This window comes from Leucopleurus acutus, assembly GCF_964270905.1.
Source record: "Leucopleurus acutus genome assembly, chromosome: X".
NCBI lineage: Eukaryota > Metazoa > Chordata > Mammalia > Artiodactyla > Delphinidae > Leucopleurus > Leucopleurus acutus.
In genome coordinates, this window is record NC_139148.1 from 116665328 (window position 1) to 116809506 (window position 144179).

General features: G+C 43.0%; 2 protein-coding genes and 1 pseudogene across 6 annotated transcripts; 2 read left to right on the top strand and 1 right to left on the bottom strand.

The window, feature by feature from the left end:
• The first annotated feature begins 38803 nt into the window (after positions 1–38803).
• Positions 38804–99421, top strand: FHL1 (four and a half LIM domains 1). Of its 2 annotated transcripts, XM_082864450.1 has the most exons (7): positions 38804–38895; positions 62251–62324; positions 94840–95021; positions 95163–95337; positions 95948–96117; positions 96564–96750; positions 97883–99421. In XM_082864450.1, exons 3-7 carry the CDS (start codon positions 94866–94868, stop codon positions 98035–98037), a joined length of 843 nt encoding a protein of 280 aa, XP_082720576.1. In that variant the 5' UTR covers positions 38804–38895; positions 62251–62324; positions 94840–94865; the 3' UTR covers positions 98038–99421. The 2 variants fall into 2 exon arrangements, with proteins under 2 accessions (XP_082720576.1, XP_082720577.1); XM_082864451.1 differs by lacking the exons at positions 38804–38895; positions 62251–62324 and adding an exon at positions 97328–97527.
• On the top strand, positions 46616–49571 carry LOC309978639 (chromobox protein homolog 1-like; annotated as a pseudogene). Its single transcript has 2 exons — positions 46616–46701; positions 48989–49571. The product of its transcript is annotated as a chromobox protein homolog 1-like (transcript).
• A 2869-nt stretch (positions 99422–102290) lies between the features above and the next one.
• On the bottom strand, positions 102291–137943 carry MAP7D3 (MAP7 domain containing 3). 3 transcript variants are annotated; one of them, XM_082865275.1, is made up of 18 exons: positions 137855–137943; positions 131642–131740; positions 131465–131548; positions 130077–130240; positions 127084–127195; positions 126486–126584; positions 123327–123416; positions 118452–119098; positions 117773–117903; positions 117303–117508; positions 112135–112267; positions 110513–110648; positions 109493–109597; positions 108423–108476; positions 106703–106805; positions 105462–105657; positions 104272–104543; positions 102291–103691 (listed from the first exon to the last, which is right to left on the bottom strand). In XM_082865275.1, exons 1-18 carry the CDS (start codon positions 137907–137909, stop codon positions 103684–103686), a joined length of 2694 nt encoding a protein of 897 aa, XP_082721401.1. In that variant the 5' UTR covers positions 137910–137943; the 3' UTR covers positions 102291–103683. The 3 variants fall into 3 exon arrangements, with proteins under 3 accessions (XP_082721401.1, XP_082721400.1, XP_082721402.1); XM_082865274.1 differs by having other exon boundaries at positions 117303–117511; XM_082865276.1 differs by lacking the exon at positions 108423–108476 and having other exon boundaries at positions 117303–117511.
• Positions 137944–144179: the final 6236 nt, after the last annotated feature.

Here is a 144179-nt window from a genome sequence, read left to right on the forward strand (position 1 = left end):
GTGGCTGAGGAGTTAGCCTCTCTTTGGATTCAGAGCTAGCTGTAGACAGAAAGCTGGTTTCTTTACAGGAGCCCCAGCAGATGGCCCCTTAGGCAGCTCAAACTCAATAAAATGTAAAATAGACCAGTGTAGGATAATTCCACACTTTTTTTTGTTTTTGCCAAAGCAGATTTAGACTCCAGCTGTTTCAATAATTTCTTTAAGTCTCTTCAAAGACAACAGTTGACTTTCATTTAAAAGCGCCGGAGGGGAGGGAGGAATTGAATTACCTTGAGAAGTTTGGAAAAGTAAAACGTGATCTCTTTATTCTAGTTGCAAAGGACAAAAGTTATCATTGCTTTCATTGTGGCTACATATCTTAAACTCAGGAGTTCACAGGTTTCTATAACTGCTGTTTAAAATATGGGGAATGGTGGGTGGGTTGACCTGGAGCATCCTTAAATACCAGAGGATCCAGGGAAGAATTCCTCCCCTTGAATAATAATTCCCACATGGCATTTTTAGAAGGAAACTGACTTCAATGCGTCAACATGTTTATTCCTATTAGATTAGGATAACAGTTACTTCAGCTGCTGACCTCTTGTTTCTCTGTCCTCTGAAAACTCCAAGGAAAGCTGTCAATTAACGAAAAAGAATACTCTCCATTAGACCATGGCAGCCATGGTGGAAAAGCATGGGACTCCTTACTAATTTCGACTTAGGAGGAAATTATTCAGACACTTATTCAGCACATATTTGCTGAATGCCTTCCAAGTTCAAGGCATTGTGCTAAAAGTGTTCTTAGTTGCCATCAGCAGAAACTAACTCTGGTTAACCTAAGGAGAAAAGGAATTCACTGGCAGGAAATCAGGTAGCAAACGGAGTTGACGGGAAGGCCGGTGAAACAGGCTTGGAAACGGTCTGAGACTGAGGGAAGCTCAGGGGTCAGCATTCCAGCCAAGTTCACACCCCAGGAACAGACTGGACACTGCATGCTGACACTGTCACCATCAACCACTGCCAGTGACCACATGGATGCTGCAGCTGCTGCCATCCGAAGGAATTCGGAACTGTCCCTTGCTTCTTTGCAACACTGGCTCCAGATTCAAAGTCCCGGACAGGAGTCCTAGGTTGACTGAGCCTAGGTCACTGCCTGTGTCTGGGCTGCTAGGGGTCAGGGACTGTGAGTGTCCAGCACAACTCATACAACGGGGGTTCCCTAACACACTCTCTCCCTAAGTGATCTCATCCTGCCCCTTGGATTGAAACACAACAACATACTCATGGCTCCCAAATTTCTCTCTCTAGCTAACATGTCTACTGGTCTTTAGACTCATATGTCTACACACCTTCATGACATCTCCATTTGGACGTCTAATTGGCAACTCAAACTTATCACGGCAGACAAGAAATTCTTGATTCCCTCGTCTCTGCTCCTATAAGCCTGCATCTCCCTCAGACATTCCTGCCTCAATGAACAGCACCACCAACCACTCAAGCCCCAGTCCTAGGAATTTCCCTCCCTTTCTCTCTTTCTCCCATCCTCCACATCTAATCCATAAGGATGTCCTCTGCTTTCTACCTCCAAAATATATCTCAAATGGGGCCTCTTCTCACCATCTTTGTAGTGCAAGCCATCAGCATCTTTGCCTGTAACAACCATCTGTGCCATTCAGGGCACCAACAGATGGTACACTCAAAAGAGATAACCCCAAAAGACTCTAATGACCATTAACTATAAACCTTTGTATATTATTACTGTATATATTATATATTATTACCATAAACCATTATGTGTAAACCATTAACTATTGACTATTAACCGAGGCGGGGGGCAAGCTTAAGAAAACAACCCAAAGATGGTGAAGTCCCAGTGAAAGCACCAGGAGCTGCAGGAACACGGCCCCAGACAGGACCTGGGTGAGGAAGGAAGGAAATGGGGCAGGGGGCAGTGGTAATGAGTACCGTCATCTCTCTGCTCTCACCTCTGATCTCCTGCCAGTGCCTCTCATGGCCTAAGCTCAACTCAACCAGAAACCAGGCAGCAAAGGGGCCCTGGAGATGCTGTCTGCAGTTGTCAGCCTTCAGGGTCAGAGAAGGGCAGATAATGAAATGGTGTAAGAGATAACGAGGGTAAGGGGAATAACCAACACACCTTCTGACTGGTCACTTTGCTTCTCCTCTTCCCCATTCCCCAAATCGACTCTCCATAGAGCAGCCAGAGTGATCCTTTATAATGCAAGTCATACCATGGGCCTGTTTAAACCCCTCCAGTGGTTTCTCATCACACGTAAAATAAAATCCAAGCTCTTCACCACGGCCTATATGGCCTTACTTGATCTGGCCCTTCCTCTTTGATTCATCTTCCACCACTTTCCCTTGCTCACGAAGTTCCAGGCGTGTGTCAACCTCTGCTCACTGCGTGGCGTCCTAATTACCCAAATTAAAACAGACCTTTGTCCAGTCATTTTCTATCACAAGACCGTCTTTTATTTTCTTCATGGTGTCAAAGGATTTTGAGACTACCATTCAATATCTGAGTTCCATTTATGCCTGTGTAATCACCTGTCAATTAAGGAGTTGGACATATGAAGTCTTTTTGTTGTTTCAGGCTTTGGGGCTTTGTGTTTTAATTTTCATTTTATTTTAATTTAATTTTAGTTTGTAAAAATTAATCAATCTTAAGTTTAATGAGTTATATACCTCTGCATAACCAACACCTCAATCAAGCTGTAAAACATTTCCATCACTCCAGAAAGTTCTTCCATGCCCCTCCCCCACCCAATGATCTGATTTCTATCCTGTAGATTTGTTTTGTCTGCTCTTGAACTACATATAAATGAAATCATGTGGTATATACTCTTATGTCTGGCTTCTTTTGTTCAACATAATTTTTAAAAAATATTTATTTATTTATTTTTGGCTGCGTTGGGTCTTTGTTGCTGCACGCGGGCTTTCTCTAGTTGCGGCGAGAGGGAGCTACTCTTCGTTGCCTTGCACGGGCTTCTCATTGCGGTGGCTTCTCTCATTGCAGAGCATGGGCTCTAAGCACACAGGCTTCAGTAGTTGTGGTGCATGTGCTCAGTAGCTGTGGCTCATGCGTTCTAGAGCACAGTCTCAGTAGTTGTGGCACACGGGCTTAGCTGCTCCGCGGCATGTGGGATCTTCCTGGACCAGGGATCAAACCCATGACCCCTGCATTGGCAGGCGGATTCTTAACCACTGTGCCACCAGGGAAGTCCCCAACATAATATTTTTGAGATTCATCCGTGTTGTCGCATGTATCAGTAGTTTGTTCCTTTTACTGGTGATTAATATTCCAGTGTATTAATTTACCACAGATTTCCCTTTCTCCTGTTGATGGATGTATGTTTTGGTCCTTCACCCCTAGTTTTTGACTATATGAATAAGGCTGCTGTAAGCATTCTTATATGACTCTTTTTGTGGACCTATGATTATATTTGTTTTGGATAAACAACCAGGAGTGAAATTGTTAGGTCAGTGGAAAGATGTATATTTAACTTTATAAGGATCTGGTAAACAGTTTTCCAAAGTGGTTTGCCATTTTATATTCCCAGTAGCAATGTGTGAGTTTTCCCATTGCTCCACATCTTTGCTAACATTTTATGCTATCAATCTTTTTCATTTTAGCCATTTTAAAGAGTGTGAAATGGCATTTCATTACAGTTGTAGTGTGCTTTTCCCTGATGACTAATAATGTTGAGAACCTTTTCATGTGTTTATTGGCCCTCCATCTACCTTCTTTTGTAGACTGTCAAGTCTTTTGCCCATTTTTCTATTGGGTTTTTTGGTCTTTTGTCACTTATATGTATTGTGAATATTTTCCCCAATCTGTGGCTTGACTGTTCATTCTCTTAATGGTGACTTTTGATGAGAAATTTCTAATTTTGATGAAGTTTCATTTATCCTTATTTTTTCTTTTATGTCAGTGCTTTGTATATCTTGTCTAAAAACCTGTTGCCTATCCCCAGGTCATGAAACTATTCTCTTATATATTCTTCTAGAAGTATTATAGTTTTAATTATATCTAGCTGCATTTTGGTACATGAGGCACCTCAAATTAATTTTTAAGTAAACAGTGAGGTAGGGGGTCAAGGTTCATTTTTTTTCCTTAAGAATATCTGGCTGTTTCCAGTACCATTTGTTGAAAAGACTATCCTTTCCCTATTTAATTGCCTTTGCACCTTTGTTGAAAATCAACTATGTGTGTGTGTGTATATATATATATATATATATATATATATATATATATAGGATCTCTATTCAGTTCCATTGATCTATTTGTCCATCTTTATGCCAGTACTACACAGTAGATTTAGTGTATGTATGTATGTATTAATTCATGTAGTGTACACCATCCAAAGTTTTTCTTTTTCAAGATTGTTTGGTCTAGGTCCTTTGCATTTTCATATAGATTTTAAAATCAACTTGAGAATCTCTACAAGATAGATTTCTTGGGATTATAAATGGGACTGCATTAAATGCATAGATCAATTTGGGGAGAACTGACATCCTAACAATATTGATTCTACCAATCCATCAACATGATGTATCTCTCCACTTATTTAGGTCTTCTTTAATTTCTTTCAACAATGTGTTTCTTTTTCAGTCTAGAGAGCACAAATGTCTTTTATTAGATTTTTCTCTGGCTGTTTGAAGTTTTTTTGATACTATCATAAGTAATAATGTGTTCTAATTTTTCTTTTCCCAATTTTTCATTGTTATATATAGAAATACAATTAATTTTGTATACTGACCTTTTATATTGTGACCTTACTTAATTTGCTTATTAGCTCTAGTGATTTTTTTTGATTCTTTAGATATTTTTCTATACACAATTATGTTATCTGAATAAAAAGTTTCACTTCTTTCTTTCTAATTTGTATGCTTCTTATTTCTTTTTCTTGACTTATTGCACTGGCTAGGACCTCCAGTATGATGTTGAATAAAGGTGATAAGAGTGGACATCCTTGCCTTGTTACCAATCTTAGGGAAAAGTACTCAATATTTCACCAGTAAATATGATGATATATAAGTCTCAGAGTGAATACTCTCTCTGCTGTGTGAAAAAAAGGGCTCAGTGGATAAGAAAGGCTAGAGATAGAAATTTGTGACTTATAATTATAGATGGTATATAAAGCATGAGTCCTGAGGAATAATGAAACTTAGAGGTTGGGTAATAAATTAAGAATAAATCACTAACAGGATGGGAAAAATGAAAAAGATGGCATCAGAAGGCCAGAAATAATAATAGATACTATTTATTAAGTGCTTACTATTTACCATGAACTATTCTAAGCACTTTTAATGTATTATCTTATTTACTCTTTGCATGAACAGAGAAAGACAGGGATCCAGGAAAAAGACACTGAGGGAGAAGCTTGAAGAAATTCAAGATGTGGGAGGTCACAGGAACCAAGAAAAGAGATTGTCCTAAGAAACAATGACTGACTTCTGGATATTGCTGAGACACAAGGTAAAAGACCAAAAAATGTTCCTTTGATTTGCCAACATGGAAGTTGGCTGCCTCGGCAAGGGTGGTTTCAGTAAAGTACAATCTGGAAGATAGATTGAAATGGGTTGAGGAGTAGATGGGAGCTGAGGAGGAAGAAGCAGTGTTAAGGAGATGATCTTTGGAAAAGTTGGGCTATAAAGGGGGCAGAAAAAAAGAGTATCAGATGGAGAGGGCTGTGGGGGTCAATGGAGGAATGTTCATGCCCCCAGGGCTCCTGCAGCACTGGCCTTCTCAGATTTCTTCCAAAGTTGCCTTTGTCCACACTATTCTTTCTACGTACAAAGTTCTGTCTCCACTCTTCTCCACCTGACAAGCTCTTATCCTTTAAGATCCATATCAAATGTCCACTCCTCTGTGAGGACTTCATTAAGTCATGGTAAAGTGAACCACTTTCTCCACCACGTTCCTAGGTACCACGTACACAATTCTATTAGAACATTCAGCACGTAGATTATAATGTAAACATTTTGTTTGTCATTTGTCTCCCCTATTGAACTATGCCTCCCTCCAGCACAGAGGGCAGGTCTTACTCATTTTTGCTTATTTCTTTGTTAAAAACACTCCATTGGATGGAATATTACTCAGCCATAACAAAGAATGAAATAATAACATTTGCAGCAACATGGATAGACCTAGAGGTTATCATTCTAAGTGAAGTAAGTCAGAGAAAGACAGATATCATATGATATCATTTATATGTAGAATCTTTAAAAATGATTCAAATGAACTTATTTACGAAACAGAAACATATTCACAGACATAGAAAACAAACTTATGGTTACCAAAGGGCAATGGTGGGGGGAGGGATAAATTAGGAATTTGGGTTTACAAATACACACAACTATATATAAAATACATAAACAACAAGGACCTACTGTAAAGCACAGAGAACTATATTCAACATCTTGTAATAACCTATAATGGAAAAGAATCTGAAGAAGAATATATATATGTATATATATATATATATATATATATATATATCTGAATCACTTTGCTGTACACCTGAAACATTGTAGATCAACTATACTTCAGTTAAAAAAATAAAAAATAAAGAATAAAATTTTTTAAATTAAAAAAGAAGATGTGGGGCTTCCCTGGTGGCGCAGTGCTTAAGAATCCGCCTGCCAATGCAGGGGACACGGGTTCGAGCCCTGGTCTGGGAAGATCCCACATACCGCGGAGCAACTAAGCATGTGTGCCACAACTACTGAGCCTTCACTCTAGAGCCCATGAGCCACAATGACTGAGCCTGCGTGCCACAACTAGTGAAGCCCATGGGCCTAGAGCCCGTGCTCTGCAACTAGAGAAGCAACCGCGATGAGAAGCCCTCAACCACAAGGAAGAGTAGCCCCGCGGGCTTCTCTGGTGGCGTAGTGATTAAAAATCTGCCTGCCAATGCAAGGGACACGCCCTGGTCCGGGAAGATCCCACATGCGGCGGAGCAACTCAGCCTGTGCACCACAACTACTGAGCCTGAGCTCTAGAGCCCGCAAGCCACAACTACTGAGCTCACATGCCACAACTACTGAAGGCTGCGTGCCTAGAGTCCATGCTCCGCAACCAGAGAAGCCACGGTAATGAGAAGCCCGCGCACCACAACGAAGAGTAGCCCCCGCTCGCCGCAACTAGAGAAAGCCTGAGCACGGCAATGAAGACCTAACACAGCCCAAAATTTTTTTAATTAATTAATTTTTTTTAAAAAAAGAGTATCCCCGCTCGCCGCAACTAGAGAAAGACTGTGCGCAGCAACGAAGACCCAACACAGCCAAAAATGAATAAATAAATAAATTTATTTTTTTTTAAATGTGGTATTTAAAAGAAAATCCTCCATTGGAAATGAGTGACTGGTTACACAGGTGTGGTCAGCTTGTGAGAATTCACCAAGCTCTATACTTACACTCAACAAAAAGGATTTTTTTTAATGCACAAACAATAAGAAAATAAAATACTGTTTCCCCTCCCCATTGTCTTCAGGTTAAAATCCAATTACTGAGCACCTACTATGTTCCCAGCACTGTGCTAGGTTCTCAGATGATCCCAGCAAGCACCTTTCGGTCCCCCTGTCCCTCCCCAGCTCTTAGTCTATGCTGGCTGGAGCCTGGAGAGATCATACTCATGTCCTGCTCTGGGACTGTGGGTTCCAGAATGGTCAAATCCTTGCTTGGCTCTGTAGGATACTTTACAAGGAGTTCAAAACTGCTGGATAAACAAAGAGAATGAATGTACGAATGTTTTGGACTGCATGTTATACTTCTGTTAATATATTGTGGAAAATAGCAAGGTCTTTTGCAATAATATCTTCATATTTCACATTCTGCTTGTGAGCAATTATCTATACATTCCTGTTGGGCCGCATGCCATTATCCAAAGTTCTGAGAAATTGATTTCTGGACCAGTGTGATGGAATGTTCTACCCACTTTTTTTAAAAAAAAAATCTTTATTGGAGTATAATTCTTTACAGTGGTGTGTTAGTTTCTGCTGTATAACAAAGTGAATCAGCTATACATATACATACATCCCCATATCCCCTCCCTCTTGCGTCTCCCTCCCTATCCCATCCCTCTAGGTGGTCACAAAGCACCGAGCTGATCTCCCTGTGCTGTGCGGCTGCTTCCCACTAGCTATCTATTTTACATTCGGTCTACCTACTTTTTTAAGGTTCAGCATAAACTTTCATATGTTTCTCCAAAAATGAAGAAGCAACCATCTTATTTCTTCACTTACAGCACTGGAGTGTATTACTCACACTTAATCTGTGTTTAGCAATCTGAAATGGGACCTTAAGGGTGTTTGAATTCCTGGAGCCTTTCACATTTCCGGACTTCAATTGAGTGAGATGAACACACTACAAGAGTAGCCATCTGTAAACAGGGGAAATCATCCCATATTAAGCAATTAGAATCAGAATATGGCTTGTGTAACAGTCCGGTTTTGAAGTCTAGCCCTGGCTAAATGTCTGACTTCAGCTAAATTGTTTAATTTCCCTGCTCCTTAGGCTCTCCATTTTATAAAATGGAACAAATACTGTAATCTTTAAGATGAGTAGTTTGAAGGAATATGCTAACAATTATAGAGCTGTTTGCTCGGAGAGAGCATGATTACCCATATGAATCCCTTTATTTGAAGGAAAGATAATAATTCTGTCCTCTGCTTACAAATCTCCTTAGGTGTTCTTAGGCAGACGTCTTTAAGAAAACATAGGGACACCAAGAATTGTACACTTAAAATGGGTGAATTTTACGGTATGTAATTGATCCCTTAACAAAGCTGCTTATGAAAATAGATACAGGTCCACTTCAGCACCATGTCCCCCGTCTAATAGGATTCATGAGAGAAATTTCTCTCAGGTTTCTATGCCAGGAAAAACTGAACTTATCCTGAGCAACACTATGGTTTATCTTATAGACAATATGAACTTGGTCTTGCTTCCTCCTTTGTTCACCAGGAAGCCCGTATCTAGCTTTGAGATCCACTTGTAGCATTCCAGCATACTGTTTTAACTTGACTTTTGGTTTTATTTTTTTTTCTATCTGAATTTTCCCTCGGTAGTGAACTTTATATATTGATTATTGTTTTATCCTGTTGTAATACATGGATTTACATGACCCACTTCACATCCTCTTTGGAAGTAGGCAGTATATAACTGACCAAGCTACTACCTTAGTTACTTATTAGCAGAGGAAGGCAGTACAAACATTACAAATATTACTCCATGTTGAAAACACTGTCCCTAACCATTTTAGAGAAAGTGAAGGAGGAATGAACTCAAGCTCCACCTGGCTTACCAGGTTAAATGGTCGTAGTGATCTACAAGAGTGGGTCTGGGGAATTCCCTGGTGGTACAGTAGTTAGGACTCCACGCTTCCACTGCAGGGGGCATGGGTTCGATTCCTGGTTGAGGAACTAAGATCCCACAAGCTGTGCAGCGTGGTCCAAAAAAAAAAAAAAGGAAGAAAAAAAAAGAAAAAGTAGGTCTGCATATTACCACTGTATTCAAATGTTCAGTTGGACATCAGTGAAATTTTTAAAGCCAACACTAGTTTATTCTGCTCTCAGACATTTCACATTTGTTTTAAATTTTTATTGGAGAATAGTTGCTTTACAATGTTGTTAGTTTCTGCTGTACAGCAAAGTGAATCAGCTATACGTATACATATATCCCCTCCCTTTTGGATTTCCTTCCCATTTAGGTCACCACAGAGCATTGAGCAGAGTTCCCTGTGCTCTACAGTAGGTTCTCCAGACATCTCACATTTCTCAACAACCCATACCCATTTTCCCAATGAAAGTTTACAGAGAAAGACTGTCTGGACCAAAAGGGCAAGGAACAGTAGACTGCATTCTTTTTTTCTTTTTTTTCCTTTTCTTTTTCTTTTTTTCTTTTCTCAGTGCATTTAGAATAAGAATCCTGTTCCTCATGCTGGGCTGGAGCTGGCCCTTGCGGGTTTCACCAAACTTGCTTCCTTCTAGTCTACCTTTTGTTCACTAGGCCACACTGGCCACCTTTCTGGAAATGACCAGCTTTTTTCCATCTTGGAGACTTCAGATTTTCTGTTCCCACTGCTTGGAATGTTCTTTCCCCAGCTCTGGGCTTAGCTAGTTCCTTTTCACCCATGGGGCCTCAGCTGAAATAGCACCCCTTGGGAGAGGTCTTCTCTGACCATCCTTTGTTTCTTTGTTTCTTTTATCATAACCCACAATTAGGTTAATTCTTTTGTTTGCTTATTTGTAGTCTGTCTCCCTCACTAGAAGGAAAACTTCTCAGAGCAAGGCTGTCTTATTCCTATGAAAAATGTTGACCCCCCCCCGCCCGGTAGTATCCCCTGCCCCCCATGGCTCTTACGATGCCTCCCTGTTTATTCCCATTGTAGCTGTCCTTACAACCTGAAATGCTCTTTCTTTCTTTTCTTGTTTATGGTCTGACTCTCTACTAGACTCTGAGCTCCACGAGGGCACAGAATGGGCCTGTCTTATTCATTTCCATATCCCCTGTACCCAGCAGAGGCCTGGACACTGGATGAAAGTCAGAGCCTTAGCATTTGTGTTTAGGACAAAACACCATGGTCACCTCTTCCTGAGTAAACACTGACTGCTTTTAACTGTCTAGTCTAGAATTGTGGTGGTGTTGGCTGCTAAGTCCAAAGGCATCTCAGTCTAGGCTGCTATAACAAATTACCACAGGCTGGGTAGCTTATGAACAACAGAAATTTATTTCTCACAATTCTGGGGGCTGGAAGTACAAGATCAAGGTGCTGAGAGATTTGGTGTCTGGTGAAAGCCTTCTTCCTGGTTCACAGATAGCCATCTTCTCTCTGTGTCCTCACATGGTGGAATGAGCAAGAGAGCTCTCTGGAATCTCTTTTATAAGGGCACTAATCCCATTCATGAGGGCTCCACCCCCATGACCTAGCCACCTCCCAAAGGCCCCACCCCCTAATATCATCACATTGGGAGTTAGAATTTCAACATATGAATTGTGGGGGGGCATACAAACATTCAGTCTAGCAAAAGAAATAAGAATAAACAAGAAATGATGTTTCCTATGCCGGTTGTGCATCTAAATCATGGAGAACTTAAGCACAACTTCTGAGTGGTATCATAGGAATGCAGAAGTGCATAATCAAGTGTTTAGGAGACTGGAGAACTATTTGTGTTACTTAGCAGCTGCAATGTTGAGAAACATATTTTATGCCTTGTGTGCACTGTGAAAATACAAACAATCTCTCATTTTTGAGCATTCTCCCAGCTCTTAATTTTTAAAATCTTTTTCATATTACAGAAGTAGCCATGAAGCCAAACCAGATAATACAAGCTACATTGACTAACTTAGAAAATCCAGAGATTAACAGAGTTAATTGCTACAAGTTGGAGCAAACTGGGAGGGTCCCAAATTTTGAAGGAGATCTTCTTTGAGGTGGAGTACCTGCTGAGAGTTGTGGTGGGGTGGACCCAGCTCCCCACCTTGCCCCTCACCGCCACTAACATGACTCTTTTGTCTTCCACCCCTGTATCTGGCTTCTTGCCTTGGTAACTTGTCTTCATGCAGTTAACAGATCTTTTTTATTTTATGGACACAATATCATGTCATACTCAATGAGACTCTAAACTTAAATGCCTAGGAATTTGCAAACACTACACATGGATGAATGGACTTAGTCTATACCCTGCCTAGCAATTGCTGAGATGGTGGGGTTTATATAGAACCTTGCCTTGCTTGTGTCCTTTACCCATCTACTTTTCCTTAAAGTTAGATCTTCAGAGTTCCAAGAGGATTCAGGAAGTGGGCTTGCAGATTAAGTGTACTCTCAGTTGTTTTCAGCTAGGAACCAACATGTCTTTCTTATTTTCTAATATACTGATGCAAAACTCCTTTGGCACTGCTTATAGACTGTTGTACAACTTCGTATAATACTTCTCAGGCACTGAGCCTTTTGAGTTATTGCTTTCTCAAATTCCAACCAAGTCTATGGGAATTCTGTACAAAATTCTGTTAAAATACCTTGTTCGAGAATATCCAGATCATGGTTTTTCAACTCTGTCTTTGATCCTGTTCTATTTGCTAAAGATAAAGAGAATGGAATCTTGGAAACCCTAAAGCTCTTAGGTCCAGCTAGAACAATCCCTACCCACCATCCCCACTAACCATTCACCTGGGGCTACACACGTCAGCGTTACAGAGCTTGCCTGTGCTCCTGTAGCAAGCTGTCACCCTGCTTTCCGTAAGGTTAAGTGGGTCCCACTCTATTCTGTCATTTTTGGGGCAGAAGAGACAAGAATGATATAGCTATTGTTTTATTGCCATCTAAGGAAGCATTTATTTTATAAATAAGCACCACCTTAGGAATCAGAAGGAATGCAAGCTGGCCTTGCACAAATGTGTCAAGATTTATTCATTCACTCACTCAACAAATATTTATCAGGTTTCTACAGGTATCACTCACTGTGCTATATGAGGCAGATACTGTAGTGAACAAAATAGATAAGGTCCTTTCTTGGAAGGAGATTACATTCTAATGAGTCTCCTAACAGAAAAGGTCTTCGTGAATATAAATTGAATAAATCTGGTTGAACATTTGTTTGCCTGACCAGCCTAGTTTAGACCCTTATTACCTCTTGTCAGAGCTATTGCACCATCCTTCTAATTAAGTTTCAACCCTCTCCAGGTCAAACTTCACAACACATCCAGGGTTGGATTTTTAAATAATTGCATAATTTAAATATGTATTATATAATATATGAAAATTATAAAAACAAACAATTCAGAATCAAATATCACATAATGAAAAACTACAGTCCTCCTACCCACATTTTACCACACCCTAGTTCTGTTCCACAGAAGTAACCACTTAAATACTTTTTGCTGTTTCTTCTAGTAATTATGACCACATTTCTTTAAAGTATGATTTTATTGGTACTTCTAGGTTCACCAGTTTCAGGCAACATCTATTGATTTCTTGTTACGCTCAAAGAGCACTAAATAGATGAAGATCTAACAATCTGACACTATATAGTTCTGTTGTAATTATATTTTTAAATAAAACAAGTGTTTACACTGTTACAACTATGTTAATATCCTTTATTGTAGAGTCAAATAATATAATATTCGTTTTTTCCTGGCATGTCTGATTACCTACTGTTTTGTTTTCTTTTATTTTATCTATTAATCTACATACCCTAAATGTTCTACAACTTCTCCATAATATTAGATATTTCATCAAGTACTCTCTTTTTCCCACCAGAAATCACGCTCCGAGGGTCTCCTATCTTCCCACACCGGTCTAGACTTAAGGCCTGCTTAAGTTTTCATCCTGAAACTTCCCCACACTACACTCCCAGGCAGGATCCAGTTTCCTGAATCCCATTTCTTTTCCAGTCTTGTTTAATTCCCTCATTTTGCTAGAACATATCTTCCAGTAGTTTCTAAGAAAGATGCATGATCCTTTGCTTTTCTTGCATTGAATTAATGATTGAATATTATTTTTTATGGCATCGCTCCATTACTTTCTAGCCTCCAGTGTCGCTCTTGAGAAGCCTGATAGTGTTCTGATTCTCCTTGGTATCATATGTGACTGGTTTTCCAGAAGGTTTAAGATATTTCCGTAAGTCCCTCTAGTTCTGACATTTCAGCCTCCTCTGTGCTGTGCCTGGTGTCTTCAAGTCATGAGCCTCTCTAGTCCATTTGCTTGGATCTCTTTCTTGAGGATGAGAGGTGTAGTTGTCGCTGTGTGATTCAGGGTGAGGGCGAGGGTGGCGGTGGAGGTAGGGTGGGGGTCAAGGGTATCTGTCTAAGGCGCAGTTCTGATCAGGTAATGCCCCTGCTCAAAAGCCTTCATGTTTCTTTCTTGCCCAGTAAAGCCAACTCCAAACTCTTTAGCATGGCATTCAATGCCCTCCAGGATATGGCCTAACTTTCCTGTCCTGATTTAGGGGGCCACTAAACCCCAGTGTTCACCTCCAGGCCAACTGGGGTCTTGACATCTCCCAAACACAATAGGGGCCTCTCATTTCCATTGTTTCTGCTGTGCATTGGTATCCCACACACAGCTAGAATGCTTCTCTCACTGAACGATACCTGTTAAAACTCCACTACCCTTCAACGCCTCAAATGGTGCCTGCCCAAATTAAGAATTGATCTTATCGTCATCAGAACTTTTAGTACCTCTTTGGGTTCAGTCTTCACTTTGTCTTCCATGTACTATAGTCATTGGTGCACATGATGTACTGAAAACTCTTTGTGACGATTCTAATGTAAAATTTAGGGGGTTTGGCTCCAAAGTCACCTAGCACACCAAATGGCATATAGTAGGTACTCTGTCAATGTTTGTGAAATAAATAAATCTGCGAGTTTTGTAAATGTGGAAGAATACCGTCACATTTTAACAGCTTTATGGGAATATAATTCGCATACCAGGCAGTTCTGTATAGTTGAATGGTTTTTAGTATATTCATAGACTTGAGCAGCCATCACCACAGTCAGTTTTAGAACATTCTCATCCCCCCAAAGCAAAGCCCTGTAGCCGTTAGCAGACACTCCCCACCCCCCAAATCCCCAGCCCATGGCAAACACCTACTTCCTGTCTCTAATTCTGGACGTTTATTAACCGAAACCATAAATATGTGTGTTTTTTTAAAATAAATTTATTTATTTATTTATTTTTGGCTGTGTTGGGTCTTCGTTTCTGTGCGCAGGCTTTCTCTAGTTGCGGCGAGCAGGGGCTGCTCTTTATCGCGGTGCGGGGGCTTCTCATTGTCATGGCTTCTCTTGTTGTGGAACACGGGCTCTAGATGCGCAGGCTCAGTAGTTGTAGCTCACGGGCTTAGTTGCTCCGCAGCATGTGGGATCTTCCCAGAGCAGGGCTCGAACCTGTGTCCCCTGCATTGGCAGGCAGATTCTTAACCACTGAGCCACCAGGGAAGCCCAATATGTGGGGTTTTGCAACTGTTTTATTTTACTTAGCATGTTTTCAAGGTTCATATCATAGCATGTATCAGTTCTTCATTCCTTTTTATTGACAAACAGTATTCCATTGTATAAATATACCACACTTCATCCATTCATCAGTTGAACGACATTTAGTTTGTTTCCACTTTTTGGCTATTTTGAATAATGTCACTATGAACACAATATATGTAGCACGTGTGTATACACAAACACATAGATACATATATGTGTGTGTGTGTGTGTACATATGTTTTCATTTTTCTTGGATATATACCTAGGGGTAAAATAGCTAGAACATATGTTAACTCCATGTTTAGCTTTCTGAGGAGCTGCCAAACTGTTTTTCAATGTGGCTGCACAGTTTTTCCACCAGTAATATATGAAAGGTCCAGTTTCTTTACATCCTGGAGAATACTAGTTATTGTCTGTCTTTTTAATTGTAGCCATCCTAGCAGGAGTGCATTGGTATCTCATTTTGATCTTCATTTCCCTAGTGGCTAATGATGTTGAACATTTTTTCACATGCTTATTGGCCATTTGTATATTTTCCTTGGAGAAGTATCTATTCAAATCCTTTGCCAATTTTAAAAATTATTTCTAATTGTATAAAATACACATAACATAAAATTGACCATCTTCACTATTTTTAAGCGTGCAGTTGGGTGACATTGAGTACATTCACATTGCTGTCCAGCCATCACCACCATCCATCTCCAGAACTCTTTCATCTTGCAAAACTGAAACTCTGTTCCCATTAAACAAGGCGTCTCCCTTCCCTCCTCCCCTTAACCCCTGGCAACCATCATTCTACTTCTGTTTCTATGAATCTGACTACTCTAGGTACTTCATATAAGTGGAATCATACCGTATTTTTCTTTTTGTGACTGGCTTCTTTCACTTAGCATATTATCCTCAAGGTTCATCCATGTAGGAGCATGCCTCAGAATTTCATTCCTTTTTAAGGCTGAATAATGTTCCATTGTATGTGTATACTACGTTTTATTTATCCATTCATCCATTGAGGGACACTTGGGTGCTTCCACCTTTTGACTGTTATGAGTAACGCTGCTATGAAAGTGTGCATTCAAATATCTCTTCAAGAGCCTGCTTTCAATTATTTTGGGTATATACCCAGAAGTGGAATTGTTGGATCATATAGTAATTCAATGTTTAAGTTTTTGAGGAACTGCCATACTGCTTTCCATAGTGCCTACATCATTTACATTTTCACCAACAGTGTACAGAGTTCCAATTTCTCCACATCCTTCTCCAACATTTATTTTCTTTTATAAAAATAATTTTTCACTTACTTTCTTTCCAGTTTTATTGAGATATAATTGACATATAACATTGTATTAGTTTAAGGTGTACAACATAATGATTTGATATATGTCACATTGCAAAATGATAGCACAATAAGTTTAGTTGACATCCATTAACTCACATAGTTACAATTTTTTTTCCTTGTGATGAGAACTTTTAAGATCTACTCTGTCACTGCGGTTTTGATTTGCATTTCCCTAATAATTAGTGATTTTGAGCATCTTTTCATGTGTTTATTGGCCGTTAGTATGTCTTCTTTGGAGAAATGTCTATTCAAGTCTTTTCTCCATTCTTTAATCGGGTTGTCTTTTTATTATGGAGTTGTATTTTTTATATATTCTGTTACAGGCACCTTCCAAGATATATGATTTGCAAATGTTTTCTCACGTGTGTTGTTTTTTCACTTCCTTGATGGTGCCCTTTTTTTATTGAAGTATAATAGTTGATTTACAATGCTGTGTTAATTCCTGCTGTACAGCAAAGTGACAGTTATACATATATATACATTCTTTTTCTTATATTCTTTTCCATTATGGTTTATCCCAGGAGATTGGATATAGTTCCCTGTGCTATACAGTGGGACTTTGTTGTTTATCCATTCTAAGTAGAATACTTTGCATCTACTAACCCCAAACTCCCAGTCCATCCCTCTCGTACCCCCCTCCCCCTTGGCAACTACAAGTCTGTTCTTTATGTCTGTGAGTCTCTTTCTGTTTCATAGATAAGTTCATTTGTGTCATATTTCAGATTACACGTATAATTGATATATGGTATTTGTCTTTCTCTGTATGACTTACTTCACTTAGTATGGTAATCTCTAGTTACATCCATGTTGCTGCAAATGGCATTATTTCGTTCTTTTTTATGGCTGAGTTGTATTCCATTGTATATATGTATTGATGGTGCCCTTTTGAAGCATAAAATTTGTTAGTTTTGATGCATTCCAATTTATCTATTTTTTCTTTTGTCACTTGTGCCTTTGCTGTCATATCTAAGAAGGTTTTCCCTAACCCAAAGTCAGCAAGATATACTCCTATATTTTCTTCCAAGAGTTTTTTTTCTCTTCATATTTTGGTTTATTTCCTTTCCATTTTAAATATTTGACTGTTATAAAGGGTACTAGTTTCGTTTCACTAAATTGTTATTGTTGAGCATAAGATCATTTCTCATTTTAGAGTAAACATTCTCATAGTTAAAATATCGTATTTAATTTTTTTTCTATTTTTAATAGTATTTATTGTTTTCTTTCTAATTTTATAAGCAATACCTATTCATAACAGACAGCTAGAAATGCATAGAAGCATAAAGTAAAAAATAACATTCACCCATAACGCCCCCATCAAGATAACCCATTAGCATTTTGATACATTTCCTCCCAGTGTCTCCATATTTTTTTCTTTTTTTAAATTCTTTTCCATTATGGTTTATCACAGGATATTCAATATAGTTCCCTGTGCTATACATTAGGACCTTGTGGTTTATCCGTCAAGAGTTTTATAGTTTAGCTCTTACACTAAGGTCTTTGATCCATTCACAGTTAATATTTGTATATGGTGTGAGGTAGGGACCCGAGTTCATCCTTTCACATGTGGATATCCAGTTCTCCCCACATTTGTTGAAGAGACTATTCTTTCCCCACTGAATGGCCTTGGCACCCTTGTGAAGAATTAATTGATCATCCATGTTAATGGGTTAATTTTTTGACTCTTAATTCCATTCCGTTGTTCTATATGCCTGTCCTTATGCCAGTACCACACTGTTTTGATTGTTGTAGCTTTGTAGTAAGTTTCAATATTGGGAAGTGTGAGTCTTCCAACTTTATTTTTCTTTTTCAGTATTGTCTTGGCTGTCAACCTCAACCACTGTGCCACCAGGGAAGCCCTTATACCCCTTTTTAAAAATTTATTCCTAAGTATTTTATTCGCTTTGATGCTATTGTAAATGGAATTTTTCTTAATTTTATTTTCAGATTGTTACTGTGACATTTTGAATAAGAGGTAAAAAATCACCATGAGCAACTTCTAAGTTTAAAATCAAAGTTTGGGGCTTTCCTGGTGGCGCAGTTGTTGAGAGTCTGCCTGCCGATGTAGGGGACACAGGTTTGTGCCCCGGTCCGGGAGGATCCCACATGCCGCAGAGCAGCTAGGCCCGTGAGCCATGGCCGCTGAGCCTGCGTGTCTGGAGCCTGTGTTCCGCAGCGGGAGGGGCCACAACAGTGAGAGGCCTGCGTGCCGCAAAAAAAAAAAAAAAAAAAAGATAAATAAAATCAAAGGTTGTTCATATTTTTATGTTGCTGTTTTCAAGGGGTCCCAATGTTTTACAATACTTTACACAGTAATACAGCTTTAAAAAATTATCTCATTAGTATGTTTTGGTAATGTAGAAACAATTGACTTCACTAATGGATTTAATATCATCATAAAAATTCCAAGCCAACCCCATCCTATCTGAGAAAAGTTAATGTGAAACTGCTTACTTTGGTTCTTCCAGAAACTTGTCTGCTAATAAAGTATTTAATATGTTTCTTTCATGAGTGGGTATTTCTATATAGTTTTCTAGAGGACATGGAAAATTCCGGGTGCCAGTATTAATCTCCTCCTTTCTTTAATGAACTGAGAATCTGATCCAATGAGATTAAACTTTCCTCACAGACCAAGATCAGGACTCTGCTGTTAAAGTTCTGGATGAATTTTGGTTTTTGCACTAGACATAAATTCACCGCAACTCCTCACCTACAGAGGTTAATCTCTCTATCTCTTCTCCACCCTGGCCTTAAGACATCACAGCTAGCATGCTGTCCTATCCTTAGATGGCTGGCTCCCCTTGCTCCATGTTTAATTAAATAGTGAACAACTTCATCAAAACATCTAGTATATTGGTCAGAACTCAAGTACACAGTGAATATTAATATATTTCCCTTGAAACAATGTCTTCTTTTGATATTAAAAAAAGGTTTCTGTGCTAATTAGGGGCTTTAAATTATTTATCCAGATTTTGTGTCAACTTTGAAAAAGAAATTTCATAGACTGGAGGCATTAGGGAAGTTGGAAGGAAACTTAGAAAGCCAGGGCAAGGGCCCATGAGCCAAGTTCAGCCTGTAGACATGTTTTATTTGGCCCCTGTGAATATTTTAAAACTATTTATATTAGTTGCCAACATTGAAAAATCAGGCAGTTTCACATAAAAGTCTGGATCTCTGGCTTTTCTTGAAAAAGTGGGTAAACTTGGCCATGTCAGGCCCAAACTGCAGCATGGCACATATGGGGGCAAGCATGCTCCCGGGTGTCAAGGTCCTCCCTGCCTGACCTGTCTGACCCCAGAAGGCCTTTGAGTCTGTGACTCCTGAGCTAATTCAATTCCCTCCTGAGGTGTGGAGACAGACTTGGAGATTACTGCTCAAAACTAGTCATCAGCTGATTACTTATCAATTCCTCAATTTGTTTTGACTCAAATGCCAAGAGTATTATTCATAAACAGATAAAATTAGGGAAGAGCTAATTCTTCTAAATGTTCAAAGGATTTTCTTGCTTGAATGGCATCTCCATTGGTGTGTTTAGGCTTTTGAAATATAATTAACTGAGAGAGGAGCTAAAAGGAGCCACAGCTAAACGAAGATCAGACACATCTTAAAACAATAAAATGTGCTTGGAATCATTTTTTAAACCTGTGTCCCACTTTAACTCTGACCTCTTTACAATTTTCTTTCATTTCTCTCCTCTTCTTCTGAACTTGTAAGCTTTACTTATAGACCCGGGTAACAAGTAAGTTAGTACTTAAGCATTCATTCATTTAATAAATATTTATTTGAGCACTTACGAGATGCCAGGGGCTGATCTAGGCACTTGGGATGGCACAGAGGACAGAGACAAAAGTCCCTTGTGCAGTTTACAATATATTGGTCATGGCTTATATTTCTTGGGAGTCTTCCACAGCAGACTGCACAGTGTTAGGCACTTAGTAGTACATGAATAAATACTAATCAATTCATTAGCCAATCGATGATTGAGTCAAGGACCCTGGACAGTCTTCTAGGAGCAGGCTGTCAGTAGGATAGCCTGGTATGGCAGGGCTTAGGAATGCCCTATTTGCAAGAGATAATGTCCCTGGGATAAAACAAGGGGAATAAAGCAAGCATGAGGAGTTCTTCAGTCTTTTTACCTCTCACATAGGTCATGAGAACTCTGTAATACCTCTATGGAGAAGTGAGCAAACCTGCACCTCAGCCCCTCAAATGTGAAAGGAGACGTTGTAACTGAATGTCGTCTGTGTCCATCCTCTTGGGTATAAAAGATAGAAACAGGTCTCTTCCGAGAGGAGAAGCAGTGACCAGGTGGGGTCTAGTGTTTGGCTGTGGACAAGCCTCTTGTCTGGCCCTTGGAGGACTGCGGGTAGCAGTTGGTGTGTGTATTGGTGAGGGGGAGGTTGGCCTCTGGAATCTGCTCGGACTATTGAAATAGTTCAGAAATTAAGACAGAAAACTCCCAGTAGAGATCAGAGAAACCAGAGCTGGTCATAGCTGACGATTACTAAATCGTATCTTAGTAAAAACTAGAGGGGTTCCACTGAGAACTCCTGGCTGCGGTCTCAGAGTTCTGAACCTTCCATTCCTTCTATTATTAAAAGTGACAGGGAGAAGGGAATCTTGCCGATCTATGATCCAAAATTCCCCCCCAAACAATTATGTAAGTCAATGGTAAATCATGATCCAATATCTCTTTTAAAAATTATATGCAACGGTGAGGAACACATACATGAAAAGAAGTCAATCTGTGCAAGTGTAGTGGAGTCAGAGTGCCTAGGGTTGAATACTGGGCAGCCCTCTTGACTGTGCAAGCCTTGGTAAGTTGCTTAACTTCTCTGAACCTTCAGTTTCCTCATCTATTAAATAGGATAATATAGTACCTCCTCTGTAGGGTTGCTAGGTTGGCATATAAGCCTCAATTGGCCAACCTGCCTTTGGGTCTCATATTTTTATGGAGCTCCTGGACATAAGTAATTAAATTTGTTTTTCTCTTCTTAAAAAAAAAAGATTCAGTGAGGTTGTACATGTAAAGCTCTTTTTAAAATGTCAGGCACAGAGTGGTCAACAAACATAAACTATTTTTCTTTCTTTATTCCCGCCTTGTTTTAAAAAATCACATAGAACTAAGGCAGTTTATATTTGTACTGAATTTGCAGCAATTAACAATGTGGTATGCAAGCTAAGAGACTGGGGGTTGGAGCAGATAAGAAAAAGTGATGCCTTAAAGCGATGGTAATTTCAGTCAGTCTCTTCTACTTCATGGCTATCTTCATAGTGAGTTTTGCAGAGAAGTGCCTCTTACCCAATTCCCAAATATAGACCTAACTGCACCGAGAATGGCTCTCACTCCTAAATCATTCCAGTCTAGAAAACAAGTCAAGAATTATTTTGCCTCCATTTTTGTTCAATTTTGCCAAACCCATTAATCAATAAACAACATAAATCATCTAGCTCTTCAGAATTCAACTGCTGTTAACAGTCAGCCAACTCTAAGCTCGATTTAAACTGAGGGTGAGAGAGTGATGTGTATTCGTACTATAAGCATATATGGTAGGAGTCTGCATGTGATGATCTGGACTAAGAAAATAATTATACTGACATGATTTAATCCCAAACAGAACGAATCTCCCAAGCCTAAGCTGGCTTTTCCTCACTGGGTGTCTCTGGCCTCCCTCATCTCTAGTAATTCTAAAAAGGGAATGCTAGGCTATGATACGTGTGACCGCATTTAAAAAAAAAAAAAGTTTTACAGTTATCAGTGGCTTTCAGTTCTCAAGTAACAGAAAAATGGTTGACTATTACACCTAAATATTCTGAATACGTATGTGCCTTTGTTTTGAATTGCTTTTTCTCCAATGATATTGTTTGCTATTAAACAGTGAACAACTGAAAAATTAATGGTTGAAAAGTAATGTTTAATTAACTTTTTATCAGACACCAAGTCCACTGCTATATTTAGCAACTGAACTGATAGAGGAAGCTGCTGCGGAATTAGTCAGCACATCAGCCTGTTAAATATCAAAGAGCAGAGGAGGCCTTTTGTCTCAGCATTGAACCAGAGACTGAAAATGCATCTAATTTTAGCATTTCCAGAGGAGGATAAAAAGATGTGAAACACAATAATCGGGAAAAATGTCATGCACAGCCTAAGTATGTGTTTGTCAGAGGAGAAATGCTGGGAGAATGGCAGCAGAAAGTAAGAGGTCTGCCCAGAAGCTAGAATTCATCATCACAAGTAAATTCTTTAAAATAATTTACCATTAAGCTAAGACTCCCATCTACACAAGAGGTCCTACAGACTAATACAGAATATTGATTAGGTGGCGGGGTTTTTTCTAGAAGCAGTTGCACGTGGTCTACTTTCGCATTTAAGGGCTCCAGGGCATCATCAGTGCAATTGAAGGGAAGGATTAAAGGGATAAAGGAAAAGCTTTCTTTTCAGGGTGAGTTTTTATTTTCTATAGAAGAGCTTCTTTTATTTTGAGGGTGTATATCCAGGTACAGGTGGAGGGAGGAGAAAGTGGGTGAGATGGACACTCCAAGAGATCCCAGCAATCCTAATATATTTTAATGTTTTAATTGTATTATGAAGGCAAAGTTCACATTCTTAATGAACAAAGTGGAAAGAAAAAGAAATGTGAGCTTTGATTACTTATGATAATTTTTTATTATTATTACTTTTAACATCTTTATTGGAGTATAATTGCTTTACAACGGTGTGTTAGTTTCTGCTTTATAACAAAGCCCAGAGGGAAACCCACACACCTATGGTCACCTTATCTTTGATAAAGGAGGCAAGAATATACAATGGAGAAAAGACAGCCTCTTCAATAAGTGGTGCTGGGAAAACTGGACAGCTGCATGTAAAAGAATGAAATTAGAACACTCCCTAACACTATACAGAAAAATAAACTCAAAATGGATTAGAGACCTAAATGTAAGGCCAGACACTATAAAACTCTTAGAGGAAAACATAGGCAGAACACTCTATGACATACATCACAGCAAGATCCTTATTGACCCACCTCCTAGAGAAATGGAAATAAAAACAAAAATAAACAAATGGGACCTAATGAAACTTAAAAGCTTTTGCACAGCAAAGGAAAACATAAGACGAAAAGACAACCCTCAGTGTGATAATTTCTTAAAATTTATTTCGGTATCCCAAGACTCTGGACCAGTGCTTGGCACATAGTAGGTCTCAATAAATATTTGTTGAATAAATGGTTTCATGTCAAGATGGTGAAGTGAGCATATGCATAATTCTCCCCACACTATTTCAAACACATAGGAATGATCTATAAGGTCTTTAAAGATATATTTTAAAGTACATAATAATCAAATGTGAGAAGAAAATCAGCATGGATCTAAACTCCAGTGGTAAGCCACGAGCAGTCGGAGCCAGGACTTCAAGTCCATGGGGGAATGGGGCCAAACTTGCCCAGTATGTGGTACAGGACTGGAACCAGGATCCCAGTGTGAAGCCAGAGTCTAGGACCATGCTTTCTCCCTGCAAGCAGTGGCTGAAAGACCTCTGCCTACCCACGGGGATTGCGCCAGGATCTCCTGCTTGTCTTAGGCGGCGGCTAAAGCAGAGAACTCTAACTAACATGAGACTTATACCTGGGCTTGTGCCATGTGGGTATGGGCATTAAGACTGCTAAATCTTGCAGGGAAGAAGCCTTGAGCTGAGCTCCTAGTAACTTGAGGCAGCTGAGAAACCACCCCCACAGGGATAGGCATGCTGAAGAAAAGCCCCAAAGAAGATTAGCTCCCAAACAAAACTGTTTAATTTATAGGAAGTTGGACACCATGAAAAGTAGTCAACAGACCCAATATCTGAGGAAACAGAGATAACAGAATGGTCTAAAAAGGACCGTTAAGCAAGCTTGTGTAAAATCTTCAAAGACTATATTGTGTTTGCATGATGTGAAATACCATTATATAGTATGCTAGCTTTTGTGTAAGAAAGAAAGAGAAATATGTATATATGCATCTGCTAATATCTGCAAAATATATTTTGCAGGAAGGATAAACCAGAAATTAAGGAAATTGATTGCCTAAAGTAAGTGGATATGAATGGGATGCAAGGGAAGGCAATGGGACTTCTCTGAGGGTATTTTTGTATATTTTGTCTGCTAATTACATTAATATTTTAGATTTTTTAAAAATAAAATTGAATCAGTATGAGAAAAAAACTAAACTTTAATATAAACAAATAAACTAACCTAACTGTATATCACATTGAAAATATAACTACATAGTAGAATAAAAAGGAATTAGTCCAATAACTTTTAACACAGTACTCTCACTGTACACCCTCAGTAGGCTACATTATACAGATAAAAAATAGCTGCAAGGCAATCATGAATATTTTTAGTAGGTTTATTATTGGTAAAATATTGCTATAGCAATTCTGAAGCTATTTTGTACATATCATTGGATTGAGCAAATAAGTAAATATACTGTAAATGAGCAAATACATTGGGAGTCAGGATTCTCACTGTGGGTAAAGGGAAGTACAGACTACATTTTGGGGAAAAGAGAGGAAGAACCATGTGGTGTTAGACTGGCATATAGCTATTAGAATGAACTCATGATTTTAAAATATGTATCTATCTACTAAAAGGGCTTAGAAGCAATGACATCCCAGTTGTGATGAGCACACAGCACCTTGATCTTGTACTCTAAATACCACATGCCTCAGGTTGAGTTCTCTGCAAACAGACATTGGGATGGAGTTCAAAGTACAAGATACTTACTAGGGATCAATAAATGTATAAAGATGGGGGAGGGGAGGAAGCAGTGTTGAGGAGAGAAAGAAGATTGCAAGCCTGCCAAAGCTTTAGTAAACCCAACAGGGAGCTCTGGAGCTGGTATTTTGCCCCCAAAGAGTGACCCACATCGAGGTGAAAAGCTGGGTCTTTATATCCTTGTCTCACTCAGTCACTGGTTGTGGGCTCCTCCAGGAGGACATACATATAGGTGAAGTGGTTTTGCAGCTGAGGCAGACCCTGAAGGAGCTGACAGCTGGAGGCTACCCACTGACTACACTCCCCACAGCTGGGTAGTAAGTCCTTTCCTACAGGGTGATCTGGACGGCACATCTCCATGACTACCATGCTATTCCTCACTAAAAGGAGCTAGATCTCCTTGGAAAAGGGGCTCATTCCATGTCCAGGGCAAGGAAAGAACAAAGTGAGCCTGGAACATCTTGTTATGTGAGAAAGTGAGGAAATACCCTAAATTTGATAGACTTTTGTAAAAAAAAAAAAAGACAGGAGCCAGCTAGAAGGGGCCCCCACTAGCCAAATTTGAGATAATGTGAGCATCAAAATGAATAAGGGCAGGAAAGAATTATAACACATTGAATAATAATAAATAAAGAGCCCATGAGTTCATACTGATACTGAAAAAAGTTCCGAAAAAAGTTCCAAAAAAAGTGGGAGGAGAAGGGAAAGCTCTTATTCATAGGAGAATTCCAACTGATCAATGTAGAAGAAATGATAGAAAGTCATTTTATAACCACCACACTAACAACTGATTCAGGCAGAAATCATCACTAGGGACTTCCCTGGTGGCACAGTGATTAAGAATCCTCCTGCCAACGCAGGGGACAGGGCTTCGAGCCCTGGTCCGGGAAGATCCCACATGCCACAGAGCAACTAAGCCCGTGCGCCATAACTACTGAGCCTGCGCTCTAGAGCCCGTGAGCCACAACTACTGAGCCCGCGCACCTAGAGACCGTGCTCCACAACAAGAGAAGCCACCACAATGAGAAGCCCGCGCACCGCAACGAAGAGTAGCCCCCAGTCGACACAACTAGAGAACACCTGCGCACAGCAACGAAGACCCAACGCAGCCAAAAAAAAAAAAAAAATCATCACTGGATGCTAAAACTATCAGGTGAAATCATGTTGAGGACTAGGACATTCACACTCTCTCAAAATATCACTTCACAGATCTTACTAATTACAAGGGGTAAAGGAACCATTACAATTGGGAAGTCTGGTGGAAACCACCTGAACCAAGTGGTCAAACCTCTCATTACAATAATGGGACAAGCCGACATCATGTGCCTTCCGATGTGATACACTAAGGCACTAAGAACACATCACTTATGTTGTATCCCTGCCAAAAGGTAAAAAGTCACACAAATCTAAACTGAGGTACATTCTAGAAGAAAAACTGACCTGGGCTCTTCAAATTGTCAATATTGTGAAAGCCAAAAAATAAAACTGGGAAATCATTCTAGATCAAAGCAGACTAAAGAGACATGACATGTAATGCTGGATTCTTGATTGGATTCGGGATTAAAAACAGCTATAAAGGATGTTATTGGAACAACTGGGGAAATTTGATTATGGGTGCAAACTCAATGATATTACATCAATGTTAAATTTCCCAAGTGTAATAATTGTACTGTGGTTATGTAGGCATATGCCCTAATTTTTAGAAAATGCATGTTGAAGTATTTAGGGGTGAAGTGTCATGTCACGTGTAACCACAGCTACCAAATAGTACAGGTAGATAGATAGACAGACAGATACATAGATACATAGATAGACGCATAGATAGATGGATATAGACATCCACACACAGATAAAGCAAATGTGGAAAGCTATTAACAGTTGGTGAATCTAGGTGAGGTATATATGGATTTTCATTATACTGTTCTTGCAACTTTTCGAAAGGTTTGAAATATTTCAAATTAAAAGTTGAGAAAAACAAAAAATACAAACAAAATACCCACATACATAAAATTATAATAATAGATTTTGAAATCAGAGCATGCAATTATAAATTATAAATCAATTGAATAAAGAATAGAAAAACAATAGAACAAAACAAAAAGATGTTTCTTTGAAAATATCAACAAAATTGAAAGCCTTGAGTTAGAATGTTCAAGGGAAAAAAGTAGAGAAGACTCAAATTATTAAAATCTGAAATGAAAGAAGTTACATTACTACTGAACTTACAGAAATTAAAAGGATTATAAGTGAGTACTATGAACAAATATATGCCAACAAATTAACCTAGATGAGAAAGAAAGATTCCTAGAAAGACACAAACTACTGAAATTGATGCAAAAAAATAGGAAATCTGGAGAGCTATAATAAATAAAGAGACTGAATTAGTAATTTTAAAATTTCACACACAGAAAAGCTCAGGACCAGATGTCTTCACTAGTGAATTTTATCAAATATTCAAAAAAGAATTAATGTCAATTCTTCACAAACTCTTCTAAAAAGTAGAAGAGGAGGAAACCCATCCTGACTCATTCTATGAGGTATTACCTTGTTACCAAAGCCAAATGAAGACGTCACAAGAAAGAAAACTATACACCAGTATCTCTGATGAATATAGATGCAAAAATCCTCAACAAAGTACTAGCAAAACAAAGTCAGCAACATGTAAATATATAAGAAGTATTATACACCTGACCAAGTGGGATTTATCCCAGGAATGCAAGGTTAATTTAACATCGGAAAGGCAATTTACGTAATTCAACATATCAGTAGAATCAATAGAATTGATATAGAATATCTATATCAGCAGAATAAAGGACATGTGATCATCTCAATACACTCAGAAAAAGCATTCTCAAAATCCAACATCCCTTCATGATAAAAACACTCAACAAACTAGCAAGATAAAGGACCTTCCTCTACAAAAAATCCACCACTAACATAATATTTAATGGTGAAAACCTGAAAGCTTTCGCTCTAAGAGCAGGTATAGGACAAGAATGTCCATTCTTATCACTTCTACTCTGCATTGTACTGGAGGTTCTAGCCAGTGTAATCAGGCTAGAAGAAGAAATAAAAGACGTCCAGATTGGAAAGAAAGAAGTAACTCTATCACTACTTACAGATAACATGATCTTGTATGTGAAAGTGTGTGCAGAGCCCACAAACAAACCTATTAGAACTAATAAATGTGTTCAAGAAAGTTGCAAGGTAGATGATCAATACGTAAAAATCAATTGTAATTTGATATGCTAGCAATGAACAGTCCAATAGTGAACTTAAGAAAACAATTCCGTTTATAACAACATCAAAAGGATAAAATCCTCAGGGATAAATTTAACCAAAAAAGTATAAAACCTATACTCTGAAAACTATAAAATACTTTTAAAGTAAATGGAAAGACATCCCATGTTGATGGATTAGAGGACTTAATTTGTGACGATGACGATACATCCCAAATTGATCTACAAATTCAATGCAATCTCTACCAAAATCCCACCTGGCTTTTTTGCAGAGATTGACAAACATCATTAGTCATCAGGGAAATGCAAATGAAAACCACAGTGAGATACCACTTCACACATACCAGCGTGGCTATACTAAAAAAGACAAGCAATAACAAGTGTTGGTGAGAATGTGGAGAAACTGGAACCTTCATATATTACTGGCGAAATTGTAAAATGGTGCAGCCACTTTGGAAAACCATTTGTCGGTTCCCCAAAAGTTTAAACATAGAGTTACCATTTGACCCAGTATTTCCGCTCCTAGGTCTATATCCAAGAGAATTGAAAACGTATGTCCACACAAAAACTTGTACGCAAATATTCGTAGCAGTTTTATTCATAAGAGCTAAAAAGTGGAAACAACTCAACTGTCCTTCAACTGATGTATGGATAAACAAAACGGAATGGACAAACCAAATATCCATGTAGTGGTCTGTTATTCAGCCCTGTAAAGGCTGAACCTTGAAAACACTGTGCTAAGTGAAAGAAGCCAGACACAAAAGGCCACATGTTGTGTAATTTCATTTATATGAAACATCCAGAATAAGCAAATGCATGGAGAAAGAAAGTAGATGAGTGGCTGCCAGGGGCTGGGAGCGGGGCATGGGAAATTGCTAGCGGAGTGACTGCTCACGGTGTTTGTTTTTGGGTCATGAAGAGGTGCTGGCATCAGATAGTGGTGATGGTTGCGACTCTGTGAATATGCTAAAAACCAATGAATTATACACTTTTAAAGGGTGAATTTTGATATGTCTCTGTAAGTGAATCAAGTGTGTGTAGAGCGGCATAAAAATAAAGAAAGAAAGAAAGGGTGAATTTTATGGTAGGTGAATTATATCTCAATTAAAAAACCAACAGGTGTTAGTTAAGGCTATAATGGCAGTCATATTGTAGTATATAAATGTACCAAGTCAAGATGTTCTACGAAAACAGCAAAACAAAACTTGGAACTAAAATCATAAACAACAAAAACGCAAGAGTTGCAGGTGGAGGTGGGAGAAGTTGTTTGGGAGAAGGATAGAGATACTCATTCCAGTAGGCTAAATGATCTAAATAGAATGTATAACTTCTAAAATGATGGTGGCAGGGAGAGAAGGAGAGGAATAAAGTCATGATGTTGAGTCAAACAGATAAACAAAAATAAGTTGCAGAATGATATATACTAACGGTACCAGTATTGTACATCAAACATAAAATCGCAAAACAAAACCAACTCATAAGAGTGGTTGACTCAGGAGAGAAGGGAATAGAACTGAAGGCAGTGGCCAGTATTAAATATTAATCTGTACTATTTAATTATCTTATTTCCCCAAAGAGACTTAAAATATAAAGTGTTAACAGCTGTTAATTCTGAGTGGCAGAAGCATGAGTGTTTAGTCTATTACTCTTTGTACATTTATTTTAAATGTCTGAAAATTTAAAAAAATATATAGGGAAATGTCAAATTAGATTTTCAGCCCACTTTTATTGAGTTCATGTGTAATCTTGAGCAAATCACGTAACTTTTTTCTAACATGATTTTTAGACTGTAAAAAAGAAAGATTTACCAATTGTACTTGTAAAAATGGGCATTTCAAGGTGGAAAGGTGGGGAAGGAATCTAATATTTGCCGACTGTATGTCTGACATTAGGCTCTGCTCTACATGTGGTATGTAATTTAATTCCATCTTCATATTAAGCCTGTGATTTAGATAATACCAGTCCCAAATTGCAGATGTGGAAACTGGGATGAGGAAATTAAGCCAAACTAGGTTACGAATATCACTGGGGATATGTGAAGAATTGCCAGGAGTTCATGCGCACATTGAGTTGTAAAGAAATCAACGTCTAGACCTTCAACTCCCTAACATGGATCTGCAGAGAACAGTGAATCTCCCGCAGGTGGGTTCTGCATTCCCACCTCCTCTTTGTCAGCAGCCCTTGTCACATTTTACAAAAGAAAAACAACCCTCTTCCCCCGCCCCACTCCATCGCTAATTTGATTTTGTTAGGCCCTCCTGGTACCTAACAAAGGGACCAGCCAAAATAAAGTGTGTCGATGTGGAAAAACGAATGACCCTAATTACTGCTTAACAAGAACTTTTGCAGCAAAGGTGGATTCTAATGCTTTGTTTTCAACAAAATTGCTGAAGGATCTAATGGAGTTGTCAGTTAATAAAGCATTAAAATTAATTTTTGATGATAGATCACGATGGGATCTTGGGTACGCACCTCAGAAGAAATACAAAGAATTGTGTGACAATGCTGTGAGAAAAAAATTTCATTTCCTTCTGTTTCTGGGACCAAAGCTTCTTGGTGTTTACGTTCTTAAATAGTAAAAAAAAAGAATCAAAATAAAATCGATACTGAACCCTATCTCATTCTAGCAATAAGTAATATTTATCCACAAATGCATGAACTAATTGAGAAACACCTTATCCATCTCTAAGATGCATTTCCAAAACATTTTTACACTGTACATTTAAATTATTTTTCAAATTTTATAAGAGTTAATTTTTTTGATCAATTGTTTATTAAGGATAACTCTATTCAGATAACTTTTTAAAAACACATAGAGCCTTATGGTGATAGGAAATATTAAAATTTCAATTGAATTGCTCTGGCTATTGGTGGGAATGTAAATTGGTGCAGCCACTATGGAAGACAGTATGTACGTTTTCAAAAAATTAAAAATAGAACTACCATATGATCCAGCAATTCCATTTCTGAGTATTTATCCAAACCAAAAACACTAACTCGAAAAGAAAAATGTGGGACTTCCCTGGTGGCCCAGTGGGTAAGACTCCACGCTCCCAATGCAGGGGGTCCGGGTTCGAACCATGGTTGGGGAACTAGATCCCGCATGCATGCTGCAACTAAGAGTTTTGCATGCTGCAATGAAGATCCCGTCTGCCACAACTAAGATCCAGCACAGCCAAAATAAGAAATAAATAAATATTTTTAAAAGAAAAGATAAATGCACCCCCAGGTTCACTGCAGCATTATTTACAATAGCCAAAATAGGGAAACAACCTAACTGTCCATCAATGGATGAGTGGATAAAGAAAATATGGTTTATATATACAATGGAATATTATTCAGCCATAAAAAGAATGGAATCTTGCCATTTGAAAAACATGGATGGACCCTGAGGGCATTACACTAAGTGAAATAAGTCAGACAGAGAAAGACAAATACTGTATGATCTCTCTTATATATGGAATCTAAGAAAAAAAACACACAAAAAACAAGCTCACACATAGCACTGATTAGTGGTTGCCAGGGGCAGGGGGATCGAAAAGTAAAAATAAATTAAGTTTAATTCATGTTTTTATTTTTGTTGCAGAGAATTATAGAGAGAGAGCGATCAGAAGCCAACTTATAAATATAAAATATGTTACATTAGGACAAAATTCTGTGGGAGAAGTGGAATGGAGGTACGAGTTTAAGGAGATAAAAAGGAATGATGGTGGGTACGAAACGGCTGTTGTATTCAGATTCAATTGGACAGACTCAAAAAGTGATGTAACCATTTTATTTTAGAATGTCAGTATTTACTTTATACCCCCAATAACTTCCCTTGTAACTATTTAAAATGGGATGAAAAACGTTTAGATATCAACTTCCAATATGTGAGTGGGTAAATAGGTTTTCAAAATTATTTTAGGGAGCATGTGAGCAAAAAATGTTTTACTTTAAAAATGTTTTCTTTGTTTTTAACCTTTTTTTCTTTTTACTATAGTCACCAGAAGAAAGTTTGAAGACACCTGAGTTTATAATTTTCCCTGGGTCTTACAGGCAACAGGTGGTCAAGCTCACTAGCTACACAGCAGTGATTACAGCACTTACTTCAAAGAGTTGGAAACTTTATAGGTGAGATAAGCTGTCTTGAGTATATTAAATGCAATCAGAGCAAGAGACATTTATGAAAAATGCTATGAGAAAAGGGATAGGTTATTTTCAGCTGGGGTATCAGAGAGGAGTCTGAACAGGTTCTGGCATCAGAGAGATGGGTCTTTGTAAAATGGGTACAATTTGGATCAGGGGAGACGTGGGTGAGAGAAGGTATGAAAGATTAACTCATCCATCCATTCATCCAAGAACCATTAACTAGAAACATATCAACCAAATATAATAAATGAGCCTCAAAAATATCCTGATTGGAATAAACAAACTGTAAAAACCGTTTGGGAGACATCTGGGAAATTCTGAATCCTGACTGGGTATTTGCTGATATAAAGGGATTTTAGTTAATTGCTTTGAGGTGTGACAATGATATTGCACTTATGTTTAAAAAAAAAAGAAAATCTCTATCTTTTAGCAACATATACTGAAGTATTTCTGGATGGAATATGATGTGTTGCATTTGCTTTAAAATAGTACAGTGGGGCTTCCCTGGTGGTGCAGTAGTTAAGAATCCACCTGCCAATGCAGGGGACACGGATTCGAGCCCTGGTCCAGGAAGATCCCACATGCCATGGAGCAACTAAGCCCGTGCGCCACGACTACTGAGCCTGCGCTCTAGAGCCCACGAGCCACAACTACTGAGCCCACGAGCCACAACTACTGAGCCCACGTGCCACAACTACTGAAGCCTGTGCATCTAGAGCTCGTGCTCCGCAATAAGAGAAGCCACCGCAACGAGAAGCCTGTGCACCGCAACGAAGAGCAGACCCCGCTCGCCGCAACTAGAGAAAAGCCCGCGCGCAACGAAGACCCAGCACAGCCAAAAATAATTAATTAATTAATTAATTAAATTGTAAAAATTCCTTAAAAAGAATAAAATAGAGTGTGTGTGCACGTTGGAGGAAATGGATAGGGAAATGTAAATGAAATAAAATTGGTGTTGATAATTGTTGAAGATGGATGTTGGGTACATGTTAGTTCATTATACTATTTTCTCTGTTTTGTATATGTTTATATTTTATAATGAAATATTTTTAAAACAAATATTAATTGAATGCCTACCATATTCCAAGTGACTAGAGGTATAAACAGGAAAGACACGTTGCCTGCCCTCAAGAAGGCTATGATCTGGTGGGGGGAAAAGATCCCCAAAATCAACAGGTCTGTAAATGATCACCGGCTGTACTCACAGCATAAACCAACTGCCTTGGGAGCAACTAATTCTGACTGACTTGGTCAGGGTTTACTCTGAAGATGAGGTAAGGCTTGACTGTTTCACGAGTAGAATTTACAGGACTTGGAGACCTATTATACATAGAAGAAGGAGTAGAAGGAAATGGAAGTTTACCTTGGGCACCAGGGCGGGGGCGGCACACCATTAACAAAGACAGGGAATACAGGAAGAGAAATGGGTCAGGGTAGGGGTAGGCATCAGGGGTATACCTTTGAAATGTAGAGATGTCCAGGAAGACATTGAAACTGTGTTCTAGGCAGAAGTAACAAAGGTTTCCAAGGGGGATGTACAGGGTGCGTTTCAAGACCCTCCTAGACCTCAGGCAGATGGCCCATAGGGTCTGAGAGGGAAGAGGTGGGAGGTAAGGCTGGCCGAAGCGGTAATGTGCTCACTGGGGGTTAAGCTGGACTCCACCATTGCCACCATGTGTGATGATCATGAAATGGTGCAACTGTCAGTAGGCTTGAGGCCCCTTGTGGAAGAAGACACTTGAACTCTGTGGGTTACAGGGATAGAGAAGTCATGAAGATGAAATATGCAGCATCACTTTGTAAAAAGAATCATTTACCAGAAAGAAGCAGCCACTTTGGATGACCACAGTAAAAGTGATTAACTCTCTTCTTGCATTGTTTTGGAAGCGGAGTATACTGATTTGGATTGAGGGCTCTGGAGCCATGCTGCTTGGTTTTAAATCCCGGCTCCAAAGTTTCTTAACCTCTTTGAGCCTCAGTTTTATCACCTGTACAGTGTGGATAATAGTGTCTAACGCGAAGAGTAAATAAAATGAGGAACAAATAAAATGCTGCATATAAACTGTCAGGTATGTAATACAGTTTCAATAACTTAGAATCATTGGTCAGAATGTACTTTTTGAAGAGAAGGCAAAGGACTCGACTACTTCATATGCCGATAAATGCTTCATATTTCCTTCCCAGGGTGCTTTAAATTCTGTCGAAATCTAAGACCCTTCTCCTCAGGCCTATTTCATTACTCAAACAGAAATGAAAAAGATCAGATCTGAGATCATACCATCTGATTTCAGTCTGTTTAATTTCTTTTTGCTTCTTGATGCTGAAAACATTACCAGAATGTGGCACACAAGTTCACAAGTTGGGCCGCCTCTTTCTTTTCATCTGTTTTGCTTATTCTGCAACACAGTCTCCCACATATTTTAAGTGGAACATTGTGTTTCCATGACCCACAAAAATTGAGTTCAAATCCAAGGAGATGAAGTGTTCAGAGGCAGACAGGGCTGGCCTAGAGGGTGTAGACCAAGCGTGGGCAACGTGGAAGATCTGGGCCTTGCACCTAGTAGGAGCACATCAGGAATATCTAAAGAAGGGGGGAAGGGAGGAAAGAAGGTGGGGGGCGGAGAGGAGGGGAGAAGGAAAGATGGAGAAAGGGAGTGGGGAGGAAGAAAAGGATCTTGTGAGGAATGAACCACAACTAACACTGATGAGTGCCAAAGGATGGCCAGAAGGTTCCCTGGGAGAGGGCCCTTCACAGAGCCCTCCATCTTGGATGGCTGTTTGGGGGCTGGGCGCTGGGCTGCTACTCTATTCCAGGAGTTGCCTGCAGCGGAGCTAATTGTTCAGAACCTTCTTGGGATCGGGGTTGGGCAGATCGACTTCTTTTCCTGGCAAGCATGAAGCCACAGCCTCTCCTGCCAACCAGAAAGACCAAACATCAGTGCTTCTGAGGGTTCGTTATGAGAAAAGGGAAGGGCCACGCGCCTGGTGCCAGGAGAGAGAAGGGAACCTTGCAAGGGCTTAGGCTTTCTCATAAGGGAGGCCAGCGCCCAGTTTGTGCACCCCTGGGGAAAATAGGAGTCATCAGACTGGATTTGCTTGATCTATACTTACGGCTGGCCGCCCTCCACCCAGCCCTCTGATCGGCATCTTAACAGTGGAGAATTCCTTTAAGCAGATGGAGGGCCTGTCTTCCTCGTGGACCCCAGCTGTCATTTCCTCTGGGCTAGGCAGGCTTCTCTCATCAGCAATCCCTCCCTACTGATTATCCCGCCACATGCTCTCATCTCTCAAATGAAAAAGAGAGAAAGGAATCTTCTCTTGTCCCTAATTGTCCCTCCCGTTCTACTCCACTTCTGTTCCCCTTTACAGTGAAACAGCTCAAAACAATTGTCTATACTATGCTGTCTCTACTTCAGCTCCAATTTCCTCTCCGAACCCGTTCCATCAAATCCTTCCACTTCCCTACACAGGCACCACCCTAATCGAAACCACCATCCGCTTTGATAGGGACTATTGGGAAAGCATCTTAACTAGTTTTCCTGTTTCGATCCTCAGTCTCCTCTGAATCTTTCTCCACATGGTAGTCAAGGTAGTCTTTTAAACACATGAAAGGATGCTCAACATCACTAATCATTAGAAAAATGCAAATCAAAACTACAATGCGGTATCATCTCACACCGGTCAGAATGGCCATCATCAAAAAATCTAGAAACAATAAATGCTGGAGAGGGTGTGGAGAAAAGAGAACCCTCTTGCACTGTTGGTGGGAATGTGAATTGGTATAGCCACTATGGAGAACAGTATGGAGGTTCCTTAAAAAACTACAAATAGAACTACCATATGACCCAGCAATCCCACTACTGGGCATATACCCTGAGAAAACCATAATTCAAAAGAGTCATGTACCACAATGTTCATTGCAGCTCTATTTACAATAGCCAGGACTTGGAAGGAACCTAAGTGTCCATCGACAGATGAATGGATAAAGAAGATGTGGCACATATATACAATGGAATATTGCTCAGCCATAAAAAGAAACGAAACTGAGTTATTTGTAGTGAGGTGGATGGACCTAGAGTCTGTCATACAGAGTGGAGTAAGTCAGAAAGAGAAAAACAAATACCGTATGCTAACACATATATGTGGAATGTAAAAAAAAAAAGGTCATGAAGAACCTAGGGGCAAGATGGGAATAAAGACGCAGACCTACTAGAGAATAGACTTGAGGATATGGGGAGGGGGAAGGGTAAGCTGGGACAAAGTGAGAGAGTGGCATGGACATATATACACTACCAAATGTAAAATAGATAGCTAGTGGGAAGCAGTCGCATAGCACAGGGAGATCAGCTCCGTGCTTTGTGACCACCTAGAGGGGTGGGATAGGGAGGGTGGGAGGGAGGGAGATGCAAGAGGGAAGAGATATTGGGGATATATGTATATGTATAACTGATTCACCTTGTTATAAAGCAGAAACTAACACACCATTGTAAAGCATTTATACTCCAATCAAAATGTTAAAAATAAATAAATAAAAATACAAATAGGACCTAGAATACTACTCGACAATGAAAGAGAGCAAACTATGGATACACACAACTTGGATGACTCTCAAGGGAATTAAGCTGAGTGAAAAAACCAATCCCCAAAGGTTACAAACTGTATGGCTCATTTACATAACATTCTTGACAGGACAACATTGTAGAAATGGAGGACAGATGAATGATTGCCAATGGCAGGAGACTGGGGGGACTGGGGAGGGGGTTGAGGCAAAAGGAGCAACAGGATGGATTCTTGTAACGATGGAACTATTTTGTATCCTGACTGTGGTGGTGGATATATGACTCTACGCGTGATAAAGTTGGATAGAATTAAATACACACACGAGCACAAGTAAAACCAGGGAAATAATAAGATTTGTAGATTGTACTAATGTCAGTATTCTGGTTATGATCTTGTACTATAGTTTTGCATCGGGGGAAACTGGGTAAGGGGTACATAGGGCTTCTCTGTATTATTTCTTACAAATGTATGTGAATCTACAATTATCCCAAAAGAAAAAAGAAATAGGAAAGAAATATAAATCAGGTCATGTCATGCCCCAGGGGTGAAGCCATTCATTCACTAGCTTCCCATTGATTTTGGAATAAAACCGTCTGTTGACTAGGATGCAGTCCATGATCTAGTCTGTGCCAGTCTGTCCAGGCTTATGCTACCCTCCCCAGCTCTCCTGGTGCCAATCACAACCACCAGGTCATAGTCCTAAAGCGGCAAGATTTGCCCCCTCCTGGCTTTCATATGTCTGCTCCCTCTTTTTGCAAGGCTTTTCCCTGGCTCTTCCTATGGTTGCTTCTTTCATAACTTTCAGGGCTCAGCTTAAATGCCACCTCCTCCTTTCCTAACCACACAATTTGCACCCTCTCCTTTTGCTGCACAGGCCTAATCCCAAATTTGATTATTTTCGCACTTCTTAATCGTCTGTCTCCCCACTAGATTGCAAGCTCCCAAGGCAGGGTGGCGGGTGTTCTGCTTGACTCTGCCATGTATCCTCAGCGCCTGGCACTGTGCCTGGCACACGGTGAGGGCCCAGTAAACCGAAGGCTGAGTGAATGAATGAGTAGCCACGTGCCGCTTTGCCATCAGTGCTTTTTCGAATGATGCAAAGCCCTCTGTATGGTAGCTTTGGGCTCATGATGGGGCTCCTTTCGCTCCCCCCGGCCGATTACTAAGGGAAAGGGTCGCCGGTGGGTCCTTCGGCGTCTCTCAGAACCACGGGGCTCCTGCAGTCTGGGCCGAATCCGGGTGCGCTCCGGACACGGGCCGCTTTGCAGGGGGTGTGCTGGTTAGCGTAGGCCACCGGTGAGGCCACCTTCGCTCGACTCTCTTTGTTGCTCCCACCTCCCCAGCGCCGGCCGCGGCTGCCTGCAGTGACTCGTGACTCCCCGCCGGCCTCGAGGGCTGCGGCGCGAGGGCGGGGGGCCCCGGGCGCCCCCAGCCCGCCCTCCCCTCGGCCTCCGGGGCGGGAGCCGGCCCTCCAGGAAAGCGCTCGCCCCTGTCTCCTCGCAGCCACCTTCCCCGCGCGGCCGCGCCTTGCAGTCAGCGGGCCGCCCCCCGAGACGGAGGCACGTGGCCGCACGGGGTGCGTCGCGCCCTCGCCCGGCCCCCGGCCGGGCCGGCTCCCGCGCGCGCGCGCGCGCCCCGCACCGCAGCCCCCGCAGGCCGAGCCCCGGCTGGCGCACGCCCCGCCCCGCCCCGGGCCAGCCGCGCCCGCCCCCGCCCCCGCGCGCGCGCGCGCCCTCCCTCCCCGCCTCCCCCACGTGCCCCTCCCCTCGCGCCCCTCCCGCGCCCTAGATCCACCGCCCGGCCGAGGGGGCTCAGTCCGCAGCCGCCGACGCCGCCGCCGCGCCTTGGCCTCGGTGCAGGCAGCGGCCGCCGCCGAGACAGCCGCGCGGGCGAGCATCCCCAGGCTGTAAGCCCGCTTTCTCTCCGCGTGTGCGTGCATGCGTGTGTGCCTCCCGCCTAGCGGGCCCGCGTCCCGGGGGAGCGGCTGCCCTCCTGCCCCGCCGCCGCCGGTCGCGGGCTGGCCCCCGGGGCGGGTATCTGGGGCCTCGGGCCTCGGCCGGCCGGCCGGGGACAGGGGCTGCGGGATGGCCGGCCGCGGGGTCCCCTCCTCTGCCCTCCCGCCGGTGCGTGCCTCAGCCTCCCTCGGGCTCTCGCCGCAGGGGTGGCGGGCGGAGGGGACCGGGAGCGCCTGGAGGTGGGGAAAGCGGGAGGGAGGAGGGGGCTCTCCCTGGTTTCCTCTGCGGAATGGTGGGGAGTGGAGAGAGAGGGAAGGGGTTCCCTGGGCTTTCTGCCCGAGGATGGCGGGCAGTGGGGGGAGTGGGGCGAGGTGGGGGGCACCTCTCGGTTTTCTCAACGAGGATAACCGGCTGGGAGAGAGGTAGACGGTGGGGAGAGCGGGTGAAGATGAAGTAGAGGGCTCCCCTCGGTTTCCTCCTCGAGGACGGGGAGGGAGTGAAGGGGAACCGGCCTCGGTTCGCACGACGAGGTGGGCGGGGGTGGGCGTGGGAGGGAGTGGAGGTGAGGGGCTTCCAAGGTTTGCTCGTCGGGGATGCTGTGGTGGGGAGGAGGGGGGAGCCGCGCTGGTTCTTCTCTAAGGGGATGGCGGGGCGGGGGGTGTTGGCGAATGGGGGTGGGGGGAGGGGGGTTTCAGCTCCAGAGCGAAACCTAGAGAAGCAGGAGGAAGGTTTTGTAACATGGGTTGAGCCTTAGAAGGTGGATTTTCAAAACTGCAGGGTGTGACCTTTCCGTCTCAGAAAGCGTGAAATCCCTACAAGGTGCCGTCTGTTCTAGGCTCTGGGAGAGAGGTTTCTGCTTTCGAAGTTTCTCTTTCTCTTCCATTCCTCGCGGCCTCTTCTCAGGCATCCAGGACTAGGTGGAGGTTTGGAAATCAGCAAGGAAAGATTGTGTGTGGTTCGTGTTCGGTGCTATATTATCTTCTGCGTTTGAGACTGTGCGGGATTCTCAGGTTTGTTTTGATTGCCCTTTACAATAAAAACCCTGTACCAGCGAGACCCCTTGGGAAAAGAAGAGAACAAGGTTTATTAAGGGGACTCCAGGTTTGGTTTTTTAATTTCCTGAAGTGCAAGAGATACGTCGTTGTAGCATTTTGCTTGGCTTTCAGAAGACGTAGTAATAGAATAAACGTATGTCTTTGCTGGAAGTCCCCTATATTCATTTAAATTACTCCATCGGGATTATCTGAGCCCCCTTTGATTTGAATTTGGAATAGATCCAGATTTCCTAATTGGAGCCATCATTTTGTAATTGCCTGTAATTCTTTCCTGGGTTATCAAATCTATGGCAAGCTTATAGAGCACCAGGAATAATTTTTTTTCGTTATCTTGATTAAGACAGTTTTAATGTAAATTTTATGTTGTTCTTTGGAAATGTGAACATTTGCAGAATAGCATACATTTAAATTATGAGCCCCTTGGAATTTTGCAAAGCCTTTCCCTCCCCAGCTCGTCTCCAGGAACAGAACCCTCCCCATTCTTTACACTGAGGAAGCAAGGGCTTCTGGGATGGTAGCTTTGCCTTTGGAAACTCATGCTCATATTTGCTTAGGAAGAATACATATTGAAAAGGTTTAGGCCTTTAATGTGGTGATGCTATACGTGCTTTCCCATTTTGGTTACATAAGGTTCCAATCTAGTCTTTACCTTCAGTCTTTAAAAATGCTTATTTAACATTTTTCAGAGCAAATATAATCTTTATGCAACAGGAAATTAGTCAGATACGCCATGATTTGTGTGAACCACCTACCAATAAGTATATAGTCTAAGACTACCATATGGATTCTGTAACCATATATGGTTTTTGAAATTCTAGGCTGCCATTCCCATATTGAATTTTTGGAGAAGGAAAGCGCTCTTTTGTTTTTTGGGGTTTTTTTTAACCAAGTCTAGATTTTTGAGTGAAACTTTTAAAAAATGGTGTAAGATTTAAATTGGGAAAATTCCTCTTATATGATACCAGGAAATTGAAGCTAATTTAATATGGATCAAACTAATGGACCACTTAAACATGATAATTTACTTGTGTACTGGAAATGATAAACTGGAAATGTTTTAAGTGGAAATAGAGGTTTTTGGTCTCAAAGGTGGACGAGAATGCATTTATTGTTTTTTATAAATTTATTTATTTTATTTATTTATTTTTGGCTGTGTTGGATCTTCGTTGCTGCACACGGGCTTTCTCTAGTTGCGGCGAGCGGGGGCTACTCTTCGTTGCGGTGCGCGGGCTTCTAATTCCGGTGGCTTCTCTTGTTGCAGAGCACGAGCTCTAAGCGCACAAGCTTCAGTAGTTGTGGCGCACGGGCTTAGTTGCTCCGCGGCATGTGGGATCTTCCCGGACCAGGGCTCGAACCTGTGTCCCCTGCACTGGCAAGCGGATTCTTAACCACTGTGCCACCAGGGAAGCCCCGAGAATGCATTTAAACACTATTATTTGCACCATTTCTAATGTTAATGTGATACCCATTCTATATACTGGGCAATGATCTTAAAATAATACTTTAAGAATACAATTTAAATCTGACTGTTTTTTTCTCTTATGAATAGAATGCTGGGAGTGGTGAAATCTTTTGCAGAGAGAAGCATGTGATGGTGGTGGGCCTTAAGTTTCTCTAGACAAAAGGAGTAAATGGAGTGTCTTTTATGCAGCTTTTTAAGAACCTGTTGTTTGCCCTGCGGGACTGGAGAAGGGAAAAAAAAAGATAAGGAACCTTGAAAAATTAACAAAAATATGATCAGATATCTTTCTAAATATTCTTTAAATTTTTGCTCATATCCATTTGAAAAGTAATTTGTAAGTCAAGGCTTTGCGTAAGACATTGACTCTTACCTCTAAAGTTTTGACGTTAAAAAAACCCAAAAAACTGTTCACTGAAGGATGGCAGCTAACCTCCTGAGGCTGAGCCATCCCTGTTTTCCTGCTTCCACCGCCCGGCTGCCTCCTTGCCCTCTTGTGCCAGCAGCTTTGGCCTTTGTAATCTTGCGGGAGTTGAACAAATGTTCGTGCTTGCTTGAACTTTGGGCCTTATCTGTTTGGCTGCTTTCCCCAACTTTTGCCTACAAAATTTTTTTGGTTAATTGAATTTTCCAGTTGTTTGGGTTTGGAGTAAAAGGGAGCAGACTGTAATTATTTTCTCTTAAAAGATCTTTTCTTTCAGCTCCTGTTGAACGAGAGCAAAGAAAGTTTCTTTTTTTTTTTTCAACAGAGTACTTAATTAAGCAGAATATATGACCATTTATTTATTCAACCAACATTTACTGAGTGACCGCCTCTGTTGGAGGCTCTGTGCTAGGTGCTGGGATGCACAGTGGATAAGAAATGGCTCCTGCTTTCTGGTGCAGTTATTAAAATGAAAAATAGACAGTGAATTCGTTGTGAGTAATCAAGAGTTGTCCAGAGTCTTTTGGACTTTAACATAGCACTTTATGTACAGTAAACATGCTTCAGCCATGCAAACAGGGGAGCCGTTTCTTTCCAGGGTATTAGTCACTGCATAAATTCCATCTCACCTTCCCAATGAAGACATACTTAGTCAGTTTGGGTAATAACATGGTTTATAAGTCATCTTAAGGTCAATGACCTTTTAACGTTTTATGTAAAGTAATTAGGACATAGCAGATTCCTTGATATTAAAAGTTCAGCATTTTGTATGACTGTATAGAGTAGTGAAAAGATAACCAGGCCAGCATTCCTTCCTGTGACTTAAAGCAGCTTCTGACAGCAAATTGGGCCAAAAAATTTATTTTTCTATGGTCACCTTTGAATTACAGGTACTAATGAATGATGGAGCCCAGAGGAGTAGATAAGACTAAATGGCAGGGCGAGTAAACCTTTGTCCTCCTGCAGGGCTGCCTACCGAGGTGGCTGAGAATTCCCATCTGCAGAAAGTGCTAGACAAGTGGTTTTTAACTGGGGCAGTTTTGTCCCCTAGGAGACATTGAACAATGTCTGGAGACAGTTTTGGCAGTCACAGCTTGGGGTGTGTCTAGTAGGTAGAGGTCAGGCAAGGGGTTTAAACATTCTAGGATGCAAGGGGCAGTCCCCCGCACTGGAGAATCATCTGACCCAAATTGTCAATAGTGCTAAGGTTGATGTAATTTCCTCTATGAAATGCAGTAGAACTTAACTTCAGGAGAGTAGAGAACACTAACAGTGTCTTGATGTGACTGAGTTGTTGGCCAAGCTTACTTTACTAGTCTTTAAAGTGACTAGTACCTGAACATCGACCCAAATCATGAAGACCAATAGAAGCTACCATTTATGGTACTTAGCTCTGTGCCAGGCACTTGTATACATTGTCTAGTCTCTTCATTTTTAAATTAAGAACCAGGCTCAGAGAGGTAAAGTAATTTGCCCTCGGTTGCACAGCTGGGTGCAGTTAGGAGACATCAAAATTAAGATTGTCTTACCCCTCAGAAGTTCATGGTTTTGAGCACAACGTCGTACTGTCTCCCTTGCTGTGTGCTCTATTCAAAGTCTTAACAAAATTAAAATTACTACATGTGCTATATACCATTGAGTTTGCTGGAGAGTAATTAAAACCATGAACGTTAAACTTGATCATACTTGGAGTAAGTGGCCAGGAGTAGGGGGCGAAAGGGAACTGGTTACTCGAAGGCCTACTCTAGTTCTAGAAAATATGTGGGTTGAATTTACACCCATTATGTAATTTGATCCTCAGAGGAACTCTGCAGAGTGGTTATGATGCACATTTCATAGATGAGGTTAGTTAAGTAACTTGTCTAAGATTGCACAACTAATAAGCGGCAGAGTTGGGATTTGAACTTCAGTCCTGTGACTAAGCCACTGTCCCTTGCTGCTTGGTCTGGAGCTTGGTGTTGCTGAAGGGGAGTGAGGCGAGGACCCTGCTGCAGAGAGGTGAGTGACTGGTCCTGGGTAAAAAGTCATTTCGGAGGTAATGTGTTGTAGACACAGATCACATCCGGGTGGAGAAAGGAGAGGTGAACTATAATGCTATACCTTCCTCAACTGAGGAGAATTCAGCTGAACATGAAGTTTGTTCTAGAGATCTACCCTCACTGAGCCTGCAGTTGTCATTTGGGGGAACTTTATTGTCTATCTTCCTTGAAAATTGTACTTTTTATGGTGGTGAAGCTGGAAATTACCTAATTATGTTTATATCCTTTCCGCAGCTTACCTTCAACCTTTTTTGGACTGTCGTATAGAACTTAACAATGATAGCATTTAGTTTTGTAGTCTTTGTACACAATTTAAACATTTATTTTTGCTGTGGACGTTGTTTTTATAACAAGCGTCATCAAATTCAATATTTGTGTTTTCCATATGGGGGGTGTGTTTTGTTTTGACAGCTAAATATTTATTTTAACTTTTGATGTGTTGTGTTTTAGAGCATAGCAAGAGAAGAAAAAAAAAAACCCAGCCCAATAACAACCATATTTTGTCTGGAAAGCTTTTTTTTTTTTTTTTTTGTGGGTAGAAGAAGTACCTCATGTTTCATTTCATTTACTTTAAACTGGAAAGGAATTTTAACCATGCTTCTCAAGGGCCAGGATGCTGGAAAAAAAAAGTTATTTAGATAAAACGTATGTTTTGATTTCCACGTAGGACTGTGAGCCATAGATTCTGATTATAATAATAATGTCCTGATTCTGACTACAGCAGCCAGCCACTTGGGTAATCAACCACTGTGTGCAGACACGCATTGTGATACTGTCTGACTTCATATCACCGCCCCCCCGTGCTTTTAGAGTAGACTTGAGAGATCTGGTAAAACTTGCAAGAATGCACTAATCCTTCTGAAAATCTATTTTTTAAATGATAAGAGTGGTACTTTTTCATTGTAGGGAAATTTAGAAAATACAGACAAGCCTAAAGAAAATAAAAATCAGTTCTAATCCACCACCCAGAAGTTAGTGACAATGTTTTGTATTTCTTTGTTAAATGCAGTGATTTTTTTTCATGGTGGACTCAAGTCCATTGCAGAATCTCCAACTTATAAGTGTAGTCTAAGGTTTTTTAAAAATTTTACCAAAAGATCCTCTGAATTACTGTTGCATCTCTAGATAGAAGTCATGGTCATGAAGAGTGAAATGGGAACGCCACCCGAGAGTTAGAGAATGATCATGTGGCCTCCTCATGTAAGCTCCTTAAAATTCTTCTCCAAGTTGAGTAGTAGAATTTCAGCGCTAGAAAGGGCTGTCAAGACCCCGCCCCCCTGCTTTGTTTTAGAGGTGAGAAAACTGAGGCTCAAAGGGGCCAAACACCTGATCCAAGGTCATGTGATGTGTTAATGTCAGAGTTCCAATTTGAAGTTTTAGGTCCTCCATACGTAGGTAAGTTTTAATTTCCTACTTAAAAACTCTTCACAGCCAGACCTTTTTGTTGGCTTGTCCCTCAAAAGAACAAGGTATTATGGTGAAAGTATATTAACTGTATACTGAAGGATACCAAAAAGGCCAGTTTTTTCCTAATTTCAGAAAATGATCAAAACAGTTGTTTGCAGAAATTTATCATATTATTTGCTTTACTGAAATTGAATATTAGTGGTGGGGAGCCTCTTTTGTGCATCTAGCCTTTAATTTCCTCTGGCCTAGGGAGCAAGTACAAGTACCAAGGCCTATGGAATATGCATAGAGTCGCAGAAATGCAGCAACGACTTCGTAAGAGTCTTTACACATACTAGCCTGAAAGACCCCAATTGGAGCCATCGCTGCATGAAAGTTTTCTTTTCCTTTATAAAACGAAATGTCTGTTAAAATTGTGGTAAAGTTCAAATTGTGGGAAAGAAATTGTAAAGAGTGCATTTGCTTCCAAACTCGGGAAGTTATGGCCAACGCTGGCACAAGCGCATGCGCGCGCACCCTCACATGCGGTCGTTGTTTTAAATCTGGCGCTGTTAAAAAAAAAAAAAAAGTTCTTCAGCTTCCCGCCCTTTCTTTCTTCGCCCTCTTTGTGCTTCTGTAGCTGTGTGGGCCCCTCTCTCTTCGTGTCTCCTTTGCCTGGGTGTCTATTTTACTCTCAGGGTGACCTTTTTTCGGTCCAATGGACTCTGCCCACTTTAGTTTTTCCGGGCTCCAGAGTCGTCATCAAGTTTACCTGCCGCTGCGTCTTCCCCTTCCCGCATTTGCCAGTATTACAGTTACCCCCAACCTGGGCCAGCTCCGTTTTCCAGCCTAGGATGGTCAGGGAAGCTGCTCTCCAGAACAGGTGTCGGGTGAGATCTGGTGTCCCTTGATACAGAAATGTCACTGTTAGAATAGAATTCAACAAAATACATCTGGAGATTACATAGGCTGTGTACACATGTAAACCTGTGAACACAAAATCATCCCTTTTCTGTGGCCAGGGCTCCAGCAAACGCTAAAGCTACGTGAAATAATGAATATGGATACTCACTGCCAAAGGCTTACTATTGGAACAAGTGAGAAAATTGTCCCCTTGCCTATAGGGCTGTGCTGTGAAGTAGTTTCCCCTCCTGTTCCTCATTATTGCCTGCTAATGAATATGTGCATTGTCAGCTAGCCGCCAGCTCTTCCCAGCTTCCTGCAGCACACTGTACTGCTCTTCTGGAAATGGGTTTTGCTCTGCATTTAAACCAATGAGATTTGCTTGAGCTTCATTTTGGAGCTACTATGGGTGTAAAATACACAGATAGAAGATACACGTGTACCGGCTTTGTAAGTGCAGTGAAACCTAGGAAAAGAAAAGAGCAGTCAAAGTAAGTCTTGGTTGCCAGCACTCTACATTTTGTGGGATTTATATTTTATTCACGTACCTAAAAACTCTGGTTCTAGGGGCAGGACAGGAAGAAAGATGCAGCCGTAGAGAATGGACTTGAGGATACGGGGAGGGGGAAGGGTAAGCTGGGATGAAGTGAGAGAGTGGCATGGACATATGGACACTACCAAATGTAAAATAGATAGCTAGTGGGAAGCAGCCGCATAGCACAGGGAGATCAGCTCAGTGCTTTGTGACCACCTAGAGGGGTGAGATAGGGAGGCTGGGTGGGAGGGAGGGAGACGCAAGAGGGAAGAGATATGGGAACGTATGTATATGTATAACTGATTCACTTTGTTATAAAGCAGAAACTAACACACCATTGTAAAGCAATTATACTCCAATAAAGATATTAAAAAAAAAAAGCGAGTCATGTACCAGAATGTTCACTGCAGCTCTATTTACAATAGCCAGGATATGGAAGCAACCTAAGTGTCCATTGACAGATGAATGGATAAAGAAGATGTGGCACATATATACAATGGAATATTACTCAACCGTAAAAAGAAACAAAATTGAGCTATTTGTAATGAGGTGGATGGACCTGTCTGTCATACAGAGTGAAGTAAGTCAGAAAGAGAAAGACAAATACCGTATGCTAACACACATATATGGAATTTAAGGAAAAAAATGTCATGAAGAACCTAGGGGTAAGACAGGAATAAAGACACAGACCTACTAGAGAATGGACTTGAGGATATGGGGAGGGGGAAGGGTAAGTTGTGACAAAGTGAGAGAGTGGCATGGACATATATACACTACCAAATGTAAAATAGACAGCTAGTGGGAAGCAGCTGCATAGCACAGGGAGATCAGCTTGGTGCTTTGTGACCACCTAGAGGGGTGTGGGGTAGGGAGGGTGGGAGGGAGGGAGACGCAAGAGGGAGGGGATATGGGGATGTATGTATGCATATAGGTGATTCACTTTGTTATACAGCAGAAACTAACACAACATTATAAAGCAATTATTCTCCAATAAAAATGTTAAAAAAATTAAATTAACAAACCAAAAATAAAACAAACCAAAAAAACTCTGGTTCTTACATATATTCAAAGCATAAAATGTTCCATAGACCTTCTAATCACAAGAATTTGCAATATCCACCGAGTTCTAAATGTGCTTTTCAGTACTAAGGACATGATAGATGGGAGTGTAGAGATGTTACCGTCAAGGTTGTTTTGACGAGGATGGTACAAAAGTAAATTTCTCCACTCGATTAACAAGTTTTGTTATTCACTTTCACTTTTAGAGTGCGGTTAAGGCTGCTTGGCTCCTGTCAGATTAAAAATGTGTGATTTATTAGGAAGAGGTTAAGGGCTGGTTTTTCAGTGAATCTCTGCCGGGTCTAGTATTAGACTTTATTCTTGTTTGGGAAGCTGATGGCCAGCGTGTGTCTATAGACGTAATCAATCATCTGTACTTCCGTGTGACCAGTTGAACTGAAGTAACAGGTGCCCCCCCAGGTTTCTTAGAGACTAAAGCATACACACACACACACACACACACACACACACACACACAAATTCCAAAAATCTTTGTATCACTAAGCCATAGTAGTGGATTTAGACGTTTGAATTAACAAAAATTTATGTTTTTCAATAGTTTGTAAGAAACACCCTGTAAATAATGGTAGTTTCACATACTTAAAACGATTTTTATAAAAAGTCCTCAGGCAGATGGCTTCTAGAAGCTAAGGAGACACTTTAAGTTCCTTGTCAAATTTTCTGTGTCTCCAGATGCCAGGGTCAGTTCAAATTTTCAAATTCTAGGCCCTTCCCTTCTAGGCCCTAAGATGCAGAATTTTCCAGTGTAGTAAGCACACCTAACCACACTAAGGAAAGAAACCAAGCAGCCCAGCTAATAGGAGGTGAAAATGTATACTCGCATCTACAGATAAAGCAGTCGGCCTTTGTTAGAGACACTTTTAAAATATCAACCCCCCCAATTTATTAAAGAATAACTAACAGATATAATTGTATATAGTTAAAGTGTACCACATGGTACAATAAATAAATCTATTTTAAATAAGTTACAATAGATAGATGAGTTTGGGATGAACAGATACACACTACCGTATACAAAACAGAGGTTCGGCTGAGGGGAGGGACGCTTCAGGGAGAGGTTCAGCCACGGTCAGCAGGCTTGTTGCTTCTCTGGTCGCCACTCCCCCGGCCAGCCCGACAAGATGCGCCAGTAGCGCGGCACCGATTCCTCTCGCTCTGAGCAGACTCACCCTTTATACCGGAAAGCTGGAGGGCACTATGGGGAAAACAAAACAAGAAGAAAGTGGAGGAGGTGCTAGAAGAAGAGGAAGAAGAACAAGTGGTGGAAAAAGTTCTCGAGCGTCAAGTGGTAAAGGGCCAAGTGGAGCACCTCGTAAAGTGGAAGGGGTTCTCCGATGAGGACAGCACATGGGAACCAGTAGAAAACCTGGATCGCCCCGGCCTCATTGCTGAGTTCCTGCAGTCACAGAAAACAGCACACGAGACATAAATCAGAGGGAGGCAAGCGCAAAGCTGATTCTGATGTGCAAGATAAGGGGAAGGAGAGCAAACCAAAGAAGAAAGAAGAGTCAGAAAAGCCACGAGGCTTTGCCCGGGGTTTGGAACCGGAGCAGATTATTGGAGCTACAGACTCCAGTGGAGAACTCATGTTCCTGATGAAGTGGAAAAACTGATGAGGCTGACCTGGTCCCTGCCAAGGAGGCCAATGTCAAGTGCCCACAGGTTGTCATATCCTCCTATGAGGAAAGGCTGACGTGGCATTCCTACCCCTCGGAGGATGATGACAAAAAAGATGACAAGAATTAACTCTCCTGACTACCAGCCCCTGTCACATCTGACTGTGGGTTTCGAGTGGGGAAAGAAAGAGTTCTACTTGTCTTGACACCATAGAGGTGGCTTGAGAAGATGTCCTTTGAAGAGCCAGTGTAGTTTCTGTGCCCTACAGCAGCCCAAGTGCTTTAAAAACGCTCCATGCTGTATAGTTTGCACACCCATCCCAGTGGAGGGGAAGGACGGTCAGTGTTTCAAGACAACCCACTCTGAACTTCGCTGAGAAAAGCAAAGGGCCTTCTATGAAGGACAAAACTTGCAGAATGAGATGTGGGAGAGCAGAAGATACTGTAGATCTTCAAAGAGCGTCTCCACAACCCACAACCTTCTTCCCAATAGTGTTAACTCTACATTTTTACAGCATAGCATGTATGTAGTTTTTGGCTATTACTGGTGTATTATTTGGGGCGGGAGGGATGAGGTGGGGAAGAAGGGAGATGGGTTAGGGTCATTTTTGTTAAAATTTGGGGCCTGATGGGGGAAGTGGTGAAACAAAGGAAAGAACAACTAATGATGATCTGGTTCTGTGTCCAGAATATTTCATCCTTTCAAAAAATGTCATTGGCAGCCTAAATGAGGACTGAGACACTGTTTAAAAGCTGTGAATGCCTGAAACTTAGAAGCCAAGGTGTTCCCTGCCTGAGCTTAATGCTGTTCCCAACAAAGGACTAAGCCAGTTAAGAAGTTACCAAAGCTGTGGTCTGTGGGATGGAAACTGGTTGAGGAGGAAAAGTCTTATTGGAGTGTATACGCAGGCAGGTCATTCTGTCTTAGAGATGCTAATTCTTGAAATTGACAAGAAGACCCTTTCTTTTCCAGTTACGAAGTTATAAATGTCAGCTTCTCCACCCAAGCCACTGGCTGAAGTATTTGGGGAAGGGCAGAGGGTGGTATAGGAGGTGGGAGAGTAGGGAAAGGCAAGGGCCGATGCTCTTACGGTGGAAAACTCTTGGAGCCTCTGTTTTTTGAACTTTGAAACCATTGGTGGCAGGGTTCAGTCACTGACAGCACAAGTTCACTGAATCACTTCAGGAGTTGAATGATTTCTGAAGCCCTGGTCTCAGGAGAAGATTAAACTTTCATACTGGGGCAGTGGTTCACTTTAAAACAAAACAATTTTTTTTTAATCCTAAGAATTAACTAAAACCCAAAATGCTGTCTTGAATCATGAGATCCATCAGTTCTTGACATCGTCTAGACCTGCATCTGGAACTCCGTTGTAAAATCATTTTAGGCATGTGTTAGGTTTCTGTGAAAACTTTTGTTTAACTGTTAAACTTCATACCGACACTGTCAGTTTTTGTCTTAATGAAAGTATAGATTTATTTAAAAACACACTAAAAACAAAATAGATAACAAGGACCTACTGTATAGCACAGGGAACTATATTCCATCTCTTGTAATGGAAAGGCATCTGAAAAAGAATAGATATATTCATATATGGATAAGTGAATCACTTTGCTGTGTACCTGAAACACAACATTGTAAATTAACTATACCTCAATTTAAAAAATGGTTTAAAAAATAACAAGAAAATAGAAAAAACTGAAGTGTACAATGTGATGATTTGATACACATGTACACTGTGGAATGATTATCAAGATAATTTAATACCCACTGTATGGAGTATCATTTATGTACAATAGACTGCATCCAGTTAAGGCATACAACTTGACGAGTTGCGGCAGAGGCATAGAGCCTTTTGCAGCGCATCCTTCCCCAGGCAACCACTGATCTGCTTTTGTGTGAGAGCTGCTTTCTATAAACTTGAGATTTGAAAGTTTGTGGCTCTTTCTCAATCCAAAGACCAGCTCTAAATCCAGAACGCTGTTTTCTTCTCTATATTTAAGATCAAATAATGTGACAAGAAGATTCCAGGTTTGACTTCTTAGAACCTTTCCCTGGTGGCCTAAAGGCGAGTACTGAAGATTTTGCCTGCAAGTAAACCAGTCTCTTTATTGAATAGCCTCATTACATACTCGGATTGAAGGGAAATCAGAACCAAGAGAGAAACAATCCTGATAAAACAGAGAAGCAGTATATGTTCTTCTGAAGTAGGTAGGGTGAGATGTCAGATCCCCCAAGGACAGGACAAATAAACTAATTGGAATTTTGCTTCACACTTATTCATAAATTAAAAATGAAAGCATCAGAATAAATGTTTTACACCTGTAGGTCTATACCTCCAGCTAGTGTGTGTATGTAATCATTATTCAGGAATAACCCTATCCCTAGAGCCTTCCAAAAGATTTGAAATGGGTTTCAGAGGGAATTTTCAGTGGATGGAAGGTGTACCATCTTTACACACTTAACGTGCAAAGCCGGCTTTTAACATGCTGAATGTTGCTTTCCCATTGATATATTCAGTTGAATGAATGATTAGGCAATTTAAGGGCTAGAGTGTTGAGACGCACTTTGTCCCTTCCTCACTCACCCCCTCAAAATAATTCCTGTCACCGTCCTTTTATGTCTAGCTGGCTCTCCTTTCCATTGCTGCCGCTCTGTCCTGCATCTCGTGTCCATCTGCCACTCCCGATTTCGACTGTTTCTGCCCGTCCCTGCTTTCCTTTCCCAGTTTTCTTCCTCCTCTTTTCTGTCTCCCGATGCTACTTCTCTTACACTGCTCTGCTTTCTCATGACAAAGCTGTTTTTATAAACATCTCCAGACCAAGTCATCAGCAGACTAATTCCAACATGTCAGATGTCATCTTGGAGACTGTTTTTCTTACTTTTTGTTTTGTGGTCCAAGAATTTCTTCAGACTCGTTTTTTGGGGGCCATACTGGAGGTCTGAGAGTTGTGAATGGTTGGTTTTCACATAATCAGAGTTGAATATGTTTGCAGGGCTATGTTATAGTCAGTCTTTGAAACCATGAATCATTGAAAAGAAATGAATGATGTACATTACAGCATTCCTGTGAAACTTGCCTTTACAAAGCTACAGCAATTAAAATGGTCTTGAGGTAAGGAGAGTTATTGCTCCTCAGAAGGTACTGGAAACGTTTTTTTGGTTTGGTGTTTTTTTGTTTGTTTGTTTGTTTGCTTTTGGTCACACCACGTGGCTTGTGGGATTTTAGTTCCCCTACCAGGGATCAAACCCAGGCACTGGGCAGTGGAAGTGTGGGAGTCTTAACCACTGGACCGCCAGGGAATTCCCGGAAAGGGTTGGGTTTTTTTTGTTTTGTTTCAAAAAACAAAAAACTTCAGCATCTGTCAAAGTCTATAGAATGCACAGCAGAAAGAATGAACCCTAATGTAAACTATTGACATTAGTTAATAATAATGTATCAGTGATAGCTCATCAACCGTAAAAAAAAATACAGTAATGCAGGATATTAAAGATAGAGGAAACTGGGAAGGAGGTATTGTGGAGGTATGTGGAAAATACTTTCTGCTCAGTTGTTCTGTAAATCTAAAACTGCTTTTAAAAAATCTATTTTAAATCTATTATTTTTCACCTGGGATTCAGAAATACAATGACTATATCAGTCACTTTTTATTATTAATTTGTAGATAAAAGCGCAGTGTTTGCTTTTAAGTACTAGTAATGTAAGAGAAGTGTCTCTTCGTGAGTGCTGTAACTTGTACTGTGGGTCCCCTGAATAGTGAAAATGTGAGTTCCCGGGAGAGCTGCCCGGCGCTGTTCACCACTGTCTGGTTGCACAAGAGTTACTGAGCAGGTTAGTGTGAGCACTGCGTCGGGACTTTGTCTGTCTGCCACCACTGGGGCATCGTGCCATCTTTGTGGTGGAGTGGAGCCCCGGGCTTGACAAATTCCGTGCCCCACAACCCAGTGAGCCCTTTTTTGACCCTTGCATTTGTGGTATCACTAGCAACAGTGACAATCGGTGAGCTCATACCAACGCTTGCAGCCAATATCCAGGTCAGAGTTTGATTGCTTTCGGCCAAAGGCTGTTGCTTGGCTTGTAGTAGCATGGACCTGAGACCAGAACCTCTGGGCAATTACTCAGCATGGCCAGTGTGACAGTAAAGCCATGTGAAAAGATGAGGTCTTTTAAGGTCTTATTGCCAGTGGTTTCTGTATACTGGAACCGGGTGATTCTTTCTTTTTGACCTGGGTGATTCTTACGAGCAACTACAAGTACATGTTGCTTCCTTGAGTTGGCTGTGTAAACAGAACGTTCTCTGTAGGCGTTAGTAGGTGGGGGGGTGGTCAGGCCTGAGAAGGACATTGCGGCTGAGGGAGACAAGCACACATTAGGATGGTGTTAAAGTCACCGGAAGAGGAAACATTGAGAAAGCGTCAAGAGTTGGAATATAAATGATGGCAGTGAAGGGATCGAGGAATGGATGTCTGGTGGGTATGGTTGTTCATGGAATGCGTCCATCAGGTCTGTGATTAGACCCAGCGTCAAAAACTTCATACAGTTAGCTGCGAAAATACTCATGAAGGGGGCAGTTGGTTATAGAGGTCACCTATTTAACTTACTAAATTTTATTGTATATCGGAAGAAAACTTTTAATGTATGGATCTGTTACGTATGCTCATTGTTATACCTGTTATTAGAGAAGGGGAAAGGGGAGACAGAGAGAACCTCTCCCTCGAGCCACAGTCCATGATGGAGGCTGGGGATTCCAGTTTGGCTGCCAAGGTCACAGGTTACTGTGGGCTGGTGGTGAACCAAGTGGTGGCACAGCCGCTGCATTCCTTGTGCTCACGTTCACGACTGACACCAGGTTCTGTGAGCTGACATGATTGTACAGCACTTCCTGTCCATTGTAGAGGCGGCAGAAGTCACCAGAGCATCCTGTGTTTGCCCCGCAGGTGTAGACAGGCCCGGCCAGTCAGGAGGCCGGGCCCAGTCATGCTCCTCTCAGCCAGGCTGCTGGAAATAGCTCGAAGGCCTGCGGAGGTGCAGTGGCGATGGCAGGCAGGGCGGGTGTGTCACACCGTCCTCTTGCCCCCCGTTGCTCACCCAGTCGCCGCTCGCTGCCCTTCGGCTGCTCTTCATCTCCCTTCCCCTCTATCTGCTGTTTACCCTTGATTCAGTTACTTGTGGATTTTCTGTGAAGGAACAAGGAGGCGGGACGTCAGCACCAAAAAGTCAGGGCCCCTTGGCTGAAGCCGTCCAGCCCAGACTTCGCCCACTGCCGGGCTGTTACAGCTGCGTGGGCCTGTTGGGTGTCACATGGAACTTGGGGTACTTGTAAAAGTTTCTGACATATAACTTGAAAGTTGATTTGTGTCACCTTATAAACTTATCGCTGCTTCCACTTTTAAAACCCTATAATTTTCCTTTACATGTGTGTGATTGTCCCTATAGCAGACACTGGCTGCGTGCATGCCGAGGTGAAGGATTTATTCTGCGGCTAATTGATGGGAGCAGGGCCGCCCAGTGGCCAGCACGTAAGGAAACAGTTCATAGGGTACCAAAGGCAGCTTCTAGAGTATGAGTCCGAACACTTCCTCAAATGAAATCAGCAAACGTTTACGGACTGCTTGCTCTATGTGCTAGCTAGATGCTGTGGGGGACGTCAAAAGCAAAAAGGATCTCCTCAAGGAAGGAACATCCATTCTAACTGGAGAAGCTGTTAGAGACGCATTAAGGATGTGGTGGGAAGAGTACTGAGCTGAGAGGGAGGAGGAGGGAGTCGGGAGTGTTGAATCCTGGCCCAAGTTCTGCCGATAACCATCTGATCCCTGGGCAAAGTACTTCCCCTCAGTACTTACTTTATAAAAAGGGAATCGGACTGGATAATCCCTAAGACTTTCTATAGATTGGTTCACGAACAAATGGGTTCAAAAGGTAAACAACAGTACAAGGCAGTAATAGGATTCCAGAAGACGGTACCTTCTCTTTTGCCAGATGAAGTATGCAGATGATAGTTACTGTTATGTGTAAATGATACGTATATTTATACTGTATAACTATACTAGTTATGACTATAGACCAGTATTTCTCAAAATAGGGTCCTTGGACCAGCAGCATCAGCATTACCTGGGAGCTCGTTAGAAATGCAGATTCAGGGGCCCCACCCCAGACCTACTGAACCAGAAGCACTGGGAATGCAGCTCAACACTTTGTGTTTTAATAATCCCCGCCCCCCCGGAGGTTGTCACGCCCACTGAACTTTGACTGTGGGCTCTCGGAATTCGGGGCGGCGGTTCTCAAACCTGGCTGCCCATTACATTCCTCTGGGGGAACACGGGGGGCACCGAGACGTTACTAGTTGCTCTGGCTCCCCAGGGGCAGCCAACTTGAGGATCACTGGTGTAGGGACGGTGGCGTGCGCCCGAGCACCTGTTACTCAGTAGGGGTGACAGAGCTCAGAGGCACGGAGTCGGCCAGAACCAGAGCTGAGTGTGGGAGAAGGGGAAGAGTGGGTTCGAGTATGACTGGAAGGCCTTGAATTTCATGCTAGAAATTTGGCCTTCAGATTACAATGGAGGAAAGTTGGGGGGAAAGGGAGTGAGCCGTTCAAGGTGGTACATTCGAAAGGTTGTTCTGGCGGTTCTACGAAGACGGGAGTGCGTCCATAGTCGGGAAGTCTGGTGAAGTAGTCTAGGTGTGAAGTAATCATGAACCAAATTGCGAATGTAGAAATGTGATTAGAAGGAAGAAAAAGTAGGAAAGCTCTCTCGCAGGACAGATGGCTAGGATTTGGTGATAGCTGTGGGGTGAAGGCAGGGTTAGAATGAGGCTTTGGCTCAGGAGTTCCTCTCTTCTGGGACAGCCAGTGCTCTCCAGATGCAGCTCTCAGAATGGTCACGTTTTACGCATCTGTACTTATCCTCTGTCCCTCATTGCTTTGATTTTGGAGTTCTAATTTGGGGGGTGTGTTTTCCCCAGTGACTTATAGAAAGACACAAATTACAGTCGTCCACAAAGCTACCCATGGTCATCGGGGCCAGGGCGGGGGGAAATCCTGTTTCTCTTGATGAAAGAATGCTTGGAGTTGTGGGAAAGTTGTAAACTTGGCAATGACTAATTCAAGCCTATCAGTCAATTAAGTGAATTTTTATTTTATCATTTGTTTTATTTGGGAACCGTTGTAATAGTCACTGAAAGAACATCAATCTCCATATTTTTAAAACAAAACGAAAATACCATTGAACATTAGGGCAAAGGGCAAGAATTTCGAGGTTTTACCTTTTGACTTTAGCAAATGTTTGCTGCTCCATTTTTCTTGCTGGATTTCACCATTTAATTTGCTTTTGGTTTGGGGCTTTGGGGTTTTTTTTTTTGCATTGTTCCTACTTGTTCCTCATGCCTGATCATTTTAGTTCCCTTTATTCTGTCATTGATGGCTTTTTTATTCCTAAGTATTCTTAATGTTTTAGTTTTTTGTTTGTTTTTCTCCTTTTCTTTAGTCTTATAAAGCTCATTAGCCAGCAGTTATGTAAAGACATACGCAGAAAACACGTACAGTCTGGGTTTTTTTTAACCTTTTGACCCCTTCACCCATTTCCCCACCCCCTGCCTCTGGCAACTGCCAATCTGTTCTCTGTACCGATGAGCTTGTTTTTTGTTTTTAAATTTTTAGATGCTGTGTATAAGAGAGATCATGCAGTATTCGTCTTTCTCTGACTAATTTCCCTTAACATAATGCCCCGGAGGTCCATCCATGTTGTTGCAAATGGCAAGATTTCCTTCTTTTTATGTCTGAGTAGCATTCCATTGCGTAAACATGTACTGCATCTTCTTTATCCATTCATCCATTGATAGGAATGTGGGTTGTTCCATATCGTGGCTATCGTAAGTAGTGCTGCAGTGAACATGGGGGTGCAGATATCTCTTTGAGTTAGTTTCTTTGGATAAATACCCAGAAACAGAATTGCTGGATTATATGGTAGTTCTATTTTTTAATTTTCAGAGGAACCTCCATACTGTTCTCCATAGTGACTGCACCAATTAACATTCCCACCAACAGTGTAAGAGGGTTCCTTTTTCTCTACATCCTTGCCAACACTTGTTATTTGTGGTGTTTTGATAATAGCCATTCTGACAGGTGTGAGGTGGTATCTCATGGTGGTTTTGATTTGCATTTCCCTGATGATTAGTGATGCTGAGCATCTTCTCATGTACCTGTTGGCCATGTGTTTGTTCTTTGCGAAAATGTCTATTCAGCTCCACTGCCCATTTTTTAAATTGGATTGTTTATTTTGCCATTCAGTTGTATGAGGTCTTTGTATATTTTGGATGCTAGTTCCTGATCAGATACATGATTTGCAAATATTTTCTCCCATTCCGTAGGCTGCCTTTTCATTTTGTTGATCATTTCCTTTGCTGTGCAGAAGCTTTTTTATTTGATGTGGTCCCACTTGATTATTTTTGTGTTTGTAGCAAAAGTATTCTTCATGTTTTAGTGTGCCAGTTAAAAAGGAACGCGTGTATTTTTATTTCTTATCCCCCCTTTGTGACCACAAATTCTTTAAATTTGCATCCAGAAATGCCCCATCGAAATTTCTCCTTAGAGCCTATTGGGGGCCTGGTGGGCACACTGCTTACCTTTCATCCTTTTGTTAGTTTACAGGTTGTGCCGTATCTGGAAGGAAAGACCTTTTATTACTAGTTGCAAACCTGTAACAGCAAATTTGATATTTTAAAGCGTTCCATATAGTCCAATGCAATATTTTTAAATGGTCACCACTCTAACTTTGGAAAAGTTGTGCACTTTTTAGTTTTCTGAAGGAACTATAAAAATCTAAGGATGAATCTAGAAGGATCACAACTTGAAATGTGTAGTATATCTAGTAGATACCTTTTAAAAAATATAACCTCTCTTTTCCCAGACTGAGTAAAGATAAAACCTTTCTCTTTGCAAAGTTTGAAGAATATTATATCATATAAAATAATAGATGTGGAAACTTGTGTGGAATAAATGGTCTTCCAGACATAGTATAGAGTATATTATACTCAGTCTAAGGACACAAAATTAGACTTTATTATATTTCTATAACATAACATCCTCTTGGATTTTGTTTATTAAGTTAATGTGCTGGTAAAGACTCGATGATATTGCAGATCCTGATTATGTTGAAATTATTAAAATGAGGCATCTTTTATCTGAACCATTTATTTATACCAATTAATTATTTTGCCGGATAAGAGCCACTTTATCAGTTCTTCTGCTAAAGGAAAGAAGTCGGTGGCCATCTCGTTTGTATTTCCTGTTGCATGTTATGGTAACATTTCAAATGTGTTTCTGGATGGTGCAAATGCCGATGTCTCTAACGACCATAGCAGCGTAAGCATTTGAATCGAAGCAGGATAAATGAGAAGTCTAAGCGGCTGCTCAGTACCATCACAACTGTACCTAATTAAGAAGATATTTGGGGTTCACTGCTCTTTGGTTTCTTAGGTAGGAGAGAGTATTCTGAAGGACATGATTAAGGAATGGTTACCATGACAATCGCATTCAAAGAGTTAGAGGAGACAGTGAATCTGTGGGGCTCATCCATTTTGATTGATTCAACGGGTCTTTTAGATTCATTCAAACAGCTGTTGTCTCTGGATTTTATTTTCCACGTAATTCACCCAATTGATTGGTGATTTGGGGATCACTTAAGCTTGGCTGTCCATAGTGATAGGATTGACAGTGTCTGTGACCAAAATACCGTTGTTAAACCTGAAGGAGAATGATTGTGTGTGTTAAATGTCACTAGAACACAGCTTCTGGCTTCTGGAATAACATAAATGGTTTGTCTAATTTCACTTATTAATTCTGTCAGGGTGGGATAAGATTAACGTGATTTATTTTAAAGCATGACTGACCCCAAAGTGTTTGGGTTTTATTTTGGATTACTTTGCTGTCATCACATTTTACCCAGTGTGTTTGGCTGCTGTTCTGTTTTTACTCTTTGACTTGCGCAATATCATCAACACAATTTGTGTTATGTCTGGTCGGAGCCACAGTTACACACTGCAGATTGAAAAGTGTACACGACTCTATGGCTCTGAGTGCCTTTATCCCCAACTCAGTGTTAAGCGGGACACAGTAACGTGAACTGGACGTAGAAATGCTGTTAAAATCTTGCTGTACGTTTTTATCTCTCTTTGTGGGCTAGTTCTTGATGGTCAAACTGAACTGTGCAACTCAAGACTCCTCTGGCAGGGGCCCAAGTTGGACCCCCATGCGAGAGCTCTGCCTGCTCTGCCTTTGGGCCTTTCTCTCTTCTGCCCTCTAGAGGCCATCAGGGAATATGACATTCAAGGACTTCCTCTGCGAGGGAGAGCCGGCATCTTGGTGCGGTTACTAGATGCCAAGTTCTCTGGCCTCCCCTGGCCCCATCAAAGCCTGAATTTGCAGAGGTAGGGAGCAGACAGAGAGAAGGAAGGGAAGGTACTGGCAGGGTTGGGGTCTCAGGGAGGAAGCTCTTCTGGTTCTTTAGAGAACGGGATTCCTTCAAGTAGAGCCCAGCATGTATCACATCCATCTCTAGGAAAAATTGGTTCTGGAAGGGTGAGTAAAATGGACTAATATAATAAGGCTAGAGTGTGATGGATTCAGGTTCAAAGTTTAAGTCGGGTTCGATCTAAGTAGGGGTATATTTGGGACCAGGTATCTGAGGCAGCATATGAAATGGTTATCCAATTTTGATAACCTTTTCACTCTGCGCCTGCTGTAATAGTGTTAATTATATATCTGATATTCGGTGAGTACCTTGTATGCGTGAGGCCTTGTTAAGTGCTTTATATGCACTGCCCTGTTGCCACCTTACAGCCTCTCTGTGAGGTCAGCTAACATGAGGTTCGCAGAGGTTGTACAGTTAATATGAGGCGGGGCCAGTATGTGAACCCAGGCAGTCTGACTCTGGCGCCCTTGCTATGAACAGCTGCGCCATGCTGCATTCTCCCCGCAGCTGCATGAAAGGGTGTGGCACCTTCTAGAAACTGAGTTCTGTGTGAGTGGGGTGTGGGTGGTGGGAGAAGAGACTTAGCCAAGGCTTTTGTGTGTACATACCATGCTGAGTCCCGGGAGATAGAGAAAGCAGGGATTTCTGTCCCTGTCACCAAGAAACTTAAAGTCCTGTAAGACAAATGAGGTATAATATAAAACCAATGCTGCATTATTCATATGATAGAATAAGAAAATATTATCTCTACTTAAGTATAGGTGGGAAGGGGACTAGAAGGTATTCTATTGGAGTCAGTCACTTTCAAGCATTTGCTTTTGAAAGTTAGGTCTTTGTCGCTGGCACAAATTTGCCTTCCTCTGGGCTTTTTTTTTTTTTTTTTTTTTTGCGGTACGCGGGCCTCTCACTGTCGTGGCCTCTCCCGTTGAGGAGCACAGGCTCCGGACGCCCAGGCTCAGCGGCCATGGCCCACGGGCCCAGCCGCTCCGCGGCATGTGGGATCTTCCCAGACCGGGGCACGAACCCGCGTCCCCTGCATCGGCAGGCGGACTCTCAACCACTGCGCCACCAGGGAAGCCCCTTCTGGGCTTTTGATCTGGCGGACAAGAGCCCTGTCCCTATAGTCAGCAGACTTGTCCATTTCAAGTTTGGAAGAGTTGTCTTCAACTGTGACAGTTGTCATTAAGGTCTCTAAACAGATGAACCCATTAGCCTATTGAACTAACTGGACCAGGTACTTATTTTCCCATTAACAGTTAAAAAAAAAAAAAATCTCTCACCGCTGCTTGTTCGATGATTGGCCTGGAACCGGTTGGTTGGGGCACGGGGGGCAGTCATGAGCCTGGTTATAATCCTTGGTTTATGTTTGCCTTATTTCATTGGGTGGATGCTTCTTGAGCGCCTCCTGTGTTCCAGGCACTGTTCTGGGTGTGGGAATAGAGCAGTGAACAGAGGAGACGGGGCTGGGGGGGGGGCCCTCCTCTCTGGGAGCTGTCTTTTCCTCAGATTTCATTTGCTCGTGTACATTTTACAGTTCATATAAAAGTGCCTTTGGTGTGAGTTTCAGGATTTCACACGTTGGGGATGATACAGTGATCACACTGCCTTTCTCCTTAGCCCCAGCCAGTCCTTTCTGAATGATGGGGGGTGGCTAAGGTGGTGATGCCAGCGTGCCCGTGGGGAGGCCTCGCGGGTGCGGAGAGGGCAGCGTGTCAGGGTATACCGTCTTTGTGTCGTGATGGGAAAAGCACGGGGCACACCTGTTTCCTAGGCATGCCTACCAGCCTGCGTCCTAATCCGGTTGTTGATTGGAGATAACTTCAGTGGTCGCAAGGCACCTCATCTCCATGGCAACACCTCTAAATATTCCTCTGGTGACTTGTGCTCTACATTCTGTCTGGATCTGAGCCCTCCTGTGGCAAAATATTCTAGAGCTGTTAAAAGAGGGGGAAAAAAGGCTCAACTAATAAATCTATTCTAAACGACTGACTCATTTGTTTTGATTACCCGGGTGATTGCCAAATGTTAATTTAAAACTGAAATAGGCCATGAGCTCACTCCGCTAACAATGCTGAGTGTTTGAGCTAATACAGCTTGATAATGAGGGGGCCAGATCCACTGCCGGTGCGAATGTTATATGATAAACAGACATTTGGGGAAATATGCAGAGCATCTTGGCAGTTTTCCTTTAGCTCTAAGGGTTGTAAATACAAAGCAGAACGTGTTACCGTGAGCCATGTCAAAGGAAGTTGATTTTTGGTTTTGTGTTTTAGGAATTTCTAACTTTTCTTCTGAAAAGGTAACTTGACCTCTTGATTCTCATTGTTTCCTAACTTAGGTACGTCGGAGGTTGTTGTCAGCTGCGTCCCGCCCTCACTGAATACATCCCGTTCTGCACACATCCAGTGTGAGGTAAGTTTTCCGAATCGCCACACATTCTTAACACTGATCTCCACCTCCTGGTGTGTGGTGTTAGGCTCAATGTTGTACAAAGATCTCTGTCTGTACCGTAGCCTCGAAGGGGGTTTGTTTTAATTGAGCTGAGCGACATCACCGCTTACCCTAGATACTGGGTCTCTGGGGAATGCCTTTTCAAGGGCAGACACATCTCATTTGCTTTTCATTTGGGGGCATGGAACGTGAGTGTGGCAAGCACAGCAGGATGGTCAGAGGCCTGCTTGAGGGTGTAGCTCTGCTCGTGCTGCCGCGTGAACAGTAGGGAGCAGGAAAGCCGCGTGGAGCAGACCCTGGGCCGGAGCCCCGCAAGGCTGGGCCGCCCGGCCAGCTGTCAGGACTCTTCCGCCTGGGGTGAGCCGAGCCGACCTGTGGAGCTGCCACTGCAGAACCTGGTGATTTGGAGTGTTTCCATGGAGCCACATTAACGTGGGCCGCCAGATCTTTTTCTCGCTAGGACTGAAGTTCTAAGTGCAGCCGCGTGGGTGTGAGCAGTGGGGTGCGCCAGGCCTTCCATTTAACATGCCCTGGATAGGCATCCGTCCTCTTCCTTTCGCCTCGGCGGCTTCTGGACACTCTGTGATGGTGCCGGCTTACTCATTTCTCTCTCTTGAGAGATGGGGGACGTTCACCTTTGGATGTGGAAAGGAAGGGAGTCTGCAAGACGGTTCCTCCAGGCACAGTGTAAGGGGCCACGGTCTTTCTGCTTTCCTGGGCCCCAGTCTCCTTGTGTTTATAAGAGAGGTGGTGACATTCGCTGCACCGGACCACTCAGGATTTCCACTTGCATCCATCGAAAGGTTGCTGCGTTTTTGCCTTCCCCTCCACCCCGCCCCATTCTGTGCTCAGTCCCACATTCAGTGTAGGGCCTTTTATTTCAGTTAGGGTTGATGCTTCCTAGGTGGTGAGAGTTGCCTCTCTTACATCTACTTGATGCAGGATTCTCCAGAGATTTTAAAATATATATGCAAGTATATTATGTTAAACCCTAAATACGACTATAAAATATAAACCCTAAAGAGTGAAAAAGTAGGACAGCTTTTTAGAAGTGTTTAATCTGAATTTGATCGACTTCATCCGTTACGATGGTCGCTGGCAGTCGTTCCCAGGGCCTGGGGCTTTAAACTGGCCCTGTGACAAAAGCTGCGGCAGTTTCTCTCAGCTGTCAGCCTCAGTCGGCTCTTCCATCTTCAGATTTAAGCCCTGGCATTACTATCATCCACAGCCTTCACCTAAAAGGGTTGTTTTCAAACTTTTTTTTAAATGATAAAAGCCTGTCTTCAAATAAAAACATGAGGTCTAAAACCCCAGCAGAGAATACCCAACCAGAACTGCCTGGGCTCAAGTAGGAGGCTGCGACCCTTCTCCTCCAAGGAGCCCTAGGGCAGTTGAAAAGCAGTGCCCTGTTTAAGGAGCAGAGGTTTTCACTCTGTGCCCTTTCACAGCTCTTACTTAGTAATTCCACAGCAGTCTGCAGCCTTGACAAACTCTTGTCAGTAAAAAAAACTTTAATAGAAACTATGTGTACAAGACTGTATTCCTAAAATGGAACATTTTAATTTGAAGTCCTTTGAACACATATTTGAAGTGGTTTTGTGATATTAAGAATACCTCAATGACATCTTTAATTTGACCAAAACTTAGCATCTTTGGGTTTTCTTTTAGAGCAGTGAGTTTCTCAAGTGAGTTAATGAAATAGAATCCATTCAATTCTGTTTCACCGTGACAGAAATCTATGGGATTGATGTAACACAGTTCAACAGTCACGATGCAGCGGTATCTTATGATCTTTCTTCATTTCTTTTATTCATTCATTCGTTCAGCCCTACTGTGGACTAGGCCAGGCGTGTAGGAGTGAGCAAAACAAAAAGAATGTGATACGTTTTCGTCTGATATTCTTCAAGTATAGGGCATCCCTGGATTACTTTCCTTTTGCAGAAGAGGAAACTGAAAATTGATTTTCCTATTTAAATTAAATTGCCCGGTATTGAGTAGACCAGTATGGGTTCAGGCGTACAAAGCAAAGTCCCTGTCGCCAGTCTGCCCCTTGAGCCACCCCCGTGTAAGCGTGTGCAAATAATAAAGGATGCCTTAATTCCTGGAGATGCAGCTGTGCCTGGGACCCAAATGCCCCCCAAATGAAAACACATGTAAGCTGTATATTTCACACTCTAGATTTTTAAAGTTTATTTGGAAAAATTGGACAGTTTAGGAAGATGGACTCTGCAGTTTCCACATGAGGATATATATTTTTTAATGGTAATGTGTCCCGTTTTATGTTCAGTACAGCATTTATCACAGGTAAACTTGATAATTCAGGGACTTGAAATTGTCCCATTTGGCTGCCCTTTAGGTATGGAATTACTTGGAACAAAACCTTGAACACAACAGAATTCTTAATGCATACTTGAGCTGGGTACTCTACGTATTTGTTTTTGTAGTAGAGACGATATTGTTAATGAGACATTTATTTCACATCAAGGAAATATCTGTATCATTGACATAAGGTCACTTTCATGATTGATTTGGCAGTTTTTAATATTCACAAAACAAAATTTTTAAAAGCAGTAGTCGTAGTTATTTGACTTGTACCATTGATCTTTTTTTTTTAACTTGGTTGACTTTTTTTTTTTCCTAACATCTTTATTGGAGTATAATTGCTTTACAATGTTGTGTTAGTTGCTGCTGTATAACAAAGTGAATCATCTCCATATCCCCTCCCTCTTGCGTCTCCCTCCCACCCTCCCTATCCCACCCCTCTAGGTGGTCACAAAGCACGAGCTGATCTCCCTGTGCTATGGGGCTGCTTCCCACTAGCTGTCTGTTTGACATTTGATAGCGCATGTATGTGTCAGTACCATGTACCATCGATCTTGACGTGACCTCTCTTCTTGGTGCACAGATGGGTCACACAGGCTTAAAGAGTTTGGAAACCGTCCATCTGGAGCCAAGGTCTGAAACTGCTGGGCTGGATCTGGCACGCAGAGGGGGTTCCTTTAAGATTTTCAGTGAATTGCCAAGCATTTAGAAGTTGAGAGATTTCACATTTTTAAAAAAATGCAGATTTTCATCTTCTCTTGAGATATCAGAAGATCTGACAGCATGGAGCCTGCATTCCTGTTGGGCAACGCTGGGCTGGGGCCGATAGCCGCTGGATCTTTAGATAGAGCATGAACTCTGAAACTTGCCACGGGTCGCCAGTGCTGTGTTATCTCCTTGACACTAAGGACAAGGGTCAGGTGCCATTATCTGAATGTCTTACTCATTTGTAAGACCTGCTTGGCTCTTACGTGCATGTGACTTTTCAATCCCAGGGCTGGGTGAAATCGCGACTGCAAAGTTAGAGCCATCCTTCCTTTTAGAACCTCAGCATGTGAATTTTCAGGGGCACGATATGCTGGGTGATGTTCATTTGAAGGGGGTACCTTCAAAGGGTTGAGGGTAGACATCTGAGGGGAGGGATACCTTCTGATGGTGCCTGATTCAGAGCAGGGGCGTCAGCAGAGCTGGGGGGAATCCCGTGGTCTACGTCAGTGCTTTTCAGCCTTTAACGTGTAGATTCCGGTGCAGCAGGTCTGGGGCAGGCCTGAGGTTCTGCAGTTCCAACAAGCAGCTGCTCATACCGTGGCTACTCTGAGGACTCGCCTCTTTGAGTGGCGAAGGGGACTCTACCCTAAAGCAGTCCTAAGAAAGAGCAGTCATGCAGTGGTGGTTCTAAATATCTCTTCCTTGGGCCTGAGAAAGAGAAGGAGATCTTAACCAGGCTCTTTGGGGTTGAATCTTCATTAACAAACCTGGATTCACTTCTGGTTGCAGCAGGATAATTTTTTTTAGTTAATTATTTTTAATACAACATAGCCTGTGTAAAAGAGAAGAAGTCCAACTTTTACTTTAAATCTTGTTTTAAATTAAGTGCTTCTGATAAAAAAAGCTCGATATGTTAAAGGTCAAGAATCATGAAGTAGGAATTAGAGCTTTAAATTGTATAATTATAGGAGAATATATTTATGAGAGACTCCTAGAAACTTATTTAAATAAGACCACAGAAAATAGGATAATAATCAAATCCCTGGAAGTATGATAACCTTGTAACTATAAAATGATACAAGTCAGGGGAATTCCCTGGTGGTCCAGTGGTTAGGACTCCACACTCTCACTGCTGTGGCCCCAGGTTCAATCCCTGGTCGGGGAACTAAGATCCCGTAAGCCACGCGGTGCAGCCGAAAAAAAAAAATGAAGGAGGTCAGAAAGGAAAAGATCAATGGAATCAAATATATAAAAATGTGCCAAGAGAGTAGATCTTAAGTATTCTCACTACACATACACAGAATGGTAACTGTGAGGTAATGGCTGTGTTAACTTGATTGCAGTAATTATTTCACAGTGTGTGCATATGTCAGGCCATCACATTGTATACCTTAAATATGTACAATTGTTGCAATTATACTTCAGTAGAGCTGGGGGAAAAGTACTGAAAAGGAAAACACAGAACAAAAGGAGATGCTCCGTAACTGTTGGCTGAGTGAATTCTCCAGTAGGCAGACGGGTAAAAGACATTCATGTTCTATCACAGAGTAAATGAACGCATGAAAAAATGTTCAGCCTCACTGGTACGCAAAGATGAGCATATTCAGACAGCAGTGAGGTACATTTTCCATCTGTTAAGTCAACAAACACAAAAAGAAAGCCCAGTGCTAATATGGTTACCTTGGAACCAGTAAACACTTACTCATTGCTGGTAACGTTGTAAGTTGGTAAAAAGCTTTTTGGAACATTATTTGGCAGTATATGGCAAAAGTCACAAAGATTGGTACCCCTTGATCCAGTAATCCTATCTGGGGAAGTGTTCGAAGAAACAAGCTGTTCTAAGAAAAGAAAAAAGCTGTGTGTTATGGATATTCCTCACAGTGTTCTTTGTAAGGACAAAAAATGAGAATTTAAGCATCCAACGTTAGAGAAATGGTTCATTTATCCAACAGATAGTTTTGGTTAAGTAACTATGATATCTCTGTGAAGTAGAATTCCATGAATTTGTTCAAAATTAAAATTATGATGCCTGCAGAGCAGTATGAAAGAATCCGTATAATACAGCCTTACTAAAAAATGCAGGATGCGAAATGGTGCATGTGCTCTGATTATTACCTTGTGAAGGGATGTGTACGAATGGACAAGAACTAGAAGGCACCGGGACAAATGTAAGTAGCGCTCTGAGCTTTCGTTCGCGTTGTCGTCCTATTGTTTGTACATTTTGGCGGTTGAGAGTCTTCAGCTTTGACCTCCTTACATCAACGCCACATCACAAACAGTGATGTTTCCACTGATCACACAGGAGGTGCTTAGGAAATAGCTGTGAAACATGGTGAGGACTCCTGCTCAGGGCCTAAGCGCTGAGTTCCAGTGGTATTCTTCCTTCTGGATTGCTTTGTTCCACCATCCCGAGCCCCCCTTTTGCCTCCTGCGGTCGGTGGAGAGGCATCTTGGCGTCCCACGTGACAAAGTGTAAATGTCTGTCTCGGAGCTTCTCATTGACGTGCAGCAGGGCTGGGGCCCGGACCTTCGCGTGCCCGGGTTCCACGTTTGCTGCAGTAGAGCCTCGGTGGAGCCGCGAGGAAGGGCAACACCCGTTTCAGCTTCTGGTTTCCTTCAGCGAAGCAGCAAACCTCCACCTCAGTGTCCTGAGCCTTCTCCCAGCGCCCCCTCCCCTCCAGTTGTGTTCCCCATCTCCCTGCTCTCAGTATACTTTTCTCCTTTAATTAGGTCAGTTACTTCATGTCTGTTTTTCTTTTTTGACATGGTTTCCTCTGGCTGTAGCGCCACATATTTTCCCCATTTGTCATTGCCTCTGCAGCTTCGTGTTGCAATCGTTTTTCAAGTGGAACAGAGAGCACACTGCTGAGGGGGGCAGCTCTTGACTCTTTGCCTGCCCTTTGCCTGCATGAGTGTTCCTGTTTCTTTTGGGCCTAGTTCTGTTTGGTTTTGTAGTCTTCATCGTCACTTATGTTTGGACTGAAAGATACTTAAGTAAAAATAACGGTAAGTCAGAGAGATGTCTGGCAAAGGTGCAGCACATTTGTTAAGGTTGCTGGTTTATTTATCTCCCCTGTCTCTATGGTGACTAAATCCGGGGCTGGGATTTAGTGGACTTAATTTTGACCTCTTGTATGTCTCCTGACTTTCCCAGCCTCTGATATAGAAGGAATTCACTTTCACTATAGGAGAGAAATTGCCTCACTGAGAGAAAGGGTCCTAACTGGACTCTGGAAAAGTGGTATCTCCAGAGTCTTCGATTCTTCTGCTGTCTTTGATCCGAGTTCACGTAGCACTTGTAGAGAAAGTGGAGAAGTCTTCTAGATAAATACGCGCACGCGCACACACACGCACGTTACCAGTGGCTCCAGTACGGTTCCCAAATGACCACGTGCTCTGCCACAAAGGGAGAAATGAATTCCTAATTTTACTCACATGGTGTCAGATCATCCGTTCCAAAGGACTAGTGGCATATGTTATGGACAACAGCCTTCAGGGGACTCTTTGAGTGGCCCTCACTTGCTTCCAGACACACCACCCGTCAGCCTTCCTGGCCAACCCTGGTCCTCTTCGTGAACGGTGTTTTCAACACCAAGTGCTCTCTGTCAGTGGACCATAACTCAACCTGCCCCCTTGGATAAGAGTAGCATCAGAATGGGTATGCCTCTTCTGTAGAGCCAGAAACTTTCTTGCTTTAAATAAAATATGTACACTTGAATTATGTGAGGCCATTGCCTGGTTCTGTGCTAGCCCAATTCCTGGAGTTTTAATATTCACGTAGTTGGCTACTGTCAGCAGGCCACCTGAATGAATAGTCTTTCAAGTCCTTTAAAGTGATCTCTGGGTGTTTTGTTAATCCTACTATAAGCAGTCTTTTAAGTTACTTGACTTTTTTTTTTTTTTGACTGTTAAGGAAATTGAGGTTCCCCAGGTCTCACATTGAAGAAAATATAGGTATCAATAATATTTCCCAGGGTCATGTGTTTATTGTTTGTTAATGTGGGTGAACTTTCAGTGAGAACTTTTTATAAGAGAATCTTTTCTAAGAATATTAAATCAATGGGAACATTGATTGGATATTACATTTGTTTTTATTTTTAAAAAGTATCTCCTTTATCCATTACAGGATTCTACGTCTCCATGCATAGAAATGTTCGAACCATGTATCAGAGTTCAAGCGTATTAAACTGTGCCCACGGAAGTCCACAGTAAAGGTTAGGTTTGACTAGGATTCACATGGAAGAAGTCAGGTTTGGACATTGGAATTCAGATCTAGTGTTCTGTCCATACCTAATTGATGTGAAATGAAGACATGGATCTCTGACCTCTAAGGTAGCTGGAGTCAAACCATCTTGAACTTGAGGTGGTTCAAATGATCCTTTAAGACTTTTTCTCCTCTTCCATATGATGCTTTAAGACTCACAAGGACACTCCAGTTTTAGGAAGTTTAATAATATACCCCAAATCGAGTCAGAGTGCTTTATTTAATGCTAGCGTATACTGTGTTAGTTTACTCATGGATAATTTATCTATCTGCAAGTCCTTTCATCCTCTCTAGGAACAAATTCACATGTGTGACTTTTCTTTAAAACCAAAACAAAGGAGTTAGTAAATGATTAATAAGGATTGTACAAAGACTGAGACAAGAGAAGCAACTTAAGTGCCCTTACATTCTTATTTCTCGATAAAATATTAGAGTTCAGGTCTGTCATCAAGTTCAGTTCCAGTCCAATAGGAACTTGTGAATACTTAATGTTTTTATTAAGATTTTGTAACATCATAAGACTCAATGGATATGGAAGTTGTTTGAAGATTTTCTCCATCATCAACTCTTCTATTAATAGTACAGAGACTTGAGAAGCCAACAACAGATGGTCACTTGTGAAAGAGAGCCATACTTGCGAGACGAATGTTGGATCCTCGTAAAATTCTGGGGTTGAAACCTTGCTCATGTGCCTTATAACTGTGAACTTAGAAAATTTATGAGATTAGGGCCATAGCTAAATCATATACATTTTATTATGGTCAGTACGATAAGCATAGCTCAGGTCAGAGCTTTTAGAGAAATCAAAACGTTAAGGCCCAAAGCTGTTAACAGTGCTCGAGGAAGAGCAGCAAGCGCGTTTATTCCCATCACTGTCGTCGTCATCATCATCACCATCGTATCAACCTTGTGTGTTGAAAGCCTAGTGTGGAGAACTGTGCTAATAATAGTTATAATTTATTCCCTCATCTCTTTAATTCTTAATATTTCCGTTTTGTTTAAACAGCTCTAGGGATCGAATCAATTTAAATTTTAAAAGGAGAACGTATATAAAAATGTACTTGGAATAGTAGCCTCATTCGCCTGTCCTGTCAACCAGATAAGCTTCCCCCTCTGTATGACATCTCTCACTGAAGGGTCTCCGTTTACCGGATGAACAGTTAGTTTCTGTAACAGTTCTTCACCGAGGTAGGAAAGCAGTGGTCCTTAGGTAGTTCGGTGAGAATTTGTGGCCTTTGCGGGTCTGTGGACACCTCTTAAACCGTGTGATACGTGTGTGTGATATGACCATTTTTATACCTTCTTCAGGGCTATGAATTAATAATTTACTTAAGATATTCCAAGTGCTTCTTTCCCAGAACCAGTGGAGTTTTTTTCTGTGGATTCTGGTGACGGGTTTGTGTACGTGGTTCTCAGCGTACGTGCCTAGGGGATTCCTAATCCATAGCGTCTTTTGCTCACTAAAGTGGTTCAAGTGCTCACTAATTGGAGAGGCTGAGTTCCACCCTTGGCACTGGGCTCACGTGATGGATTTGAACCTGAAAGCAGTACAACGTATTCTGTTATTTGTAGCCTGCCCTTTATGTTCCCAACTGTGTCCTCTGTATCGTCAGTCCTTGTAGACTTTACATAGGATCTTGACCCGGCTCCTCTGGTCCTCTCCTGTGCGCTCTTTTTTATTACTAGGACAATCTACGGCGCACATTGAGTCAAGGATTTGGTTGGGGTTACTGCCCTAAATAGTGCTCTCTTTCCCCAGGAAGCTCCTTGGGAGCAAGAATTACTCATGATTTCTCTGGTGTCCTCCAAGTCATTTAGGATTTATGCCAGAGGCATTTACTGGAGATACAGTTAATTAAATGAAAGGCGTTTTATAAATTACAAACCACAGCATTACCGTGGTATTACACAGGACGATCCCAGGGTCTTTGTTTGACTTCCTGTTCCTCTAATACCAGTATTCCTGACATGGTTGGAGCATATTCTTGAATAGGACAGTCCCTCCTACCTAATCCCTTATAGCATAGCATCACATTTTTCCAGCACTTGGTTATGAAGTTTCTCAGACAGACAGAAAAGTTGAAGTTATACAGTGAACGCTCCTCGCCCACCACCCCGATCCTATAGGTAAACATGTTGCTAAATTCGCTTTACTACGTACCTACTCCGTCCGTTGGTCCCTCTTCGTTTCTTGGCTGCATTTCAGAGCAGCCTGCGGGCATCCGTACACTTTACCCCTGAACACTGCAGCACGCGTATCACTGTGTGGTTGGCGGTTTTGACATTCTTAGCCCTGCTGTCAGGTTTGCTAAGATTCTGACATTTATTTCGCTGGTGGCTAGGAAAAGGTGGTAAGTTGAATGTGAAATAAGCTCCATTTTCAGACCCGGGGGAGTTTTTGTTTCTAACTCGCAGCAAGTGAGCAAACACTTTGTATCACTGCCCCTTTTCTCCCACTTTACACGGTCACATTATTTGTGCTGTGGAAATTTGAAAGGCCAGTCTAGGAAATAAAGTTGAGAGTCTGGTTTATATGAGTAAAAGCGGAGAATTGGGGTTGAGGATAGCGGGGCAGGAAGTTACCAGCGTGATACCGCTTTCTTATACAAGGTCTCGAGAGGGTTTAGTGGCTGTTTATATCCCCCAAGGTAGATTCAATAAACACTAACAGTACAAATAGAGGGTCCTTCTAACCTATTGGTTATATTCCGTGGAAGCCTAGAACTCATAGAAATGTTTCAGAGGTTTCACCAACATTTAAAACTCTAACGTGAATTAGATTTCTTTAGAAGTGTATTGAGCTATTTACAAAGCACTGATAAAAAACAACAGACAAGACTCAACTGTGTTTTGTAGTAAATTTTAACATACTGGAGAACACTTACTGAATGACTTTAAAATAAGTAAAGGTTATTCATGTCAGCTTAAAATAAAATTTTGAATAACACGTGTCATTCATCAAAGTCAGGATAATATTTCTGTTGTGGGAATAAAGACAAAAGGTCTTCAGTGAGACCATTACACTAAAGCCATGGTGTTAGGGCATCGGCCTGCAAAAGCTGGAGTTACATTTTGGTTTCCAGTTACAGTGAGCACTTATCCATCTGTTATATTTAGATTTTTTTTTCTAGTACCTTTAGGAATCTGGAAACAGACAAGTATATGCTTTCAACTTGAAACCACCATAAAAGGGGAGAGGTAGTGAAGAGGCCGGAGGCTGGCTCCAGTGTCATCCCTCTGATGGGGCTGTGTGAATGGATTAGGGAACCTTTCGAAAGGTCTCCCTCTTGGCCCATAGCTCAAAGCGCTCAACACAAGTCTGAAAATGCATGGGTGCAATGGTACGGTTTGTTATGAGATTTTCAGGGCTTCTTTGATTACGCCCGCAAAGCCTTACAATGGCTCTGGCAGATTTCTGTCACTTGGAGGCCACCGTTCTCACTTTGGTCCCTTTGTTCTGGGCGGTACCACATTCTGTGCCTGTATCTAGGCCAGTACCTGCTTGTTTGTAGCTGCAGTTGATTTTTAAAATGTTCGCTTATCTATATTTTATTTTCTCCTAACATTTTATTATGAAGATTTTCAAAGTTGAAATGATGTTGCAGTGAACACCTGTATCCCCAGCATCTGGAGTCGTCTCCCATTAGCATTTTACTCATCAATGCATATGATTTGGGGATGCATTTCAAAGTAAATGTGGCAGATTGCACCAGTCAAATAAGTTCATATATTTTACACACTTTGAGTCTGGCTTTTCGAACATTATACAAATGTGCCTAAATTGGCATCGAGTCCTGTGAAAGAAGCTGTCAAATAAATGCCCCCTTTTCACTGGGAAACAATTCAGGAGCCTTTCTTAAAAGTCACAGATTTTCTGGGGGACTTCCCTGGCGGTCCGGTGGTTAAGACTCCATGCATTCACTGCAGGGGGCACGAGTTCGATCCTTGGTCAGGGAACTAAGATCCCCGCATGCTGGAGCACGGCCCGAAAAAAAAAAAGTTGCAGAGTTTCTGGAATTCTGGCATGGAGTTGGAAAAGAATACTGGCTTATTTTGAAATCTGAACTTTTTCGTGACTCAGACGTTGCTGACCTCTTGATAGAGAACGGGGATTGTACTTGTAAATTTTGTTTTCATCCTTGAGACAGGAGCCAGATAACTTCCAGTTCTTGTAGAGAGGCAGGATCATCTTTTAAAGTGTTACAAAATACATGGTGTTGGTCACTCCAACAAAACCTGTTATATTTGGAAAACAGGGGAGCAGTTAACTAAGGACTGAATTTGGTCTATGCTGGATCCCATCCCAAACCCTGGTGTCAAGGTGTTAAGTGCAAATTATTAAAAAAAAAAAAACACTCTTGTTGCAATTGGAACCGTGAGACCGTGCTGGAGATGAGAGATTTTAGCGTGTGGCTTTTAGCCCCTTTATGCGGAAAGCACTCCCTCCATCCTTGCAAAGCTGCGTCGTTGTTCCCTTTACTCTCAATCCCCAGAACCTTGTCTAAACACTCTCCCTTGGCCCCCGGGGGGGGGGGGGGCTGGATGGGTGTATTTCCTTCTGGAAGTCTTCCCTCACACTCCTGAGTTAGCTGGCGGGAGATCCCTTAAAAGCATTTCCCCCTATAGGGGCTAATCCTGCAGTTTCCACCTCAGTTCCAGCTGCTGTTGCCTTGGTAGAAGCAGATCTCTGCGATGCTGCCAATCTCTGGACCTTCCAAGAAAATGTAATGTTTAAGAACAGAAAGTTAGGAGAGAAAAATCTTTGGGGCAGGGACTAGGTGGCGGGGTGTGGGTGAAGAACTGGGCGGTTAGATATATCTTAAATGTGTCAGTAGAACATGAATTTAAAAATTACCTATAGGGAGTTGTAAAACCTTAAGCAGCGCCTTCAGACAGACACGCTACTTTTTAAAACCTGTAAAAAGTCCTTGGCACCATGGAAGGATAATGCCCTTTGGTCTTGGAAGAGACTATTAGGTTGCAGAGGTTTCAGTTCCTCTACTACCGACTTGCTCTTTGATCTCAGAATGTGACTGACTTGTTCTGTGATGGTTTCTTTCATAAGCACCGATAATAAAACTGATTTACTGTATATAGTATAATAGGGACATTTAAAAGTATATCTAGTTTCTGTTATAGCTCAAGTTTTTGAATGATTAACATTTAGGTATTAACATCACTCCGATTTAATTTTGTTTGAAAACTGTTGTTTTGTATAGGAATACTTTATATTCTGTCATTCATATGTACGGTACCACCCTTAAGTAAATGATATGTCCACAAATCAGTTTAGAAGGTTCATTTCCTGACTGCAAAACAAGATGTTTAAAACACATAGAAATTGATTAGGCTGTGCACCTATTGCTGGCAGGAGGGTGGAAAGTTTTCTAGATTTATGATTACGACAGGTGACAGTGTGAGCTTCTATTCTTAGTTCGACCTTGCTCCCCTCTCTGAAGGCAAGACACTTAATCTTTTTAACGTCTCAGTTTATCCGTGTGTAACACCTGTACTCTTCTTTCATGAAAACAGTACCTGCTTTATATTTGATAGCATTTGAGGACTGGATATAGAAGGTGGCATCAGGGTTCAAATTACTCTGTAGAAACTATTTGTATGTTGAATGATAATCTTGACAAATTACTAATTACTACATTTAGAAAGTTACAACTCTGGAGGGAACTGATATTTGATATTGTTGTCCTGTGTGTTCTAAGTTACCATCATAACAGTAGGAAAATAAACCCTGTCTTGGCTGTGCTACAAAGGGATAAACTCACTTCTTCAAGTGGTTACTGAATCTCCAGCCCTTCGGACAACAAATAAAAAGTGTCCCTTGTTTTATTTAATTTTTCTGGGAAAAAAGTCTTCTGAGTAACCTTGGCTTCATTTTTCCTCTTGTTGAGAGCTTGCCAAGTTGTTCTCTTTGTAAAGAATGAAGGGTAAACCATGTCAGTTACTTAAAGCAACAAAAATTACCCTCTACAAACAGGCAGAGGAGTATGCTTTTGATTTTTAGATCAAAGCAAAGAACCAAGATTATGTGGAGCTAGCTTATAATACATTTGTACCCAGCTCCTTGTGCCTTTGCAAAGAATCAAATGTTAACTAAATAGCAAGAGGATTAAGTAGCTAGATCCTGAGTAAAACTAGAATCCCCATATGACTGTTTTTTAAATTCTGTATCCTTGGAAGTTTGGGCTAATGTGAGAGAGATCGCCAGTCTTTTCACAATGATCTGCTACTCGATTTTATGGTGTATGGTGTATAACTGTGTATGTGCTTACTGTGAAAACTTTGTAAGTCGTGTGAAAACTGAAATCCACTCGGAAAATTAGAAGACACTGTCTACTTAGGTACAAAGCCTGGTTTTTATATATATTTTTTCTTTTACAGGTACTTTATTTTGACATGACTTTTCAGTTCATACTTTTCGGTTCAGTACTTGGACACACGTGATTTAATTTGGTTCCCAAAACAATCCTATAGAGAAAGCAGGAGCGGTATTCATGTCCCCATTTTGTCGATGAGGAAGAAAAAATAACTTGGCTTGTGAGCAGGTCAACAGAGTCAGGGATTCTACCTGGGATTTTTGATTCCGTATCTGTTGCTTATTCCTTGAGTTACAGAACAGTGGAGCCAACCAGACGTTCACTGTTCTCTTCATTAAATGCCAGCTTAAAATGAATTTAACTTTTACAACATTGTCTCCGTTTACTTTGACGGAATTAACTTGTAATTGATGTTGCACTTGCTAAAACTTTCAGAATTAAATGTCCTGTTTCACAGCTCCTGAATTCGTCTCTCCTCTGTACACTGCCTCGTCCGATATGATCATTTATGTAGCATGTATTCAGCATTTGTTTATGACATTAAATGAGTAGACAGTTTGAAGTGAATTGAAATGAATTAGTGTTACAATTTTTATTATACCCCTGGTTCTCCACACTGACCTGCTGCAACACCATGACTGAGGACCCCTATTTTAACACCTAACAAAAACTGCTGGTAGACAGACTTTTTACTGATTTACATACATTATGCTGATTTATAAACATGAACCCCTTTTCCCGAAACCCAAAGAGTTAATTTTTTAAATGTTCGCTGTGAGATTGGAGTCGGGGTACAAATGACACTTCTGTTTCTTGTTTGTTGGAGAAACAGGGAGGTACAATCTAAGTTGCGAAATCAGTGACACACAGAGCACGAGTCACCTGCCTTCCGTTAGTTATGCGTCCTTTCAAAAACCAAGTGCCCGTTTCAGAAAAGACTGACTTTTGAGACGACAGACATCAAGCTACTCTTCTTGCAGGGTTCATTTAAAGCTCTGATGCAGACAGAGCTGGAAAATCCCTGACAGGTTTCCATAAGGAAGGTGTGCAATGTTGCCTTCCAGGCAGGCAAGGTGAAGGTCAGCCTCGTGACTCAGCTGCACCGGCTTGGTGCAGAGCATGGGCACCCGTGCCCAGCTCCGCTGGCTCCAGACCCTGGCTGAGAAGCCACCTTTCATTTTGTTCAACAGATAAAGAAGAGAATGTGAACACTTGAAAGTCAAATACCATAGGTACCTTATAGCTTTTCCACCTAAAGACCTGATGAACGCTAAGCACCTCCTTAGTCTCAAGGGGTAACGTCTCCGTTGCCACCAGTGCATCACGGTGCACCACAGTGAGCACGTGTGTACGTTGTCAGGATAAGCGTTTGACTCAGTTTATTGTCTTGTAATTCATTGGCCGAGACCTGTGGTTTGGTGCAAAGAGCACTCGACTTGGAATCAAAAGCCACTTCCTGTCTGGGTGGCTTATTAGCTGAGGGTAACCTTAGCATAGTTGGCGTGGGATTTCCAGATGGCGTCTTTTCTGCCTGAACAAAAATAATCTACCACTTCAGTAAGCCTTGGGGGTGCTGCCTGATCCACTTGAGACCCCTTCATCCTTTTCCTTTCTCTGTCTCTCTTTCCTTTTAAATAAATCACAACTCTGGTTCTTTGAGTGCAGCTGACCCTTGTCGGGTATTAGGGGAAGGCAATCTGGTCAGACTCACTAACGGTACTTTTTCTGATTGATTCATTGCATCGTTTTAAACTTTGTGTATTTCTTACATCATTGTTTGTAATAGCAGGCTGGAAACAACTTAAATGTCTATCCGTAACGAACTGTAAATCGTGGTACAGCTACACAGTTGAATACTATGTACATGTTACAGAAGTGGAGCTCTTGATGTACTAACATGGAAACTCTCTAAAATATATCTATCGAATAGAAAAGGCAAGCTGTAGAAGAGTATGTATAGTATCTCACTGTTACGTTTTTCAAAAAGGAAAAAGAAAAAAGTGTACGTGGCTGCCTAGTTTTCATATGCCCAGCGCCTCTGGAAACATAAGACACCGGTATCATTGGTTCCTGATGGAGAGGGGGAAATAGGTGTCTGGGGCCGGCAGGAGAGGAAGACTTTTCACTACCTTTTCATCAATAGATATTTTAAAAATGCAATAAATCCACGTGCAAAAAAGGATGTTCACAGCAGCATTTTTCATAATAGCTAAAAAGTAGAAACAATTCATGTCCATCAACTGGTGAATGAATAAATGGGGTGTGGTATATCCAGACAATGGAATATCATTCAGCAATAAAAAAGGAATGACGTACTTACACATTTACAACATGCATGAGCCTTGAAAACATGCTAAGTGAAAGAAACCAGCCACAAAAGGTCACACACTGTGATTCCATTTGTATGAAAATGTCCAGACTAGGCAGATCCCCAGAGACAGGAAGCAGATTAGTGGTTACCAGGGGCTGGGGGAGGGGGAATAGGGGGCGACTGCTGGTGACTGTCGGGTCTGTTTTCTGATGATGAAAATGTTCTGTAATTAGATGAGGCTGATGCTTGCGCAACTTTATGAATGTACTGAAACCCGCTGAAGTGCACACTTTAAAGGGATGAATTTTATGTTGTGTAAATTGTATCCCAGTAAATAAAATAAAAAACAACTTGGTGAAGTCATGAACATGGAAACTTTAAGAATCACCGTGAGTATATTAAACAGGGAACAACTTTCTTAAGTTTCCACCTAAGAAATCTTTCCGTCGTAAAATACTTTACGTAGTATCGCTGATGACGCCGGAAGACTTGGTATCCTTTAGGTACTTTCACTAACACCCACCAGTGATCTTTTTATTTTCTGGGGGAATATTGTTAACCCACATGAAGCCCTGGTTGATTGAATTTTAAGCAAAATAGCCGAAAAAAAGGATTTACAGTTATATGAGATTGAGAGATTGTGGCTGCAGGCCTTCCCCACTCCCTGCCACGAGGAGAGAAGGTTATGGGAGTTCTCAAAGGAGCCTCAGAATCTTTGGAGCAGCTGCCCTTCCTCTCGCCGCAGCTGATGTCAGAGCAACTCCTGCCCCTAACCTGTCTTGCCAGTGAGCCACCCCACACCCTTCCTTGGGCTCTCCTGGGTCAAGCTGAGTCTCGAGGTTTGAGGGGCCATTCCTAATCAGAGGGGGTTAGCCTTAGGGCTCTCGGGTGAGATCGGTGGACCTGACTGTGTGACCTCTCGTCCCCCAGTCACGGAGTGTTCACAGGTGCTGGGCCGTTGCCGTCATAGCATCGGCCTGTCCGTAGGCTGGTCAGATAACAGTCTTCTGTCAGTCTTCCCAACTCCAGGTGCCTAAACCTGAGCTCGTCTTGGGGTTGGGCCTGGGGGGTTGAGCACAATGTATCTTTGCTCAGGGGTGGGATAGACGACGCACAGCTCAGTTCTGCCGCCCCGAGACTTTCGGCCTGACCGTGCTCACTCAAGCGAAGTCTCTCCCCGAGCAGCCTTACCTCAGCCGAGCTGCTGAGTCCTCCTTGCAAGTGGCCTAAGAAGATGGCGTCTTCAGATGCGTGTCCTTGGCATTCATTCCGAATGAACTCATGCGACCCAAGACTAACCTGTGTTCTGGCCGGAGCTGTGGCTCCCAGTGATACAGGCAGCCTCTTCTCATTGTTGCTCTTCGTAGGCCAACTGAAGATCAGAGCTGTGAGCCGCAGGGGCCCCACCTCATTAATTAGTCTCATCGAAGCAAGGCCTTATTCATCGTGTAGGAAGGTCTGATCATCCGTTGGGCTCACTGGGCCCTTACTTGTAGGAGGGATGTAGGGAAGATCCCTCCCCAGACGAAGACTGAGCAGGAGACCTAGACCTAGTGGGTCTTTTATTTTCACTAGACGATCGAAAGGGCAGAGTTTTGTCCTCCGTAGGTCTCCGTCACGTGTTCATAAACCCTCCTTGTCCGTATGGGAGGTACAGCTGTCCCCTCTGGGCTGATTCCTCTGAGTTCCTAGGACTTTCAGCATTGTTCTTGGGTGCCCCAGTCATTCTCAGGCCCATAATCCTTGCAGCTGGGCTCTGGGCCAAGATCCTGAGCTCTTGTCTCTTTCCACATATCCCCTGTGGATTGGTAAACTTGAGGATAAATTCCTCTTTTGCAGGAATCTGCTTCTTGGGACATCCGTATTTTTAGAGTGAAATTGAATAAATAATAACACGTTGTGCTTACTGTGTGCCAGTCACTGTTCTAAATGTTGCCAGTATTTACTATTTCTCATGACAGCCCTGTTAAGGTAGGTACTCTTGTTATCCCCATTTTAAAGATGAGCAAATTGAGTCACAGAGAAGTTAAGTAATACTTGCTCGCACACAACCACTAAGTGGTGGAGGCAGGAGTTGATTCTAGATGTTCTGGCTCCAGAGTCCATGCCCTTAGCCACTGTGCTGTATTCCCTTGAAACTTTATGAAACAACCCCGTATTTAACCCAGGGCAAATTCTATGTTATTTGTCTTAGAACAATGTTGGTTGCTCAGACAATCTCGTATAAAGTTAAGACTTGAATTTCTTTCGTGGAAGCCTTCAGAAACAGTCATGGTCCAGTCTAAACCATTTCATCTGAGTTCCATTGAATGCGGTGATCACCGTCACTGTTCATTTGGGTTTCCCTACCTCCGACAATCTGGTCTTGTTTACGCTCGGTCCGTAGTCACGTGCTTGTTCTCTTTGATTGTCGCACTGCTGGAAAACCAACAGGAAATGTTGGAGTTTGAGGTGAACGTGATGTAATCTCTCCGAGGGCGTGACCTGTGGTGGCTTCTGCCACTCCAGCTACAGACTGCTTCTTGGGCTGTGTTTGCTGGACCTCGTGTCCCTGTCGTTCTGGTCGTGTGCTGCCCGCCTGGCACGGTGAACGTGCTGCTTGACTTCCAGAGCTTTGAAACGACTCGCTCGTGCTTCTGGAGTGTCAGCCGTTTCAGGGAGACCCTCTGCTCCTCCATCGACCGGGCCCTGCTCTCTCGGCCCCGTAGCAGCTGCCGCTTCCCACTGACCTCAGCTGAAGTGTACGGTCACTTTGACTAGACCCTGGCTGTAGCGTGAGAGAACCTACGAGGTGTCCCCTAGTCTCGGTGTCGGTGACTCAGGCACCCAGCCTCTGCCGATGATGACCAGAGGTCAAGGGACCGTGACCCCCATTGAGCATAAATAAACCCGCGAGCAGGTTTTCCGGCGTCGTGAGCAGAGCCCTTGCTGGCGGCAGCGTGATGTGCCCGGAGTGGCGCCTCGGGGGGCCCGACACCCGGGTTCCAGACCTAGAGCTGCTGCTAACGCAGTGAGGGAGTCACCCCCCGTCTCTGGGCCTTAGTTTTCCCGTCCGTAAGATGAGGCCTCTGAGGTCGCTTCTGACTCTGTCATCATGCGGTCTTGGTGAAGGTGGAGCCTGTGCCCCCGTGCCGCGCCCTCCCCGTGCACAGACTGACAGGGGCAGTGACCTCACGGCAGGGCGCACTGGCCTTTACTCCGTCTCGCCACTGAGTTTTCCGGTAATAGTGCCTGTCGTCGCCAACAGGGTAGCTCTTTCCGCAGAAAGTTCTTCACGTTTGCTCTCCCAGACGTGAGTCACCGCGGGCCAGCACCCTCCTGGGTCAGGCAGACAAACAATGGCCCTCGGCAAAACTTGACAGATGGGGACCAAGTGAGGCTTTCGATCCTCCAGGAACGCGATCGGCCCTGCTATCGAACCGTCAACCCTGCTGCCTGACAAAACCTAGACTTCCTGAGTGACGCCCAGATCACAGCTGGACGCCCTTCCTCCCGCTGTGCTCCCACACCCACTTCTGTGCCCCATGACCAACCCCGCAGAACCACTCATGTTTCCAACCTCTACCCTGAATTCTGGGGCTTTCCCCTGTTTCGGAGTTGAAAGCACCAGCGCATAATGAGGGGATGTAGTAATTCCAGTCCTTTGGTACATGAGCACAGGTTGTATGTTACTAGTTGAGATCTCACACCCCAAAGCAGGGCTCGTGAGTTATTACGATAACGCCTCTGGTCAAGGCAGTCGGTCCCAGGTAGCAGAATTAAGAGTAAGGAGATGGAAGCTTATTTGATCTGCTGTTCTGTCCTGTTACGGATACTAATCAGCTGGCTAAGTTATAGACTAGGGTCATGGAATGTTTAGCTCTCAAGCATCTATCAGAGGCTTGAAATGTCCATAACAGGTGGGCTTGGTGAATGCCAGGAGTTAGCATGATTGAAAGGGTGTTTTGAGTCATGGCACATGGCAACATGGAAATAAAACAGATATATCACAGGTGGGTGGTGGTGGTAGAAATAGACTGGAAGAGAATTTTAACACCGAAAATATGAGAAAGATTTATCCCTACAGGCTTCTCCGTTTCATGAAATATTCGTTTTCCTCTGATCTGAAATTCTGTATTTGTATTGTGTATTGCCTTCTAAAACTCTTACTGATTTCTGTTTCGTTTTGTTTATCGCTTTCTCTTTATTTCCTCTTTTAAGTGCCACTTCAAATATGTATTTTTAAATCTGAGATCATCGTAGTGGCTAACTTTGAAAGTCATTTGTTCATGTTGTCCTGGTGGTGATTTCTGGTTAGAAGCCCACAGAAATATCTCTGGGATGTGGTTGGTACGGTTCCTACATCTTGGCAAGAGTCTAGGAGCAGTATAGAAGGGGCAGGCTTTGGGGACAGGAGACATTTAAAATTAGTTACTGATCATGGAATGACATTTTCAAAACATCAAATGGCAGCGGCCACGGCACGTGTTTAAATGCTTAATCTCTGAGTCTTACACGGAGATTTTCTAAGCCCTGACGAATTCCCTGGAGTGAATTAGCGTTTGCAAGGTGCTTGGCCATTTCCAGGGTCTTCTGTTCCATGTATTTTGGCCATTTGTAACAGGTCTTCCCCTTTCACAGCCACCCTTTCCTTCGCTCCGAGATTCAGAGGCCCTTGGGGGAGGCAGAATTCCAGGTTTGCTTTCATTCGGGCCTTACCTGATATAATTGCCCCTCGTGTGGTTCCGGGGGGTCCCCTCGTTTTATTCTTTGACTGGTTGTGACACTGAGTTGTGACACTTAAGCGGTGACTATGCAAAATTTGGCTACTCAGTAAGAAAAAGTACTCTTTCCCACCCTGAAGGTTGACAGGAACATGAGATGGCAGAAGCTGTCCCGGGCTTCTTCTTGCCAGAAATACTCTGGAGAGCTCAACACTGAATCACACCGCGCCTCGGTGCATGACTAGGTGCCTGAATCGCGCAGTTGGAGTCACTCGGGAAGATTGTTGGTGGGGGGACTGGGGAGTCTGACGAAGTTAGATTGAGAAAAAACTTGCCGTGTGTTAATGCATTAGTAGTAGGCGTGGGGAGGAGAAGAAGAATGAAGAGAAAAATTAAGATGAAACCACTGATACATCCACAAAGACTCCATTCCAGCTTGTTACCATTCTCTTGCCTCTGGCGGCGACTCACAGCCAGTAGGTGAACCTGAGTACGTTTTCAGGTTTCTTCGGGAGAAGAAAACTGCAGTCGGGAGGAGGGTGACCACAGCCAAGCCGTGAGTGAGGAACTCCCGAGATGGGGGCCAACTAGGTCACTGAATTTGTCATGTTCGACTCTTAGGTTGCACCCCTTTGAACTTCGGAAGTTTGATCCTCCCAGTGGTATTTGTGAGGTAGAGATTCTGAGGTGCGATTGCAGGGCAAGAATCCCCACAAACATGATTCCACTGGAACCTCACCCTCATCCCTGGTTCTCTCTTGGCTTGACAACTTGGACCCTATTAAAGGGGCTTAGTTGTTGACATGTCAGAAGAACCTCCTTATAAAGCCCAAAATAAAGTGCCGTTTTTCCCCACAGCGGCTCCGCCTCCCACGTCCCCATCACCCAGAATCACGACCTCAGAGGGGTCACGGCTCCTCCCCTAAGCCGTCCTTTGGTCCTGCCCCACAGTGTCCCTTCCAGCTCTCCTCTCCGTGCCCACTGCCCTGAGTGCCCTCACTCAGGCTGGTGCCCGCACCATTCCTTGCCAGGCTGTGCACCCTCCCCTTGCGCGTGTCTGTGCGTGCCACCACGCTCTCGTCCTGCGCTCCCGCCCGCAGGGGATTGCGTCCTGCCTCTGGAGCGGGCCCTGCCCTGCTCGTACCTTTGCTCGCGCTGTACCCTTTCTTGGAGTGGCCCCTGCCCTTCTCTGTGTGCTGCAGTATCCCCTGTTCTTCAGGGACCAGGGCACATACCGTCCCAGCCATCTAGTCTTGTCCGGTCCCCCAAACCCGATGTGATCTCTGCCTGTAATAAATCTCGACACCACTTCCCATCTGTGTGGTCACACTCGCCGTGCTGTGCCTTGCATTGCTAGTCATCTGTATGTCGATCTTGGTACACTGCAAAGGAAGGACTGTCTCTTATTCTTTGTGACCAGCAAAATATCTTGCACTGCACAGTAGGACATGTGTTCAGCAAGTGCTCTTATACGATCAGCGAATGCGTGGGGCGGCACTCTCCACAGTTGGAGCCGAAGGCAGGTTAAATGGAAGTGCAGTGTGGTTGGGGGACAAGAGTGTGTAGACACGCAGAGGCAAGCGGAGCCTCAGGGGTCCCCACGCGACGGGGGCCCGAGGAGCTGCGATGCACAGCACTCACTGACAGGTCATCCTGATGTTCGCGAGAGCAGGGGAGGCCGGAAGGCCCGAAGTGTGGCCTTCACACGCTAAAGCGATTTGTTCATGAAACGCCAGCCAGCTCCACCAGCAGCGTAGGAAGGTGCTTTGTAAACAGGACAGTGATTATTAGGGATGCTGGTACACGTCCTGCTGGTGATGCGGAGTGAAGGTGGCTCAGACGCTGATGAAAGCAGTGCCCGTTCGGGTGTCTGCTGAGTGACCGTCAAAGCTTCGGAGCCACTGAGCCCCCCACTCTTCTTACTGAGAAGTTGATTTTCAGCTGTTTTGGTTTTGTGAAAGTTACAGCTTTGTGACTTGAGGACATGGGCAGTGGGGACAGATGTCAGAGCAGGTGTTGGTCACACCTCATGAAGCTCCTCGGAAGGCCGACTGCACCTGGTTGGCGCAGACTGCAGAGTAAATGCTGTTGTCGTCGTCCGAGCTCCCGGTCCACCCCGGCCGGTCGGAGTTGACTAATGAATGAACGGTCAGAAAGCAGTTCTCTCGTTTTTGTGTTTTTTCTCGTGTTTCGGGCAAGAGAGATTTAGGTGTATTTGCTCATTTAGTATGGCTCTCGGTCTGTCCGTGTTCTGTTGTCACCTTTCACTTCCTGGAGGAGAGCCTTGGGCGCGCCGAGCTCATTGTTCGTGGCACGGCGAGAGGGGCGTTTAAAAATACCTCAGCTCGGGCTTCCCTGGTGGCGCAGTGGTTGGGAGTCCGCCTGCCGATGCAGGGGACGCGGGTTCGTGCCCCGGTCCGGGAGGATCCCACGTGCCGCGGAGCGGCTGGGCCCGTGAGCCATGGCCGCTGAGCCTGCGCGTCCGGAGCCTGTGCTCCGCAACGGGAGAGGCCGCAGCAGTGAGAGGCCCGCGAACTGCGAAAGAAAAAAACAAAACAAAAAAAACCTCAGGTGTACCTAAAAATACACCTCACTAAAACTGAAAATTTAGGGTTCGTAAAGGTTAATCCTCTAATAAACTAAGAGCGTTTCCTCTGGGTGAAAAGTTTGAGTTTGTTTTAGGGGCGTGGCGTCCTGCAGACTGGCCAGTCTCCCTGCCAGAACGCAATCAGCCGAGATAAGAAAGGCTGCGGAGGCGTGGTGGGAGCGCAGCGCCCCTTCCCTTCTTTTCCCAGGCTTTCTTTCCTTTTTTTTTTAATCTTTACTTTCTTGACATGTAATAAATCTGCCTGTAACGTCCGGGGTTTTACCGTTATATCATTTTCCAGCTAACTAGGAGTTACTGACAGTTTTAGCTATCTTTTAGAGTAACTCTTTTTCTTTTAAGTTGGATGCGTACCATACTTTAATAATCCAAGACAGTTCAGCTGTGTTTCCTGAGTGTGTTTCATCTAACCCGTATATAACAATATTGCTGTGTTCTTAGTCATTTTTACATTTAAGGGTCCAGAATATATTTCGAATAACTTTTCATTAAACGTTTGAAGAGCGTAAGAGCCGGGAAGCTCATTGATTCATTCATCGTGAAGCGTGTATCGCTTACCTGCTGGTTCTGGGAGCAGGAAGCCAAGTAAATCATGATCCCGGCCCTCAGCCTGGGGGCAAGATGCATGAAGAGGGTGAAACCAGTGACGAGCGCTAGACGAGACATGGCCTGACCCGGAGCGCAGGTCGTCCCCTTTCCTTGAAGTTCAATGGCTGAAGCCACTTTTGGGTTCCAGGTGGGGCTACGTTTCCGTTTCATATGTGACTTGGTTAACACTTTCCACGTCTTTTAATTCATTTTTTCAACATAGAGTTTTCGCGGGGAACAAATTGGGGAAGAGGTAGGGAGAGCGGGGGTGGGGAGCATGTTTGCGATGTTCAACAGGGTGGCCAAAGAAGACGGCACTGAGAAAGTGACTTGGAGCAAAGCCTCGAAGGAAGCAGAGGAGCAGCTGGGAGAGGCTCCATGTTGAGGGGATGGCCGCCAGGACCCTGAGGTGGGGCGTATCTGGAGGGCGCAGGGGCCAGCAAGGCATGAGGGCGAGGGGGGCAGGGATGAGGCTAGAGAAGGATCCGGACGGGGGTTGGGGAGGGACTCACAGGCCCCTCCTAGAGCTCCATCCTGACGACCAGCCTCCGGCCAGTGGATGACCTGTTGAGCTGTTACAACATGTTAGGGCGCCATGTTTTCGTCCATATTTTTACATTCATTGTTCCTGACAGTGAAAAGCGAGAGATTCCGTTGGTGGGACGATGTCTCTTCCTTGGCGTTCATAGCGGGCGTGTATGTCTCCCTCCTGCCCTGCTCTGACACTAAGGAGATACGAGGCTAGGATTGCTGTCTTCAGTATTCTCCTCATCTCTGGTGCAGACCGAGTAGGACAGAGATAATGCCCTTGATCTGTATATTCATACTGTCTAATCCCTTTTAATTACACTGGTAGCACAAGTCTGTCTCTTATAGTTACTTTTATCATTAACGGCACAAAAATGAATTCTTCAAAGGACCAAATGCAAGCTCTTTAGGCATATAAAGTGGATTAATGAGGGTGGCTCAGCGTTAAGGTATGCCAGGGCCGAGTCCAAATTTTATTCCGGTACAGGGATCACTTTCTATGTGGCCTCTCTGGCTCTGGAGCTAATTTGGATGCTGAGTAGCCCCACAGGTATTTATATGTAGTGTTTGGTATTTTTACTGGGTCCTATTCTTCTCCCTTGGATCACCTAAAATGGTTAAGAATTTTCTAGTGGGATTAAGGTTGTGATCTCTGGGGAGGGGTGGGCCATCTGCTCTTGGTTATTTTTGTGTTAGCCGCTTCCCCTTAAATGTATGTTCACAACTGAGCCACAGCCTTATCAGCTGGGCTTGAGGGAAGACTGGTCTAGGTGCCGCTCCTGAACTTGGTCTCTAAGCCATGGCTTCCCATAGACACTCAGGTAAAACTGCATATTCTTTATCTTCTAGGAAGCACAGTTTTATTTGGGCACTGACTCTTATGATTTGTCTAAAAGATACTTTTCGACGAAATGATTTTAGCCTTGTCTATAAATAGTAAATCGTAGCTCGTCTCTGTTCTGTCCTTGCCTTCTTCGAATGCTGTTTCCAAGACAAAAGACTATTCTTATTCAAGTAAAATCAGCAGTTTGAGTGCCTTATTTCTTTTAATGTATAAGCATACTACTGTACTGTACATTTTCCAGGACATCTTATGAAGCTGAAAGAGATTGTGTGAGGAAGGAGGTTTTCTTTGTTGTTTTAGGAATTTTTTTGTTATTTATAAGATACAAGTCTTCATCTTGACAGTGCTATGAATCGAATTTAAAGTGTTTAGAAAAGGTCAATCGAATATGGAGCTGGAAGGAGGAAGATTTATAACTAAGAAGGTCCATACTGACTTAACCACATCTTCTCCTTTTCTGAGCCGTCTCTTTTCTTCCTGAAGAAATTGCTGTGATACTTTTGATATGACACATAGGTTATTAATTGTTCTGATCAGAAAAAGGGGCAAAGGTTCGGAACTTCTAGACCGTCATTACCGTGAGACTCTTCCTGACACCGAGGAAGCCCTTGGGCCATGGGCAAGACTCCCCTGGGATAGGGACTGAAGGACCACCAGTTTCCCCAGAAAGCCCGGTTCTCTGGAGTCAGCCTGCTGCCACTCTCTCCTGCGAAGCCAGGAATGTCGCCGTGGCTCCGTTGCCCTCTGCCTAAGTAACAGTCCCCTTTCTTAGCAACCAGGCACTTTGTCCCATCTCCCAGCTTTCAGATTAAGGGGCAAAGTATTATGATTATCAGCGGCAGTCTTTTGGAAAAATTGATTTTGAAAGCTTGTAACTGCTTGCCAATAATATATATATATATATATATATATATATATATATATATATTTTTTTTTTTTTTTGCCTGTCAATACTTAAACAGTGGAAATACTTTAAGAAATTTCTCTTTCGTTGTTTTAAGACGAATATGCTGTGATGGAATGCACTGCTTTAATGAATCAGTGTGCAATGCCTTCCCTGTTCCCAAGGGTTCAAGAGCCGTCTGTTTTTCTCCCCACCCCCCAGGAGCCATTTTACAGACATGGCACCACACGCCTGACTTGTGGTAATCGGCCAACATACATATTCTCTGGGTGTAGACAGCAGTCAGCTGTAGCAGTTGTTCCAGTGGGCCTTGAACTCACGTTAACTCCCTGTTTTATTTACTAATTAAATGACAGAATAGGGAAGTGTATCTCAAAGGTGACATACTTATAACACGCCCAACCTTGGTTTTTAAAGTGCACCAAATCCCGACGTTATTCTTATAGTAAATCTGGAGGCTATAACCGTGACTAGACAAATTACTGACACCTTCTAGATGATTTTTAAAATCAGGAACTATCATCTTGTGTCACATTAGGTTCATAGGTCCATGAAAGCAGTTGAGAAAGAAGTGCTCACAGAAAGAAGCCCCACAGTACCCTGAAATGGACTTTGTGTGGACACAATAGAGGCTCGGATAATTGGATGGATGAGAATCCGTTTTCAGGGACCATCCACATACTTGAGAGGACGTTTCAAGGACAAGAATTGATCCTTTTGTTATTGAACACTTACCGTCTGCAAAGTTGTGCAGATTTCATTCCTTTACCCTTTGGCCTTTTAGGTTGAGGATGGGGTGGGTGGGAGGGCAGTGAATTCACCCAGCATCCTCTCCAGGCAGGGATGTGACGGGAATGGGTGGGCGAGGGGAGCAGACCCGGTGGACTGGCTTCCTGAAATAACTGGGAAGTGGTAGTCAGAAGCCTTGGTCTAGGGTGAAACTGAACGTTTTGTACTTTTAATGACCACCAAACGACCGCCTGCTACTGTGCCACAACTAGAAAAGCTGAAAACGCATGTTGTGTTGGCTACCAGGTCAGAAGCCCTCTCTCTACGGTGCGAGAGGCAGAACGTGCTGCACGTGTTGTGTGCGACGTTCAGAAAAGCCCTGTGTCAGGACAGAGTGGCTCTGGGATAGGATCTGCCCGGGGTAAGTTAAGGGGCACGTAATGTTTCGTTTGATCATCTCTGTGCAGCCCTCCTGATCCCGGGTGTCATCTAAACCGGGTTACCTGTGACCAGCAAAAGCCAAAGGAGAGTTGGCGGGGGTTTTCCTAAACGCAGCGTACCGGCGAAGTTGCTAATAACATGGAACTGTTACCTGGTCTGTTTGTAAGGGAAAAACCACTTTCCGATTTTCTGTGAAATTCTCTGAAAGCCCACTTTTCAGTGACTCGTGAGCCCTTCCCTGTCGCAGCTGTGCAGGTGTTTATCCCCCACGTGGGGCGGCGCCTCCAGGTGCGCAGGCGCGACTGCTGCGCAAGCCTCCCTTTCATCAGCGAAGGCTTCGTTCCGTGTGTTGAATGTTCTCATACGTGGAGTGACTAACGTCCTGGTATGTTGCACTTAGCCATTGACAGACCAGAAATAACCTGCATTTTTTCCCATTTGAGTTGCTGTTCACTGTTTATACTATACATTATACCACTCAGGGAAAGCACATAGTTAGAAAAATGCTACCTGGTAATAATACTCACTTCTTCCTTAAATATTCTTATTTTGAGCCACTTGGGCAGGAGGGGAAAAATGAAGATTAGCAAGAAATCCATGAGAGAGTACATATAAAGCAGAAACAAGATTATTAAATACAAATTGGATCTTCTCTAATGAGGTTTATAGTAAAAATCAAAAAAACAAACGAAAAATCCCAGATGTTGCAGTGTTATATTTCTTGTATGTGTACATGATTAAATCGGAAGCCAAAACTTTTTATTGAGATACTGAGGTTTATATAGGCCCCTCTTAGAATGCTGGATGTACTTCAGGAATTTTCTGAAAGAGGAAGCTTGTTTATTAAGTGAAGAATGATGTGTCTTTTGAAGCAGGCATAGCAAGAAAATCAGGCTACCATCTTGGAATAAATACCTAAAATTTGACACATTTCCAACTGCATTCCAACCGGCTAAGTCTTATAAAGGACTGTCAGTTAGACATCAGCACCTTAGGGTCACAGGCGCTGCCCCTTGATTTTCTAAAACAGAAATCTTTGTTATAAAATGATTAGTCAGGGACTTCCCTGGTGGCGCAGTGGTTGAGAGTCCGCCTGCCGATGCACGGGACACGGGTTCGTGCCCCGGTCCGGGAAGATCCCACATGCCGCGGAGCGGCTGGGCCCGTGAGCCACGACCGCTGAGCCTGTGCATCCGGAGCCTGTGCTCCGCAACGGGAGAGGCCACAACAACAGTGAGAGGCCCGCGTACCGCAAAAAAAAAAAAAAGATTAGTCAGAGAGCTTCCCTGGGGCAAACATGTCCTGGACAAAGGCAGGAAGGGAAGTAGTGTCCTACTGGTATGTATCCAGTGTTTCATCTCACGATTGATGACGCCCTTTCCCAGATAACAGCAATAGGTCAAGGCAAACAGATCTGGAAGTTTTGGGAGGTTAAAAGGTTTTGTATTTCACGAACTTAGAAATTGCTAAGGGGGTAAAAAATTGTTCCCTGAGAGATACACCTCACCTAAGTCTATGTCATTCACTAAGATTAAAGAGAGCCCCAAAGAGGAGGTAAAAATGCCACCTTCATTTTTTTCTCTATTCTTTTATTTCTAACAAGGGGAAAGAAGGGGAAGCGTAGAGCTTCTCTCTCCTCATGAAGTCAGTGCTTAACTGTGGCTCATTTGGTGCAGCCCACAAATCAGGGTATTTGCTGTCTTTTAGGAACCTGTCAGCATTGTCATTTATAAGCCGTTTCCTTAGAGTTGTTAATCTCTTAGAGGATAAGTAGTAACGAAATATTTTGCTCTTCTGCACATTGTCGATATTTTATGCAGAGGTCTGATGTGGTAACTATCTCATCAGCAGGAATGTATTACTCCAGCTTCTTCCTAAGTACACTGTGTGAAGGTTTGAAATAGTTTTGGACCAAATAATCATAAGGTTAGAAAACCACAAGGTAAGCTCATTCCCGTTGCCCAAAGTTCCACTTACTGGATTTATTGCAAAAAGGTACTAAAGTTCATGAATTTGACATCGACATTGTTAACATGCTTTAAGTATTTCCAGCCTGTTTACTTCTTAGGCAATAACGCCTGCATTCCTAGAAGTGCCTATTTTATCTTGACAAGTAAGTGTTCGCACACACATGAAAGAGGCTCGAGGCAGCTGTGGAAAGCTGTTCTAAAGGGTGTGCCCTTTGAAATCTGTCACTCATCTGGATACACACTCTCTGGGTTTAAGTACACATTGGCGGGGAGTATGAGATGACCCTGGGCTTTTCATACTGAAGAAAGAAAAAATAATAATGCCTACAGCTGGGACTCAAAAACACCAAGTGGTGGGGCTTTCCGTAGTGGTGTTCACTGAATTTCCCTTCTGCTTGGTTTTACGACCCTGCACTGTAGGTGTGATAAAGTGGTGAACAGATTCGGTGACTCCATTTTCAACACTCTCTGGTTCTGCCATGTTCATTGCTAAGCCATGGATTAGTTCATCGTGTGGATGCCTAGAAACTCTTGGGCGAGTCGTGTTCTAGAACGATAAAAATAACCAATGAAGAACTTGGCATTGGTAGAATAGTAGTTTGAAAGTATGTGGTTTTAAGGCGGGAAAGGCTTGGCAGGTAAGATCTCTCTGGTAGTATGAAACCATAGTGGTTTTCCTTCTCTCCAAAAGCTCTAAATGGAATCCACTGTGTCTTCTGGTAGTTTGTTTTTTTGTATGACGTAAGTACCTGTATTTTTACCATAAAGCTAGGATTCAGAAATACCATGAGACAGAACCATCCCTTAGGTGGGTCTCTGTATGGTACTCTAGTACAGAAATATTTAGAATCCATTTCTTCTTTGAATGACATCAAAAGAGAGTGATATTGGTGCTTCCCTGGTGGCGCAGTGGTTGAGGGCCCGCCTGCCGATGCAGGGGACACGGGTTCGTGCCGCGGAGCAACTAAGCCCGTGAGCCATGGCCGCTGAGCCTGCGCGTCCGGCGCCCGGAGCCTGTGCTCCGCAACGGGAGAGGCCACAACAGTGAGAGGCCCGCGTACCGCAAAAAAAAAAAAAAGAGAGAGTGATATTAAAATGAGTTGGGTTCAGACTTACTCTAAATAGAGACTTTGGTAAGAGAGAAGGAGGGATTTTCAAATGTGGTCCAAGAAGATAGTCTCTAGCCACGCAGGAAGCCAGCGCTGTCTAATCTTACAAATTCTGACTTCCTGCCAAATGGCATTTAGGACCCACTGATAATTTAATTTCCTGGCACTTACTGTTACCGGAGATTTATTTGGTTTCTCTACACAGCTCTAAACAAGAAAGTAACTCTTCGCTGAGTGCACAGTTTCAATATGGAAGAGCTAATAAGACAAGGATTTTATGTGACATGTGAAAGGCCAACAAGAATGAATTAAGGAGAGTGATTTTCAACGTTCTATCCCTGTGACAGGCGCCCTTTCCGGTGTACACGGGGGCTAAAGACAGTTTAAAACCTGCCTTAAGTAAACAGTGCGTAGTTCAAGGAGATGGAGATGGACCCTGGTTTCATCATGTCTCTACTTTTCCTTTCTAACCCAGTTATGTAAGGGAACACCCCGGTTTTCTTTTGGGGGAAAAGTGCCGGTAAGAACCATTCTCTAGTCTCAGTAAATCTCTGAACTGGTACGTGACTGTCCCAAGCACCTGTCTTCGCACAAGACTGTCACTGCTTGGCTTCAGTCGTCAGGTGTCTGGAGAGCCGATGGGCCTGGGGCGCTGCTCACCTGCCCTTGTCAGAGGCTGGTCTGAGTGCGAGTCCCCTGCCTTAGCCCAGCCCCGGCGGTGCTCAGACACAGGGTGTGGTTTCCTTAGCTTGCTCTGCTGTTTGGTTGCCTACAGCAACAGGATCCAAACAACTTGGACATGTGTTTGTATTAAAAAAAAACTGGGAATGGGACCCGAAGTGGGAGTCTGGGGCTGGCCAGTTAGTGGAAGAGCTGCGGTGAGTACCGGGCAACTGCTCGTTTCTTTTCCCTCCTTCTTTCTCTCTAAATTACTCCTGGGGTGTTGTTCACTTGCACAATAACCACGTTTGTGGGTAGTTGGAGAAATAGTCTCTGTTTTCCTGTTTCCTGGGCAAATTAAATAATTGCTGTCTATTTACCCGTGTAAGTTTCTTTCTCAGGGAGAGAGGAGGAAATTAGCGTCTGCTTACAGAAGTTGGGAGCTAATAGAAACTCACATTTGGTACCTCTTTGGTGGCAGGATTAACAGAGTGCTCTTTAGTGCCTGTGATTCCGGGGGCGGGAGTGGGATGGGGTGGGGTGGGCTGGGAGGGAGTAGTTATATGAAGGCAATGGAAGGGGTTCTTGGATAACCATTTTCCCCCAAATTATACTTGAAAATTGCAAATGTCCTAAATCGTATAGGTCATTGACTGTATTGACCCTTAGTTGCTTAAACAAAGGGGGATTTGATTTTGGCGCATCACAAAACCGAACGTCACCGTGACAGATAGTTCACAAAACTGGCCGGTATGCGTCAAGAGTGCCTTTTCAATAAGTCCTCTCTTGCCTGATCGCTTGGGCCTCAAAAGTCAGTAAACTATCTGGGAAATAATTCTTTAGGATCTTTTCAGGGATTAAAAAGTGCTCTGGCAGACTTAAAAGCCGCCATTTAAAATAAATTAATAAGCATTGCTTACGTGCCTAGCGTGGTCCAGGGTCAGCAGTAAGTTTCTGTTCAGATGAACTGCATTTTGCAGGTAGGAGGACAGCTGGGTGTCCGGGAGGATGCTCTCCCCCGCTGAGAAAGTTGTAGGCGGGGGTTCCTGGTTGGGTCTCTAGTGAGGGCCTGGGCACCTCCCTCCCTGCCAGCTGGGCTGCCCGCCTGCAGACTCGGCCCAGAGAGCTGTGTCCTTGTCCTTTGGTGTAGGCTCGGCCTCCCCTCTCCTGCCTGCCCCGTCCCAGCCCTGCCCTCACTCACCCCACCACTTGGGGCCCCGTGCCCGCCAGAACCCCTGTTCCCCTCCCCCAGTGTCCTCTGTGAGGCAGCACTGTGTTGGGATGGCCCAGCAGGACTCTCTCTCCCGGGGCCCCAGGGACTCACCGCGGGGCGCTTTCGTCGCAGGAGTCACGGTGAAGCGCCTGTCGCCTGGGTCCCGTGGTGGCCTCCCCAGAGCCCCTCGGGCCACGCTCCAGCCTTCCCGTTGGTCATTTGTCCCACCTGCTCGTCCCCCGCAGGTCCCTCCAGCTACAAGGTGGGCACCATGGCTGAGAAATTCGACTGCCACTACTGCAGGGACAACCTGCAGGGAAAGAAGTACGTGCAGAAGGACGGCCACCACTGCTGCCTCAAGTGCTTCGACAAGTTCTGCGCCAACACGTGCGTGGAGTGCCGCAAGCCCATCGGCGCCGACTCCAAGGTAGCGGCCGCGGGGGCGGGCGGGGCTGAGGGTGGACCTGGACGGGGCACCGGCCCTTCCGCTCGGGCTCTGGTGTGAGGGACCATGTCGTCTTGACGGGACGCCCCGCTCACGGCGTCCGGCCCCCTGCTTGGTTCCCAGGAGGTGCACTACAAGAACCGCTACTGGCACGACACCTGCTTCCGCTGCGCCAAGTGCCTCCGCTCCTTGGCCAATGAGACCTTCGTGGCCAAGGACAACAAGATCCTGTGCAACAAGTGCACCACTCGGGAGGACTCCCCCAAGTGCAAGGGCTGCTTCAAGCCCATCGTGGCAGGTACCGGCCGCACTCAGCCCCGGGGCAGCCAGGGAGGAGGCCCTGGGGGCAGACGTGGCGTGGGGTTGCTTGCGGTGATGGGGCTGGTGCTGCTGGGAGCCGCGGCTGGAGTTCAGCGTATATATGCACGCATATATATACACGTATATATGTGTACACATATATGCTCGCACACACGCACACACGGCAACTAAAGAACACTGGAGAGAACTGTCTGTGGCAAGAGAAGGAAGTGAAAAGTATGTAGCGCTTTCTCACTTGGGATAGTAAGTGATCGAAGCATGCTTCTTCCTTAGGGTGTAATTCCGGGTCACGTAGTCCCCCATTGAATCTCGGAGTCCACAAAGGCCATGGGGGGTGGGGGGGCGGGGATTCAGGCATCTGACCCTAAATCACTACAGCCGGGGTCCCCTCCCTGACAGAGTCTGGGTTGGCATGACCACAGGAGGACGCGGTAGAGAAGCCCCTGCGGGTAGGTGACTGGAAGCGTGAGGCCAAGAACTGCAGGGCCTGCATTTCCTCCCCTCTGGAGGGCCCAGGACGGCGCCAGCGGATGCAGCCCCCTGCAGAGCACTGTCAGTGGGGCTACCCCATCTCTTCCCCCCCGCAGGAGATCAGAACGTGGAATACAAGGGCACCGTCTGGCACAAAGACTGCTTCACCTGCAGCAACTGCAAGCAAGTCATCGGGACGGGAAGCTTCTTCCCTAAAGGGGAGGACTTCTACTGCGTGACTTGCCACGAGGCCAAGTTTGCCAAGCACTGCGTGAAGTGCAACAAGGTACGTGTCAAGGGAGTTCTGCGCTGACCGTTGCTTCTAGAGGCGTTTGACAGTTTGCAGAGCACTTGCACACACACTATCCCATTCCATCCTCACGACAGCCCTGTGACGTAGGGATTATTATTCTCGTTTTACAGATGATGAGACTGTGGTAGTAGAAAGCCACGCCCAGGCCAAGGCAGGCTGTCCGCGGGCACACCGGCCCTGGAGGCCGGCCTCCTCCCCCCAGTTGCTGTGTAGTAACCTCGCACAGGGGCCTGCCTTCTCTGAACCCCAGTGTCTTCATCTGTAACTGGGGGATAATAATAGCGCCTGCCTCCCATGGCCGTTGTGGCGATTCAATGAGATATTGTAGACCAGAGCGCCCAGCACAGTGCCTGGCACGTAGTAGGCACTCAACAAAATGGTTGTTGAATCTGAATCCGGTGCTACACTCCCTGGTCTAGGCCATCACATCTGGAGGAATCACTTACCAGGATCAGCCCTGGCATGCCGAGTGCTTTGTGTGTGTTACCTGCTCTAAGAAGCTGGCTGGGCAGCGTTTCACCGCTGTGGAGGACCAGTATTACTGCGTGGATTGCTACAAGAACTTTGTGGCCAAGAAGTGTGCTGGATGCAAGAACCCCATCACTGGTAGGCTAAAGAGTCCTTGCTAAGTCTGCCAGGCTAGGTTTTGCGCATGGTAACCATCTCTCATTTTCCTACGTCGTCGGTTTCATCCACAAAGGCCCCAAAGAATGCCCTCTCCCCCTGCCACTGTGGTCCCGAAGGCCCCCAAATAGTTTGGATTCTCCCCCAGGCCAGGTTAGCCTTTGCAACACAGAACACTTCTGACGACTGCCGACTAACTAACGCTGCTGCCGGAGATCACGAGCCTGAGACCCACGGCCACGGGCAGGCACTGCGCGGGGATGCTGGGGGGTAGGGGTGGGGGGAGAGGAGCGGGGTGGGCTGGGGTGGGGGAGGGGAGGGGAGGGGAGGTGGGGGAGGCCGGAGAGCGAGAAGCTGGGATGAGAACACCCCATAGCGGAAGGCTAGCTCAGAGGTGCCAGTGGGCAGATTTTTTTGCGATCAGGAGCCGAGCTAATCACTTCATTCCTCATCTCGCGGCCGCGGTCCACGTGCCCTGGGCCCTCTCCCCCGCCTCCAATTTTCCCATCTCCCGGGGAGCCTTGAAATGTACATTTGAGAAGACTTTTGCCATCCTCAGGGAAAAGGACTGTGTCAAGAGTGAGCCACCCAGTCTCTAAAGCTAGGAAGCCCCCAGTGTGCCACGGGAAACGCTTGCCTCTCACCCTGTTTCCCAGCGCCAACCTCCGGGGCAGGCATCCGGGTGGAGAGAGGACTTGTCCCTCGTGGGTGGTGGTTCTTTATAGAAAAAATCGAAGCTTAGCAGCTCCTCGAGGCCCGGTAAGTGCACACCCCACAAACAGCCCAAGTTTGCCTCCTGGTGGCCACTTTGATGCCATGGCCCTGACCTAAATCAAAGAAACTGGTTGTGCTGGGAGGTCGGTGCGCATCAGTCACAGGGCGATGGCGGTGGCAGGGGATGTGGGTTCTGGAGAGCAAGGGGGCCCTCGACTGAGCTCTGGCATCTTCTCAGGTCCCGGCGGCGCGGGGGACGGTGCGCGGTGGAGTGGGGGGCCGGGCGCCGGGCGGACGCTGCCCGCGTGCTTGTCGGCTCCGTGAATGGGCAAGGCGGCGGCCTGGCTGCCACCTGTGTCCACTCAGCTGTCGCTTTTGTTTGCTTTTGTTTCCTCCACAGGGTTTGGTAAAGGCTCCAGTGTGGTGGCCTATGAAGGACAATCCTGGCACGACTACTGCTTCCACTGCAAAAAATGCTCCATGAATCTGGCCAACAAGCGCTTTGTTTTCCATCAGGAGCAAGTGTATTGCCCCGACTGTGCCAAAAAGCTGTAAAGTGACAGGGGCTCCTGTCCTGTAAAATGGAATTTGAGTCTTGTTCCTCGCGTCCTCGCCCTCTGCCCGGCACCACCCATAGGGCGAGAGCGGCCTTTCACCTCTTCAGGGTTGCTCCTTCTGTCTTTTCTCCCATTTTACAGTTATTACTCAAGTAAGGGCACACAGTGATCATTATTAGGATTTAGCAAAAAGCAACCCTGCAGCAAAGTCAATTTCTCCATAGCTGCAATTAGCAAACGAACACTTAGCTAGATTGACTCTTCTGCATGTTTATCATAGAGCAGAAAAGTGCTGACCATGTAGCTGCTTAGTGACGTAAGCAAGAAGCCTAAGAGATAAAGCCCCCCACTGAGATGCCTCTTGTGGCTCAGCTGGGACCCACCGTGTCGGTCACACGACACATCAGAGTTGCAGCGGCTGCTCCAACTCGGCTGCTCACCCTGTTCTGTGAGCAGAAAGAACTTAGCGAAATGCATGGTTTAACTTCCTCATCAGAACCTTCCTTCTGTTCTTTTGTGCTTTCAAAAGACTAACACGGACTTCCAGAAAATTAACATTTGAATTTAGCTGTAATTCTCAACTGACCTTTTCCCCTGTACTAACGTTTGATTTCCCCGTGTGGCGTGTTTTCTGAGCGTTCCTACTTTCAAACATGGAACGTGCAGGTGACTTGGAAAGTGCAGGCAGATCTGAGAAAACAAACAAGCCTGTTTCAGAAGAACGTCATCACAGTGAATACTTCTGGAAGCTTAACAAAACTAACCCAGCTGTCCTTTATCTTTTTTTAATTAACAATATTTTCGTTTTAATTAATAGCAACATAGCTTATTGGGTTTGGAGACTTGCATGGAAATATTTTAGCCCCCTCAGACGTTCCTGCAGTTTTGAAAGTCATCCTACAGAAGTAACCATAAGACTCGAGAGGGGTAGGTGAGCAGGCGCCAGGACTGTCATTGACACGGATATGACATTTCCCAACAGTGACAAGTGGAATCCCTTGTAACATAGTACTTGTCTGCTCTGTGTCCGTGTGTTAATAAGCAGGCCCGCCAAGTCCCTTCTCTTGGGATTCTAAGGACTGTTCCTCAAGAGCTTAGCTGGCTCTCTGGGGGCATGCGGAGGCCACTGTCCCCGCAGGCAGAAGCGGATTTCCACGTAGCGCTTACCTGAGATGCAGGATCACCTACTTACTGTATTCTAGCTACATTGTTATATTACATAGTATAATGAGACGATATCAAGAGTACACATGTAATGACAGTGCATATTAACATTCTCGTAGGAGTGGTTAGAGAAGCCGATGCCTCATTTCTACATTTTGTCATTAGCTATGATCATCTGACAGTTCAGTGTATCCTTTCAGAAATAAAGCAGCATATAAATAACTTGCCTCCCGACTTCTAATTCTGTCCGGCGCAATTGTTCCGAGGTGATACTGCTGGTCCAGAGACCTGAACAACTAACTTTTCCTTCCTTCGAGGACGTGCTCAGTTCAGTGCGGTTGAGTGCAACTACACGAATTACAAGATAAAACCAACCTGTAACAGCACTTGGATCCAGTTAAAAACAGTAACAAAAAACCCCATTCTGACCCAAAATAACATTTCCCAGATGTTCATATCCCTTAAAAAAGAGCACACTGATTTCCTTTGGCCAGGGGGCTGGAGGCGGGAAGGGAACTGCAGCTGAAGTTTGTCATCGAGAAGTCATCCCGTCCCTATTTTGTTGGCTGCCCTTTCCCTGTGCCCCCCACCCCGCCCCAGAGCCCTGAGCTGTGGCGAACGCCGCTGTGCCCTCCACTGCCGCTCCTCCACCGTCGGAAGAAGGCACCCCCCTCGAGGCTGCCGCTCATTTGGGAGGATGCTCACTGGGGCCTCTGTATCTCAGGGGTGGGGGGCGTGGGGACGGTGTGGGCAGAGGTGGAGGTAGCTTGCAGATCACAGCCACACCCACGAGGCTCAGGTTCTTCGGGTGTCCAAGCCGTCCACGCCACGTGGTCGTTTCAGGATGGCGTTGGGTGCCCAGTGACATGGGTGTCTGCTGCAGACTCCTCAGGTGGAAGGGTCCCCAGGATACTTCAGCTAAAGGCTGAGGCAGGAGGAGAGGGCCTCATCTTTGAGGAGCCTCACGCCCGGGCTAATCAAAGGACAGAACCCCTTTGGGGCTAAGGAGTCAAAACCTGTCTATAGGAAACCGTGAGCATTTCTATGAAGGGGGAATAGACGTGTGTGTGTGTGTGTGTGTGTGTGTGTGTGTGTGTGAGAGAGAGAGAGAGAGAGAGAGAGAGCGCAAGCCTGGCACCAAGGAAGCAGGTGTGGGGTAGGGAGTTGGGATGGTGACCCTCTGCTTCTCAAGGGAGCTTACAGGGTTGTTGTGAGGGTTTAAAATGATACCTATAAAGTACCTGGCACATAGAATGTGTAAACATAACTACGGTTATTACAACACAGTTGTTTGGGAAATTATGAGACGAGCCCATCTGGAAACACTGGAACTGGATTGGTGGGGAGGGAGACCGAGGGCAAGGAGGCCTTTCTGGGACCTGCTTCGACTGACCAGGCCTGCAGGGTGTGCAGGGATCAGACTGAGCCCTGATAGGACAGGCCGGGCAGTCTGCCTCCGGGCTGTGCGTCTTGGCACCAGCTGCTGCTGCGGTTCTACGCCCACCTCGCGACCCTCTAGCTCTCGCCAGTGAGTTAGCGACTCCTGAGAACTGAGGGCCCTCCGAGATCCTAGCGCAGGCCCCCAGGCCCGCTCACCAGACAGCAACGGCTCAGAGGGGCCATGACGGGCGCAGTTGCTTGGAGGGCTTGCAGCCCCCTCGGCAGGAATTCGGGTCCTCAGACCTCCTGTCCAGCATCCTTTCTAAAAGTGTTCTCACCGCGTTTCTCTGGTCACCGGGGATTGGAGCTATTGAAGAGCTTCACTGCACACGGGGGCAGTGGGGGGCGCGGATGACATGGGTGTGGGAAATGCGCTATCATCTGCAGAATCCACCGGGAGAAGCCAGGGGCCTGCCCTCAGCCTACGGCAAGCACGGAGGCCGGGTCAGCGTCCATCACCTCAGGGCTGTCAGCAGGGTGCTCTGACCGTACTTCAGGTTGTCTGCGCACCAGGGAATGTCCTGGTTCAACAGCCCCAGTGGATGGCCCGGTACTGAATGCCAAGTGCGGAATGGCTGCCACTGTTCTCAAAGCACCAGGTGCCAAAGATCAGGGATAAACAAGGACCTCACCTTATCAAACACAAAAGCTAGTGCAGTGGAACATGTTTCCAGATTAGAAACTAAACATGTATGGGCAGATCAAAACACTGGTTTGGCCACACACCATAACAGTGATGTCATGAAGGGATGCGCATGTTAACGGAGCACAATTACTGCCCGAGTGCACGCTCGGACTTTCGAAAGCAAATGTTTGCCTCATGCGCAGCCAGCACCAAATGTGATGTTTAAAAGGGCTGTAGGAGGGGCTTCCCTGGTGGCGCTAGTGGTTGGGAATCCGCCTGCCAATGCAGGGGACACGGGTCCGAGCCCTGGTCCGGGAAGATCCCACATGCCGCGGAGCAACTAAGCCCGTGCCCCACAACTACTGAGCCTGTGCTCTAGAGCCCGCGAGCCACAACTCCTGAAGCCCGCGCGCCTGGAGCCCGTGCTCCGCAACAAGAGAAGCCACCGCAATGAGAAGCCCGCGCACCACAACAAAGAGTAGCCCCCGCTCGCTGCAACTAGAGAAAGCCCGCACGCAGCAACGAAGACCCAACGCAGCCAAAAATAATAAATAAATAAATTTATATTAAAAAAAAGGGCTGTGGGAGACGGAATGGGGAGTGACTGCTTGAAGGGTACGGGGTTTCTTTTTAGGATAATGAAAACATTCTGGAACTAGAGAGCGGTGATGGCTGTACATTGTAAATGTACTAAATGCCACTTACGTGAATTTTACCACAGCAGAAAGAAAGATACTTTAATCACTGGCCTCAGGTCACAGCCGTCACAGGGAAGAGTTAACAAGCACTGAAACGGGTGCAGGAAGAAGACCAGAGTTCAAAATTCCCATCTTAATGTCCCACGGCGGAAGTGACTGCAGAGGGGCATCAGAGGATTTGATTACTTATCAGAGGATCTGATTACTTATCGAACATACCGGTTGCCTGTGTTCATAGCTTGGTTAACAACTGGTGTCACCTTTATACCACCACCAGTACATTTTTTATTATTAAAATAAGAAGAAAACTTGCTTTACCTGCAAAGTTTATTGCATAGAACACACACATTTATATGAAGGCGTAACAGTGTTTCGACATGTGAAATCTGTACAGAAAAATCTCAGAATCACATCTGTTAAGATGACTGTCTCTGCCTTTTGTATAAAAGAGCAAGTGTATAAACAGTTTTTAAACCTAAGGCACCAAGCTCTATTCTATAACAGAGATACAGTACTCTGAATAGCAAAGAACTAGGGGATCAAAGAATAACTACTTTCTTTTACTAATCGAAGACTGGTGGCTACAAAGAACACAGGCCTGCTTCAAACTATTTGTGATTCACCAGAAAACTCATTAGCATTAGGACCACTAATTTGAATTCAAGTTTTAGTCAATGGTTTAAGCAGGATTCAATGGATTTCAGGAAACATATATTCTGTGTACACGTGTGTGCGTGTACACATGTGTGCGTGTTCACCGTGTATGTCTCTGTGCCTATCAAGGGGACCGAAGAATAACACTGCTCCTGTACTCACTCGCAGCCAGCCGCTAGAGAAAGGCAAGCAAATTTTGATTCCACATCTCAAGCCTGAGTGTATACTGAAGGGCAGGCCTGGAGAGCACAAGCAGAAAAAGATTATACACAGTAAACATTTAGAGGAGTTAAACATACCCCATCAGACAACAGCCAAATACTGCCTTACGTACACAATAAACATAATAACATGTTTTTATAGATAAACCGCAGTATGTACTTCAAAATGAAACACTGACAAGATGCTAAAGATCACACCTTCTAGGGCTCCCAGTATTTGGGGGTATCAGTGCCTGTGTATGGAGCTGGCAGACTATGGCAGAGTTAGCAATATACATACATAGCGGTAAAATGTGATTTAGTATTTTGCAACCTTCTGTATTTGTACGTTAAGAACAATCCAAACAAAGCTCTTGTGAGGAACCTCGAGGCCCTCAAATAAGCCGTCATGTTCTCTACAAGATCAAATGTGAGTTTTTATTGGTAAATTAATTGTTAAATGGAGTAAACGTGATTTTAAGATTTCAAATATATACTGAGAAAAAACTATTCCTCTGGTAGAGATTCTCTTAGAAACTCAAGAGTTAGCATTTTATAAAGACACCCTTGATACATACTCAAACGTGTTGGCAGGAAAACACAAGAACGAGAGACATGAAGATTTTTACAGGAAAACAAAACGACTCTTTACTCAGAACCCTTGCTTGTGGGCAAGAGTCAAGATGATATGAGCATCTTCTGAGATATGTTAAGATGACGTTTTGATGTTTCCCGTTTTTTTTTTTTTTTTGAGAGTCATTTTCTTTGCCAGGTTCAAGTAGGAGGTGGAGAAATTTTGAGAGGTGTGCCTGGAGGTCAAAATCCAGAGTGGAGAATGGCTTCTCTTCCAGGCTGGATGAGGTTTACATATCTGACCAGAGGGAAAAAGAAAGAAGGTTAGTAGAGAAAATGCTGGTTCCACACCAAGTGGGCCCTGGCTCCGCTCTGAGGTGCGCCTGGGACCCTCAAGTAGCGCCCCTGGAGTTGCTGACACACTGGTGCTCTTATAAACGTTCCCCAACCCCCAAATGGGCCCAAGCTCCTCTCAATTTCAAAGAGAGCTTCTCAAGGAAAGAAAAACAGAGGCCTTTTGGTTTTGGAAACACAAGTTGAGAGACTAATTCCAAAAAACTCACTAACCCTCTGCCCTGAATGATGATCTGTGTGCTGTAGAGCAGCCAGTGGATCAGGAGCGCAGAGGAACCTGAGGGGTCTGGGGTTTGAAATGAACCCCACTTTGTATATCTGGCAGGAAATGCAGGCCATAAAAATTAGAATCAAGTCATTTACCCTCTCAAAACTAACTTAACGGAGGGCTCTTCTACATCAACCTAGTTTTAGACCAACCACTGTCTTCTCCCTCACCAAGACAACCCTGGAACAGCTGGAAACACAGGAGGGTTCAAGGTCAACTACCTTTCAAATGAAGTGAAGATGGGATGAGGCCTTACCCAATAGAGCAGAAACAGATTTGCTTGTTTTCTTGTTGTCTACAGGTGGCTGGTGACTTAGGCAGGATGTCATGGGACCTTTCAGATGGTGTTTTCGGCTATCAGGAGGGATACTGGACTTAGGTGGTTCTATCTCGCTTGTGATGTCAATAATCTTGTCACAGACCCAATCCTGTGCCTCTGAATGTAAGCTCTTGGAAGGTCCCACGGTGTTGCTGGTTTCTGTCTTTCCGGTTTTGGCTGCTCGGTTGGCTGTTCTTTTGGTGGAGGATCTGGAAAGAGGTATTTTGGTTATAATCCAGATTATCCCCAAACCAAGGCTTTGCCTGAAGGAAGTTTTATTATTTAATTCTAAGAAATGCCTTGGACATAAACTTTCAGAATCACAGAATGGGAAGGCTGGATGGAAGGGACCCTGGAGATCACAGAACACACTGGTTTCCAAATTGTGTCCTCCCAGGTCCTAGGGCTCCACGGGAACACTGAGGGGACCAGAAGCAGCTGCGCATGCAAGGCTCTAGGGACGCTGTCCCTACCGCAAGCAGATCCAGGACACGGCCAGTAAGGCGGAGTGAGGACTCATGTGGGTTTACCAGCTCCACTGCTCTTTCCATGCCATCACTGAGTCTCTTAGCAGATTGCTTCCACAGGCCTTGCAGGTTAATGTCTTTTCAGGCCATCGCCCAAGGAGCCTACCTTTCCAGGAATCTGGTCCTGTTCTTCTGACCTAACCTCTGACCCTCAGTTTCCCATATGTACAGTGAGGACTTTAGTATCAAACTCAGAGTTGCAATGAGAATTAAGATAGTTGAAATGCCTGGTATACTGCAGTCACTCTATCCATGTCCCCTCCCGGACTGTATGAGACAATACTAACCAGCATGAATAAAGGCACAGTTTGGAGTCAGGTGTATCTGGGTTTGAATTTGGGCTCTGCCCTTGAACGGTGGGATGCTGGGCAAATGAGGCCCATAATCTCTGCACGTCTGAGTTTCCTCGCCTGTAAAAATAGGGATGCTCATCCTCACTAAGCAAGGCTGCTGTGGGGATCAGTTTGTTTCTCTAAGTCGAGTGCTTGACACAGTGTTTGGTATAAACTGAGAGCTCAGTCAATCATCTCGTGCATCATTCTAAGAATGCCAATCATAACCCTTCCACGTGTATTCTGATGAACTCACCTAGGGACTCACCTGGCACTCTTTGTCTGATTCAAAGGGTCTTTCACTCTTTTTTGTCTGAAGGTTTTCATGTCACAATTTAAAAGTGTTTTTGTCTCTTTACGGATGTAGCTACAAGTCTCATCTAAAAACACCAGCTTGCGAGTGTTCTTCACATTTTTAAAATGTGTTTTTGGTTTTGTGGATGACTCTGTGCCATTTATAAAAGCTAGAGAAAACAAAAAGAGCAAGAAGATTAAAACTGGAGGTTCAACAACAAGACAAGCAAGGTGCCTGCCGGCTCGGGAGGGAGCCTGCCTGAAGGCAGGAGCCGTCTCGTGGCAGCGCTTCCTGGAGGCATGGCCTGGACTACTGCCCAGCGCACAAGCCCAGCCAGCCCTCAAAGCACAAAGCGCCACCTTTAAGGAACTTGCCCTCTCTCCTTTGCCAGCAAAGAATGACGCACCGCGCTTCTCGCTCCTCCTCCTGGTGACCCTCTTATTTTAGTCTCACCTCCGACCTCAAGCTTTTCCAACGCCCTAAGGTGGAGCCTATAGCTCAGCTGCCCCTACTGCTCCGTTCTCGTGGCATTCTGGCCAAACTTCTTTTACGTGTGACCAGCTTGTGGCAGCACCACGGTCTGTTCATGTCTAGCTCCCCACTGGCTGTGGTTCCTCGAGGCCCCAGTAGCTAGCAGAGCGCCCAACTTGTGTGTTCAATACCCGCTACGCCATAAAGGGTGAACGAATCGTGTTTTCTCAAATGCCATTACTGTGGCCATTAAGTGGTTCCTACTCACTAGGGAATGAACGAGACTCAACAATACACCTTAGGGGCGCTCATATCACAACATGATTCTCATTTTCTCTCAGTGAGGCGGGGAGTGGCATTCTACCTATGGTCAGTCATGAATGCGCCACAAGGCCCTGAACTGCGAGATGCTGGTAAGCCTCACACTGAGCTGAGAAAGAGCTGCCATTTACAGTCTCTCAGCACAACCTGAAACACAGTAACAGCTGTAGCAGCAGCTAATATTTATTGAGAGTTTGCTATGTGTCAGGCACTGTTAGCACTACACGATCTCACTGCAATCTCATGCCCACCCTAGGGAGAGAACAACATTAGCTTCTCCTTTTTCAGATGGGAAAACTGAACACAGAGAGGTTGAGTAACTTACTCAAATCCACACAGCTCAGAAGTGGAGAAACCTTTGGATGAGCCTAGACAGTCCAACTTCTAAATACTGACTAACAGAACTCAGAAGGCAAGCAAACCTGATGGATGCATGTCATCAAAGGAATCACTGTCACTTTCTGACTCGTCCTCATCGTCTGCCTCGTCCTCCTCATATGCGTCACTGCTGAATGTTTCTGTAGCCTACCATGAAAAATGAAAGTCATGATTACATCTAATATTCAGTCATCCTGACTTAGTTATTTCAAAGAAGACAGATTTCAGGGCTTCCCTGGTGGCGCAGTGGTTAAGAATCCACCTGCCAATGCAGGGGACATGGGTTCAAGCCCTGGCCCGGGAAGATCCCACATGCCGCAGAGCAAGTAAGCCCGTGCGCCACAACTTCTGAGCCTGCGCTCTAGAGGCCGCGAGCCACAACTACTGAAACCCGTGCGCCTAGAGCCCGTGCTCCACAACAAGAGAAGCCACCGCAATGAGAAGCCTGCGCACTGCAACGAAGAGTAGCCCCCGCTTGCTGCAACTAGAGCCCGCGTGCAGCAACAAAGACCTAATGCAGCCAAAAATAAAAATAAATAAAATAAATAAATTAAAAAAGGCAGATTTCACACCTGGATTGATGGCTAATTTTTGTCATTTCAGTTAAAAGGTAAAAAAAAAAAAAAACTAACCTCTTTGGCCCACAGAATCTACAGAGGACAGGACAGGTGGCCCGTGTCTTGCAGCTCAGGAAAGCCACTCAAGAATGAAAGACTTCCCTGAGTGGGAGCCAAGGGGCAACAGCTTTGGGCTGGCACGGGGGATCTGCCAAGGTGGGGCCCTGGCTAAAAAAGTTCCTGGCTGCTGCTTGAGGCAGGGCATCTCAGGCCAATGGGCTAAACGATCCTTGAGATGGCAACTCCCAGCACTTTTCAGGAATGACATTTCTATTCTAAATTTTCATGGTATGAGTGACCACAACTGGGCAACTGTAAATAGGCAAAATATCAGTTTTGTAGCTCAGAGGGTAAAGAACACAGAATCTGGGGGCAAAAGACCTTAGATGCACGCAAACCATCAAAAGACAGGACACTGGGGCCAGGGAGGGAAGGGTGGCAGTAAACAAATACTTATGAGACATACCCTGGAAGCACTAACCATAAAGGAAAGAAGCTGCTAAACTTCAGCTCATTAAAATAAGCTTCTGTTTATCAAAAGACATTATGAGAGTGTGACGCAAACTGCTGCACAGGGGCTAAGAACTGCAGCACAGATGCCCCAAGGGCTCAGAAGCAGAGCAGGCAAAATCCCCTACAGATCAACACGGAAAAGGCAGGCGGCCGACTGGAAAGAGGGGCAAAGGGCCTGCAAAGGCACTGCACCAAAGTGAGTCTCCAAATGGCCAATAAGGCACCCGACTCCATTAGTCATCCAAAAATATGGATAAATTCAGCGATGTGAAAATCAAGAACTTCTATGTAGCAGCAGACAGCAAGAAGACAAGCCACAAACTGGGAGAAGATATCTGCAACACATACAAGAAAGGAGAAGTTTCTAGAACATTTAAAGAACTACCAATGAGTAAGGAATAGACAAGTCAGCCAGAAAGTTTTGGGCAAAAGACCTAAACAAGCGTTCCACACAAGAAAAAACATGAAAGCTAACTAAAGGTATGAAAACATGCTCAACCTTTTTAATAATCAGGGAAATGCCAATGTGACATGTTATTTCATTACCACCAGAGATGGGCAAAAATGAAAAAGTCGGCAAGAATGTGAAGCAACAGGAATTCGTATGCACTGCTGGCAGGAGCACACAGACTACCTTTGAGGTATTTGAATCTGGCCTTCTTGTCCGCTTCATAATTTCCTCAATTCTCTATTTAAAGGAAAATAAAAATCAAACATGAAAACAGATTAAAAACAAAACACTGGTCCTGAAGAAGTTGATTATTTCCATGTTCCAGAAGCGGACAATATATATCAGTGACTGCTCCAACGCCACAGATATAACCGACGCAAGACCCTGGGCCGGCACCTGGGTGCCTTCCTTCAAGCCCAGTTTCATGATCATCTAGAAAACACCCTGAGCAGTGATGGGCATACTTGTTATCCTAACACAGAAATCCAAATGACTTCTCACTCCTGATTTTGCCGACATGGAAGTTTATTACTTAGACTGAGCACATATTATTGCAAACCAATTAGAACTTGTGAACATGATTTTAGTCAGAACAGACCACGAGTGAAGCCGAGTTAATGAAAAGAATGCACCCCAACAATGCAACCCCGTCAGAGGTTTTGTTACTAGAAGGAGCACATGCAGGAGGGATAAGAGTTCCCTTCTTTCCTGAAGGTGAGGAGAGCTACAGCTCTCTGGCCTCCTCAGGGTGACTGATCTCCTGACAGAGACGCCATGAAGTACCTTGCTTGGTCCAGAGCCTTCCTTGCTCCCAGACAAGCCACGTGGGTTGCACAAAGTGAGGTCCTACCTTACAAACAGCCTGCGCCTTGGCTTCTCAGGGAAGCCTCCACCTTCTGCTTCTTCCCACTCAGTTGCTGAAATTTCCAGCCCAGTTTAGAAACAACTCTAACTTCCACCAACCCCTACCATGACCTGAGTGACTCTATTCAAAGGAGCTTTGTTCCCAGAGATTTGCTGTACAGAGATATCCCTGTAATGGTCATCAGTGGTCCACGAGGGAGACGTATGATCAGTAAGAGGAGATCATTCTAGGGAGAAGGGGTCAGATCCTTGGATAAGAGAGCACAGAGGGAAAACAACCAAGGCTAGCATATCACTTACTTGACATTTTCTAAAACATGTTTTGATATCACATGCCCAACATTGTTTTAAACAAAGAATCAAACCCCCCAAACCGAGAGAAGGAGTACCTTTTTTCTTTCTAATCTCTCCTGCAAATTCTGTAACATAATTCTCTCGTGTTCCTTCTTGCGTTTGTCAGCCTCCTCCTGAGCTTTTATTTTCGCATCACTTTTCTAGAAAATTTGTACAAAAATATCATTTAATCTCAATATATCTGAATGACATCAGTGAAACAGTAAGATGTTATCCAGAATAAAAGAATGTAACCTTTTGATTGAGTACCCACATATATAACATTCATGGATCATCAGTTTTCAAACCATTAGCAAAAATACACAAGAACTAGCCTATTATCACAAGGATTTACAAGCCATGCTAATCCCCTTCAGGACCTCAGGGCTGTCAGACCACGACTGTTTCAAGTATGTATGTGATTGTGTAGTCTTCCATTGACACAGGCATCAGAAGCCAAGTCTTACACTTCTCAAAAGCAGCAAGAGGATTCCTAAAGGTACTTTCTCGAGGAATGCAAATGCATTACAATCATTTATGTAACATATTAATTGATTTTGATTAATGATACACTAAAACTGGAATATAAATTAGGCTACAACAATAATTTAAACTGAGTATAGTCTGAGCTCAGTTTGGGGGTTTATTTACCTGGTGATTTAAATTTACATGGGTGACATTCTCATCAGTGAATCTGATGAGGCATTCATAATTTGTATCTTATCTGTTGTGGCACAGGTGTTAAGTGTCACCACAGAATGCAGGGCTGGGAAGAGCGATCTGGATTTCCCGAAACCAAGCTGTAATATTATTTATGGAGACGAACTAAAGGACTGCTCATCTGTAATCTGCTGCTTTCTGCTTCTGTTTCACTTGTAAAACATTCTGGGATTCGGCCAAGGGTGGCTGAGAACAACTCACACAGACATGGTAACAGCGAGACTGTAATGTGAATACAACCAGAGCATGCAGCATCTGCTTGTTTTCTGTCTTGGAGAAATAGACTTTTGCTTTGGGTTTCTACTGAATTTTAGAATCTGGTTCTCATCCCTTGATCAAGTGGGGAGCCGGCAAACCTGGAGTTCCACTCTTTGGTCTTGTTGTTCTTGACTTCCTTCCTTCTTTATCTCCTTTGGTGGTTGCCCATCTCCAAATTCTGAGAACTCCTCTTGTTGGCCTTCATCTGCTTTCTTTGCTATGTCTTTCATTTTCCTGATGACACAGAATATTTAAATAACTCTTACTATGTGCATTTTTATAGTAAAGCTGCTTGTGTATAGTAATACAGTTTCTATTTACACCAGATTCACCACTTTTTCTGTGTTGTTACTACACAGGATTTTGCATAATTTCATCTTTTTTAAATGGGGGAAGCTAGCCCTTGGGAGTAGAAAAAGATTTCTGTCAAGTAGTGGGCTACTTTGCGTCTTAAAACACAAATGCGCGTGCTATAAAATCACTCCTTCTTAACTGTTTTAGACGTATGCTCACACCCAGTCTCACATGGGGGTGTGAGAGACGAATTTAGAGGAGGGTCTGGTGGTGCTCAGAGGAGAAAAGCCCAGTCTACAGTGACTGGTCTTCAGGGCTTTTAAAACGTTAAACTAGCTCTGTTTTACATGAAGCAATGAATAATATTCTTCAAGTTATAGGGGTGTTTTTTCTATTCATAATGTCTCCTCCTCCTTTCTCCCAAACCCATATAAGGTACATGGAAAGCATGTGACTGTGATTCAAAAACACTTAATACTTAAAAACAAAGTCAGGACTGTAGTTATTCTTTGCAGGCAGTGGACAGAGGTTTACATCAGAAGGCCCCAAATCAAATGGGCCTTGAGATCGAAGATCAAGAAACCTTTAGATTGAGGTAGAATGCACACAACTGTACATGACAATGGCAGCCCACAAGTCACTGGAAACCCAGTAAAACACAAGAAGTATCCTTTCCAGGTTTACAGATTTTTTCTTTTTTGGTAACTTTTTATTTTCAAACTTACAAAAAAGTTGCAAGCAAAGCTGCTTTACCAGTTACTAACTCTATGTGTGTGTATGTATTATTTTTTATGAACCGTCTAAGGATTGAATTCTGAACTAAAACAAAACTGTATTAAGAATGTCACTGGGACAAATGGCAAATTGAACTGCTGACTCTGAATTAGAAAATAAAATAATATTTTCCTGATATTAGTTATTATACTCTGGTTATGTCAGAGAATGCTTTTGTTCTTAGGAAGTATACACGGAAGTATTTAGTAGAAAAGGGTCATGATGTATGCAACTTATTCTTAAACAGGTTTACAAATTCTAAAGTTATAAAGGACTTTTGAAATAGAGAAAGGGGCTGATGCCAGTGAATGGCAACAGAAAGAGTCTTGTGTGATCACTCAGGTGCTCCTACTGAGATCCAGGCCCCTGACATGAGTTCAGGTCTCTATGCATCTTTACAGCACACCTGACGGCACATGACACATAGAGACTAAAAAGGACCATACAGTCATCTACACACCAGCGTCCTGTCTGCTTGAAATGCTCCCCACATTTGTTTAAAAGGCGACGAGTCATTTCTGATTCACACTGGAGAAAATGTCAGTTACTATTTGAGAACTTATAATACATCTAACTTGAGGATAAAGTCTGACTTCCAGAATTCAGGCCCCAGCCAAGATTTACAATATAGAAAGGATGATTTTGTGCCAACCTTTGTTCCATCTCTCTTTGTAGTCTTTCTTCCTCTTTTTCCTTTTGTTCACGAGCAAGGCGTCGTTTCTCTGCCAAAATTTTTGTTGCCTCCTCGGCATTCATAGGCCCTGGTGTGCTTTTATTACCAGACTCTAATTTAAATTAACATGTAAAACAGTTAAGGTTAGGGAACTTACTGCCTCTAAGTCCAACAAAGAGGTGCAAGACAACCTGTGATGTTAAAAAAAAACAAACAGTATGTCCGTGGTCTAAAATGTATAAATAAACTATAAGTGATTTATGTAACAGCTTTTGTTCAAAAGCCCAGCTCCCACCCCCTCACCCCCACCCCCCACCAACAGAAGTAGCATATTGTTGATTTTTAACAACTACCTGTTCCAAAATGAAAGAATGTACTCCTGCTTTGGTTTAGCTGTTTTGAGATACCTGACTGAATTGCCTCTATGGGAAAAAACTTAAGATATACTGAATATAGAGGAAGACAAGCTTATGCTCGGTCCAAATGAAGTGTACAGATCTTTTATTTTTTAAGTTATTTTGTCATGCCATGCAGCTTGCAGGATCTTAGTTCCCTGACCAGGGATCGAACCTGGGCCCTGGCAGTAAAAGCGTCGAGTCCTTAACCACTGGACCGCCAAGGAATTCCCTGAAGTGTACAAATCTTAATTACTCAATTAAACAAAAATATATCCAGCGTACATTGTGCATCATCTTTACTAAATAAATACTGTTTAGCTAACTGTTGATAATAGTACGCTAACATATTTGGTTGATCATAAAGTGGCTAACTGTAGATAATCAAAGAAACCAAGACTATCACTAAAATAAAGTGACCACATGGAGGCATAACATTTTAGTTCATGTGACGAATTTGTTTTAAGTATGACGAATTTGTTTTAAATAAACTACATACAAAAATAAGGATTTCAGGGCTTCCCTGGTAGCGCAGTGGTTGAGAGTCCGCCTGCTGATGCAGGGGACATGGGTTTGTGCCCCGGTCCAGGAAGATCCCACATGCCACGGAGCGGCTAGGCCCGTCAGCCATGGCCGCTGAGCCTGCGCGTCCGGAGCCTGTGCTCCGCAATGCAAGAGGCCACAACGGTGAGAGGCCTGCATACCACAAAAAAAAAGAGGATTTCAAAAAATCAGGAATAAATAATTTGTAATAAAAAGATCATTTCTGTTACAAAGAATTCACAGTGGAATTCCTTCAAAAAGCAAAATTCACGAGTGTATTTAAAATTAAGTAATGTCAATGGATATTAAGAATGCATGTAATACCAAAAAAGAAAATTACAGGCCAATATCTTTGATGAATATAGAGGCAAAAATTCTCAAAAAAAGACGTTAGCAAACCAAATCCAACGACACAAAAAAGATCATACACCATGATCAAGTTGGATTCATCACAGGGTCACAAGGATGGTTCAACAAACGCAAAGCAATCCATGTGATACAACATATCAACAAAAGAAATGACAAAAACTACATGATCATCTCAATAGATGCAGAAAAGGCTTCTGATAAAATTCAGCATCTCTTCATGATAAACTCTTACCAAAGTTGGTATAGAGGGAACATATCTCAACATAATAAAAGCTTTGACAAACCTACAGCCAATCTAATACTCAAAAGTGAAAAGTTAAAAGCCTTTCTGCTAAAATCTGGAAAAAGACAAGGATGCCCACTCTCACCACTTCTATTCAACAACAGTATCGGAAGTCCTAGCCATAGCAATCAGAGAAGAAGAAGAAATAAAAGGTATCCAAATTGGAAGCAAAGAGGAAAATTGTCATTATATGTAGTTGACTTGATATTATATATAGGAAACCCACACAAGACTCCACACAGAAACTACTAGAACTGATAAACAAATTCAAATTTTTGCATCTATATTCAACAAAGTAGCAGGATACAAGATTAACATACAGAAATCCGTTGCATTTCTTTACACTAACAATGAAGTATCAGAAAGGGGAAAAAAATCCCTTTTAAAATTGCATCAAAAACAATAAAACACTTAGGAGTAAACCTGACTAAGGAGATAAAAGGGTTATACGCTGAGAACTATAAAACATTGATAAAGGAAACTGAAGATGATTTAAAGAAATGGAAAGATATCCCATGCTCTTGGATTGGAAGAATTAATATTGTTAAAATGGCCACACTACCCAAAGCAATCTACAGATTTAATGTGATCCCTATCAAATTACCCATGACATTTTTCACAGAACCAGAATAATCCTAAAATTTTTATGAAACCATACATAAAAGACTCAGAATATCCAAAGCAATCCCGAGGAAAAAGAACAAAGCTGGAGGCATAACCCTCCCAGACTTCAGACAATACTACAAAGCTATAGTAATCAAAACAGGGTGGTACAGGCACAAAAACAGACATATGGATCAATGGAACAGAATAGAGAGCCCAGAAATAAACCCACATATCTATGCTCAATTAATCTTTGACAAAGGAGGCAAGAATATACAACAGAGAAGACACGGTCTTTTCTGTAAGTGGTGTTGGGAAAGCTGGACAGCCACATGTAAGTCAATGAAGTCAGAACACTCCCTCACACCATACACAAAAATAAACTCAAAATAGCTTAAAGACTATTAAAATATAAAACAGGACACCATAAAACTCCTAGAAGAGAACATAGGCAAAACATTCTCTGTCATAAATCGTAGCAATGTTTTCTTAGGTCAGTCTCCCAAGGCAATAGGAATAAAAGCAAAAATAAACAAATGGGACCTAATCAAACTTACAAGCTTTTTCACAGCAAAGGAAACCATAAGCAAAACAAAAAGACAACCTATGGACTGGGAGAAAATATCTGCAAATAATGTGACCTACAAGGTCTTAATTTCCAAAATATATAAACAGCTTATACAACTCAGTAACAAAAAAACAAAAGCCCAATCAAAAAATGGACAGAACTAAATAGACATTTCTCTAAAGAAGCCATATAGATGACCAAAAGGCACATGAAAAGATGCTCAACACCACAAATTATCAGAGAAATGCAAATCAAAACTACAATGAGGTATCACCTCACACCAGTCAGAATGGCCATTATGAAAAAGTCTACAAACAATCAGTGTTGAAGAGGGTGTGGAGAAAAAGGAACCCTCCTACACTGCTGGTGGGAATGTAAATTGGTAGAGCCTCTATGGAGAACAGTATGGAGGTTCCTTAAAAACTAAAAATAGGGGGTTTCCCTGGTGGCGCAGTGGTTGAGAGTCCACCTGCCGATGCAGGGGACACAGGTTCGTGCCCTGGTCCGGGAAAATCCCACATGCCGCAGAGCGGCTAGGCCCATGAGCCATGGCCGCTGAGCCTGCGCGTCTGGAGCCTGTGCTCCGCAACGGGAGAGGCCACAACAGTGAGAGGCCCGCGTACCACCAAAAAAAAAAAAAAAAAAACCCAAACAACTAAAAATAGAGCTACCATATGATCCTGCAATCCCACTCCTGGGCATATATCTGGAGAAAACCATTAATTCGAAAAGATACATGCACCCCATTGTTCACAGCAGCATTATTTACATTAGCCAAGACATGGAAGCAAACCAAATGTCCATCGACAAAGGAGTGGATAAAGAAGATGTGGTACATATATACAATGGAATATTACTCAGCCATAAAAAGAATGAAATAATGCCATTTGCAGCAACATATTAGGACCAAGATGTTATCATACTAAGTGAAGTAAGCTAGACAGAGAAAGACAAATAACATATGATATCGCTTATATGTGGAATCTAAGAAAATGATACAAATGAAGTTATTTACAATACAGAAATAGACTCACAGACATAGGAAACAATCTTATGGTTACCAAAGGGGAGGGGTGGGGAGGGATAAATTAGGAGTTTGGGGGCTTCCCTGGTGGCGCAGTGGTTGAGAATCTGCCTGCCAATGCAGGGGACACGGGTTTGAGCCCTGGTCTGGGAAGATCCCACATGCCGCGGAGCAACTAGGCCCGTGAGCCACAATTACTGAGCCTGTGCGTCTGGAGCCTGTGCTCCGCAACAAGAGAGGCCGCGATAGTGAGAGGCCCGCGCACCGCGATGAAGAGTGGCCCCCGCTTGCCCCAACTAGAGAAAGCCCTCGCACAGAAACGAAGACCCAACACAGCCATAAAAAATAAATAAATAAAATTTTAAAAAAAATTGGGAGTTTGGGATTAAAATATACACACTACTATATATAAAACAGAAAACCAACAAGGACCTACTATATAGCACACGGAACTATACTCAATATCTTGTAATAACCTATAATGGAAGAGAATGTAAAAAAAGAATGTGTATATTTATATATATATATGTGTATATTTATATATATATATGTATTAACTGAATCACTTTGCTGTACAGCTGAAACTAACACAACATTGTAAGTCAACTGTATTTCAATTAAAATTAAAAAAAAACAAAACAGAAACAGACTCACAGACATAGAAAACAAACTTACGGTTACCAAAGGGGAAAGGAGCAGGGGGAGGGATAAATTAGGAGTTTGGGATTAGCAGATATGAACTACTATATATAAAATAAACAATAAGGTCCTACTGTATAGCACTGGAAACTACATTCAATATCTTGCAATAACCTATAATGAAAAAGAATATGAAAAAGAATACATATATAGCTGATTCACTTTGCTGTATACCAGAAACTAACACAACATTGTAAATCAACTGTACTTCAATTAAAAAAAAGAATGGCAAAATACCAATATGATACTTTTTGGAACCCACATACTGACCTGACACATGTATGGTCTATGTATGGAAACTGCCCTACAGCTCCTGAAGGAAACCTGCTCAGCCACAAATGGCTGGCGTGCTCTCTCCAAGGATGGAAAATGCCTTAGGGCCATCCACTATCGGAGCTGGAGGGAAATGCAGGCACCACCTAGACCATGGCACTCATCCAACCCATCCATACTTCCAATATCAGTTCCAAAAATGGGGGTAAGAAGTTCCAGCAAGCAAACAAAAAGCAGTGTGCCAGCGTGACTGGTGAAATTCTCTTTATTTAAAAGAAAGTTCGCTTCCTAAAGTTCTCTGAACTGGGGAGTAAAATGACGTTGACAGTTCCCAAACTACCTTAAGATTTTCTGTGTTGCTGAAATGAACTTCTTAGTGAAGGAACTCACCTTCACAGATCATATCCTTTTGGCTTGCAGTCTCAGAGCTGTTAATGGTGTTAGAGATGGCTTCATTTCTCATTCCAATAGTACCTAATGCATTTTGTGCAAATACGGTACGCTGCATAGGAATTACTCCACAGGAAAAAGAAAACTGCGTCGACTGTTTTGACGTGGCGGGTGAAGGTGACGGGGGGCGATTCTTTTGGATTTGCCTGCTGGGAAAAAGTAATAGTTAATGGGGGAAGTCTGGTATGGTTTTGTAATACATATGTGATGATTTTTAGTGTACCATTTCATAAACTGTAATGTCTTGACTTTATGATATAATGATATTTTATAACAAAGGTAAATCCATTTTTAAAGGCTCTTCCCTTTATATTTATATTACCATGCATACTACATTATTTATGAAACACTGATGTGAAATTTATCCTGGTAAAATACGTATCAGGAACAGTGGCAAATAAGCTACTTACCTAGCACTGATGGGAGATGGAGGACACCACCTGCTTGTAGGAGAAGATGACCATCTATAACACGGTATCTGTGATGGTGATAGGCGCTTCTTCGTAATCGGGTTTGAGGCCTGTTTGTCCGTTCCTGATTTCTGAACAGATCAATACAATCAGATAAGAAATTACTAGCATTACCTTTTGCAGCTGGCTTTTCAAGAGAAAAATATTCTGAATAACATATAATTATAGCTCCTTAAACTCCCAATTTTCCTTTCATGCATGAGCATTAGGTACAGAGATACATTCTTCCAGACTAACAATTTATATTACACAATTCAAGCATGTCATAGAAATAATTTAAAAGAATTCTTTTACTTCAAAACCTACTTTTATTTTTAAATCCTAACTGAGGTTTGCAATAGTTCTCAAAAACGTTCCTTCAGAGTTTAGAAACACAGTTCATATAAACTGCTTTATTTTGTCTCTTCTACTAAAAATTAACCAATATTCCAGCTTTGGGGGGGTAAACTCTGCAACAACGAATATCATATAATTTTAAATTATTAAAGTGAATTTATTTTATCACAGAACGCTATAAATAAGAAGTTGCTTATGTTGTGAAATCTGACCTATCATAATCTACACAACAAAACATACAGATTTTAATAGAAAATTTCTCAATGAAAGGCACTTGTCGAACCTGTGAAGAGTCTTTCATTTTCACCTTGGAAGACATTCCCATGGTCACCGCAGGGGAGGCCTCGGGGGGCGCCTCCATACTTGCCTCAGAGGGCACTTCTGTACTCTCCTCTGGGGATGCTTCCACGGTCGCCTCAGGAGATGCTTCCACACTAGCCTCAGATGACGCTTCCGTGCTCACCTCTGGGGACGAGTCCACGCTCACCTCTGGGGATGAGTCCATGCTCACCTGTGGGGACGGATCCACACTCGCCTCAAGGAACAGATCCTCGCTTGCCTCAGGTGATGTTTCCACGCTAGTGGGGGGTGTTCCTGCGCTCGCCTCTGGAGGTGCTTCCAGGCTCACCTCGGTGGATACTTCCAAGCTTGCCTCGGGAGGTGCTTCCACGCTCACCTCAGGGGATACTTCCAAGCTTGCCTCGGGGGATACTTCCAAGCTTGCCTTGGGGGGTGCTTCCACGCTCACCTCCAGGGGCACTTCCACACTCGCCTTGGAGGCCGTTTCCACGCTTGTCTTGGAGAGTGTGTCTACTTTCTCCTGGGGAGGTATTACCACTGTTGACTTGTGAGGCACTATGGTACTCTTCAATTCATCACTGCTGTGCTTAAGCAGGGGCATGTTTACATATTGGAATATATTGTGGATGCCTGTAGGTAAATGAGGACAGAGAGTGAAATTCCACACAGCTAGAAATTTGATAAGACAGAAATGCACCATGTAACAATATAAAAACAAAGAGACTGCGTTTATTAGGAAATGACAGGGATTACACACAACACAGAAATGTTTACTGAAATGGGTCACAGACACAGAACAGAAGCATCGCAAAGTTGGTACTTCAGAAGCAGCACCACCACCAAGAGAGGCATTGTGAAAACAGTCCACTCCAGACGAAAATAAGATGCTTCTCCAAAGCTGATGTTTGCTGTAAGCCATTTCTATTTTAATCACACTATAGTTCAGAAATGATTTTCATAGAAAATTACAAGACCTTCAATGCTTTTTAAAAGTAATCTAAACAACGTCACCAAGGCCAGGGATCTTACCATTACAGGTGATTACATAAGGCATTCTATATATGATCGTTTTAAAATAGAGTATAAAAAAGCATTTTCTCACCCATACTAAAAATTGTAATAAGACATTAACCAGAATGGGCTGGATCTCCAAGGTCTCCTCCAGCTTTAACAATCTAAATATTTTTAGCCTAACAAATGGACAAAAGTCCTAATATCCGGTACCAGCTAAGATAGAGGAAAGTGATAATACTAATGTTGGGAACCAGGCAACCTCATGCACTGCTGGTGGAAGTATGGATTGGTATATGCTCCCTGGGAAGCATGTTGGCAATAGTGTATCAAAAGCCATTCTAAAAAGTACACACTCGGGACGTCCCTGGTGGTCCAGTGGCTAAGAATCTGCCTTCCAATGCAGGAGACAAGGGTTCGAGCCCTGTTTGGGGAACTAAGATCCCACATGCCGCAGGGCACTTAAGCCTGCACGCTCTAGAGCCCACGCGCCGCAACTAGAGAGCCTGCGTGCCGCAACTACTGAGCCCACGCATGCACACCAGAGAGAAGCCTGTGCACCACAACAAAGATCCCGCATGCCGCAACTAAGACCCAATGCAGCCAAATCAATCAATCAATCAATATTTTTTTAAAATAAAAAGTCCACACTCTTTGTTCTTGCAATTTCACTTTTAGGTTATTCTGAAGAAAAAATCAGATAAATAAATGAAAATGTATGTATGAGATTACTTACTACAGCATTGTTTAATAATATAATTTAATAATTATATTTAAATATAATCCAAATATTCAACACAAAACTTGGACTATACTAAGGCAGTCATTAAGAGTAATAATATACAATTTCTGGACATAGAAAACAGTATATGTTGAGTTTAAACAAAAGCAGGTTACGATCCCATTCTATTAAAAAATATGTAAACGCAAAGAAAATATTCAGTTATCAGTGGGTATTGGAATAATAGAAAATTATATTTAAAAATTTTCTACACTAAATATTTATTGCTTTATAATAAAGTGATTTTTTTTTTTGGCCATACCACGTGGCTTGTGGGATCTTAGTTCCCCGACCAGGAACAGAACCTGGGCCCTCAGCATTGAGAGCATGGAGTCCTAACCACTGGACCACCAGGGCATTCCCTAAAGTAAACATTTTAAGGAAGGTGTTTGGTGGTGGCTTTCTAAAGACTTGGTAAATATAAGACTCGGTTATTTTTTAGTCCCTCACTTTTGGTAGAGAAAGCATTTTACTTACATACTTGTATGTGCCTAAACAGTCACTTATTTAACACTGACTGTGCTACAGAAAATAGAGTAAGTATAATAACTAGATTTCTAATAACTACCGAAATTTAAGGTAAAATATTGAGGTTTTTAATAGGAGTAATATATTAAAATAAAATGAAAGTAATTAGAATACCTTACAATAGACTCAGGGGAGACTGGTAGAAAATAATCTGACACACATACAACTAGGCATAAACAAAGTTGAGGATTACCAAGAGAAGTAAAGCTGCACTACCACAAAGTCTATGACAGCACTTTGGTTTACTAATCATACGGATATAGACATAAAAATAAGCAAAGGGGGTGGGATATATTCTGGAAAGGAAAAAGTGGAGAAAAAAAGACAAAAAGGATGGGAACAATGCACTAGAGCTCTCCATTACTAAGGACTTACTATCTAAAGGCATGTCTAACATGATATGTAACCTATAAATGAGAAAATCCACATAACCCTGAAGATCTGTTTTATTTTACTAACAATCTTTATGTTCTTAATTAAAAGCTAAAGAGCCGCTCAATGTTGTTCTTCCACATTTTAAGAAAAAAAGAAGGGTGGAGTAGGACACTTTCTCCCTTGATATTATTTAAGTTTTTCTATATTTTTAAAATCCAGTACTTTTCACAGTACTGTGATACACTTAAACACAGGTTAAGAAACCCACTGTTTTACAATTTAACAACCAAAGGTCCCTATCTCATCCTATAAATTACACTGATAACTATTCTACCCTGCTAGAAATCATAAATATGCAACATAAAATGTTGGGTAGAATCACTCATTTGCAAAGTATTGATTCAAATTATTTTTATTCCTTACTGTAGAAAACTAAGTGATACAACCTACTTTTAAGCACAAATACTAACACTTTCAGGCACTCTACTCTATGCCTGTTACCTGGAGTACTGCTTCCAGAAATTAATAATGAAACAGCACTTTTGCTCCTGGCTACTGACGCTTTTGTTGGGATGAACAGGAGACAGATTAAATTATTCTCCCAAAGACTAGTGTATAACTGACAAACTAAATGATGAGAAAAAAACAGAAAGGATTTGATTCGAGGTCTCACAAATAAATGCAAAGCAAGAAGGAGCAATGTGAACTGCTGCAAATGATAACTTTCCCAGCCTAAAAGCAGAGGCAATGAGAGCCACACATATATAACAGGACTGAAAACTGCCACCTGATGGGACTACACTGTTAGGGAAAAGAATACCTGAATAGAGGGGCAAAGGCCCCAGCATACCACAATAACCCCAAAGCAGGAATCCAGGTAATGTATCTAGCAGAACCATACCCAATGTATGGAGTCTCTACAGAGGAACTCACACGTGGAGAAAATAGTTGTACATGACAAAACAACTCTGACATGGATTCCTCCAGATGTATGTCACTGACAGTCATATTGGTCAAGTCGATTGCCAATAGCTCCAAGAGACTGAGTGAATTATTCTGCTAAAAGTAAATCTTGTAAATAGCTTGCTCCAATAAATTTTTATGTTCAAAAAGATCCCTGTGGGGGCTTCCCTGGTGGCGCAGTGGTTAAGAATCCACCTGCCAATGCAGGGGACACAGGTTCGAGCCCTGGTCCGGGAAGATCCCACATGCCACAGAGCAACTAAGCCCATGAGCCACAACTACTGAAGCCCACGTGCCTACAGCCCGTGCTCCACAACAAGAGAAGCCACTGCAACAAGAAGCCCACACACCGCGACGAAGGGTAGCCCCTGCTCGCTGCAACTAGAGAAAGCCCGTGCACAGCAACAAAGACCCAACACAGGGCTTCCCTGGTGGCGCAGTAGTTGAGAGTCCGCCTGCCGATGCAGGGGACATGGGTTCATGCCCCAGTCCGGGAAGATCCCACATGCCATGGAGCGGCTCGGCCCGTGAGCCATGGCCGTTGAGCCTGCGTGTCCAGAAAAAAAGATCCAACACAGCCAAAAATAAAAATAAATAAATTTATAAAAAAAAGAAAAAAGATCCCTGTGACAATGACATTTGTTATAAGAGGATGTGACCTGAATCAATTAAATGGAGAGTCTTCTGTAAGTGAACAGTTTGTTACGGAAAAGAAAGGAAAATCATGTTTAACAGGGAAAACTTAGGGGGGTGTTAGAAACAACTTTACATAAAGAAGTACTTCAGTAATAATTTGGAAATCTTGTGTGTAATCAGCAGCAGTGAAAACACACCCAAAGGATAGATGTAGATTATGCTGTGAAGCAACAAAGCAAAGCTTTGAAGTTCAAAATGTTGCCGGTAATTTAGAACTTCAATGTGCGAACTGATGAAACATTTGAAGGGAATCAAGTGCTTCAGGACAACTCTGTCTATACCAACATTCTGTGACCTCCTCAGCTTCACTGCAGAATTATATATTTCATTTGAAGACTCTTCTGGCTTCAGCCAAATAAGCATGGCACCAAAGTACATTTTTTAGTTAAAGAAGGGATATTTTGGCTTCCAATGTTTTGGAATGGCTTTTCAAGCAGCTGAATGTTGACGTAAATATAATGCTTTTAAACCACGATTTAAGACCGGTACATAGAAATAACTAACCAGGTGTTTTTTCTTCCACTTGTTCTGTAGATGAATGCAGTTTGCTACATCTTCTATTCAGAGATGAGCTTCTCCTCTTTTCTGTTGTTTCTGGAGATCAAGGGCAAAGAATTTTACCTTTTACAAGATGTTTATATATATTATTTCAGGGGTGAGCCACCCGTTCCCAAACATTTTTTATCTTATTTAAATTTCAAGTATTATGCAGAAATTTTACATGCCCAAACTTAAAACTAGTTTACTCTTTAAGTAAGTTATACGAAGTGAAATAAAATTATTTAGGAAACAGTAAAAATTAAGCGGGAAAATCTGATACTGACAACATCAAAGTTCCCAAATTAGGAATATACAACATTTAATTTTGGACACAGTCCATAACATCTATTACTAAAGTAATTTATAGTTCAGTTTTAACTTGGTTTTTTTGGTTTTTTTTTTTTTGGCTGTGCCACGCGGCTTGTGGGATCTTAGTTCCCTGACCAGGGATTGAACCCAGGCCACGGCAAGGAAAGCACCAAGTCCTAACCACTGGACTGCCAGGAAAGTCCCTTAACTAGCATTTTTTAAATAAAAATGATCATTAACATTTGGTATAGATGTCACAATTTTAGCAACCCAAACCAGTCATATGGGAAAAGACACTTTTGTGTCTTCTCCATTTCACTTGAAATATTATGGCTCAGGATACTGATGAAAGTCTTTAAAGAAGAACTTCTCTTTTGGGAGCCTCTAAATTAAAGTACATATGACAACATAGCGTCTTGTGAAAATTCTTGAATTGATAATGTAATTGCACAGCATGAACCACAGAAGTGTAATCAATTCGACCATGTGATGAAATCACCTATCCCTCATTATCACACTGCAAGAAATGACAAAATAGTGTGAACAGTTATTATAAGTCAGCAGTGAGCAGAAGAAAACCAGACTATTTGAATCAGTCAAGATTTAAAGCAACGCTATTTAAAATATCACAGGTTAGATTATAAACTTCATTTGAGTTTGAAATGTTCATCTCTCTGGATTGAACAGGTTTTATTTCAATTTGAAGGGATCTTACAAAGGTAAGCCACTGACAATATTGATTTTATTTTCAATAAAATTATTGGAATCATTAATTTAACGGCATTCATCATTTCAGAGTGTGCAATATACTTTAACTTTAAGCAAACTCTTTCATAAAGTATCTTCCACACATACCTTCTTATATTAAAAAGTTACTTGGAATTGTTCCTTCAGCGCAATTCAACTAATTATTAACTTGAAAGTCATCACCTGTCCCTTCTCTTTACATGTCTCATTGATACAGCAGGCACACATATTAATGAAAACACACTAGTGTTTGCTCATTATATTAAAAATGTAATAAATGTCTGTGCAAGAAATCTCTGCTAATTCCTCCAAGCAATTAGATAGTAAAACATGGCCAATGCTTATGAAACAATTAAAATAAATTAAAATGAAAGTATATAAACATAACATTACAATGAATGTTACCTAGTTTTTCTAAAGGATTGAGTTTGTGAATAATAAATTAATTACATGACAAGCAAGGTGTTAAAGAAAATCCTCCCACATTAATCTATGAATGAACCTGGACTATACATAAAAGTGCTCTGGGAAAGCATATTGAGGGTAAGGGTGGAAAGTGGATCAACTTTTATTGGACCATTACAAGAGAAAATTAGATGCACCAAGACTAACAAACAATGAAAGACCTCTCAAGTTCATCGTTGGAAACTGTAAGAGTTCTAAAAGTACAAATAACGTAAGGATGAACAAAACAAAAATCCTTTTCAACATATTAAAACTATAATATTTAGACAAAAATGGAAATCTTTCCTATTAAGTTAGACAATTAACTAATTATACTTTAAATGAGGTCCAGAATCTTTTGCTGTAGTGGAATTTTAGAGCAATCAGCATTGCTCAAAAAACTGCCAAGGCACCTAATAATACAAAAGAAACATTTTTAATTCAAACTATAATTATGCCTTTGTCTCAATTCACAAGGTACAAAGGTGGTATTTCTTCTTTTCTTACGGCTAAGTTTGAGGGAATGATGTGGAGTATGTCTGCCATGTCTTTTTCCTGCCCAGATCACTTCTGTTTTTTTCTCCATATGGGTATGGCTGTCTAATCCATTTCAATTATCAATGAGAAGCACCATGTACTACAAGCCAGAAATGGTCACTGACACACACTCTGGTAAAGATTTTTTTTTAAAGATAAGGAACTCTAGGGAATTCCCTGGCTGTCCAGTGGTTAGGACTCTGTGCTTTCACTGCGTAGGGTACGGGTTCAATCCCTGGTTGAGGAACTAAGTAAAATCCCACAAGCCGGGCAGCCAAAAGAAAAAAAAAGAAAAAAGGAACACTAATTAAAAGTGCAAACACTAGGAGCAAAAGGTATTTGAAGTATCCATAGTAGATAACTTTGTTTTATTTTAAAGAACACTGCATTACCTGCAGGAAGAGTTGTAAAGTAGAGCTTAGCAATACTTCTCTCATTAAACACTGTTACCACTTTATTTGCTTTGGGGGAAAACATGGACTTGCTAGTGGAATGTACAATTTAAATACCATGATCCATCCATCAAATGACTAAAATATAAACCATAAATAAGTATGGTGGAGTGGAAATCACCGAATTTCTTGGGGTCTTAACTATACAACTAGGAAGGTAATTATACTTGCCTGTCAACTTTATATATATGTGAAGCAGATCAACCTGTCCACTGCTATATATATGCTATTATTTTCCTTAAATGAGGTAATATTCATGAAACTTAATGAAAACTGAATGACTAGTCTAGTCCCTAGAAAAAGTGATTTCATTTATAGGTTAAATAGAATATGAATTAATTCTAAAATTAATTATTGTACCACCTAATGGCAATGTCTTTTGGTCAAAATATGTTTCATATTTGTTGGGCTACCTAAGCCCAACAAACCCATCTGATATGATTAGTACACAAATCAAGAAACAAGTATTTATACTGATGAAAATACAGAATAGTAATGACCATCTCTACTGTAAAACAAGGTGGTGTTCTTCTGAAATGTCCTACAATCTAAATAAGTGGTACTGTGGAAATACATATAAAGAATTGATTTCATTGGTTTGAAACTCAGTAGAATACATGAAATAACTACTTACTCTTGGCAATAGAATTTTGAGGACTTGCAGATGACACTTGTTTATGTAATCCAGAAGTCCCCTGTTCAAGCTTTTCAGTAGATACAGAATGTCTGTTGGCTGAGAAAAGATATAAGATTTACTGTACTCATGTTTAAAAAAGCATCACTAGCTGAAACAAAATGAGTTCATGATGTACTTCTATGGAGCATAAACTATATAAATTTTATTTACATTTTATGCAACTGTATAGAATTATGTCCACACATAGGAAAAATTTACAGTACATCAATATTAAACAAGACTATTTTTAAAATATGCACTGGATAAAGCTGTGTAAAACTTATCAATTATTATTCATTTTTACACTGATTACAAGTTTAAATGGTAAGATTTTGGATATAGTGGATAAAATACAATTACTATAAAATTTCACCTGGTTCTTTGGCGATCTCACATGACACAAATTTAAACGCATGCCAAAGAGTAAGTACATGGCAGTGTTTTCACCTAGGATACAAACCTCAAAACCTTTTGTAGTAAATGCAACCTTATACTAGTAGCCAATATTTACATGTGAAAATGAATGAACTTAAAGTTTAGCAGTTGTATTAATTACCAGTTTTATTCTGATAGTTCACTGTTGTAGAGCCTTCCCATGACCATCTTTTTTGATAATCAATACGGCTGCTCCGTTCCAGTGTACGATGAAGGGCAGCTTTGAATCTCTCCTATTTAAAAAAAACGCCAACAAATTTTTACATATGCATTATATTGATTAGTATAATTTTGATCTGTCGGTTATAAAATACCCCCACTACCAAATTTTCCAATCAGGCAAATTTTTTTAAATAAAAGATAGAACTGGAAACATCTCAGGTAAAAAGTTAAAGTTCAATACATCTCGGGTATCAATCCACGTTCTCCCGAATAACTAGGTTTTAATCTTATGGACACGAATCAAGGAGCTGACTGTGCTTCCCTCTTTGCTTATTATATCATTAGGAAATTTAGAACCAAACGTGTAGCCTATTCTAGCAACTATACAAAGACTGAGTGGTACACTTTGGTGTATGCTAATTATACCTTATGTTTTATTATTTTCTTACTTTAATTTCCCCCTCTGCTTGATTCCCTCAACCACTTATTTTCTCATCTGGTTGTGGTATGTCTTTTTAAAAATATACCTTAAATTCTTTGTAGAATGAGGCAGGAAAAACAAATCAACTAATACACATATGTGAAATCTATGCCAGATCATCTGTTATACCCACATTTGTAACATCTTAAATTCTGGCGTTAACTAATCAAATTTTTAAAGAGATGTGTTTGTCTTGACCTCAGCTTCAATTTGAACTGGGCAGGATAACAGCTCTACAAATGTAAATGCTACACTGTGGCGAAACAAGGCCATGGCTGGAAATGAGAGGCAGTTTTCTTTTTTCAGCTATTCCTCACCCTGTGCTGTAACATACCATGGACTACACTCAGGTAAGCAAATCAACTCAGGGCCAGAAGGTTTTCTATTCTTCCCTGACAACAATCGTTTCATAGCAACATCATCCTTACGATGTTCCCACCTCTGAGGGGAACATTTGCCTCTGAGGGCAAATAGGGTAAACATACTAGGAAAACAGAGAGTCACCCATATCCTCTGAGAAAAGCAACTGCAATTCTTAAAATAAAACTTATCTAATGGCAATATTTTAAAATTATATTTTCTAACAGAAAGTAAGTTTTTTTTCTAAATTAGTTAGACACCCAAAAAGTATAATGAAGACTAAAAACAGAGAATCTTCTTGTATTTCTCAAACATCTCTGATTCCTAAGCATTCTAACCTGCTGTTTGCAGATGCGCTGACCCTCTGTGCTCTTTCAGGTTCCTTCCGGGAAAGCTCCCGGCCTGCCTCCCGTGCAGCCCCGCCCACACTCGCCCCTCCCCATCACTCCTCTTTTCCTCCGTGCAGCCTCCTCACAGTGTCGACCTGTCCCTGCTCTGTCTGGGACTCCCCCATGCTGGCTCTCAGGGGTCGGTTCTCTTTTGCCCTTTCTCCTTGTCTTCTGGCCTCTTCTCCTGCCCTGTCTCTGGCTCCCGCTCTGTCTACAGTATCATTTTGTTGCTTCTTCTTTCTTGGTGTTCTCTCTCTCAGGTTCCTCTTTCTCTAAGATGGTCTTTTTTTCTCCCAGTCCCCAGGACTCTCTCTCCTCCAGGGACCCTCCCCGACTCTGCGCACAGTTTTCTATTTTACTTTCTTTGGTTCTCTCTTTACCTAGTTCAGTCTCTCTGGCCTTCACTCTCTTTACCACAGAGAAGTAAATTAAGGAGATGTTTCACAGAGGAAGACAGAGAGTGACACAAGTTCTGAATGAGAATTCATTAAATACTGGAATGTGCTAGAAGGAAAAAAAAGACAGAGAAGGTGCTAGTGGACCATGGACAGGGAAGAAACAGCACAGGAATAGTCCTAGAATAAGGAAGATTCGCCAACGGGGGTAAGGGCTGGGGGGTGAGGCATTTGCAAGAGCCAACTGTGTGCAAAAATTAGGAGGAAAAGCGAGCGCCACAGAGAAGGGGGCTCTTAGGGAGAAACGAAACCAAAGAGGAAAGGAGAGGGAGAAACATTCTAAAATTGGACCAACAGAAAAAAAAGAGAGGGAGATAAAAACCCATATACTGAGAGAGGCAGAAACTCTATAAAGATGGGGAGAGAAAAGAGGGAGAAGCTAAGACAAAGAAAGCAGAAAGAAAAGGGAGGTGCCTCGGGCAGAAAAAGGTCAGTCAGTCAGACAGAGAGCCAAAGACAGACCAAGGCTCACTCAGGGACACTTGAGAGTCACTGGAACAAAGAAAAGAGGGAATGACAGCGAGGAACAGGACAGAACATGTGAATTCAGAAGGAGCCAAGGACACTCAGGAGAGCTGTGGAACAACCTACAGGGGAACAACTTGGAGCCACAGAGAAGCATACAGATTGAGACAGGCAGCCAGATGCCCACACAACAGTCAAAGACAAACTGAATGAAGAGCGCCAGAGGGGGAACGAGAGGGCACAACAGAGGCGGTGACTCATAGCAACAGAGTGCCAAAGACACCAAAGCAGAGTCCCGACAGGAAAAGAGAGCAGGGCTACAAAACAACAGAGGAAAAAAAGGAACAAGAAGGGGAGGGGGGAGAGAGTGCAAAGGAGAGAGAGCCAGGGAACCGGGAGAGTGCGAGGCTCTCGCTTGGCTGGGCCTCTGCCACTCACGCCACTCACTCGATGAGCCGAGTGCTGAGGTGAGAAGCAGAGCAGGTCAGGGTCACAAGGGGGCCTCTCAGGGGCCCTGGGACGGTGGATAGGTGAACACTAGGCAATGGGACAACACCTTTTGTAGGATAGAAAGTCGCTCAGAGCAAAGCCCAGGCCGCAGGCACCCTGCAAGTGGACAGGGTTCTCTCCCTGGACGTGCAAGGCTCGGATCAGGATGGGGCAAGAGGTGCTAATGTTGAAGGAAAGATGAAAGAAGAATTGGGATTGGTTCCAGTAAAAGCAGAGAAGGGCTAAGAAAAAAGTACTGCAGAACCAGGCAACACAGTGCATCATCTGATTAACAGTCTAGAAAAACATGTACCCTTTCTTCCTGTAACTTTTCGTTTCTCTTTTTTTCTGCAGATATTCTCCGTTGTTCATCCTTTTCTTTCTGTTCCCTCAGCTTTCGCTGCTTTTCTTCCATCTGTTTTTCGTATAGGATCTTAGACTTTCTTTCTTTTTCAAGTAGTTGTGTCTCTTTATTAGCTGAAATATTCCAAATGCAAGGTAAGAGCCAAGAAAATATTTAAGTTTTCCACATTACAGACAGAGAAGGAAAAAGTTTATATTTTATTCTTTCTTAAAAATAACATAACCTGTGCTAATGACTAAAGACTTATTATATAAGTGAACAGAGATGGCCACAAAAGAATCATTTCCACTGGGTGTTCGTTTAACTCCTGAGAACTGAATTGGCTTAGATGACTCTCCTGTCCGAACTAAAATTCCAAATTCAGAAGAAATGTTTTCTTTCATGTGATGTTTCTGCTGACTTGAGCTGAAGTCAAACCCCATCAGATTAATATGCTATACATTAAAACAAGATGTAAAAAAAACACATGGCCAGAATATATGTTTTTTTTTCCCTTCTACTAGGAAACTTCTTTGCAAAGGCCTCATCTAGACAGACCATATTAAGCATGCCAGTTTGACCTTCGTGGGCTTTAGGCACATACCACATTACTGACCAGCATGATGCTTTCCTGCGTTCAAATTTCCCCTCACTAAAGCCTGGAGAGCCATCTATGAAGTTGTAAAATACTCTTCTGAAGAGCTACAGGAAGAAACAGCTCCTCACCAAAACAAAGACAATTGCTATTTTATTTGAATGAACTTGAGCACTAGTTTTGCAGTGGATTTACAGGGCCAGATGAGAAAAATACATAGATGAAAAAGTATTCTCTCAAGGTGTAGAAAGATTATTCTTTTAGATCCTAATTGATACAAAGTTACACTTGAAAAGCATAGCAATCAGTGAAAGATACCATACCTATGTTAGGATTATTAGCAACTCCATTTTTTGTTTTTTTGGTTTTTGTTTTTGTTTTGGAACCCACACCCAGCAGTGAAAGCAGACTGCTAACCACTGGACCGCCAGGGAATTTCCTCATTTTTGTTTCTAAGTCATTTTTCTGAAATCCCATTTTGCTTGTTTCTACAAATGTTGAAGAAATTTTCATACCTTAATTTTCAGAAAATTAAAGCTAACAGAAACTACTAGTTCAAAAATAAAACAATTTGGTCAAATATTTTTCATGGACCTTCTTTATCTCATTTAGTATAAGCTCTTAATCCAGTATAACACATACTGTAAAACGTGTAATCTATCATATGAACAGATTAAAAAGTAAGTAAAACCACTTTGGAAATATATAACTTTAACGTAAAATTCACTCATTTTAATTTTTTTTAAAAAAGTCTAAAATATACCATCATCTTGTCTTTTTTTCTCCTCTCTGCGCTCCTTTGCTAATCTTTGCTTTACATCATTTTTAAGCACAGATCCATCTATTACTAAAAAAAAAGAAAGAATACAGTTAGACATAGGATATCAAACTTTAAGGATATAACACTTTGACATCTATCAAAGCATTCTAGAAATTATACCTGGTTTAAATGCTGATTTTATATTTGAGGGCTGTGATGGAAGAGCGCTAAAGCTACCCTGACTCCGTCTTTCTTCAGCAATGGCATTAGCAGCAGCAACTAAAATACAGGGAGATAAAGGAAAGGGATTCGATATTAAGAATACAAACAGTGGGACTTCCCTGGTGGCACAGTGGTTAGGAGTCCACCTGCCAATGTAGGGGACGCGGGTTCGAGGCCTGGTCCGGGAGGATCCCACATACCCCAGAGCAAGTGGGCCCGTGCGCCACAGCTACTGAGCCTGCGCTCTAGAGACCAGGAACCACAACTACTGAGCCCACGTGCCACAGCTACTGAAGCCTGCACACCTGGAGCCCGTGCTCTGAGACGGGAGGCCACTGCGGTGAGAAGCCCACGCACCACAACGACCCAGTTCGCCACAGCTGGAGAAGGCCCGCATGCAGCAACGAAGACCCAACACAACCATAAATAAATTAATTAATTTTTTAAAAAAGAAAGAATACGAACAGCTAATCCAGGGGTGGCAAAGCACAGCCAATTGTATCTTCGATGATAAAGGACAGAATCTCTTCTACAAGGCAAAATCATGACAGACTCTGGGTCAGCAAAGACATAATGAGTACCTATGATGTTCAACAATAATTCAACAAAGAATTAACAGTGTTTACCGTAGACATGCCAGCCTATCTGTGCGCAGAGAGTTGTCAGTAGAAGTAGCAGCACGAGCTGGTGGGTGAGTAAGAGCTGATTAATAGCTTTCAAAAATGCCTCAGACAGACATTACAGCAAGTACTAGAAAAACTGAGCTGGCAAGGATTTGGAAAAATGTTTCACCATAAATTGGGGGAATTTAGAAAACATTTGGAGTTTATGGATCCGAATTTGGATGCAAAAGTGTCAACAGTGAGAGCCTCAGAGATTGGGCCCAATATAAGGAGTACATGTATAAATTACCTAGGTCAGGGGCTTCCAACCCTGGCTCCACACGAGAGTCACCCAAATTGCTTTTCAAAAAAATTAGCAAAGCCTTCCCCTCCCCGCCTCTACTCTCTGAGAATGGGGCCCAGGCCTTTGCAGTTGCTAAAAGCTCCATTCTGATGCACAGTGAAGGTGGAGAAAACATTCAAGGAATTGACAATGTGATGGTATTTTTCTAGGTAGGAAAATGTCAAGCAAATAAATATAAATTATATAATATAAATTTACACATCTTGTGTGAACAGGTAAAAAATGGCAAATAAACTTCAATAAGGGTGAAATATAAGAGTATGGGAGCACAATTTGAGGGAAAGTAAGAAAAACTAAAATTCTAAGATGATACAAAAACAAGTTCTTGGGGAATTCCCTGAACTCTAATTCCATATATGGCTGTATCTAAAATGCCCCATAGTGACAAAGCGAGAGAGAGGCATGGACATATATACACTACCAAACGTAAGGTAGATAGCTAGTGGGAAGCAGCCGCATAGCACAGGGAGATCAGCTCGGTGCTTTGTGACCGCCTGGAGGGGTGGGATAGGGAGGGTGGGAGGGAGGGAGACGCAAGAGGGAAGAGATATGGGAACATATATATATGTATAACTGATTCACTTTGTAATAAAGCAGAAACTAACACACCATTGTAAAGCAATTATACCCCAATAAAGATGTTAAAAAATAAAATAAAATAAAGAGGTAGAACAAGTTTTCAAATAAAATAAAATAAAATGCCCCATAGTACCAGGCATCTTCAGGAAGGAGCTGGAGAATAACACTGAAAACTCCTCTTCTACTCTCATATAAAAGCACAGGAGGACTTCCCTGGTGGCGCAGTGGTTGAGAGTCTGCCTGCCGATGCAGGGGACACAGGTTCGTGCCCCGGTCCGGGAAGATCCCACATGCCGCGGAGCAGCTAGGCCCGTGAGACATGGCCGCTGAGCCTGCGCGTCCGGAGCCTGTGCTCCGCAACGGGAGAGGCCACAACAGTGAGAGGCCCGCGTACCGCAAAAAAAAAAAAAAAAAAAAATCCTAACGAAAGTCCATATTTTGGCATAATTTAGTTGGCCAATTTTTCTCAAAATGTACAATTTTACCAGATTTAAGATCTTATTAATCAGAAGTAACCTAAGAAATAGCTGTGATGGCAATAACGAACCAAATCATATAAAGGTTATAATATCAAATATGATTTTTATTTATTTTTTTTAAATTTTGGTTGTGCCGCACCACTTGAGGGATCTCAGTTCCCCGACCAGGGATTGAACCCGGGCCACGGCAGTGAAAGCACTGAGTCCTAACCACTAGACCGCCAGGGAAGTCCCCTCAAAACTTATTTTTAGATCTTTACGTCCAAATTCCTACTGGCAAGAAATACATTCACCAAAAGAACAGGCTCTAAAAATGTCCAAACAATGGGAGAAAGCCTTTATGTCTGGACTTAACAAAATGAACATTTTATTCAACTCCATTCAATGAGAGAATTTACTTAATTCACTTTAAAGTAACAGGTGCAATAGAGTACTTCTATAGTTCTTATACTAACTCTAAGTCCAAAATTAAAGTTAAAAGTTACCTTTTGCCTGGAGATTACATAAGAAAACATGTAGAGTTTATTACTAAAACTGAATTATGAATTTTAATCTGTATTTCCAAAAAACTGCCATAACAAATAATGTATACCACCATTTATGAAGTTGTTTTCATTGGTTATTACCTCATTTAATTCTCATAACAATCCTATAAAGTGGATATTATTATTTTCCCCTCCTTATTTTACAGATGAGAAAACTGAGGCTAAACATAACTTTCCCAGATCACACAGGTAGCAACTGGTAAAACCAGAACTTAATTGTAGATTAAGAAGCAACTTAACTTTGAAACATTACGTAATTATCAAGGACCAGACTGTACAAAACCCACATCAACCTTTATATGACTTAGTTTAATATTCCCACCTCAGCTACTTCTAAGGTTACTTCTTTTTAAAATATCACAATGAAGGAATTAAGATCTAAATGTATAAAATTTATTCAACAATAAGTAAATGAAATATACGGGCTTTGGTTTAAAATATACTTTGGAAATACAGCAATGAAAATATTTTAAAATAAAGCATTTACTTTTTTTTTTCTCTGAAGTAAGCACTGTTATGCTGTGGCTAAGAAAAGCTTATAGAGAAAGTGTGTAAAAGACATTACAAAAAGAAAATCATTCTCCTTTTTTGGCCGCACCTCGCGGCTTGTGTGATCTTAGTTCCCTGACCAGGGATTGAACCCAGGCCCTCGGCAGTGAGAGTGCAGAGTCCTAACCCCTGGACCACCATGGAATTCCCCCATTCTCCTTCTATGATGGGAAAACAACAAACTCAATCATCCTAGCCATCTAGCCCAATAAAAACCTCAGAATGAAATGAACCAAAAATAGATTCCACTAGGATGCCAAAATTAAAGAATGCTTTACACTTGATAGATTTCTAAAAGATGTCATTGAAATTTTGAGGCCCCTTCTGGACATAAAGCATTTTAGCTCACTACTGACTTCAACATAGTGGAATATTTCTGCTTCTCTCCAGAAACCCCAGTCCCCCTTCCTCAACACACACACACACACACACACACACACACACACACAATCTGTGTCACAAGAGCTCTGCTCCACTAGGTCAAGCTAAATGCAAGAAAGGAAGGAAGAACACTTTTCCATGACAATTAGTTCAAGAATCTTCCTAAAGCTGCACCCAAGCACAATCACCCCAAAATGCTTAATCCCATGAGATGCCAATGATAAATACTCATCCCAGTACTTATTAGCAATTCTGTATTGTCTGCCTCAGCTGCTGCTCTTGACATCACTCAGTCAGAATTCGACCTAAATCTGTAGCCCCGGGCTTCCCTGGTGGCGCAGTGGTTGAGAGTCCGCCTGCCGATGCAGGGGACACGGGTTCGTGCCCCGGTCCGGGAAGATCCCACATGCTGCGGAGCGGCTATGCCCGTGAGCCCTGGCCGCTGAGCCTGCGCGTCCGGAGCCTGTTGCTCCGCAACGGGAGAGGCCACAACTGTGAGAGGCCCGCGTTCCGCACAAAAAAAAAAAAAAATCTGTAGCCCCACCTCTCCATGACCTTTCTTCTGTACTAATTAGAAACATTAGATTACACAAACTAGTACACTAGTATTTCTCATTAGGTAGCAAAGGGCATAGATTGCAAAAAAAAATGATTGAAAGGTTTTTTTTTTAATTATTATAAGAAGGGCTAGGGCTAACTGCTACAGATTAGTGGATACAGTGCTACTCACCATTATTTGTATAACAGAATAAAAAGCAATTGCTACTAAGTCTTATCTTGCGCTCCTGCTGGATGTAGCCCTCAAAGTGTAGGCTGTGGGGTGTCTAGCAGCAGACTCTCTTCCAGCAGCCCAGTCCCTGACCCTTCGCACAGTTGCCGGCCCAGTCCTGGATCCACCCTCATTCAAAGCTGAGCAGTTGGGAGTGCAGATCCATTCCACCCATACCAAGGGTCTCTCTTCATGGCCTTATTACAGTTTGCATGTCATTAGGCCAGGGAGAGGGTGAGAAAATATTTAGAAAAAAATAGAAAACCAAAGACATTTGCAATCAGGGAACCACAAAAATAAGGCAGATTCAGGGAGCTTTGCCTAAAACAGCAACAAAAGCTACTCACTGTTATCTGGATAACAGAAAAGAAGCAATTGCCACAAAGTGGCAGAATATTTCACTGACTCTGTCCCCTTCAGGAAAATGCTGAGACCATGAAGTAAGTTCTTTCTGGTCAAGGTGGTCCTCTGTAGAAGTTTAACATGTGATGTTTTCAATTCCTAATACAAAATGGGCAGCAAGGAGGTCAACTAGGTTCTCGGTTAAGCCTTTTTTGCTTAAGTTTTTAGTTTGAAATACTGTGAATTCAAGCAACTGTCCCATATAAAATTTAAAAATACTTTTCAACATTCAGTATGCAAATACTTTGGGGGGGGCTATCCAGAAGGCCCGTTAGTTTAAATCAGTGAAATAATTCAATGTCAGAGGACCTTAGGTGTCAATAAGCAATAAAACAATGAATTTATTGCAAACTCTCCCTGTAGGTGAACCATAATAAGCTAGAGACAGAAGAGTTTTTCACGCTATGCAATAATGAAAGTGTTTTTGCTTCTGACATTATTCTCTGGGGAGTTGATTCAAAGCGTTCTGAAGTAACATAAACCCTCCCAAATCGCAGCCGGTCTAATTTTTCAACTGCAAATGAAAAAAATCCCTAAGGATTTCAGTAAAATCAGCAAGGCTGTTTTATTCAAGTTCATATAGGAGGAAACTAGCCCGAGGACTAAAAGCAACCTCCCACAAGCAAGAAATACTATCTCGCTCAAGTAGCGAAGCAGTCTCCTGGGCTAAGCAATGCCAAATCCTGCCAAATTTTATAAAATTAACGATTTCGCGGGGGGGGGGGGGCTTTTTGGCGATGGGACCAGTTTAGAAGAAAGCACTCTGAAGCGCTGAGTCCCGTTCAGTTCAGCCTAGGGTCTGCAAGATGTCCCACGGAAGGTGACATCCTGGAGAAGTCATGTGCTGAGGCAAACCAGGAGCAGCAGGGGGACCAAGTTTTATCCCAAATTTCAAAGCCAGACCCCCAAGGCCCCCTCCTCACCGGACCTTAACCAGACCTTGACCAGGAAGATGCGGGAGAAACCGGGGTTGCGACCGTGGGAGGGGATGAAAGCGCGAGCGCCCCGGGCAGAGGGAAGATTCCAGGGCTGCCCCGAGCCACGAGGGCCGTCCCGGCGCCCGCACCTCCCGGGCAGCGGCGCGTCCGTTCCGGCGGCTGCGAGAGCGTCCGCCTCTCCCCTACGGCAGGCGGGGCTCGGAACCGTCCGCGGGCTACGGGGTGCCAGGCCCCCGCCCTCCCGGCCCAGCAGCGCCCGTTAGTTCTCTCGCGCCCCGCCCGTCCGCGGGGCTACGGCCGTTGGCGGTGGCAGCTGGGCCGCGGGACTTGGGCCGTTGGTGGCGCGGGCCGGCCGTCTCCCCTCCCGCCCGCGTCCCCTCTCGGCGCCCCGTCCCGTCCCAGGGCGCTCCGGCGGGGGTGAGGGGAGCACCCGACGGCGCGCGAGGCGACTCCGAAGTGAAGGTTTCCGGCGCGGGTCGCGCCGCTCCGACAGTCCCCGGGGCCGCGGGAACCCCGCCTCCCGCGCGGGCCCGAGCCCCCCCGGGAGCCGCCGGCCCGCTCACCCATCCGTTCCCGCAGCCCCCTCAGGGATGTGCCACCACCGGCGCGCTCCGCCATCTTCAGAGCAGCCGAGCGGGGAACCGCCGCAGGCACTGGGTCCCCAGTGCGCAGGCTCTGGCGCGGCCGCCGCGGGGGCTGGGGCCGTGGCGCCGGGGGGCGGGAAGGGGCGGGGCCCAAAGGGCCGCCGCGCGCGCCTCGGACAAGCGATTGCCGAAGCGCTGCTTTTTGCGCACCACGTGGTGAGCCGCTGGGCGGCGACCACCTGGTGTAAATAAACCCTCTCCTACGTCCCGCGCTCTCCCAGCACCCTCCATCCTGGATGCCAGCCAATCATCAGCCGGCGTGGCCCTCCAACATTCCTTTTTTCTTTTCATCTCTTTTACCTAGAAACGCAGTAATGTTCTTTCCTTTCTTCATTCGTTCACTTAGGGAGCGCTTCCTGAGTGCCTCCTGGGTGCGCTTGCATCAAGAGTTTGCTAGTCTTTGAAACACGACAGAAAGGCCCAAGTTGGGTGAAGAGGCCTAGAGAGGGGTTGGGAGAGAGATAGGTTCCTGTGAGTGCTAGGAGTCCTGATCATGAGTAAAGACTTTAAGTTGTTGAGAATAAATCGTGACACTATTAGGTCTCAAAGTTGTGTGAATTTTCTTAGGGTGTTTGTGGATCTTTAAAGTGAAGGAGAGGACTTATTGGTGTTAATCTCGCCAGACAGATATATAATATTCGTAAATGATTAGTATCCAGAATGCATAAAGATTTAAAAATTACTTAAGAAATAGGCAACCCCCCAAAAGTGAGCAAAAGGCATAAAGATGCCTTTTACAGGAAAGAAAACACAAATGGTCAATAAGCATAAGAAAAGATGCTCAAACTCTTAAGCACTCGAGAGAATACAAATGGAAACCACAGATATCATGTTACACCTACAGATTTGGCAAAAATTAAAGAGTGGAAAATAAGTGTTGGTTAGGATGTAGTTTAATATTAGTGGAGAAAAATAATACTGTAAATCAACTATACTTCAATTAAAAAGGCACTAGTGAAAGAAAAAAACACTAGCGGGGGGATAAAGTTTGGCATTATATCACCTGAAGCCCTGTTGCTACATATATACAGACACCAATGCTTTGCATGATATACATGATGGTAGCTATGATTATTATGACACACATGATTAGGGCACTAGCAAAACACATATACCTACACACAAATTCAGCTTTGATGAATTTATCTGGAACTTCACAAACAGAAAATCTAGAAAAATGCAACATCAGCTTTGTAGTTTCTTGCAAAACTGCTGAAAGTGAACCCATCTAATAATAAGGAAACATTCGCCCAAATCCAAACTGTGGCATATTCTGCAAAACAACTGACCTGGATGCTTCAAAATGAAAGGTTTTTAAAAACGAGCATGGGGGAAGTGTTTCAGATCAGAGGAGGCAACAGAGACCAGGTGTAATAATGCATTATCCTTGATTAGAACCTAGATTTAAAAAAATTTTTACAGGGCATTCATTATTGGAACAATTGGGAAAATTCAAATATGAAATGTATATTATATATTATTGTATCAAAGTCAAATTTCTTGGGTGTGAGAATGGTATCGTGGTCATGTAGGAAAATGTCCTTTTTCTTAAGAAGTAACTGCTGGATAAAGCATCATAATGTCTGAAACTTACTGTCAAGTAGTTCATAGGAACAAACAGAGCAAATATCACGAATATTAAAAACTTGTGAATCTAGGTGGTTACACAGAAGCTCGTTTTACTCTTCTTTCAACTCTTAACATGGATTTGAAATTTTTCAAAATAAGTTGGAGAATTTATTTTAAATCTAGAAAGATTGTCTTCAGCTTACTTCAAACATCACCACTTTGAAAAATAAAACTTGATTTGGCATTACATATAGAGGGAGGCACCCTCCATAATCTTTGCAGCATTTAGAACTTCTAAAGGTCTTAATCCTGCCCAGGTGTGTGTTGTGGGGGACAAGTAGCAATAAGAGGTCTCTACAAGAAAACAAATACAGGCGGCATAGGCTGGGAGCTGGGTGAGTAATTAAAATGGGTCCCATCAACAAGAACCTACTGTATAGCACAGGGAACTCTACTCAGTACTCTGTAATAACCTACATGGGAAAAGAATCTAAAAAAGAGTGGATATATGCATATGTATAACTGATTCACTTTACTGTACACCTAAAAGTAACACAACATTGTAAACCAACTATACTCCAATAAAAATTTTTCAAGAAATAAAATGAGTCCCAAGAGCTCAGAGGGATGGGAAATCACTCATGGTTGGGGTGATCAGAGAACGCTTTGTGGAAAAATTGGCACTTGTTTTGGACCTGAGGACCAAAAGAGAGGTCCTCAGGTAGCTTAGTGAGGCAATGCGCCCATCTGTGGCTAGATTGCACTATTTCTCAAAATAAGATGGAAATCTAGGTTTTAATGTAAAATCTTTTTTTAAACAATGATGACAAAGTTAAAAGTTTTGCAAAACAGGGTGCAGGGCAAATAAAATGATCAGATAGCTAATCAATGTTCGACTTTCCCAATTATCTCATTTTTTATGTTCAAATGAAAATCCAAACAAGGTCCACACATGGCATTAATTGATATGCCTTTTAGGTCTCTTTTAATCTATAGATAAACTCTTCTTTTCCTCTAACATCTTTGACAGATCACTGTGAAATTTACAACTCATTCATTCATTCAGTATTGGGGAGAAAGAGACAGGGAAGATCCCCTCAGATGTTTCCTTGGGGCTAGAGCAGCTCCCTAAGGAGCCCCCCACGAGACTGTCTGTACATTTCTCAGAAAATGAGTGGAACTGAAGACCGCCAGCTTGGGGAGAGTTAGTCTATTCCGGAGCCAACTCAGTCAGAGCTGGGAAAGAACCCAGGAGGCTTGACTCCTCTCTGCCCCTGTTTGGAAAGCCTATGTTCCCCAGTGAGCAAAAAAGAACTGGAATCCTGCTCACTATTTTTTTACTTGGCTATTTTTTCTCTTAAACCTGATACCAGCAGGAAAAATATTCAGAAACCCCGCAGTCATAATAGGTCTGGGAAGTGTCACTAAAACATTGAATTCACATGTAATAAACACCCAGTGGACTTATCAAGTCTAACAAATTTGCATTTAAACTGCCACCATCACAGCTCTGTAGTAAGAGTTTTAAGCTTCACAGCCTTGAGGTGGCTGTTCCTCTCCATCCTTAACTACCTGTCGGATTCAGCCATCACACACACAGCGGAGTCAGGGCTCTGGTTTTTCATTCTCCTCTCATTTCTGACTCTTGCCTCGCATCTGTTGCAGCTTGGCTGTGATGCAGGGGGAAGCGTGATGTTTCATTCTGGACTCACCTCTTGCCAATTCTACTCACATTTTCCTTTCTTTTCCCAAATCTGCACTTTCCTTCTCTCCTCAGTTACAGACTCACCTCAGGCTTTGGTCATTTCTTGTTCGGTTGATGGCAGCTTTCCCAGCTCCGGAATTCCTGCTGCAGCACCTCGCCCCCGCTCCCCACAATGACCCTTCACCACCCCTCCCCCATTCCCCTTCCCCTTCCCTTTGCACTGAGGACCAGGGTGACCTTGCTCTCTTTCCAGGGATAGGGTGGGGGGCTGATTCTCATGGCCTGAGCTCACCAGGGTGGGGGGCTGGGAGCTTCCGAGGAGAGGAAGAAGAGGCACCACTGTCAGTTGGATCAGACAAACCTCAGAGGGGGAGAGCACGGTGGCAGTGATGGCAATCTGCCTGGAGCAGTAGGTGCATCTTGGATACTCACAAGTAAACAGTAAGAAATATGTCATTTGTCCAGTGCCTACGCACTGGCAGGCACAGTGCTTAAGGTTTTACATGGATTGTTTCATATAATCCTCACCACTGCTCCATGGGATAGCTTCTGTTATCATCCTCATTTTGCAGATAAGGAAAGAGTTAACCTCCCCAGGGTTAGCACAGCTAGGAAGTGGCAGAGTCAGGATTCAAAGCCATGTATATCTAGTACTCCTTCCACTGTGTCTCCCAATTTACCAGGTGATGAGCCCTAGTCTACTCATCTCCTAACCCACGTCTTCACTTCTCCATTGATCCAGTCCCCACAATCAGGCTACTCACCTTGTGTCATGTGGGATCTTAGTTCCCGATGACCAGGGATCAAACCTGTGCCCCCTGCAGTGGAAGCTCGGAGTCTTCACCACTAGACCATCAGGGAAGTCCTGAGATGCACTTTTTATCAGTGGTAACGTCTTCGTACAACTACAACTACATCTCTTAACCCAAGTATCACTATAGCAGTCTCTTAAGTCTTTACTAGGATTGACTCAAACTATTCCATAAGAAACCATTGAAAAATGGGTGTTTAACATGTCTGGCAGTAAAGATAAATAAGACTCCTCTTAAGCAGCCTTCCTTCTAGAAAGACTCACAGGGTCCATAAATGCCAGGTACTCAGGACTGACTTCAAAATGCATGTGTAAAGGAAAATGTGCCACATCTAGTGCACTGTTTATCCTGCAATGAATATTTGTTGAATGAATGAAAGAGTATTGTAAGCCTCCACAGTACTGAAGGAGGAATTTTCGATGGCCACCGGGGTGTTGAAAAGGTCTAGACTTAAAATTATCAAAGGGCAAGAAAATGTCCTCATTTTTTTCTTAACTTCAAATAAAGTAGAGCAAACATGGGCTGTGCCTTCTCATTCTAAATACAGGGCCTATAATATAAAGGAAGCTTCAGGGGATGCCAGAAAGTATAAAATATCAAAGAATGCCCTTTAAAGACACTTTGGAATTTCTAATAGAGCTAAAAATTGGTAAAATCTAGATGGGAGAAAATGAGAAGAAAAGAGGAGTCGGGATGGTTTGTTAAAACACAGGTTGCTCGGCCTCATTCCCAGAGTTTCTGATTCTCTAAGTGTTATTAGTTGTATAACTAACATATACCCCTAAGGAAATGTACCGAATGTCTACTGTGATGTCAAGTACAGCTGAGTGCTTAATATCATTACACTCTGATGATGCTAAACATTTAAAAATTCTAATACAGATCTAGTGTCGTGTACATCCTGATACTTGACATTTGTTTACTAAGGGAAGACAGATACTTTGCCCTAGGTTTCACTGCACGTCAAGATCTGGCCAAGACCTTGTGGGTGAGCATCGCAATGGAGGCAGGGGCATCACAGACAGGGAGCTGCCTGCAAGGATGCCTGAGAGCATTTTGTACCGCAGCTTCTTGTGACAGAGTGTAGTACAACACACTGAATACACGGTTTTCCTTCTCTTCCCCACCTCCACCTGCTCAGGACAGTCCACGTGCATACACACCTACATTTGAAAAGGAGTTAACATAGGTATGGGGCGGCGGGGGTGGGGGGGGCGGAGTAAAGACATCCAGATCACAGACAGGAAATGAAATGCAGAAGAAACTCCTCTCCTCACGACCCAAGGGGGGAATGTTTCCCGGGGTCAGAATGGTTAAACAATTGTGTCCTTAACTCTGCCTCTTCTTGAGGACCCCTTTGCAAAACTCAATTGTTTGTCGCTGAACTGCTACAGTTGCAGAGCCGAAAGCCTGCACTGTAAACCTCATTGTTTTTTCATGGTCGGCTCCCAGAGCTATTTAGAGAATGTATACTTTGAGAGACAAAAGGACCCAAGAGGACAAAGGGGAACTGTGCGCACACTCTTCTTCGGGAAACGTGGGTCTGTGGGGATGCACACGTGGGCTGCGGAGAGCTGAAGCAGGCTTCCAGCAGGGCTCTCATCTCTACGCAGCTGGGGTAAAGGACTCAGCAACAACACGGAACAAAACTTCTAAAGGCCCCACAGCCAGCCCCTCGAAAAGAAAACCCTCCAGAGTTTTCAGAGAAGACTCTTGGGGTGGATGAGGGGGAGAAGAGGAAAAGAGCAGGTCATCCCTGAGGCCAAGTGAATAGACCATCGTTCTCTGCTCTCAGGAAAGACACATACCCTTGACTTTGCTTTTCTTTAGTTTCCAGATATTAGCGTCTGTTGAGGACACATCACTGAATGTGAGAGCTGGGAAGGAACGTCAAGGCCACTAAGTTGAGTCCTCTCATTTTCCCCTGAGGCTCAGAGAGGCGTGTTGACTCAAGTTCCCACTGCTGGAACCCAGGTCTCCCTACACCCTATCTAATGCCCTTACCTCTGCCCACAAGTGAAAGGCTGTCCAAACAATCTTTTGGAAGAAGAAAAAAAAAAAGTGAGAATTGCTGACCCAGTGCTGGGAACCACTATGTCATCCAGCTGGAATTTGACCTATATCCTCCCAATGAAACTGAAACGGACACGGGAGGGAA

Coding starts and splice junctions, on each gene's coding strand:
- FHL1 (XM_082864451.1), top strand. CDS start 94,866: ATGGCTGAGAAATTCGACTGCCACTACTGCAGGGACAACCTGCAGGGA. Junction 95,338..95,947: donor CTTCAAGCCCATCGTGGCAG/GTACCGGCCGCA, acceptor TCCCCCCCGCAG/GAGATCAGAACGTGGAATAC. Junction 96,751..97,327: donor ATGCAAGAACCCCATCACTG/GTAGGCTAAAGA, acceptor TGCCATCCTCAG/GGAAAAGGACTGTGTCAAGA.
- MAP7D3 (XM_082865274.1), bottom strand. CDS start 137,909: ATGGCGGAGCGCGCCGGTGGTGGCACATCCCTGAGGGGGCTGCGGGAA. Junction 127,196..130,076: donor AAAAGTTACAGGAAGAAAGG/GTACATGTTTTT, acceptor TTTTTTAAATAG/GAGAGATTCAAAGCTGCCCT. Junction 112,268..117,302: donor AAAGGATATGATCTGTGAAG/GTGAGTTCCTTC, acceptor AATTTAAATTAG/AGTCTGGTAATAAAAGCACA.